Source organism: Sarcophilus harrisii, chromosome 2 (assembly GCF_902635505.1).
Source record: "Sarcophilus harrisii chromosome 2, mSarHar1.11, whole genome shotgun sequence".
Classification (NCBI taxonomy): domain Eukaryota; kingdom Metazoa; phylum Chordata; class Mammalia; order Dasyuromorphia; family Dasyuridae; genus Sarcophilus; species Sarcophilus harrisii.
This window is the reverse complement of record NC_045427.1, coordinates 488,829,740-488,973,918: the sequence shown is the minus strand read 5'-3', so window position 1 is coordinate 488,973,918 and position 144,179 is coordinate 488,829,740. Positions and strand designations below refer to the sequence as shown.

Sequence of the window (144,179 nt, the reverse complement as noted above, 5' to 3'; positions counted from 1 at the left end):
CTTTGGATGTGCTCTCTCAGACCAGAGCCCTGTCTCAAGGGAGACAGCTGGGTCATATGATAGAGTCAGTAGCTTTGCTGAGGTTACAAGAGTTGGGACAGAATATGGAGAGAGAATTAAGGAGAAGGTTAAGACAGAGAATAAGGGGAAGAGAGAAAGAAGAAAGGAAGATGAAAAAAGCAAAGGGAATTACAATGCTAGAGCTAGAAGGGAGCTTTGAGAGCTTTTCATTTAATCACTTCATCTTACAGATGGGGAAAGCTAAGCCCAGAGATAGTACTTTCTCATAAAAACCATCCTTTTTGACCCTTATGTTTCTGTCAAAGGCATCACCATTCACCTAATCTTCCAGGTTCATTATATTATACTCTTTGACCTTGACTATGCAATCAGCTGCCAAACCTTGCTTTTTCTGTCTCCATAACGCCTCTTATCTCCAATTATCTGATTCAATTCAACAATTACTTACAAACCCTTTCTTGAAAGAAAGAAACAGAAAAGAAAGAAAGAAAAAGAGAGAAAGAGAGAGAGAGAAAGAGAAAGAGAAAGTAAGAGAAAAAGAAAGAAAGAAAACTGTCACAATCTCTGCCCTCAGAAATGTACCACATTCTTTAAGAAGCCTTTTCCATTTTTCTTTAATCTTAATGCCTTTCTTCTGGAGACATCCTTAATTTATTCTATCCCTTTGTACATTTTGTTGTTGTTCGGTCATGTCTGACTTTTCAAGATCCCATTTGGGGTTTTCTTGGAAAAGATATGGCAGTGGTTTGCCATTTCTTTCTCCAGCTCATTTTACATATGAGAAAACTGAGGCAAATAGAGTTAATGGACTTGTCCAGGGTCACACAGCTAGTAAGTGTCTGAAGCCATATTTGAACTCAGAAAGATGAGCCTTCCTGACTCCAGGCAATGCTCTCTCACTGCACCACCACCCACTGGACTCCCTGAAGAGCCGGAGCTATGTTTTGCTTTTTATATCTGGCACATAATAGGAGCTTAACAAATGTTAACCGACTGACCCAAGGCATTTATCATCTTATCTAAAGGCTACATGATATACACATATATATGTCTAACTCAAGGTAGGGTATGATGGAACAAAAGAGAGAGTAAAAAACAACAGCAAAAATAAGGCACACATAAAAATCACTTTCACTAGAAAGAATGCTGACAAGGAAGTTCCTGAGCCAGATGCAATACTCCTCTCTCTTTGTAACTACTTAGTACCCCTTAAAGAACCAAGGTCTATCCATTCTATCTATCTGTGCAATCTTTCACGTCTTCTCATCTGCCACTTACTGATCCAGTAAGTGGTTTTCTCACTGACTTGCTGTGATGATTTAACCTAATTTATGCTGCCTACATATCTTGTCTGTTCACACTTGTTTCCATAGTGTCTCCTTCAGGTATGGAATCTCTTTTGATTTTCTTTATATCTCCAGTACTTAGTACAGTGTCTGACACATAGTTGGAGATTAATGTTAGTTGCTGGTTTACATGACTTAAGTCACTTAAAATTTTTAAGTCTCAGTTTCTTCATTTGTGATACGATAGACTAACCATATTACCATTGGTCCTACCAAAAGTGGTGGGAGGTTAAAAGGAGCATGTGGATAGAAAGGCTCTTTGGAAAATCTTTGCATATGGATCAGGAATGATGATTAATCCAATGCAAGATTCACCACTGGGACAATACAGTTCTATTAAGAAAGGACCTGCCTTTGTTAGTTTGGGAGAACTGAGGAAGGGCTCTGCAGCAGCGTTTTCACCCATCTGCAGGCCATTCTAGAACTAGCCTCACAAAAGTTGGGTTTTTTCTTTCCTGATGTTCTCCTATTGGAGCCTGGGCTACCTTTAATTGTGCTTGGGCCACGACATCTTCAGAATATCTATTAATTCTGCTCTTTTTGCTTTCAAATATAAAATGTAAAGCCCTTCTCCTTTTCCCCACACTACCCCACCTTTCCAAGTCTATAAAACAGAGTTTTCCAAACACAGTGAAGGAAGGCTGTGTGTGTGTGTGTGTGTGTGTGTGTGTGTGTATGTGTGTGTGAAAAAGAGAGACAGAGAGACAGAGACAAAGACAGACAGAGATAGCAAGAGAGAGAGACAGAGAGACAGAGAGAGACAGAGAGACAGAGAGAGAAGAGAGAGAGAGAGAGGAAGAAACAGAGAGACAGAGAGACAGCAAGAGAGACAGAGACAGAGAGAGACAGAAACAGAGACAGACAGAGAGAGACAGAGACAGAGACAGACAGAGAGAGACAGAGACAAGAGACAGACAGAGAGAGACAGAGACAGAGACAGAGAGAGAGTCAGAGAGACAGAGACAGAGAGAGAAGTATTAATGTCTGAAATTACTTAAAAAAAATTTTTTTTTCCAAGCCCAACTCCTTCCTAAATAAATCTACTTTTTTGGAATGAAAACAAAAATCAAAACTAATAAAGTGAGACCAAATGTAAAATTTTTTCCCCAGCTCTAACCAAAAAGGAGCACAGGGTCTAAGATGGGTTTTATTAACACCACTTTTTCTCAAATCATACAAACAGTTCATAAAACAAATCATGTCCCTTTGGAGGAAGATGGGAAGAAAAGAGGAGAGTGCCCGATAGTGGTGATCAGTAATGAGGCTCTCCATGGCACACACAGCAATGACATAGTCTCCGCCCCCTTACGTGCCAGCTGAGTAGAGAAGCACCTCCCAGCCCGCAAGAGGGAAAGCACAATTTGCCCAAGAGCCGTTCCCTTCCCCAGCAGCATCTGGTCAGTGTGGAGGGAAGGCTCAAACTTCCCTCGAGCTAATGGGACTCAAGCAGGATCTGCTCCAGGCTTTTGGACCACAGCTCAGAGCTGTGGAAAAGAACCCGGGAAGTGGCCAAATTGAGGGGCTTTATGGTGTCCAAAGCACATAGCCGACAGTGAATGTAGTAGAGTAATTTATTGAATGCAGGACTCATAAAAAGTTTGATAATTTGACTTGGTGAGTGCTGAATCTCAATTCAAGAAAAATTTGACATCATTTGGCATAGACTCATGTTACAGAAATATTGTGGCAATAGAGTGCTTAAATATGAAGTATGTAAAAGTAAACAATCTATATGGAAGTATAGTAACAGCTATTCTATTTCTTAATGTCATTCACTTTCATTTGCTACATAATAAATTGTTTCCAACCCCCCCAAAAAAAACAAACAACCCATAATTTTAAAATAGCCCTGAAATTCCAGAACAATTATAGATTTGCTATTTTTAAAAAATTATATTCAAGTTTTTTTTTTTAATTTAATAGCCTTTAATTTACAGGATATATACATGGGTAACTTTACAGCATTAACAATTGCCAAACCTCTTGTTCCAATTTTTCACCCTTACCCCACTCCACCCCCTCCCCTAAATGGCAGGATGACCAGTAGATGTTAAATATATTAAAATATAACTTAGATACACAATAAGTATACATGACCAAAACATTATTTTGCTGTACAAAAAGAATCAGACTCTGAATTATTGTACAATTAGCTTGTGAAGGAAATCAAAGATGCAGGTGTGCATAAATATAGGGACTGGGAATTCAATGTAATGGTTTTAGTCATCTCCAGAGTTCTTTTTCTGGGTATAATTAGTTCAGTTCATTACTGCTCATTAGAAATGATTTGGTTGATCTTGTTGCTGAGGATGGCCTGATCCATCAGGACTAGTCATCATCTAGTATTGTTGTTGAAGTATATAATGATCTCCTGGTCCTGCTCATTTCACTCAGCATCAGTTCCTGTAAGTCTCTCCAGGCCTTTCTGAAATCATCCTGTTGGTCATTTCTTACAGAACAGTAATATTCCATAATTTTCATATACCACAATTTATTCAGCCATTCTCCAACTGATGGACATCCATTCAGTTTCCAGTTTCTAGCCACTACAAAAAGGGCTGCCACAAATATATTCAAGTTTAAATGCCAATTTTATTATTTCTGATTTTTAAAAAGGCAAATAACATAATTTCAGTATATTTACATAAATAACTGATTTTAAGAGAAAATCCATTAGAATTTTTGAAATTGTAAAAAACAATGATTTAATTAAAAACCCCAAAGAAATGAAGTAGCAGAACTACGGAAAAGTACCAAGTAAAAAGTCACAATCCAGAAAACACAATCCACTTGATTTTTCATAGAATTTCATAAGATTTTATTTATGAAGAGGAAAAACCTATTTCTTTGCATAAATGCTTTAGCTGCAGCTAGCATAAAACCTATTTTTTTTTTTTATTTAATAGCCTTTTATTTACAGGATATATGCATGGGTAACTTTACAGCATTAACAATTGCCAAACCTCTTGTTCCAATTTTTCACCTCTTACTCCCCCACCCCTCCCCTAGATGGCAGGATGACCAGTAGATGTTAAATACATTAAAATATAAATTAGATACACAATAAGTATACATGACCAAAACGTTATTTTGCTGCACAAAAAGAATCAGACTCTGAAATATTGTACAATTAGCTTGTGAAGGAAATCAAAAATGCATGTGTGCATAAATATAGGGATTGGGAATTCAATGTAATGGTTTTTAGTCATCTCCAGAGTTTTTTTCTGGGCATAGCTGGTTCAGTTCATTACTGCTCCATTGGAAATGATTTGGTTGATCTCGTTGCTGAGGATGGCCAGGTCCATCAGAACTGGTCATCATATAGTATTGTTGTTGAAGTATATAATGATCTCCTGGTCCTGCTCATTTCACTCAGCATCAGTTCATGTAAGTCTCTCCAGGCCTTTCTGAAATCATCCTGTTGGTCATTTCTTACAGAACAGTAATATTCCATAATATTCATATACCACAATTTATTCAGCCATTCTCCAACTGATGGACATCCATTTAGTTTCCAGTTTTTAGCCACTACAAAAAGGGCTGCCACAAACATTCGTAGCATAAAACCTATTAAATTAAAATAACATTCTGAAGATTTATGTGCAGAATACATTGGCAAGATAGGTAAATTTGTCCAGAAAAACTAGTTGCTTTTTAAAAGTAGTTTTTTTTATTTTTCCAGATATATGCAAAGATAGTTTTCATCATTCACCTTTGCAAAAGGTTACAAATTTTTCTCCTTCCTTTCTTCCCTTCCCCCTTCCCAAGATAGCAAGCAATCTGATATAAGTTAAACATAAGCAATATTTCTAAATATATTTCCATATTCATCATATTGTGCAAGAAAAATCAGATCAAAAGGGACACAAACAAACAAACAAACAAACAAACAACAAGCAAATAAATAAAATAACAACAAGGTGAAAATACTGTGATCCACCTTCAGTTTCCATAGTTCTCTCTATGGATGTGGATGATTCTTTCCATTGGAATTGCCTTGAATCACTTCATTGTTGAAAAGAGCCAAGTCCATCACAGTTGATCATCACATAATCTTGTTGTTTTGTGTACAATGTTCTCTTGGCTCTACGCACTTTACTTAGCATCAGTTCATATAAGTCTTTGCAGGCTTTTCTGAAATCGGCCTGCTCATCAATTCTTATAGATCAATAATATTCCATTACATTCATAAACCATAACTTATTCAGTCATTCCCTAACTGATGGGCATCCACTCAATTTCCAGTTCCTTGCCACTATAAAAAGGGCTGTCACAGACATTTTTGCACATGTGGGTCAAAAGATGCTTTTAATTAGCAAAAAATCTACTTTCTCAAAAACCACATAGGTGACATGTGAGAAATACTAGCATGATAGAAGGCTATTTACAGAAAACTTCATTCAAAAAGAGAAACTGCTACTTGCAGCTGCTGATATGATCAAAGCAATGTTTCTCAAATTATATGCAAAACTGCTTTGAATGGTCTACTTGCAAATAATAGAGCGGAAATGAGAATTCTCTCTATATATTTGAAGGCCTTTGCAATTAGCTCATTGAAAAGCTAGATTTTTAAAAAATTTGTTACCACAAATAAATTAAAAAAACAGATTCAGTTAAAGATACTCATTTCATAACATATATTTGGTATTTCATTGCAGTAGCCATTGTGAATACCTGTTATTTTTCAAGGCAATACTACATCAAGAGAATTTTTAAAAATATAATTGTCCACATCCAGATAAAGAACTGATGAACTTTGAGTGTAAATTGAAGCATACTATTTTCACTTATTTTATTTTTTGTGTGTTTGCTTTTTCTTTTGGTCTATTTCTTTTTTCACAATTGTAACTAATGGAAATATGTTTTACATGATTGTACATATATAATCATTTTACCACTTTAGGAAGAGGGAAGGGGAAAGAGGGAGAAAAATCTAAAACTCAAAATTTTGTAAAACTGAATGCTAAAAAATTTATGTAAAAATGGACAAATTAAAATACGAAAAATGCATATTGTTTGAAAGAATATAATTAATCAAATTTCAAAATATGAAAACAATTATCATTTTTTTTTTTACTCTGGAGAACTGTACTGGACTTTGTACTGACAGGATTCAGTTGAAGTCAGGACAAAAGGAAGACCCACTAAAAATTGTTTAAAATGTGGCTCTTCATGCAGCATAATACACCACATGCTTCACTGAAAATCATTAAATCCAGAAACACAAGTAAGAAGTTACATAGTTTTTCAAATTGTTTCAAAAGTAATCAGCTTTATCCAAATCTATTAAAAGGCAAACTTTGTAAATTTTGTAGGAATTGGGGGCAGAATATAGAACACTTTTATAAGATTGTGAAATACACTCTTTTTGTGCCAAAATATTTTCAATGGTATTTGAATTAAAAACAAAATCTCTTACTTTAAGGCATAATAAATAAAATAAAGATAAATCAAATGCATTTTATGCCAAAAATTTTCTCCTGCAATCTGTGTACTTGCTGGATTTGAAAAAACCAAGTCTTCTATATAAATCAGTGCAAGGTGTTCAACTTTATACTCTGATTCAGAATTATAAAAATATCTCCCTTTTAAATGAAATAGAAGAAAGTAAAAAACCTGCTTGTTAATCATTTGATCTGTTTTCTGAGGATATTCTCATTTTATTTTAAAGACTTGTATATTTCTAAATATAAACTTCTAAGGAATTTATTGACCATGAGTAAATAGGAAACAATTGGTATTATTCTATATGAATAAGAATAGTTAATAGATTTGTGTAGATGAAACAAGTTTTTGAGCCTGAGTATATCAATTTCTTAAGTTATATATGCCAATTACCAAATAAAGCTTACATTTTGACTATGGGTGAATGTGGCAGATGAAAAATGACTCAGGAAACAAAGATTCAAATTTCTGATCATATCAATTTATTAAGCAAGGCAGATTATTAAGCAATTACCCAACAAATCAGAAATAGTAGCCTTCTTCAGCTTTAACACAGGAATAAATAATTTATTTAACAAAATGATGCGAATTTGTAATGCGCTCTTTGCACAAGACAGTTTTCTGTTCTAGCTATTATAAAAAATATTGATCTCAGTTAATGGTTGGAAAAGAATTACATAAGCAATATAATTGTTAAGACCACATTTTAGAGAAACTTTGTGGCAAGAAGGAAGCCTGATGCTAGTCAACTCTTTGAGGTTTTTTCTCTTAGATGAAGAGGAACTTTCAGAGAAATACCTCAGATGCCCCTCCCTTTCAGCTTTTATTCTCTTGCTACTCCATGCTTAGACAAACAGCTGAAAATGTAGCCACAGGTTATCTGGACGCAAACATCTGTGAGCTTGCTCCCCCTGGGGCCTTTGCAGCAACGGTTCCCCTCTCCTGCTTGTGTTTATCCAGTCAAAAGAGTGGGAGGCTGGACGGTCCCCGCTTTAACTTTCCATCCTGTTTTTGCCAGCTGTGTTGGAGGTGTTAGGGGAGGCAGCATTCCAGCTGTTATCAGGACCAGCCCGAGGAAGGTGGGGGTGGGAGGAAGGTGGCAGAGGGGCAGGGGATAGAAGAGGGAAGGCAAAGACAGCGCCCATTCTTAGGGGGAAGTTCAAAGCAGCTTGTAGACTTTTTCCTGCTATTGTTGATCTTCCCAGTTTATGGCCACCTTCACTACAGGATCCCATTCTGCAAACCATAAAGCTATTTCAAGATGCCGGACCTAGCACCCAGCTACTATTTATTCCTCAGGAAAGTGCTGGGGGTGGGAGTGGGAGGTGGGGAACAAGCATCCATTAAATACCTACCTTGGGCCAGACACCGTGCTAAGTATTTGACAAATATTTTCTCATTTGATCCTGATAAAAATCAGGGAAGGTGGGTGCTATTCTTATTCCCATTTTATTGTTGAGAAAACAGATTAAGTGACTTGCCTAGAGATAATTTCAGAAAGGCCTGGACTTAACATGCTGAGTGAAGTGAGTAGAACCAGATCGTTGTACACAGCAACAGTAAGATTATATGATGATTAGTTCTGGTGGATGTGGCTCTCTTCAACAGGGAGAGGATTCAGGCCAGTTCCAATAGATTTGTGATGGAGAGAGCCATCTGTACCCCGAGAGAGGACCATGGGGACTGAGGGTGGATCACAACATAGCATTTTCATCTTTTTGTTGTTGTTGTTTGTTTGCTTTTTATTTTCTTTCACTTTTTTTTCTTTTTTTGATCTGATTTTTCTTGTGTGGTATGATAACTGTGGAAATATGTATAGAGGAATTGCACATTTAACATATATTGGATTACTTGTTATCTCAGGGAGGAGGTAGGGAGAGAGAAAAAAAATTGGAACACAAGGTTTTGCAAAGGTGAATATTGAAAACCATGAGTGTGTTTTGAAAATAAAAAGCTTTATAAATTTTTTTTAGTGACTTGCCTTGAATCCCAGAGCTAATAATGTTTGAAGTCGACTTTTTCTGACTCCAATATTCTTCCCACTAACTATTATTTACCCAATACTCCTTCCCCGAAAGGATCAGTCCTTGAAGATTACTATCTCAAGAGGGAATCATCCCATTAAAAAATTTTCCCCTTGGGAGAGACACCAAGTATAATATGACAAGAACAGGGACAATATTAATAACACTAAAAACTGGTACTACTAGCTGACATTTACATTATGCTTTGAGATTAGCAAAGCACTTTATCTTACTTTTTAAAAATTTTACTTGATCCTCATAACCACCTTCTCAGGAAGATGCCATTATTCTCCATTTAAAAATAAGAAGTTAACTTTTCCAGATGGTAAGCATCTGAGATGGAATTCAAATTCAAATCTTCTTAAAATAAATGAACTTGGAATATTGAAATTGGAGTCATAGAATCTGAGTTTAAATCTTGATTCTTCTACTTCCTATCTGTAAAATGAAAGGTTGGACCAGATGATTATGCTACTATGCTTTTGTGACTATAAATCCATGTTGAGTTGCTTTGAAGTCTTCCCTGCATTCCTAAAATCTCTCCACAGAAGAGCTCGTGGGGAATGCTTCTACCCCTACCATGCTCCCTGATCTTACTAGTCCCTTTTTCAGAGCTGCTATCTCAGCTCTGGGTCAGCTTCTTCTGCCCAAGGGATTATAACGCTCAGCAACCTGGCAGAACTAAAGCATCAAATTGGGAGAGACCTTAGAGCATGGAATGTTAGAGTTGGAAGGGACCCTACAGCATGGAATGTGAGAAGTGGAAGGGACCTTAGAGCATAGAATGTCAGAGCTGGGAGGGACCTTACATCATGGAATGTCAGAATTGAAAAGAGCTTTAAGATTACAGGATTTCATATTTAAAACACCATGTTCAAATTTCTTACTTGAAAATTAGCACTTTGTCAGGTGGAAATGAGGAAATTATTTCAGAGGGAGGATACATTGAGAGCAAAGAGTTGGAGATAGAAAAATTAAGGGGGAGGCACAGGGGCATGTATGTGTGTGTGCCTCCCCCTTAATTTTTAATAGACAGTTCAGCTTGGTTGGAGTGTAGGGTGTGTGAAAGGGAATAGTGGGAAATAAGACTAGGGAGGTGCGGCCATGAGGTTAAAGAGAGCCCAGCATGGCAGATTGAGAATTTTATGCATTTGCCCAAGTTCCACGGTGCTGATTACTTTCATCTTCATTTCCTTCAGCCTCTTCATCCAGAGTTTACACTTTTGAGAATTACTTCATTTCCTTAAAGCTTGCACATACTCATTTTACTCTCACATAACAGTTTTTCCTCTTCAAAAGACAGGCTGCATCAATAAGTAACAGAAGCACATCAGGGGAGCATCTTGTGATTTATTCATAGAAAAAATGGTTTCTTTAGTTAGGGTAGCTCACCAAAAACTTTTTGCTTTCAGTCCTGTTTCCTTTCATAGAAAGCTGAAGGACCCTCTTGAGCCCTTGATCCCATGTGGATCGGCTTTCTTAAACATCAGTGAATCCAGTAAAGGGTCCTTGCTTCATGGGCCTCAAGGAGCACCCATTTGGGATGGCTGTGAAGTTGAAGGTTTGGTCATTTTGTGGAAAAGACACAAGCTCTTGCTTTTATCTTCAACTATCTCAAACTCTAAACTTTGAAAAGGGAGAAAAACCCTATGCAAAGCATAACTGCCTACTTTAGTGAATAGAAAATGATATGAATGATAAAAAGGTATGCTTTTATGTAGATTGGTCAATTTTGCTCTGTCTCCCAGGTCAGGCCATAGCTCAATCCTGAAAATCAACTGATTCCTAACCTTAAATATTGATTAACCTAACCCTGACCTACAACTAAGCCTTTAACCTCAGCCACAAAAAACTGGAAACTAAAGGAGTGCTTGTAAACAGGAGAATGGGTAAAAAAAAAATTATGGTAGATGAATGTAGTAGAGTATTCTGGAAATGATGAAAGAGATGGTTTCTGAGAAACCTGGGAAGACTCATCATATGGTTTTTGTTAATTTGGTTATTAATATGGCCAATTATACTGATAGTTTTCCTAATATTGAACCAGCCCTGAATTCCTGGTATAAATCCCACTTGATCATGGTGTATTATCCTGGGGATGATTTTCTGTAGTCTTTTTGCTAATATCTTATTTAAGATTTTAGCATCAATATTCATTAGGGAGATTGGTCTATAATTTTCTTTCTCTGTTTCCAACCTACCTGGTTTAGATATCAGTACCATGTGTGTGTCATAAAAGGAATTTGGTAGGACTCCTTCATTCCCTATTTTAGTTTATATAGCATTGGGGCTAATTGTTCTTTAAATGTTTGGTAGAATTCACATGTAAATCCATCAGGTCCTGGGGATTTTTTCTTAGGGAGTTGATTAATAGCTTGTTCTATTTCTTTTTCTGAAATGGGACTATTCAAGCAATTTACTTCCTCCTCTGTTAATCTGGGAAGCCAATATTTTTGGAGGTAGTCATCCATTTCACTCAGGTTATCAAATTTATTGGCACAAAGTTGAGCAAAGTAACTCTTTATTATTGCTCTAATTTCTCTTCATTGGTGGAGAGTTCTCCCTCTTCGGAAGACTCATATGAATTGATACAGAGTGAAGTGGATAGAATCAGGAAGACAATTTATACAATAACAACACATTATAAAGACAAACAAGTTTGAAAGATTTAAAAGCTCTTATAATACAAATGATAAATAGGGATTCTGAGAGCATCTGATGATGAGACACTTAACCTGACAGAATTGATGGCTTCAATTTGCAGTGACACAATTTTTTAACATCACCAATAAAGGAATGTGTTTTTCTTGACTATTTGACTTATTATAGGATTTGCTTGTTTTTTTCCCCTCCCAATAGTTGAAGGAGGCAGGAGGGAGAGAAAAAAATATATATCTTTGTTCATTGAAAATAAAATTTAATTGGGGCAGCTAGGTGGTGCAGTGGTAAGAGCTCCAGCCCTGAAATCAGGAGGATCTGAGTTCAAATCTGGTCTCAGACACTTAACACTTCCTAGCTGTGTGACCTTGGGCAAGTCACTTAACCCCAACTGCTTCAGCAAAAATAAATAAATAAAAATAAAATAAAATAAAATTTAATTAAAAAACCCTCAACTACAGTTTGAGTCATGAACCCATCTGTTCATCTTACAATGCTTATCACTAATCTTAAGAAATATTAGATAGGAATGTGGATTCAGTATAGACCCTTCCTATCCCATCCCTCTAATGCTGGAGAGACAATTTAACACTGCTTCCTTCATTTCTACCAATATCCCCAGCTAAGATTTATAGAGCGTTTTAATGTTTACAAAAGTTTTACAGATATCTCAATTGAGCTTCATGTTAACCCTGTGAAGTATTGCAAGTATTATTACTCCTGTTCTACAAGTGAAGAAATTGAGACTTGGAGAGTTGACTTGTCTGTGGCCACAAAGCCGGAAGAGATTTAGAAGGGGTTCAAACCGAGGCATTCCTGAGTCCAGACCTAGCATTTTCTTTATAGCCATGCAATCCTTCTCTTAGAAGCAGTCTCTAAGCATTGGACTGCTGCTCCAGACCTTATTGTGTTAAAGTGTTGGCAGGAAGGAGCCCCCTTGGAGATGAAGACCTTATTTAGAAACTTTCCTTTGTTTCTCAACAGGAAGAATTGGGCTCAGCTGAGATATTTCCCATACCTCAGAACAGCATCATGTCTAGATTATCTTGACAGAAAAAAGAATATTAAACCTCCCTTTCTCTCCCATTTCAATTCTTATGGCATTGGGCACGTGGGATACTTTTTTGTATGTTTTTCTGTGCCCTCAACTTTGTGCACGTAAGAAAAGGACTTCATTTACCTCATCCTTGTTATGACTGCTTTCAAGCTTGGAGTTTGATCTCTGGTTCCTTGTTATTGTTTGAAGGATCATGATGTCTTGAAAGTGATAGCATGACTTGCAAGTGAGTTGGATTTAAGTGAGACAGTGCTGTGCAAAATCACCAGCCTCAGAACTCTCTTGAGTCAAATGGAACCAGACACAAGACATAGGTCAGGATTTCTGGACATGGCTCTGGATTTAGTGGGACACCTTGGCCTTTTTAAATTAAGTCAGGCTTCAGTTAGGCTGAGATAACACTCGTTCAGAAATTAAAGAGAGGTAAGAAACGAGGCAAAGAAAGGCCTTTTACCCATTTAAAAAAAATCATTCTGGGAGAAGACTTTCAAGTTTTCTGGCTAAAAGAGCAACCCTTGCCTCCTTAGAATTGGACATGACTAATGTCTTCCTTTGTTTTAGAAGACCAATGACATCACAGAATAGTGTCTTGACTTGCTCACTAATTAAATTTATGAGGCAGAATTATACAAAGTTGTCAACCTCACTCTTCCAGAGTCATGGAATTCAACAGCGAGACAAAAATGAAGGTGATGGGCAATGGACTGGGATGTAGTAGGAAGGCATCTGATCAAGCTCCCCACAGCGCCTGCTTCATGGCAGTCGGATCAACTTGTTCTCATCTGTTTAATTCTCCAGGGGAAGTCTTCATATGCTTGGGTAGACATTCCCCTAACTCACCTATGGTTTTGAGGCCTGTGGATACTCCTAAGCTAGTTTAGCCTTTCTGGATGGGGGTCATTGTACATGCTGCAGCTTCTTGCAGCCACGGGCGAGAGCTGGATGAAAGATGGACCTCAAAGGTGGATGAGTAGGCCTGAAAAGGGCTGGGCAAGCCCTCATACCAGAGGTGCTGGTTTTCCCTGAACACCCCCAACAATAACAAAAGAAGGAAAGGCAGGGATACCCACAACAACTGAGAGCATAAGGCAGGGTGTAAGCCCTAGGAGAAATACAAATAAAGGGTTGTGGAAACCCAGAAGAGAGAGCAGCATGATATCAGGAAAAGTCCTAGGTATAGTTGGAGGACTTGACTTACTTCTGGTGTAATGTGTTATAAAGAGCTTTGCAAATCTTAAAGTGCTATGAAAGCTTTAGTCATCATCCTCACCCTCATTGTCATTGTTATCATCATCATCATCATTATTATCTTGTGACTGGACAATTCATATAACCTTTTGGGGCCCTGGTTTGCTCATCTGCAAACTGAGGAGGTTGGATTGGGATGATCTCAGGTAGCCTAGTGCACAAATGCAGAATCTAGATTCTGGAAAACCTGAGTTTAAATATCACTTCAGACATCAGCAGTTTTACCCTGTACAAATCATTTAATCTCTAATAGCACCTATACCACAGGGTTGTTACAAAGATCAAATGAGAAATAAAGTATATGGAGTGCTTTGTAAGCCATAGGAACTACAAAAATGTTGTTATTGTTACATTTTTCCAGCACTAAATGTTATGATCTCCAAATTACTTTCCATTAGGATATATTTCACAAAAGAAATTATGTTTGCTTCTTATATTTGGCAAGACCTAGAACCATCCTTGTCTTGATGCTTTGGACAAAGCATGTGATTTTTGGGTGGGAATTATTTGTCTTTTTCTTCTTGTTTATCCAAAGTTACTCATCCTTAGGAGCTTAGCTGAAGTCCTATCAGTTATGTGAAGCCTTCTCACACTCGAAATCATGGAATCACAAGACTTTAGATTTAAAACTAGAAGCCCCATATTATCTATAACTGATACCCAAAGAATACAGTGGCTTGCCTAAACTCGGAAAGATAGTAAGAAAAGAAGACAAAGTCCACTGCCTAGATGATTTTTTAGTTTTTTTCTAAAAGTAGTTTTTTTTAAATTTTTCAAAATACCTGCAAAGATAGTTTTCAACACCTTTGCAAAACCTTGTATTCCAAATTTTCCTCCCTTCCTTCCCCCCCTCCCCTCCTCTAAACAGCAAGTAATCTATGATTTTTCTGCCTCAAATAGTCTAGGGTTCAAGAAATCCTTATGGGATAAACCTCAGTTTTCTTATCTGCAAAATGGGGGAAGGAGAACTAGACCAACCAGACTAAATTGTGAGTATTTCCTCTCTCTAAAATGATTCATTGTGATCAACTCTCAGCCGTCTGGGAATGGACCATCATTCATTCACTCATTAAGGATTTGGACTAGAACACAAAGCACTGTGCTTATTTGCTTTGGGGAGATTAGAGGTAGAGGACACAGCCCCTGAATTTTACGCTCTGCTAAGGGAGAGAAGGTATGATTACGCGTACGGGGAGAGCGGGGTGGGTAAGAGAAACACAAACAAAAGGTGGTGGTCCTGCCGGGGAGGCGGGGTGGATGCGGTGCGGAACCAAGAGACCCGTTGGACGGCTTGACTTTGCGCTGCTACTTCTGGAGATAACCTGTGGTAAAGAGATTTGCAGACCAAAGTAGCCTCCTAGCTCTAGATCCCGGAGCCCATGATCCCGCAGCCCTGGGCCGGGCCTGGGGAAGGGGCCCCCCATCCTCAGTCTCCGGGCTCCCAGGCTCGGGACTCCGAGTCAGCGGCCAGTCCTGCCCCCAACAAGGGAGGATTCGGGGGCGAGCTCGGAGGGAACAAAGAAGCCCGGGGCGGGGGGCGGGGAGCCAAGGAGGGGAGCAGACCGCCCTGGTCCAACCGAAACGACATTCCTCTCACCCCAGAAGCCCCCCCGGCTCAGGAAAGGACCGAAGAGGAAAAAAAAGCCGGACAAAGGGCGGACGTGATGCTGAGCATGTGTGCACTTATCTCCGCTCTGCACTCGGCCGACAGAAGGACACCGCCTGCCTCTCTCTCTCTGGCAGAGCCGGAAACTCTCATCTCCGCTGAGGTCTTTCCTGTCTTGACTTAACCTTCAAGCTGTGGTTTGCTCTGCTGGAGGGAGTTAGGGGAGGGAGTGATGGAGGGGCACAGAACCAAGCCCCCTCCCTGGCCCTGCCCCCCCACCCCGAGTAATTACTGGCCGAGTCCGGCCCGAGGTAGCAGACGCCACGGGATTCGGTGCTCTCGAGAGACAGTGCAATGGACCTGACACATACACCTCATGGTCCCCAGGGTGACCCACCTGTTCCCCCTTTCCTAGATTTGGGAAAGCTTTATCAGGTGGCAAATCCCACCCGGGTTACTGGTGCCAAGAGAAAGGGCCGGCTTTTCCCCCCGCCATGAGTTTATTTTTCTTTCTTTCTTTTTTTTTTAATGGGGAAACTTACAGAGTAAACTATGACATTTGGGATGAATCTCTACACGGATGGGGATGAGGGAACATCAAGGGGGGAGGATTATTCTAGGAGCCCACATAGATCACAGGAATCTAGGATTCCTATGCCTTAGGAGCATCCAGTAAAGAGGAATAGGGATTGAACCTTAGGTGGGTAAGAGGAGGGGGGGGCAAAATTTCCACATTCTCCCAGTCCTTGAAAGATTCCCTTTACTTTTGATCTTGGGTTGCCGGTGGTTCTGTGCAGTCAGAGGATGATGAGATTGGGAGAGGGGGGATTTATGCTACTAGGTCCGTGCTCAGTGCTCCAAGGGTGATTCTCCCCTCCAGAAGCAACTCTAGGGAGCCATTTGAGGATGTTAGGGAGTAAGGATCATGAGGCTGAGCCCCAAATCAGCTGTCAGGGATCTGGATCTCAAAATCTTTGAAAGGCAGGCCATCCCACCTAGGAAATATGGGTGCTTCCATTTGCAAAGAGACTTGAGAAGAAATCCATCCCAGTGTCCACTATTAAAACACCAGTATGCAGGGATATATAAAAATATATATATACACACACACACATATATGTAAAACTTTCCTGGGCCTCAGTTTCCTCATCTGTAAAATGAGAGAGTTGGATGAGTAGCCCCTGAGGTTCCTTCTAGCTCTGACTCTATGATTCTCCTTTGCTTTGTAAAGTCCCTTAGGAAAGGTGCCATTTCTCAGGATCAGATCTCTGGCAGGGGCATTGAGTTTCCTTGCCATTCCCCTACAGGTCAGGGACCTTGCCAAATACCTCGAACTTCCCTTTATAACTTGTTAAGGATCTGAGACGGAGGGCATCTAAATCTATCTATAGTCCCCTTGAGGAGAGTTATTTCTCTGTGTTTACTGTTTTGATAAGTGATATAGTCCTATGACGAGTACAGTGTTGTCCAAGAGAAAGGAGTGCAGAAAGGACTGGGCTTTTTCTTCTCTCTCTCTCTCTCTCTCTCTCTCTCTCTCTCTCTCTCTCTCTCTCTCTCTCTCTCTCTCTCTCAATGGGAAAACTTAAAGAGTCTCCCCTGACTTTTGATATCTATGTTGAAGAGCTTTTTCTTTTTCTTTTTTTTTTTAATGGGAAAACTTAAAGAGTAAGCTATGACTTTTGATATGAATGTTGAAGAGCAAACCTTCCTCTGCTCAAACGATGGGTTTGCAAAAAAGCCCCTATAACCATAACTGTGAACGATTAAACTATTTTGAATAATATGAACTTTCAAGTCAACTATGAAGGAAAATGCTATCTACTTCCAAAGGAAGAACTGATATAGTATGTATTGTACGGTTCTAATATATTTCTCTATCAAATGTTGGCTTTCTCTAATGAGGGATTGGGAGGGAGAGAGACAATTTGGAACTCAAAATGTGACAAAAAATAAATATAAGATTTTTTAAAAAGCTTCTATAACTTAACCAGTTGGATGAGGAGAGGCAAGTTGAAATATGGCAAACCCACAAACTTTCAGAGAAGTGGCTGGGAAGTAGAGGATTTCAAACAACACTGAAATGCATCTGTTTCCTGAAGCAACTGTGAAAAAGAAAGGGAAGAGGAGGGGGGGGAGACAGAAAATTCGGCCTCAAAGTGGTCACTGGGATTCTTAACACTGATTTTTGGTTCAGTGTGTAGTCCTACTTGACCAAATGCCACAAAACCTCTTATTTTGGGGGCTACTACCCTTCTGCCCCCTTAGCTCTGCTTACAGCCACACCCTTGCTACAGCCCTGCTGGGAACCTTCCCACCCATTGATAATCTTCTCATCCAGGAAAGTTGATGGGGAGGGAGCTGGAAATGCTGAGTGAGTGGTTATGGGGAGGGCCAGCATTGAGGGCAGGAAGATGACTGGAGGCTGGACATCCTGTTTGGCTCTTTGGCCTGGAAACCTTGTTGAAAATCAAAACCTGCCCCATACTTTGTCCTTCCTCCTCCTGCCATGGACAACTGACTTCTTTGCATTGAGTTTTGTTATTGTTTGTCTAGGAGATTGGGGCATGAAGAAAAATGCTAACATTTCAGGCTAGAAATGATTTTCTTTTAAAGTCACTGAAAAAGAGGCAATTCCTTATAAGTGAACAGAGTCATTATTCCTATTGAGGAGTAGATCTGGTAGCAGAGGCCTGGGGAGTCTGACTACAAAATGATTCCCAGAGATGGGAAAACCCATAGTACATATTTTAATGGCTGTGCTTGGGAGAAGAAGTTAGGAAGGACCAGAAAGAGGCCTGGGATCTTTTGAGAAAAGTGGGTAATAGTTCCTACTTGTCACTAATACGAACCCTAACTGCCTCTCTTTCTTTACCCTCTCTGCTTTCTCTACTGCCCCCATTTCTGCTCCAGTTCCCTGAAAATGGGCCTGATGATTGTCAGTCTGTACTATAGTAAGACCAAGGCCAAGTCAGAACCATCTCCTCAGGCTGGTAGTCATTCATCCAACAAACATTCATTAAAGTTGTGTCTAGAGAAGAAAAACATTTAGATAAGATAGGATCCCAGTCTTCTTGTGGCTAGGACAGACACAGACACAACTTACAATTCTCTGTCCCTCTGAGGACATTTTCTAAGACACTTGGTCCACCCTAGAAAGTTTCTGGAGAAATACAGAAAAAAACCCTGAAAGGAGATGAATGGGTTAAGGGGTGGGGAGATGTTGAATGGAACACCTTACATTCTCAGAATCCCTGAGTTCTAAAGGGAGGGGTTCTCTCAGAAGAGAGAAGCCTCTCTTCTGAGCCCCTCCCTGCCCCTTGTCTTGGGGAGAAGGCATGGGGCAGTTTAAGGCATTATCTTGTGTTAAATCCTATCACAAAGCAACTCCTCTACAGAGCTAGTCAGAACTGAGGAGATATAAGATATTCCTGCCTAACCTTTAACTTTGACTTCCAAAGCTGGGACAGTCATGTAACATTATATCCCAATGGCCTTTGTTCTTGCAGTTTCTGAGAATGGAGATGTTTATCAGCACCATTGGCTCTAGTGGTGACTTTTAGAAAAGAATCAAAGCCCTCTACATTCCCTTTCTTTGGTGTCTCTAAGCTCTAGTGGGCTAATCAACAATGTCTGTCTTAAACTAATAGGATGAACCCTTCCTTCCAAGTGACATCTTAAAAAAATTAATTCTAAAAATTATTAATAAAAATTAATAATTAACAGTTGTTTATCCCCTCCTCCATTATTTTCTCCTACTCCCTCCCTCCTTTTTAGTTGACCACGGAAATGCCAGCCTTTATTTATGGATAGTAGTCCTTACAGCTAGGTAGTACATATGCCTTTTCTGCTTCCTAGCATACCCTTCTTTGTCTCCCTTCTACTTACTGAGGTCCTGTCTATCAGTTAGGGCCCAGCCAATCTTCACTGATCTACTTTTCTGAATGCTTTTAACATTTATTGCCTGGCTCACATTGAAAACATAAAAATACTCTATCTTTCTCCCTAGAGTTTAAGGCTAAAATACTGGAACTCAGTCTGTTATTTCCAGGATCATCCTTCTGAGAAGTAGACAAAGTTTGTTATACCTTCAGATTCCTTTTTCTGCCTCTTTTACTCCTATGTAGCAACTCTCTCCTTATTTCAGTCACATGAAGCTGCTCTTAATTGGAGGAAATGTAGGGAATAAAGGAAAAAAAAGAGTTGGTCCAATGAGGTGATTCAAGGTACCACAGGTATTATTACCTGTACCTATTGTCCTGTAATTGACCACAGACTGACCCCGCTCACCCCCCAGTCACGGCTAAACTCAAGTCCCTACCCCTGGCCACAGATGGATTGCCCAACCTAAGCTACAGACTGAGCCCTTGCCCCGCCAGCATTCTTACAATGTGGCTGACCTGGACTGCCAGAGACCGACACTAAAAGTAAGCCCCACACAAATGGGACAAATGGCACTGTGTGAAGTTCATTAAGTTAATTCATTCTCAAGACTTGTTAAATTTGGTCCAAGAATTCTTATTCTATTTATTTTAGGTGATCAAAGGAAGCAGCCGATGAGGCAGCAAATAAAACACTGGGTCTGGCATCAGGAAAACCTGAGTTTTCTTTCAGAGACCTGAATGCAACCTTGGACAATTGCTTAGCTGTGTGACCCTGGGCACATCCCTTAAGCTTTTTGTGCCTTAGTTTTCTCATCTGTAAAATGAGGATAATGACTGCATGTATCTTTCAGGGTTTTTGTGAGGATTAAATGAAATAATATTTGTAAAGCACTTAGCACAGTGCCTGGCACATATTAGGTGCTTTAATGTGTACTTATTCCTTTTCCTTCCCTCATGGACCTTTTTGACAATCTAGTGAAGTTAATGAATCCCTTCTCAGGATATTTTTAAATGCATAAAGTAAAATATATAAAGGTTATAAAGGAAACCAATTATATTAAAGCATAATTATCAACATAATAAAAAAATTGTATATCCTTTGTCGGGGAATGAATCTTTGCTTTAGATAAAGGGCACCCACATAGTGAAGTCCTAATGAAGATAGCATCATGCAATGGAAAATATAACAGGTGTGGTGTTAGGAACAGGTTTTGAATCTATATCATCTAACTTTTCTGGGTCTCAGTTTCTTCATCTGTAAAATGAGGCTGTTGGACTAGATGGTCTCTGGAATCTCAACCTGCTTTAAATCTACAATGTGGTGACCCAAAGAATGTTTAAACAATAGCCAAGAAACAAGAAAGACTGGTGTAGTGGAGGCAAGACTCCTTTGTGAGGTATGGGGAAACAGGGAATATGTTCCTGTGAGTGATAAGTGAACAATCTCAGATCCTTTCCTGAGATCCCACTTTTATGTTGAAGGAGAGGGAAAAGTCTGCTTGGTAACTGGAAGTGAAGAAAAGGGCACCATGCAAATGTAAGACAGGCAGAAAACTGAGGCTGGGTAGAGGGCACCATTCGCCAACTTCATCAATTTTAAAATGTTGCATCGGGAGGGTGACCCTGGACATAACATACTGGCCACTTAGTTGTCCAAGTCATAAGAGATTTGGAGAACTCTTAGACGTCTCGGCTGAAAATCCGGAGACTGCTTGAACCTGGGTCCTCACAAACTAAGTCAACCTACCCATACCCAGTACCCAAGGCTGATGATGAAAAACAATGGGAAATTCCACAGAGGTGAAGGAACATTCTTAAATAGAGCGTTCACAGTCTCCTGGAACAATAAGGGAATGTTTCCAGCAGCCAAGGAGTCCTGCGAAGCTTGGCTTTGCTCGTTGGGACCAAAATAGATTGCCATTTGGGTTGCAAATGCAGTGGATCTTTGCTGTTGCATGTTTCTGAGAGCCAGCTGCAGGAAGGTGGTCCTGAGGACTGCTCTGTGTCCACCTGACATCACTGTAGCTCCTGTTGTTGACAAAGGCCGATGATTTCCATGAGTGGCTGAGCCTGGTGGAATGGGCAACAGTGACAGCTGTGGGTGGGCAGTGCCCGGTGCCCATCTGGGAATTTCTTCTCTGAAGGAAATACAAAGGAGATGGAAACCCAACATAGTTAAAGTCTAGAGGCATTTCCTGATCCAATTCTGACAATCTGGCATGCAACAAAACTAGCTCTTATTTGCGGCTTTAAATCCTACCTATTGTTTAAGGTCTAGTCTATCTCCTTTGTGAAGCAAGTCCCATCAGCCTAGCTCCCAGTCATCTCTCCCTCCTCCTAAATACTGAAGCATCTACAATGCAATTACAAAATTTACAAGAAAAAATAAAAACCCAATGTGTTTCCTCCTTCTAGAATTAGAAGGGATCTTGGAATATAGAACAGAGCACCTCTGAGTGGAAAGGGAACCTTGGCACATGTGAATGTTGGCATGAAGGATGGAATGTTAGCATCTAGAAGAGATCCCAACTCAACTTTCTATATTTGTGGAGGGAGGGGATGAATGTCTCACATCCATTGATAAAAACTGCAGAGTTTGGGGGTGATGTCCACACTCAGAAAAATCACAAGTACGAAGCCTCCCTAGGAATGTCTTGAGCTTCCCCTTCGTGGCCAGCTCTGTGCCAAGCTGATTACCTGGCTAAAATGCTGGAACTCAGTCTGTTATTTCCAGGATCATCCTTCTTAGAAGTCAACAAATTTTGTTATACTTTCAGATTCCTTTTTCTGCCTCTTTTACTCCTATGTAGCAACTCTTTCCTTACTTCACATGAAGCTGCTCTTAATTGGAGGAAATGTAGGGAATAAATGAAAAGAAAGAGTTGGTCCAATGAGGTGATTCAAGGCAGTTCCAATAATTGTGATGGAAATTGCTAACCACATCCAGAGAGAGAACTATGGAGACTGTGGATCAAAATAGTTTTTTCATATTTTGTTGTTAGTTTGCTTGCTTTTTTTCTCCTTTCTTGTGTTTTTCTGGTTTTAATCTGATATTTTTCGCATAGCGTGTTGAATCTGGAAATATGTTTAACCTATCTATAATTACTTGTTGCCTTGGAAGGGGAAAAGGGAGGAGAGGGAGAAAAATTTGGATCACAAGGTCTTGCAAAGGTGAATGTTGAAAACTATCTTTACATGTACTTGGACAAATAAAATACTATTAAAAAAAAAAATAAAGAGAGTTGGTCCTTGTCCTTGGTGAGCAGATAACTTTGTGAGAATGATAGGACCCACAGGCATAATTCAGCACAGTCAGGGAAGGATCAGGGGCAGGGGGCAGATATTTTGTGAAAGAATTTGTTATTTCCATGTTGACCAAGCTTGGGCCCTTTTGGACTACAAAGGGAATATGAAAGTAGCTTTTAGTTTACACAAGTCACATACTATTGTGAGTACCTGTAGTAGTTTGCCATTTACCCAACTTCTCTTAGCCTCAGTTTCCCCATCTGTAGAATGAAAAGGGGAGATTAGATGATCTCTAAGATTTCTTCTAGCTTTAACAATCTACAATTCCATGTCTTTAACCTAGTTGTTGACCCTCTCTCCCTCTTCTCTGCCCCCACCCCCAATCTGAACAACACAGCTAATTGAGATTTTGAATTCTCATCAGGAAAAGTCTCTGAACTAAATTTATGTCTTCAACACCCAACGCTCAGACCTTTATTCTTTCAAGCTCTTAAATGAGAGGTCATTCTCCCTTGCTTTTCCCCCTCACCCCCTGAAAAATGTTTAATTCCTCTTGACGCAGTTCCCTTTCCCCTCTGGAGAGAAGTTTTTATTGTTCTTTAGAGCTGGCTCCCAATCTCCCCCTCACACTCACTTCCTGTTTCCTGGCTTAGAGGAAACACAGATTTCTCGACAGGCTAAGCAGATGCCTCTTTTTTTTCTTTTTCTTTTTAAGGATATGGAAAAAAAAAATTAGCTCAAAGCTTTGAGTCCTAAAGTCACAGAACATACAATGTAGGGCTGCAATATAGAACATGGAATGTTAGAGCTAGAAGAACTCTAACAGACTATCTACTCCGAACCCCCTTGTTTGACATTTGGGAAGAGTTAAGGCCCAAAGAGAAATAATTAATTCTTGGTCTGAAGATCATAGATTTAGGTACTGGAAGGAATTTTAGGGATTATCTAGTCTAAGTCCTTCATTTTACAGATGAGGAAACTGAGATGCAGAAAGATGAGACGACTTTTATCTCCAAATAATCCAAGCTATTTTCATATTCCAGCATTTGCTGGATTCAGATCCAGGCCCCCTGACTCCAGAAGCATCTCTCTATAGAAAAAGGAGTAGAACCTGGTCTTGATACCCACACAGTCCCCTGCATTTCACTAAGATTGGGGGGTAGGGAGGAAAAATGAAAAGTGGAGGAAAGGATCTACTTCCAATTCTTTCCAACCAATCTCAAGTTTGATAGAGTGTCCATAGGCACACATGGTGAAAGCTGCATCAAGCCAAATTGGAGCGTCTTTTCAAGCTGTTTAAAAACCAGCCATTCTTGGGAATTTCCTTTTTCTCTATCATTGTTTTCTTGGTCTCATCTTTTTTAACAGGGTTCAGATAAAAATAGCCCTGGGACAAGGCACTAGCTGGTTATTGTTCCATTATAGTCAATATTTCTCAGGTGGACAAAAGCATTGCTTTTTGTTGTGGAATGGAAGGATCAGGATCTAAACTTGTCTTCCATGGGCCCTCCCTTCTTGGGATAACTTTAGAAGTAGATAGGACAACAGGCATAGACCTTGCATTCTTTGCCCAAATGAATTTGTTATCCTCTAGGAGGTCTTTATGTTTTGAAAGTTCATCATTCTATTTAGCTTGGAGACAATGAATCATTGGTATGGTGCTATCTATTAAAAACATTATTCTTACATTTTTATGGACCAATGTGATGTCTGGGGGAGTGTGGGCAACAGTTTGGTCTGGGACGATGGTGCAGCTCGTTATTATCATCATGATCCTTGTTAGATTTTTCACAGCACATTAACAAGTGTTGTCATTTTGGAAAGTTTCCACTCATACCCCTTAACATGTCTATGATTCTTTGTCTACTCTCTTTCCTTTCGAAGCACAGGCTTTATTTTTAGCAATTTTTTTTTTGTGACAAATCTTCACTGGTGGGTTAAAAGTTCCTCACTGCTTACTCTAGTCCTAAGAAATAGTCTCTGATATCCTATGGCATCATCTTTATTTTCTCCTTGTCCTTACCTGGCTGCCAAGTTTCACAAAGGACAGAGTCAGCTGGGAGGGGAAAGGGCACAATTCTTAGAGCAAGCCAGTAATGGAAGAAGCCTTAGAACATAGGATGTCCAAGTTAGAAGGAACCTTAAAAGGGAAGCAGGGAAGAGAATAAGCATTATTTAACATACCTATTATGGCCAGCTTCTAAGCATGTCACAAATATTACTTCATTTGGACCTCATAATTCTGTGAGCATAAATGTAAATAGAACTGGCATCCTTCATTGCTTTTTATGTCACGTTTGGCAGTTTGGGGAAGCCTACATATAGGTTTCTATTCTCATGTTTTATGTTCTATGTTCCAAGATCCTGTCTAGTTCTGAAACTAGGAAACACATTGGAGTATTATTATGTGCTTTTTGAATAGAGCACAGCCTTTAATCAACAATGTTTAGAAATGCACAAAATAAAATACACAAGATTTCAAAAGAAACCAGCTCTATTGAAATCTAGTTATCAAAATATTTTTAAAAGCCAAGTTATTGAACCCCAGATTAAGAACCCTTTATCTAGAATATTAAAATTGGGAGAGACCATAAAATAGAACATGTCCAAACTAAAAGGAATCTTAAATCAAAACATGTTAGAACTAAGAGGAACCCTGGGACATAGATTAGAGCTGGAGGGGAATTTAGAATCTATAATGTGAGAAGCAGAAAGGGCTTTAGGACACACAGAATGGTAGATGTAAAATTATAAAAAGGGGAAGGATTGTATCCAGAGTTCTTTCTAGCTTTAAGTTAACAAGACTTGGAAATAAGATTCAAACCTAAACTTTCAGGTTCTAATTCCAACATTCTATTTAACATATCAAACTGCCAGAAGAAGGAATATTGTGTGGGAGAAAGGTGACTTTTAGGGAAGGGATAAGTGGAGAAGGAAGGAGAGCACTGCTCATTTGACTTCCATAATTCCATTCAATTAAATTCAGCGACTATTCATTGTATGTCTTTGGTGCCCAGAACTGTTTTTGACTATGCTAAGTAATTAAAAAAAAAAAAAAAAAAAAAAAGACACGTTCCTATCTTTAAAGATCTCATGGTTCCCGCTAACTATGAATCTGTATATGGGGAAGGGAACCTGGAGATCATATATTACAATCCCCTCAATTTACATAGGAAGAAACTAAGGTTCATAGAGAAGTGAATTAGAGACATAGGTTTGGAGCTACCTAAAATGGGTCCTAGAAGCTAGCAAGTCTAGCCTCTTTATTTTACAATGGGGAAGCTGAGGACCAGGAAGATGATTTGTCCAGGGCCACACGGGTACTAATTAATCATCAAGGGTGGATTCTAAACCCAGGTTTTGTGATTCCGAAGCCAACACCTTTTCCATGGTACTTTGTTGCCTTCCTGACCAAGGTCCCACAGACTGGCATTCAGGTCTTCTGACTTGAACATAGTCAAGATCTATGCTCCATAAATAACTACTGATTACTAGTTTTTTATTTTTTAATACCTAATCTCAACAATTCTTTTCAATATACCTAATTTTAATCTCTGGGTAAGGCTAATTCTTTTGTCCTCCATATAGAAAGAAATGATTTAGGGCCCATCTCTTCCAAAGGGAGAGATGGAGAAAGAAGGATTATGTGTGAGGAGCCCAAGAAAAGGTCCTCCATAGTCAATGCTGGGTGGAGTTCAGCTGATGAATCGGGGAATCCGGAACTTCAATGGCCTTGAACAGTGACGTCCCAAGACAGAGACTGGGATGTTCCAGTCCTTATCATCACATGAGGAAATAGCAGGAAATATCTGGGATTTTTTAAAAACAAATTTCTCTCTGATTGAGTTCTGGGGTTGCAGACTGATATTTGGACAATTTCTGGTAACTAAAACTAGATTTTAGCTTCTAATTGTTGGGCAGTAAAGCCAAGGAGTTATCTCTGCACTATGCCTGAGATGGTTTAAAGTTTAAGGTTGACAAGGTTGGATTTTCTTGGGACCAGAACAATGCTAGTGCCTTTGTTATCATCCCTAATTAAAGCAGCCCCCATAGGAATCCTACCCATCCTTAAAGGCCCAGATCAAGTTCAAGTTTTTCTGTAAACTCTTCCCTTAATTGGTTATTTCAAGCAACAGTGACCTTTCTTTCCTCCCCTTTAGGTCCTTCAGAACTTTTGTCTACCCCACACAATTTAGCTCCTCTTTGTGCTGTTGGAACATTCTCCATATTTTTTAAGGTTCTTTAAGTGCTTCCCCCCACCCCAGTAGGCCCTCACCTTACAATTCCAGGAGAATAATAGTGACTTGAGCTATACACCAATCTTTAGTATCAATGTTAATCAATGTCAAACCAGGTAAGTTCTAGTAAGTCTAGATCGGGAGTTCTTAATTTTATTTTTTGTCCTGAACCCATGTGACAATCTGGTGAAGGCTATGGGCCCCTTCTCAGGATAATGTCTTTATGATGTTCATGGTAGCACACACATGTAATTCCTGATATTAGGGATGCTGAGGCTTACAGATCACTTGGGTTTGGGAGTTCTGAGCTTCACTGTGGCTAAAGTTGATTGGTTTTGGTACTAAGTTCAGCACCAATATGGTGGGCTTCTGGGAGCAGGGGGCCATCAGGCTATCTAAGGAAGGAAGAATCAGACCAGGTCATAAATTAAGCAAGTTAAAGCTTTCTTGCCAAACAGCAGTGATTGGGAGCGGCTGCTACACTTCCAGGATGGATGAGAGGAGTTTCTCCACAGCCACAACAACAACAAGAAGTTGTAAATGTGTGAAATAAAATGTGAAGGACTAAAGAGGAAACCAGTTATATTAAAAATATAGTTACCAAAATATTTTTAAAAACAGATTCACAGACCCTAAATTAAGAATCCTTAATCTACACTCTCCAACTCTGGCCTCAGGGATGTGTGTGTGTATATATATACACACAAACACAAACACACACACACACACATATATATATATGTACTTTGCTTCCCCTAAACAATTCAACATAGGTATTAATGACTATTTATTGAGTTGAATGGATTAGAATATGGAAATTCCATTTATTTATTTTTTATGAGCCTCACCTCCCCTTACCCTATTAACAATTGTCATGCAAGAGAACATTGTACACAACAAGATTATGTGATGATCAATTGTGATGGCCTTGGCTGTTTTCTACAATGAGGTGATTCAGGCCAATCTCCAAAGAAAGGGAGAGAGCTATCTGCAGCCAGAAAGAAGATTATGAGGATTGAATGTAGACCATAACATAGTATTTTCACCTTTTTGTTGTTGTTTGCTTGTGGGGTTTTTTCTTTCTCATTTTTTTTTTCAATCTGATTTTTCTTGTTCAGCATGATAAATGTGGAAATATGTTTAGAAGAATTGCACATGTTTAATCTATATTGATTATTTGTTGTCTAGGGGAGGGGGAGGAGAAAGGAAGGAGAAAAATTTGAAATACAAGATTTAGCAAAGGTGAATATTGAAAACTATCTTTGCATTGCATGTATTTTGAAAATAAAAATCTATTATTTAAAAAATTTTTGTCAGAGGAAATGAGATCCAACTCTACTATAATTAAACAATTCACCCTTTGGAATATACTGGAATTTCCTTGAATGACCAAGGATTCATTAAACAAAGAGCTCAGGGCTTTGTTGGACTCACCTCCTCACAGGCCTGAACTGTAATCTATTTCCCTAGCAGCTCAGTCCATTCCCTCCAGGGACACTCAGAACCAAGAGCATGCAACTCTTTCCAGCAATAGTTTAGTAAAAGTAGGTCCAATTCAATGTAATCCAACAAGTATTTAGCACAAGGTGTTATGCTATATATTCTGAGGATATAAAGACAGAACAGAAAATGGAATTTCCTCCCAAGAGGCTTACATTATATTACATTATATTGGGGGACTATAATATGAAAATAGATGGATGAAAGAATTTAGAACTCAGCATAAATTTCATCTTCCCAGTTCCACTCTTTAACTCCCTTCCTTCTAAGGTTACCTTCCATCTATTCTGTAAATATCTTACATTTTTCTTGTCATTTATGTGTTATCTTTCCATTAGAATGTTAACTTCTTGAAGGCAGGGGCTGCTTTTATTCCTAGCATTAAGCACAAATTTTAGTACGCTAAATAAATATCTATTGACTGTCTGGAATAGTTATTAAACATTTACAATGTGCCAAGCACTAGGGATATAAATATAAAAGCAAAGATGGTTCCTGCCTTCAATTAGCTTATATTCTACTAGGGTCAAATCAGGTGGGCCAGGGAGGGTACGTTGGTCCCAAAAGTTACAGGAATTATGAGTGGGAAGTAGATTGAAACACCTCATTTAAAAACAATGGAACTGGAAGGGGGAGAGACTGTAGGTTGTATGTGCTTTATCATTTATCAAAGTGCTTGGCAAAGGTCATACAAAAGATACCTGGGGAACAGAAAGTAAAGAGAAGAATGGCTAGGATTTTCCTGAGATTGTGGGCCAAGAAAGGCAGTCATCAGTGATAAGATTAGGACCACCTATGTCCAATTGTTTGAGAAAGAAGAGAAAATTAAAAACCTGAGGGATCAGCGAAGGTTTCTTATGGGGAAGAGGTTCATAAATTGATCTTTGAAAGAAGTTGGGAATTCTGAGAAGTGAAAATGCAGTTATTGTCTTTACAACTTCATTCTAAAAGCAAAAGATAGAGTGAGGTAAAAGAATGAATGAAAAAGCCCTTACTACTTAATATACTGTGCTAAACTCTAGAGGTATAAATACAGAAACAATTCCTGTCCTCAAGGATTTTGCAAACTAATGTAGGAGACAATACTCAAAGGAGAATAGTGACCAAGGGGTAGGGCAATTTACTTCTGAAAGCTACAGGGATGCTAAGTGAAATTGTAGCAGAATGTAGCATCTAGGAAGCTTGACAGTTGATTTGATCATCATTCATGATTCTATACCTGGGAGAAAAGGAAAGGAGAGAAAATGGAAAGGTAAGACCAAAGTAAGGAGAAAATGTCTGGAGAATAGGGAATGAGGTGAAACATGGTAGCTAGAGCTTTCCTGAGAAAATGATTCTGAAAAGGCAGTCATCTATTAGGATACCGAGATTGTGAGTGAGAAGATTGCCAGAGACTAAGGAGTGAAAATGAAGATATAAGATTACTGACTACCAACAGTAGTCTTTACCTTAGAGTTTCCCAGCAATAAGCCTGGAAATACCCTATATTATCAACATTTTCACTCTCCTCTCTTGGAACCTCTAGCATTTGCAAAATCAGGGCCAAGGAGCCTATCTTTCTAATCACTAACAGAAATGGCTGTAGTGTAATTTGATAGTTCCCTGACTAAGGAAATTTGTACTGCCATATTAGCTTTGTCTCTTCCACTTCATTTACTCTGGTGAACTGCTCTGATTTCCAGCAATTTCAGGGTTTTCATTTCCCCAAGGCTTATAGGTTTTGTTTTAAAGACAAAAGAAAATTAAAATTCCCATATAATCATTGTATCACTTAGGGGTCTGAGAATGATAGACAGGATTACAGATTTAGAACTGGAAGTAAATCTCAAGTGGTTGATGGGGAATTTTAGTGATGGGGAAACTGGGGCCCAGAAAACATTAAGTGACTTACATAACTTCACACAGCAAATGGAAGTGTTGAGATTTGGATTCAAGTCGGCTAATCCCAAACCTAGCACTCTTTTCTTTATATTACAAAAAGCTACACTCATCATGGAAAGATTAAAACTGGTTCTTGTATAAAATTTAACTCGGATCCAAGAAGTAAGTCTTTCAGGAACTGATAGTCTTATTGGGAAGCAAGACTAATGTTTAAAAAAAAAAAAGTGGGATAATTATGGAGTTTGTGAGAAATGCCCAAGAAGTGGAAAAGGAAATTGAAGGAAAAGAGAGAGACATGTCAGCAGGTCAAAGAAAGCTCTAAAGAGGAGGTGGGACTCAATCTGGGCCTTGAAGGATGAGTAGAAGTAAAACAGAAGGAGACAGAGAGCTTTCCAAGTAGGGGAATGGGTCAAGGAAATATATAGGGAAAGGAAAGATCAATTTGGCTAGGGTAGAGGTTCACCTAGGAGAGCAGTGGGGCTGGACTTAGTTTGTAGCTTTCCCTATTTGGGGGATAATAGTTCCCAAGAGTGTTATAACACTGAAATCAATGTGACCCACTGACCAGGGCAAGCCATTTCTTAGGAGAAACTTGAGGGTCTTTTAAAGAGGGTCACATAGGAAATTCTTGAGGGACCTCAAAGACCAGGCCAGGCTGTGGTTTTTCCTGTTCCTATCCCTACATTCCCAATGAGGAGATAGTAACCAGTTCCCCACTGGGTCACAATTCACCTCCACCAACCTAGAAATACTCAACAGCTTTTCGGGCAGTCTAATCCCTGCCCCAGTTATTTAAAATACTATTCACTATCCTGCCCACTTTGGCCAGCTGCTGTCTCAACCTAACAGGTTCCAATGGTGTCATAAACAGGAAATGTTGTTTTTTCTCCCCTTTTCAACATGTTCACTCTCCTCTTCCCACCTCTTCTGGCTCAAATAGAGATGTCCCCAGTGCCCATATGTCACATGGTAGTTTGGGATGTGCAATACAGCCTTAGTCAAGGGTTCTGACCTTTCCTGCTGAGCTGGAGCCTGGGGAAACATGGCAGCAAGTGATCTCAGGCAAGGACAGGGACTCTGCATTTCTCAGTCAATTTGCCGTGCATCTGGCCTGCAGAACTAGAAAAAGGTAACTCACTTATTTTCTTGAGGGGAAGGGCTGGAACCAAGTCATTTTTAGGAGAAACTTAAAACCATAAAATCTTAGAGTTGGATAAGTGAGTTAACCTGGTCTAACTCCCACATTTTAAACCGAGGCCTGGGGAAGGAATGTCCTGGCCAAGGCTGCTCTAGGAGTTATTTGGAAAGCCAGGGCTGTAATCCAGATCTCTTGTCTCCCAAATCACATTGTCATATTACCTCTTTCCCTAAAACTCCAAGTTTATTTACCAGTCAATAGCACCAGCTATTTTCTCTAAGAAGAGGTCCTAGAAGGAATTCACATCTTCATCTGGGAAGCTAGACTGAATTCTGAAAAGTAAAAATATTTCATGTTTTACTAAGAATCTGAACATCTGGTTTGGGATTGGCAGGGGATATGGATGGCAAATGTTAAGGCTACTGTATTAAAGGTGATCTTGCAGGCTATTCTAGGCAGGATGTATACCCTGGCTTGGAAACTACTTTCTTAAAAAAGAGAGAGAGACACAAAGAGAGACAGAGAGACAGAGAGAGACAGAGACAGAGACAGAGACAGAGAGATAGAGAGACAGAGACAGAGACAGAGAGAGACAGAGAGAGGGGGGGAGAGAGAGAGAGAGAGACAGAGAGAGAGAGAAGAAATCTATGCTCTTCTGAGTTGCAGAAAATGTAAATTAAAGTTCTAATAAATAACAAGAGGGGACTAGCCATCCTCTGAGGTTCTTTCCAACTCTAAAGATTCAATGATCTAATGTTTGTTCATTCATTTAATAAACATCTTCCATGTGCCCAGCACAGTGCTTTGCCTCAAAGTAGCAAAAGAAATAAATTGGATATCATATTTACCTTCAAAAGGCTTACAGTCTATTGAGAAGGATAATATATATATATATATATATATACATATATATATATATGGACACAATAACTATAATCCATTACTGCAGTGATTTATAAGAACCAGTATTGCCAAGCAGATAGAGGTTTATCCTTGGAGTTAGAAAGTTTGGGTTTCATTCTTGCCTCTGGCAATACAGGCTGCTGGATTACAGGTAGTCCACTTAGCCGACAAGTTCTTACTAAAATGATAAATTTCAGAAGAGGTCTGTATTTTGGTGGATGGGATTTCTACCCCGAGAGTAAGTAACCTGCACCAGTGGTGTGAAGCTCAACTAGAAACTAAACCATATATAAGGATCCCAGCAGGCTGAATGTTGACTTAGAAAACTATATATTGAAATTATTTACATTCTGTTCGATTTTATTTGTTATTTTTTTAATTTTCCCAATTATATTTAATCTGGTTTGGACCACATTCAAAAATATTGCAGGTTCATGCTTGACAACTCTGTTTTACATCAATAAAACCACAAGCCAAGACATAAAAATCAAGTTCACAGAATGATCCACTAATGACTGAGAGAATTAGAAAAGGCTTAACCATTGAGGGGTGGGGACATACCAAATATCAATAAATGGAGATGGAGGACTAGGAGTTGTCCAGGCATGGAGCACCCAGAGCACAGGAAAAGACTTGGGTCAAGTCGATGAGTTAGAAGAGATGGGGAAAATTAGGCATGAAAGGAGAACAGGAGGAGTAAAACTGAGAGACAGAAGCAGGGTTCAGGCCCCCAGAAGAATCCTGGCAAAACCCAGAGATGGGGCCCCAGAGTTAAGTCTCTAGTCCTCCCACACGAACATAAGGTGATTCAACCCGTCAATCAATGAGTCCACAAGCATTTATGAAATACCTATTATATGTCAGGCACTGTGCAAGGTGCTAGGGACAGAAAGACAAAATGAAACTGTATTTGCTCTCAAGGAGCTTACATTCTATCTGTCACAGGAGATACCATGTATTCTTATCAAATATATATGAAATAAACACATATAAATATAAAGTAATATAGGGGGAGCTGAGAGGAGGCAAGACCTTAGTAACAGATTAGATCTGAATTTATGTCAGAAACCAGGGATCTGAATGGATAGAGTATGAACTGAGTTGGGGAGAGGGGGAAGTTGGAGTTGGGGGGGGGGGCTGCCATACCAGCCAGACCAGGCAGGCCTTATACCCGTAGGGCACCCCGGATGGAAGGGCCAGGATGTTGACATTCTGAGCTGAGTTTACAAGTTTGCAGGGACCGGTTCTAAATGTTAGCAGTATCTGGGAGTCATTAAAATCAGGTCAGAACATCCCACCACCTTCTCTGGGGTGGAGCAAGCCTAGAAAGAATTTGGGGGCAATAGGTTTGGGGCCGGGCAATCTCAAAACAGGGCAGGATTAGGGAAAGGGGCCCTGGTGGCAAGCCTGCCTGACTTTCCTAGAACAAAGCCCACAACATTTCCTGCCCCTCCTACTCTGGGCAACAACTGGCTTGGGCTCTTGTGCATAGCCAGGGCTTAATAATTCTGGAGCTGAATACCTTAGGGAGCCATGATTGACCATGTGAGGACTCCTCCCTCTACCCGCACATATCGAACATTCTCCCAACTGTCCTTGGGAGTTGCTGTGGGCAGAACATTTATCACCACGTGGTTCAGGAAGGTAATGGAGGAAACACCTCCAGCCTCCAGCCCAAGGACCTAACATCTGTTGAGAGGTCACACCTGAAGCCTTTTTTAAAGCTTGGTTGGACCTTCCAGTGTCTTAGAGATCTCAGGGCCACCTTTCCCTTGCCCAACAAGACAGGAAAGTGGAGGATTCTAGTGGAGGGTCTCAAATGTTACTTCTGTGAATGTGGGTGGTACAGTGGGAAGAGCTCTGGACTGGGAGACTGCAGGAGTGGAATGAGGGATGGATATGGGGCCAAAGGACCTGGTTCAAACCCTGGCTTTGCCATTTTATGCCTGTGTGGCCAACAGTCATGTTGAATCTTTTGGATTCAGTTTCGTCTGTAAAATGAGGGGGTTGAACTAGAATTGCATCTCTAAAGCTCTAACCCTAACAATGTGACCTTGGAGATGTCAGCTTCCTTCTCCAGGGAAGTACATCAGTGGAGTTTGCAGACTAGGTTTCTTGGCTGGGGCAAGAAAGCTAAGGAATTTGTACCAGGCTAGAGGCTGTGGTATCTCCTTGGCTCTTGGCTCAGAAACACCTATCCATTTCTCTTACTGTCTTCCCTGTGGAGCTTTTATAGCTTAGTGTCTCTTTCTCTGTCTGAGTCATTCCCATTTGGGAAGGGGATAAATCAAAATTGAGTTCCTCTCCCAGCAACAGCTTGTGCTCTGTTCCCAACCTGATGGATTTCGCCAGCCAAAATTAGAGAGATTCTGGAATTTCTCCCATCTCTCTGCCAACTGCATCTCCCCCATCCCTGTTCCCACCCCCTCAAGAATTTTGCTTAAGTTCTCAGACTCAGTCTCCTGGGAGGAGAGGGTGTTTGATACAAAGAACTGATGACCAAATCTCTCTCTAAGCCCTCTGTGTTGGGGGAGATTCCCAGGATCATATGATTAAGAACTGGAAGAGAAGGTCATTCAGTCCAACCTCTTCATTTTACAGATGAAGAAACAGGGGCCCAGAGAATCCTAGCTGACTTACTTAAGTCCCATAGGTTCCAAGTGCCAGAGCAGAAGTTTGAACCTAGTCCTCTAAATTAAATTGCTGTGTTTCCTCAATCACAGTGCCTCAATTCCCCAACAGGGACCGCCTCCATCCTGTGAACTGAGAAGGAAATTATACTTTTTCTTTTCTTTTTGAGGCAGTTGGGGTTTAAGTGACTTGCCCAGCATCACACAACTAGTAAGTGCTAAGTGTGTAACTCAGGTCCTCCTGACTCCAGGGCTGGTGCTCTATCCACTATACCTTCTAGCTGCCCCAGGAAATCATATTTCAGGAAAGACATTTTGGTGAAGCTGCAGGCCTTCACCTTTGAGTGGAGTGTGGTGAGGTCCTGTGGCCAACCTTTGGCAAAGCCCCACACCTTAGTATGAAGATGGAGATATTGTTACTCTTAAAAAGAAGCACTTATAGGATCCTGGGATCATAGATTTAGATGTAAAAGAGACCTTAGGAACCTCCTCATATTTACAACTGAGGAAACTGAGGCTTTGAGATGTTAAAATGATTTGCCCAGAAGTAGCAAATGCCAGAGTGAAGATTTGAATCCAATTCCTCTGACACAAATTTCAGCATTCTTTTCATGGTTCTGATGTTGTGTTAATTGAAAAATGTATGGGAGAAATTAAATTCAATATTTCCTAAGTATCTATTATGTAAAGGATGCTTTAATAGTAACAGCTCACCTATCTGACACTTTAAGGCTTACAAAGTACTTTCCTCATAATTACTCTTTGAAATTAGTAATATAGATATCATCCCTCCTATTTTATAGATACAGAAACTGATATAGAAATAGACACATTTTTATAAATATAGAAACTGAGACTTAGAGAAGGAAAATGATTTTTGGCTAGGATTTTACAACTAGGAATTGTCAGGTTCAGATCTGAGACCAAGTCCAGCGCTCCTTCCCCTACCCTCCTCAAAGAAAGTAGGGCAGATATTCCTGAAAACACAGCCCAGACATTCTCCGCTTTAAGTGACTAGCTAGAGGTCACAAACAGAATTAGTGACAAGGATGCAACCCAAATCACTTGCCTTCCAGAATCCAGGGTTATTTCCATCACACCCCACAGATTCTTAGGAACATTTGTAGGGACCCAGGTAGACTGGTACCCACTCTCCAGAAGCTTAGAAGGGGCCTGTGATATGGGTTACTGCTCCTTTTAGACCCTCCTCCCCACCTCCTTCCCTCCTGCCATCCCCCTGCCCCCATCCCCTTCAGCCTCCTGTTTGTTCTGCTGACAGAATTCTCTTTATCAGTGAGTAACACACACAGGAAGTCCGGCCTGGAATTGTCCATCCCAATCCTGATTTACAGGAGAAGGGAAGCATAAAAAGCCGCCCTTCCTTGCCTTGAGAGAGGGGCCTCCCATCTCTGCGTGAAGCTGACCACTGCTACCTTACCAGGACAGAGAAGAAGAGGGATGGGAGCAAGGAGGCAGCCTCAGTGCCTCCCTGGAGGAGGAGGAGGTAGCCTGGACAGTGTGATGAAGACCCTGATAGGGTCCAAACTGGGGAGGGAGATGGGTGCAGGGGGCTGAGATGGAGGTGAAGAAGCCATGGGGCTTGGAACAACGGCGGAATCAGGTATGGTTTGGGGAGGTACGGAGTCCAGCTAGGGGAGAGGGGTCCCCAAAAGGGAGGGAAATGGGAACTTGTTAACCCAATAGTTCAATGTTTGTTGAATGTCTTCTATGTAGGATCAGAGAACTATGTACAGATCTCTCTTGCCTCAAATATTTAAACTCCCTTAATGTAGAGAGGAGGATCTTGAGATTCAGAGATCAAAAGGGCTTACCCAAGGTCACACAGCTAGTTAGCTCACAGCCAGGACCAGAATTTGACTCCTTGTCCAACCCATCCTTGACACACTTTTCTGTATTAGTCTTTTTCTTGTAATTCTGAATCTTGTGTCCTAGAGGACAATTTGCAGTAAGTATATAACTGTGTCCTGGCATTTTTCTGTAAAGCAAGAGCTTTATACACAGTGGGTCTTAGATGCTTTTTAGTTGATGAAGGGATACAGGCAGATGCTCTAGGAAAGCATCCTGAGATTGAGATGGTACTATGATGAGGGAGCCTGTGCATAAATTATTACCTAGATCATGCAGCATAGAATGTTCAAGCTGGAAAGAAACTTAGAACCTAGAGCAAAAAATGTAGACCTGGACAATACCTTAGTAATTATTTAATTCCCATGAATTTTCTAGAGGGAATAATGAATTATAGATAGGGGAAGTGACTGGAGCCAGGACTCGGTGACCTTGTGATTATTAAGGTACACAAATAGGTTTTTCTTTTTTTAAAAAACACAACTAAAATGAGAAATGCTCAGGTCACATCCATAGGATTTGATGGCTGTTTCTGAACCAGATGCATATTTTGAGTCAAGAAGGGAGAAGTCATCTGAGAAAAGCCAGGCACCTTTGTCAAACCTAATCTTCAAGATTTTTGTTGTTATTGTTGCTCTCCTTGAATGGGCCCAGGGCCCAGGTGGGTCCTGTCCTCTGTTGTGTCCAGCTTCCTTGCAGCATTAACAATAATCCCTGACCATTTGAACAAGACTTCTAGTTTCCCTCCCAAAAAAATTCATTCACATCTATTTTTTTATTTAAACCTTCCAACCTCCATGTAAAGAAGGCAGGTCAGAAATTATTATTCCCATATTAGAGAGAGAGAAAGTGAGGGTCAAAGAAAAACCAAAACCAACTTGTTCAAAGTCACTCAATGAATCAGCAGCAGAGTCAGCTCTGGGATCCAGATCTCTTGTCTCCCTGCCTGGAAATCTTTCCACTTGGCCACAGCTGAAAGAGCCCGGGGAATTAGAGTTCAGAGAATGAATAATGGCAGGTCAAGGGTTAAATGCCATCAATCCACAGATAAGGGGCATGGAAGAATGGGAGGTTGGAAAGAGGTTTTGTTTCCCTGGGCCTTACTAAGCTAGTTAATGGTTTTGGGCTTTGGAAAAAATAATAAAATGGATTTGCCAATAGATAGTAGGAAAGGGAATCATCCTGTGATTCCTGGCTTTGGGGAACTATTGCTGGCTGGTACTTACTGTGCCTGCTAGGCAGTCCTGGGACCTTAAGTGCTTCTCTTTCGTGTTCTAGTATACTCTTCAAGGTGGCTTATACACTACCAAGCCCTGGGAATGGGTTCCTGGTGGCAGTATCTGAGGGAGGGATGAATCACAGACTCCTGGGATCAAGACTTCCAAGCCCAGCCACCTACCTCTTTAGACCTGAGGGAATCCAGCAGGACAGAACTAAGCAATATCAGAGCATCTCTGGCCGATAGAAATAAATAGCTGTCCTGGGAAGCAGGAATCTAGTTCTCGCTTATTTAGTTACATGATCTTGGGTCACTTAACTTCCCCGGGCATCAGTTTATTTGTCAAAGATGGATAATATAATAATGTCCAATCCTATCTATTTACAGGAGTGATTTTAATCAAACATGAAAATTGATGAGGGGAATTTTGAATAGTATAAAAATAGGTTGTAAATGAAGTGAGAGGAAAGGGGAGCAAAGGAAAAGTGGGAGTGAGGCAGAGGAAGAAAGAGGAAAAAATTGTTAAAACCAGAAGCCAACCATATCCTGACTAATGCCAAAGAGCTCCACAAGAGGTATTCAGGGAGCTTTGCCACAACAGGAAGTAGGTGAGCGAATCATATGTAAGAAGGCACTGGCTGGTAAAAGTCTGCAGACCTTTAAAGCAAAAACTTTCCTGACATTCTTTGTGAAGCGATGGGGGCAAAAGCAGTGATACAGGGAAAGCTAGAGGGTGGGGTTGAGAGAGCAGAGATTCCTGCCCCACTTTACCAAATATAGTTCAAGAATACAAAACTAGAACTTTAAATTCAGAGACAGAAGACCTATTTTTAAATTTATTTTTTATTTTTAATAACATTTTATTTTTCTACTCTGCCCTATTAGCATTTTCCTGACCTAGGATCAGGCATTCTACTTCTCTGGGTCTCAGTTTCCTTATGTATAAAACAGGATTTGAATTAGGTATAGCTAAGGTCTGTACCAGCTCTGAATCCTTTGTATAACCCAGGGTGGAGATTGGTTCCAAATCCCTCAGAGTTGGAATAGACATCAGGAGAAAGAGGAGATTCAGAGCTGTGAGTGATTTAGCCGCCACCAAGACCAGCTCCCTCTTTATATAAAGACAAAGAAACACATTTCCTGAAGTTAAGCGAGTTGTTCAAGCGCAGTCTCATGGCTAACATACCGCAGAGCTGTGATCTGAACCAGGTTCTCTGACTACAATTCAGTGGCCCCTACACCAGCTACATCACCCTGCCCAGATCCCCAACAAGTCAGGTAGGGTGTCCCACCAAATTTGACAATAGTCATGAGAATTATTTTTATTAAAGACCACAAAGTGATGGATGTGCCAGAGCCAACACACCTTCGGCTTGGGCTGGAGAAATACTGAAGGCAGATGTAGATAAACAGCCCATGCTAGCAGAAGGCAAGAACCAGGAGCAAACTCACAAACCAGGTTTTACTTCAAACTTCCAGGGTAAATAAAGGTTCATTATTCATTGACAGCAAGTCTTGGTAATTAGAGTAAATATTGACTAAGCCCAGATCCTTATCCCAAGCTTAAGACTTTCACACCTACTTGGGACAATACAAACATATTATCCGTAATTGCTGAGCATAAGGATCAACCAGGTAGTCTTGAATCTTCAGTCTAAATAAAGCATTAGGGTTGACTAGAGAAATCCAAACAGGAGCACAATTAAAGAATTTGCTAACTGGAGGCACTGAAGTCAGGCTGTGTTCTTAGAATGGGATAATATGAAGCACATCATGGGGAATTGCGCCGTTGACATTCATTTCTACCTTGTTCTAATCAATTTGGGTTTTATTTTAAAATTAAGCAACTTGGTCTTTGGCCAAGGCTATGAGCCACTATATCTTCCTGTTCTTGTTCCAGTAGCAAGCCAGAGGCAACGATTAGAAGGAATCCCAAGAATCCAGACAAATGACTGACCCCCGAAGATCAGGTGAGTAACCACAGAGAAAAGCACACACTATGTCTGACCATCCCACAATAGGTTTTCACAGTGACACACCCAGGACCATATCAGGGAGAGGGGTTTTCTCTTCATTTCCCATCCTCTTACTCCTTAGCTCAGCCATCTGACAGTCCTTTTGGATTCTAACCACTTTCTAGACAAAAGCATCATCCTTGCTATAGTCCCCCTCCTGGGTCATTACCCCTTCCTCCAGAAAAACCAGGAAGCTTCCCAAAGCACAGAATTCTGGCTCAGAGTTAAGCCATTAGACAATGACAGGCAACACAGAGAGGGAGTGGCACTGGGAGTCGGGTACCAAGAGTGCCAAATCTGTTGACAGGAAAACCTAAGTTCAAATCTGGCCTCAGACCTTACTAACTATATAACTCTGGGCAAGTCACTTAACCCTGTTTGTCTCAGTTGCTCATCTGTAAAATGAGCTGAAGATGGAAATAGCAAATCACTCCAATATATTTGCCAAGAAAACCCTAAGAAGGGTCATGAAGAGTTGGACATGACTGAAAAACAACTGAACAACAGCAGCCTTTCCCAGTTTGAGCTTTACAAAAGCTGAAGGATTTAGAGAGGCGAATCACCTAGGAGCTCAACTCTCCCTACCTTTAATTTTACAAATGAAAAATTAATTTAAAAAAAAACCTTGAAGTTCATACAGGTTAAGGGAGTTACCCTAAGGAACTGAATCAGGATTTGAATCTCAATCTTCTGATGCTAAATGTAGTGCTTTTTCCTCCCATTATATTTCTTCCTATTGCTTCCCAAGGGTATCTTTTAAGCATGGGTAGAAAACTTTAGTTTACCAAAAATATTATTTTATGGACCTTATCATTTTTAGCTTAGCTGGTTAGTTTATGTCACTACATCCCAGTTACCTGTAGGTATATATGGGAGGGAAGATGGGGAAGTACTTATTGGCCGCTAGCTGTATCCCTTCAGTCCTTCAATCTAGGTGCATGAATCCCTATTAGAGAAAATGGGAATGTACAGAAATGACTCCAAGAAAGAAATTTTAGTCCTAATGGAGTGTAGTAGTAGATCCAACTCTGAATTCTCAAAATGACTGGTTTTATTTTCTTATCTTTTCATTTTCACTCTCCAAATTAAACTTTTAGAGAGTAAATGTCTAATTCCTCCATAGGACACCTTCCTCAGAGTAGAATTTTGATCTCGTTGAGGAGATTTTGATAGTCCAATCTACTTAAAACTGAGGAAGAAAATATTATAGTACTTTATCAAATTTCAGGGTTGTTACGAAGATAAAGTGAGGCAATATTGTAAAGGTCTACATAAATATTAGTTATTGTTATCATCTGGATCCTTCCTCCCATGCCCATATCCCTAATGCTTTTTCTAATCTCCAAACGAGTATCCAATATTACCCTTCTGGCTTCCCTTGGGAGCTATGAAGCTCGAACTTCAGCCTAAGCCTTTCCAGGAGGGATTGTGGTCTTATTAGGGAAAGCCTGGAATTTCTTAAATTAAAGAACAAAAACCTTTTTTGGACAGTCTCCATTGTACTTCCCCTCTCCTAGCCATACGCCGCCATATACTCCAGGAAAAAGGGTCTCTGGAAGCTGGAAATCAATCTCCCAGCACTAGGGAGGTCCAGAGCTGACAGTGGGGGTGCCGCACCCTCTTCCAGTGACGCTCGGGAAGAGGGCTAGCTCTGGGCATATCGAAGTAGGACAGGCGGCTTAATTCCAGAGGCAGGAAGGTGGGCTGGGCCGGGGAGGGGCGGGGACCCCGCTGCTCACGATCTTGCCCTCCCCTCCAACTACCCTTAAAGCTGGGTGGCCGGGATCCCTATCCCGGGAGAAGCCCTCCCGCCTCCGGGGGAGGGGGCTGTAGGAACGAAGGGCGGAGCAGAGGCGGCCAGGGATAGCCACTCGGTGGGGCCTCCAGGAACCCCTAGTAGCCGGGCACCCCGACAACTTAGCGTGCGCTCCGCGCCGGGACCTCCTCGTGGTGAGTGAAGTCCGGCGCGGGACGCTGGGGGAGAAAGAGGCTGAGATCAGGCAGACCAGGGACCCTTCCCTAGAGAGTACTGTCCTCAGACAGCCGGGGCACCGGACCGAGCCGGGGACAAGAATCTAAGTTTTCTCCTCGTGAGTTGGACTGAATTTGGGGTTTGGGAGGGCCTCAGGCTCAGGCGGCAGACTGGAGGAGGTGGAGATTAAAGGGAGAGGGGAGCCCAAGAGGCCCCGAGAGAGCGAGAGGGAGAGGAGGCGAAGTGGACAGAGGAGGACACTGAGGAGGAACTAGCTGCGGGTGCGGGGGCAGGAGAGGCAGCGGGAGAGGGCAGAAGAGGAAGGAGGCGGAGAGAAAAAAGAGGGGGGACTGAGAGAGGAGGGACAGAGAAGAGAACGGGAGGGGGACAGTTAGCGGACAGGGAAAGGCAGAAGGAATTTAGCTGAAGGACTGAGGGAGCGGGAAGCGGAGGACATAGAGAGGAGGCAGAGTGGAACCGGGAGGAAAGGGAGAGAGGGATGGAGCAGGAAGGTGGAGGGGGAGGGAAGGGAGCAGAGAGGGGCAAAGTGGACAGACGGAGATGGGGGGTAGAGAGAGGAAGCATAAAGCAGGAGGGTTCAGAGAGAATAGAGAAAGAGTAAAAATGGACTAGAAAGGAGAGGGGGGAGGAGGGAGAGGAAGGGACAGGGAGACAGAGAGGGGAGCACGTGAAGCAGAGAGAGGTCAGAGTGAGAGAGGACTAAAAAAGAAAAAAGACAGAGAACTAAGTTCGGATAGAGGAAGATTTTGGGAAACAGAGGGAAGGGGCAGGACTTGGGTCAGAGAACGTGAGATGCTGCGTTTAGATGGAGGAAGATTAAGTTGGTAGAGCAGAAGAGACAGAATAAGGAGACACAAAGAGGAAGTAGTAGAGATGGAGGAAGATGATAGAGGAGAAAGGCAAGAAGGGGGGTGGAGAGAGAGAGAGAGAGAACAAAGGGCAGGGGCAGTAGCAAAGAAATGAATGCTGTGAATGTGCTCTGGGTTGAACAGAGAACTTCCAGACATGGTTTTAGTCTTGAGACACCACAGACGCCACCTTTCCCCACCTTCTCTTTGCTCTCCACGGTCTATTTGCAGGCCAAGTGGAGAGGAGCCAATTCAGAGGGGCAGGATGGGGATACCTGGGTTTGTCCGCCACCTAATCCAAGGCTCACTGGGATACCTGGGGTACTTGGTTGGGCTCAGAGGTGTAAAGGGGTGCTCTTCCCAGAGGTTGTTTGAGCCTTTGGAAAATACCCCATCTGGTGGCCACTGGTGAGAATCCTCAGCTTTAGGGCCCAAAGAAAGTCAAATAGAGATAAAAACCGTCCCATAGTATGGTTCCTGAGCTGGGATCCTATATGGCCTCACCTCCCTGGAAGGTTTAAGATTTCAGCCTAGACTGAGCTACTGCTCAAGGAATCCCTATAACCTGTGGGTCTTTTATAAGACAGCATTCACAGTGTGGAGGAAGGAAGCTGCATGGTACAAAGGGTGTACAGTGACAACAATTATAGAACTTGGGACAGAATCACACTTTGGATTCATATGATTTATTAGATGGTGATGTGGGAAAGTGAAAAGAGAACCTGTTCAAAGGTCAGAGGCTCCAGATTCAAATCTCCTGTCAGATATTACCCTCCTGACATTGGACAAATCACTTAATTTCTCTGCACCTTTGCTTCCTCATCTGTAAAGGCAAGAGGCTGTACTAGCTGGCCTCTGAGATACCTTCTTGCTCTAGATAAACAAGACATGACCAGCACCTGCAAATAAAAGTTTCTACTTAAACCCCCCTACTGGTATCCCAGGACCTTTGATGAGAAGCTCTCATAACCCTCTGAAACCCTGAGATACATTTCCATCCTATCCCTTCTCCCTCCTCTCATAGTCAAATCCTTTAAACCTACAAAAGGGTGGTTTTCTTTAAGATCTATCACCAAGTGCATAAAGGGAAGTAACCTCCCCTCCCTAGATGAACAAAGGGATTTATCCCCCTGATTTGAAGAGGGAGGAAAAGATTGTGAAGAGTTAGAGCTACTGAGATGGTTTCCCTGTCCCCATTCTTTCTGTTGCTGTGAGTGCCCAGACTATCTCAACAGCCCCTGTAGAAAGGAAATTGCTTTTGTATTTAAGGGGGTTGAAAAGTGATCCTATCTGACATTGTTATGTGGGGCCCCAAATTGCTAATTGTATTGCTAGATTTTAAGAATATTTGTGTGGACACTTTCTCCATCTCAGGTTTTATTTTTGGTTTTTTGTTTATTTATGTTTTTCCCCCTGTGGGGTAAAGCATCTTCTGGAATAGGAAAAAGATGAGGGTTTTAAAGGGAACATTTATTGCCTGCCTTTTTATTTTAATAGCCTACCTGATTTCCCTAGTTTTAGTCTCTTCTCTTCAATCCATGCAGCATGGCATGCCAAATTAATATTTTAAATGAATAATCACCTCACTTTCCTGCTCAAAAATCTTCTCTGGCTTCCTGTGCCTTCCAGATCTTTCATTCCAGCATTTGAGATGCTCTTCAATTTGTCCCCATTGCCTCTTTTGTAGACTTATTTCTCACTATTCCCTATTTAAGTACCTTATACTCTATCTGGGGCCAGTCTCCTCACATTCCCAAATTGCACTGATCTTTCTTGCCTTGCTGCTTTGTTTCAATTATTCTTTTTGCCTGAAATATACTTCTTCAAAGGCCCACTTCTTTCAGGAAGACTTCCCTGACTAATATATAACATTTGACTATATTATTTTATATTCTAGTATTTTATATTGATCTGGTCTAATTTTTTATTATTTTAATATTTTATATTGATATGGTCTAATATGGTCTATTTGGTGTGTTCTGGGTGTGAAAGGGAATAGAAGCCAACTCTACTTTCAAGAACCAGCTAGCAGACTGTGTCCCAAAGAATAGAATTTGTAAATCAATAATACAAAAAAATATGGACTCGTAGATGGAATCTCAGAGCATAAAGTGTTGCTGCTAAAAGGGATGTAGAGATCATTTGGTGTATGTTACAGAAGATTGAACTAAGTTCTAAGAAATAAGAAGTGACATACATTCAGTTCTAGTTGTCCTGGAACTTAATACGGGACCCACCAGGTTTTTTCTTTTGTGTCTTTGTGCCCAGCCCTACACTAGGTGCTGTGGGGGAGACAGAAGTTGTTTTGGTACCTAATCTTAAGAACGTCACAGTTTAGTTGTAGTAATGGGGTTGACATCAAAGAAAACAATTCTGTGTTGAACAATGTCCCACTTCCAGTAATTGAGTGGTGTTTAGGAAAGGAAGACGTGACTATAGGCTGGAGGAATTAGGAAGGCTTCATGGAGGAAATGGACTTTGAATAGGTAGAAAGTAGTTAAGGTCATTTTAGTTTTGGTGTGGAGAGTGAGCAGAGGGACAGAGGTGAGTGGATAGGCTCTATGTTAGCTAACAAGGGAGAGAGAAGCTCATCAGAAAAAGAGAATGGGTGTTGGCGAGCCAGAGGAGATGATGGGTGGATATAAGGAGGTCAATTCATGCAGGGCTTTGAAGATCAAAAGAGAATAGTTTAGTAAAATCAGTGCTGAAGTGGGAAGAGGGATTTAGGGGTTTACCGCCTTAAGGTTTCTGAGTTGAAAATCTTTTTTTTGAAATCAAATGGTAGAACTAGAACCTCCTGCCCTAATTCTGCTATCTCCTAGTGAAAAAGTTGGGGATCTCGCCCATGCTCAGCTTATAAGGAATTTCTTTACTACTTAAATATGCAACCGTAAGGAGATTCCTTTGTGGAATACATCCTAGCTTCCTATGCATCTGGTGGGCAGGTTCTCTGAGCCAACTCCCTAGGGGAAACGCTGGACCTAGAAAAACATTTCTGGGGGAATATTTAATCTAACAAGGCAAACAAAACTCATTTCCAACATTTTACAAGCACACTCCACTATGAAACTAGCATGCTTACTATAATCCATCTCGTCTTTATTCTTGAAAGTAGGTCTTTGAGTCAGCCTAGACTTAGGCAGCTGCGTGCGGGAAGGCTTGTCTGTATTCAGGCTTTGTTTGAACTTTCTGGTTTCAACTTTCTGTGTCTCAGTGGATTCTCCTGCCTTTAGTCAGTGCTCTCTGAGCTAATCATTATTCTAAATGCTTCCAGGCCTGACCAAGATGGCTTTGTTCTTGATGCTAACTCTTCTCTGCCTTTTTAATTTAACATCTGGTTAACGAGAAATTTCGGGGCACTTTAGATCCCGAAACGTGTTTGGTTCGACAGAGATGTGACTCTTGGAGTGGCCCAAGCATTAGCAATCTACAGTATTCTTTTCTCTAATTTGTTCAGTTCTCCAGAACATGTGCTGAAAGTAGACCATATAATTTGCCATAAAAACAAAACAAGGATGAGCAACTGTTTGCCTATTTGCATGCATCATGGTGCATATACAGTGTCTCGGAGCTTAAAGTGATGATTTGTACAGAGGGAAAAGAGAAATGTCAATTTCTGGAGACCTCTGGCTGGTGGTAAAGACCCGGGGGGCACCATATTCACTACTGAGTGCCAGGTGTTTGTATGGCCTTACATTGAGGAGAATGAACATTTAAAAAAGAGACATGGTCCCTACCCTCGGGGAGCTTCCTATGCCCATGCTATTTGGGCAAACAATAAGAACAATAATGCTAACACATAGTTATGCGAAGCTTTAAGGTTGTTTTATTTCTATTACTTCATCTGAACCCAGTGAGGTAGGTACAATTGCTATTACTCCCCACTTTTACAGCTGAGAAAAACAAGCTGCAGAGAGTTTAAGTGACCTGCCCAGAGTCACACTATTTAGTCAGAAATGGAATTTGAACTCCTGTCTTCCTCTGCTCCAGCCCTATATCCACTTAAGACATTTCTTCTCCATCCGTTCCCCTCTTATAACCCACTGCCCAATGCCAAGGAGTGTGCCCCTTGAGAATAATAACCAGCATTATACAGGGTGTTCCAAAAGCTGTTTATGCATGTTATTGTATTTGACCCTTACAGCAATCCTGTGAGGCAGGTGCTGTTTTTATCACTCCCATTTTATAAATGAGGAAACAGGCTGAGAGGTTACAGGACTTGCCTAGGGTCACACAACTTTAAGTGTTGGAAGCAGGATTAAAATTCAGGTCTTCCTGGCTTTAAAACCATTTATTTACTGTGTCACTTAGCTGCCTTAAGCAAAAGGGAGAATATTTGAGCTTAAAGGTTCAGTTAAAAAGGCAAGAAGACTTTAGTGACTGGGAATCTGGAGGGTAGTTAGTGAGGAGCTCTGGCTTCCTTACCAAAGTGCCAAGTCCCAGTCAAGGGAGAGGGTCAGGTTGCTTACTTTCTGGATCATATTTTCCAGTTTCAGGCCATCCCGGTAACTATGCAAATGTGGTAGGAGCTAGAATACAAACAGCACTATCTGGAGGATACAGGAAATGTGGAGTCCTGGGGCCTTCCTCCTGACCTGGATTTTCATCTTGGGAGTGAACAGCACAGAGCATTTCTACCGGCCAGGGTAAGTCATTCCCAAAGAACAGGAATGGGAGGAAGGAATGGGGACAGAGCATTTCAAATTCATTCTGAGGGCCTGGATGTAATTTTAAAGTTGAAAATACCTACCCTAGCAGGGATTCTTAATCTGTGATCTATGAACTTCATCTGCAATACATGAATTTATTTTATTTACTGTTTTAATAATGTGAGTTTTCTTTGAAATCTTGTCTTTGATACATTTAAATATATAATTTTGAGAAGCTCCTTAGGCTTTACCAGACTACTAAAGGGGTCCAGGACAAGAACCCTGGCCTACAAAGCTTTTGACCCAATTTGAGAGATTTGGAAGTTTAAAAATCACAAGAGAAGCTCAGCCCCTTTAATAACCCAAAATTACATGTTTCAATTGAATTCTTCATGAATTCAAATTTATTCCTTCTGAGTCCTGGTTTAGGTCACAACCCATTTCATTGAGCGGGGAGGGAGCATAGTGGTCCCATCTGTTATTCCTGCTGCACCTTTAACTTTTTCTGCTCAGCCGTAGGATATGCTCCACAGCAGCTACCAAGGAAACTGTCCCTGTCACGGAGTCCTACATCCAGAGGGTCTATCAGCCCTACATCACCCTCTGTGAGGGCCAGAGAGCTTGCAGCACCTACCGGTGAGTTGAACAACCCCAGAAGAGACAGCTAAGGGTCAGACCCAAGAGATCACTAAACAGGTACAGATCTGCAAGATATCAGAGTATCTCCATACCCCCACCGTCCATTCAGACTAGAGTTGCCACAATGGGCACACTCCTCAAACCACCAACAATGAATAATTGACTGTAATCTTCCTGTGTGCCCAGCCCTGGGTCAGGCTGAGCTGAGAGCAGAGCCAGAAGACACTGTCCCTGGCCTTGGGGAATTAACCTTCTGGCTAAGGAGATGAGGCTTAACACAAAAAATAATCAGGGCCCCAGGGTCAGGAAAGACGTGGTAGAGATCTGAGTTCTAATTTTGGCTTTGTTGCTAATTAGCAATATGACTCTGAACAAAGTATTTTACTCTTTTTGGTTTCCGTTCTAGTTCAGATCCATTTTTTTTTTTTTTATCTTTCCTGCCCAATCCAAGCCCAATCTCTTTTTAGGGAGACCTTGCTCAGTCAGGGGAGTAACAGTAACAACAATAACTACTAAATTCACTATAGTATCTCTATAGTGCTTTTAGAAAGGTTTCCAAAACGCTGTTACATACATTATCTCATATGATCTTCACAACAACCCTGGAAAGTAAGTGCTCATTTTATGGATAAGGAAATTGTGATTGACTTAGCTAGTAGTTATATAGTTATAGTTATATAGTTAGTATATAAAGGAAGTTTTGAATTTAGGTCCTTCTGATTCCAAGTACAATATGTATCCAAAGTACCACTTAGTTAACTAGCCCAGATAGACAATGCACTTAACAAGTTTGGGCTCAGTAGTGTGGACAGGATCCAAAAATGGAGAAATTTAAGCGAAAAGAACTTTAAAGATAATCTAATTCACTCTAACCTAATTCAAAGATAGGGAAATTAAGACTCAGAAAGAGAGAAATGATTTACCCAAGATCCTACAGTCAAGTAGACTTTCCAGCACATATGTTTGGGAACAAGCTGGATCTCCTTTTTCAATAAGTCTTGTCATTTGTCCTGGGCATTCTCTTCTCCAAATCCCATATTCTACAGAAGAGCCGCAATTTTGCTAGAATACGGAATTAGGACTTGTTTGGCGTAAAATGACCATTGAGGCTATCGTGTTGGGGGGCATTTAGAAACCAACAATCATCTGGGATTCCCTGGACCACATTTAAGCCCTCCCCTGGCACCTTCCCATAGGACCGTCTATAAGACTGCTTACCGACACACTCCTCGGACAATCTCCCCACCACAATATGCTTGCTGCCCGGGCTGGAGAAGAAGTAATGGGCTCCCTGGTTGTGGCACAGGTAAGGGCTTGGCTCTTTGGGGGTTGAACAAGCCATATGAAAAGCCATGTGGGAATTATGATAGATGGGGCAGAAGAATAACTTTGTTTCTAGAATGTGGGATACTGTAGAATGTTATTTAGAAGTAACTTTGAAATCATCTAGCCTAACCTAATTTAACAGATGGAGAAATTGAGACTGAGATAAGAAGGAATCTGCACAAGGTCCTACAAATAGTAGAATCAAACCCAGGTTTTTCTGATTACCAGTCTAAGCCTTTTTTTGGACTATACTTGAGCCAAAGCTAGGGAGTATCTCATACTGAGGTATTAATAAATGATTAATACCTTTAGAGTTGGCTCACCTATTAATTAGTTGTTCACTACTCTAGTCTTTCTCTCAAATAAAATGATACTTTAGAGTAATTGTCAGTTACGGAACACTATGATCTGGATAAATGAAAGTCACAAACAACAGAAAATTACCAGATTATATGCTTTTACCCATGATGCTTTGCATCTGAGAAAAAGTTTCATCCACCCATCCATCATCCATCCATCTATCCATCCATCCATCTATCCATCCATCCATCCAAGTATCTATCCATCCATCCATCCAAGTATCTATCCATCCATCCATCCAAATATCTATCTATCTATCCATCCATCCATCCATCCAAGTATCTATCTATCCTTCCATCCATCCATCCAAGTATCTATCTATCTATCCATCCATCCATCTATCCATCTATCCATTCATCCATTCATTAATCTATCTATCCATCCATCCTTCTCTCTGCCTGTCTGTCTGTCTGTCCATTCATCCATCCATCCATCCATCCATCCTTCTATCTGTCTATTTCTTTTATCTCTTTTCTATTCTTTTACCAGATGAGGAAGTGTCCATGTAGCAAGAATGAAATATAACAAATCCCAGTGCTAGACTGGTGTTCATGTGACAGTAAGAGAATCAGATGGCCTTGAGTAAGTTGGGTGTAGTATCTATTGAGGAGTCACCCAAGACTATGGTACGTAAGAGGAGAAGGCATCAAAGGCCTGCAATCTACATCAGCGGAGAATGTCAACACTACGAACATCTAGGGAGGCCCCAAAGTGTCCCAGATGATGCAGTACAGAGTATTAGGAACAGTCTGGAATTTAGTAAACTTCTAGTGCCCATGATGTAGCCATATGAAACGGTGACTAGTTTGGTGAAGGGACTCTCTCTTCTCTCATTACTTGGGAAAGGTCCATTCTTCTTGTCTTTCCCCAACTCTGCCGGCTGCACCGCCCCTGCTTGATTTCTCCCCTTCACATAGCAATATGCCAGCCATCTTGTCAGAATGGAGGAAGCTGCGCCAGGCCTGGAAGATGCAGATGCTCTGCAGGGTGGCAGGGAGACATCTGCCAAACAGGTAAGAACGTCCTTTCTAAGATGTGCCGGGTGTGATGTCTGTATTAGAGATCCCTTTACAAACATCTAGCACTTTGTGATTTGCAATAAACTTGACTTCTATCTTTGTGAAGCTTCATTACCTCCATAATGAAGTCAGGTAAGTGTATTATCCCAGGACACAGAGTAGTAGAGTTGGAATTCCCAGGTCTCCTAATGATGTGCCCCAAATCTTTGTGCCAGACCCTACCACCTTCTGGATCCTGAGAATGTCGACTTTTTTTTGCTAGATATTCTTAGGAAATTACCTATTAAAGAGGTACCTTCTCAGAACCAGCTGGGCCCATCTCCCGGGGACTAGGCCACGGACCAGAGGCTCCCCCCAGGCAAATAAACCTAGGCAGTCCCCTCTGTATTCAGGTCCCATGACCTGGAGAAGTCTCCCACAGCTCCACCTCCTTACCCCCCACTCAGTCCCTATTGTGGCTTAAGTTGTAGGCAAGCTTCTTGTGAGCCAGGAAAATGGTACCCACAGCACTGGCACTTCTGCCTTCCAGGGAAGAATTCCAGGATGGTCCCAGGCCTTCAAAACTCACTATTATTGGGGGTAGGCTGGGCCGAGGAGGGAAGGGAAAACTCGTCCTGAGCCTCTTCCCCCCAGTATGTTTCAGATGTGGATGAGTGTAGTCAATCTGGTCATGGCTGCTCCCAGGCCTTCAAAACTCACTATTATTGGGGGTAGGCTGGGCCGAGGAGGGAAGGAGAAACTTGTCCTGAGTCTCTTCCCCCCAATATGTTTCAGATGTGGATGAGTGTAGTCAACCTGGTCATGGCTGCCCCCAGGATTGCATCAACGTTCCTGGGAGTTACCACTGCCAGTGCCAGGAGGGATATGAGCTATCTTCGGATGGGAAACTGTGCCAGCCTCGGAGTGGTTCCCCACAAGTGACCTCAGCTCTCTGTCCCACTGGGCAGCCTCAGCCAGGTAACATGCTGTCTGCCCCTTCACTGAAGCCGCCAAGGCTTCAATGGATCTGGCAAAGACTGATCAAACCCCTGGGGCTTAAATGGTCTGAAATGTTAAATGGTCATTTCCTACTCCCCGATTAGGAAATTCCTAAGTGTTAGTTAGTGCAGGGGATTCAAAGGGTAAAAAATCTGCTCCCTGTACTCAGGAAGCTTGTAGGAAAGGTGAAAAATGGGACAGCTCAAGATTGGGTTACAACAGAGCTTGGACCAGAGAGGAACGAGAATTTCAAATAAGCTTAGAGATGGACCGTAGGGCTAATGGGAGAAGATGGCGTTTCCCTGCCTTCTTTCCCTCTGGGTATGAATTTGTCTAGTCTTAGGGGATCCTATCCTAGATTCCTGCTCCATCACCACTCCGGAGTCCTCCAAGCTTGTCTCCTCTCCACCACAGAAGGAAATTCTGGGCCGCTGACGATGGGTCATTATTACTTTTGGTACGCGCTGTGACACATCAAACTCGTACCGTGAGTAATAATGCGCCATTGGCAGCCTGGGCAGCAAGAAAGACGGCATGGATCTCGGCAATGGATTGCACACTCCCTGTCTTCCAGGTTTGAGCAGAGAATAGGATAAAGACTGGGGAAGTAGCTATGACCAAAGGAACTAAGAACATCAGGGAAAATAAACCATAGAACCTTAGAGCTAGAAGGGACCTTAGAGACCATTGGGATCAGCCTCCTCATTTTACAAATGGAGAAACTGAGGCTCTGAGCAGCCTAGCTTGCCTGAAGTTACATACTGAGTCAGCGGCAAAAACAGAACTTTGTCCAAATTTCTCCTTTGCCTCTATCAAATTCTATTATGAATTGTACTTATTTGTATTTATTTAAGCTATACTCTTTCTAGTAGATTGTAAGCTTCTTGAGAGCAGAGACTATGTCCTTTCATTTCTGTACCTCTAGCCCTTAAATGAATTGTTGAATGAGTCCACCAAAGCCTGCTCACACCAAATTCCTTGTTCTTTCCACTGCTCCATAATCTCTGTAGAGCCTTAGAGTTTGCAAAGATTGTCATCTATCCTTGATCTTTGCCAGAGAGGAAGGGCATAGAATGAGAGAGATGAAGTATGACAGATTTAGGGTTGATGCAACACTCATTTTGGAGAGCTTGGTGGACTGGCAATCTGTAGATTTATAGGACTCTGGAGTTCACTTTCTATCCTTTATTGGAGGTGGGGACGGGGAGGGGAACAATATTTGGGGTGTGTTGAGTCTGTCTTTTTAACTTTCTGTGACTCAATCTCCCTCCCATTCTCTGCTAGAGGCTTCTGATGAAATGAAAGAAGAAATACAAAAGCTAAGGAATCGAGTGGATGTGTTGGAGGAGGTGAGCTTCTGGCAGCTTTCTCAGAATAGATTTGAGATTTAGATAAAAGCATCTGTAGAATTCCCCTGTTCAAAAAAAAAATCTACAGAAGGCACTTCCCTACAATTCTATAATCATTATATTCTCCCAATCCGTCCCTTCCTAGATTCTCCCATGTGTTTTTCATTTGAAAGCAACCCCAATCCTCTAAAGGCTATTCACATAATGCTGCCCTGACCAGTGTGGTTTCCTCAAGAGCATCATTAATTTATCATCTCCAAAGCCCACTATGATATCTCCTAGCAGACTATCCAACCCACAAATTGGGTGGTCTAACTGCAGAACCTCTTGGGACTCAGAGAGCTAATTGACTTTCTAGGGGTCACACGGCTTAGCTACAATGTCAAAGGCAAGATTGGGAACCCAGGGATTCCTGACTCTGGCTGGCATTCTATCCACAGTACCATTTGAAGTTATAACCAGGGGTCCTCAGGCCAGATGCAGCAGCTGAGGACGATTATCCCCCTCACCCAGGGCTATGAAGTTTCTTTATTTAAAGGCCCACAAAACAAAGTTTTTGTTTTTACTATAGTTTGGCCCTCCAATAGTCTGAGGGACAGTGAACTGGCCCCCTATTTAAAAAGTTTGAGGACCCCTGTAATATAACTTGACCATAAGCCACTTGGCAAAAGGCAAAACCCAACTAACTCTTTTCCCCACTCCTCCACTTCCACCCTCTTTCAGAGTCACTTGCCTGGGGAGAACAATTTTTAAAAGTTGTTCATAGCATAACATAAGTTACAGCACTATCTAGGCAAGTCAAATACTACCCATTTGGCAACCCTACTAAGAACAAACTGTAGAAGGGATGGGTGGAGAGGGTCACTAAGCAGAGAGGTCCGGGATAAGTGTTACGGTTAAATTCCACAGAGAGGGAAGAGAGGGAAATGTCTTCAAACCTGGCAGAGTATAGACTCTGGTCCTTTTGGTAGCTAACAAAATTCTGGTCTCACTCCCTACTCAGCTCCCAGTTTGAGCTCAATGAACATGGAAACAAGCCTCAGGAAATTTTCATATTCAAACATAGTGATCAGAAGCTGCTGGCTAGACATCTGATTTTTAGTTCTAGGGTCTACATGTATACAAAGGCCTTTGACCTTCGAATAACTACAAAGAAATCAAATTGCTGGAAGCCCAGAACCTTTCCCCAAGATGCACCCATTTCAAATGACCTTAGAAGAACATTTGTTTCAAGTATTTCTTAACTCAGTATATACTCTATCGCTGAAAGGGGAAAGAGGGACCACCCTGGATGTCTACAAACACAGCCTCAATATATTGACCAAACCCAAATAACCAAAGACTAATACTGTGGATAAAAGAAAACCAATACTGTGGATAAACACTGACAGAATATGTCATATGCTTTATAAAGTAGCCCTTGTTTTTCAAATCCTACCTTATGGTTGCAAGCCTTTAGGATCCTCCAATTCCTATATGATAAATTTTCCCTGGAAAACATCCAATTTCCCTCTTGGCAAAGTGGTCTCCAGTTTTCTAGCCTTTCTAGGAAATCTCTCCTTTTCAGAGGTAATGCTGGCTTCTTATGGGTATTGAAGATTTTCCTGCTAAAAATGACTGTCTCAAGCCGAAATTCTAGCAGCCATAGGTGTACATGGTGGTGAATTCTTCAAGGGAATTTAGAACAGACTTCACTTGATAATATTTTTTACAGGTGTGTGCCTATTATATAAATCAAGGTTCTGTGTAGACTTTAACAAGGGCTTGACTAGCCTAGTCATCTGTACTGTCTTGGACCCATCAATCCTAAAACCTCAGAGCTGACAACTGAAAGAAAAGCTATTCCCTCTCTAGTTTAGAGATTTTTTTTTCTTCCTCTTTTTGTATGTATCCTGAGTTTCTTAGTAGTCTGGCAAAGCTCACCAACTCCCCAGAATAATGTTCTAAAATAAAATAAAATAAAATACATAGGACCACAAAGGAAATAAATTATGTTGAAATTTATCTATACTAGATATGTATACAGATAGATATAGATAGATGTATGTATATAAATATATGTATGCATATATATATATGAATTTTAAAAGTTCACAAATCCCTATCTCAAGACATTTTTTGAATTTCATCTGCTTTCCTCAATTTATAAATAAGGAAACTAGGGGTATGTAGGGGGCACAGTGGATGTACTGGGCACCAGTTCCAGAGTCAGGAGGATGAGAGTTTGAGTGTGATTTCAGACACTTCCTAGTTGTGTGATCCTGGCAAATCACTTTACCCTGATTGCCTCCCCCACTTTCCCCTCACTCCTCCATGAATGAAGGAAACTAAGTAGGAGAGCTTGGAATAAAGCTCAAAAGCCCAAATCCAGTGCTCTTGTCTGCCCATCCTCCTCTACCAAGTTTTCCCATCCCCAATTAATGATATATGGATTATTATAATGACTGGAATTACTGAACTTTTTCTTTGGGAAAAAGCTAACTGGCTTTCCATGTGCTCAAGCAAGTTTTTGAGCCTGGATTCATTAACATTTTTTTTTAATTTTAAAAATATTTTTATTGAAGCTTTTTATTTTCATATCATATGCAAGGATATTTTTCACCATTGACCCTAGCAAAACCTTGTGTTCCAATTTCCTCTCTCCCCCTCCTAGATGGCAAGTAATCCAATATATGTTAAACAGATTTATTAACATCTTAAACAATGGGCAAGATGGCCCTTACTCAAACACATTTGGTACTCAGCTGTGTCCCAATTACACCAAGCACTGATTAAATATTGGAGAATGATGGAGATACCAAGCAGGATAAGGACACTGACACTTCTCTCTCCCTTGCCACTTCCAGGGACTATGGGTCCTCCCTTCTCCCTGCCACCTGTAGGCTCCAGCACGGCTTATGAATGACTTTGAAACTCTAGATAATTGGTAGGTTCAAAATGTCAAGGGTGTGCCTGACTGATGGAAGAAGCATCTTCCTTTTCATTCTTCCTGTAAAACTCCCATACCTGACCACTCTTACCGGAAAAGTGATGGATGCTACTTACCCCTTATCCCCACCTTCCGGGCAGCCTAAGCTGGAACAAGTGTCAGCTTGCTAAAAGTTCATGCTAGCATTTGGATGAAGAAAGGACGATGGCTTCTTCAAACTGTGAGTCACTTTAGACAGCCAAGCCCAAAGATTTGGAGAACAATAGAACACAGTGGGAAGAACCCTGATTATTTAGCTAGTAAGAAAAGCAACTTAGAAACGTGGCACTTAATCCAAAAGCCTACAGCTAATAAATAGCCTTTGGCCCTCCCAGAACAAGACTAAAAACAGATTGTAAAAGAACCAGCCTGTTCCACCAACACACACCCCTGCAACTTTCACCTCAAGGGACCTAAAAGCAACACTCTAAATTACTACTTAACCCATTGCAAACTGTGCTATTGATCAGTGAGAAAACCACAGCATTTATTAAGTGTCTCCTGTGTACTAGAGGAGTACTATGGCATAGTATTGAGAGAAGGCCATCTTTGTAGTCTGAAAGAACTGAGTTCTAGTCTTTCCTGTATACTGTTTGGGTGAATGCCATCTGTGCTCCAGGAAAGCCAGAAAGACTTGTCACAAATAAGTCCTTGATCTATAAGAGTAGAAAATTTCCATACTGGAGTTTCCCTAATTTATGAAATCACAGAAAGGTCTAATTGAAGTGACGCCTACAGATATACCCACACCTCCCCAAAACTCTAGTAGACCTAGGTCTACTCCAATTAGCTGTGAAACGCTGGACAAGGCCCTGGGCCTCTGTTTCGTTTTGAGTGAAAAAAAAAAAAAATTCCTAATTTACTTCCTTAACAGCGTTGTCAGATTTTAGACCTTGAAGAGGCCTTAAAGATCACAGAAGCTAATGAGATCTTGTACTTAATATAGAAATATTATTAGAAAAATAAGAGTGGGTTAGTGTTAACAGTTGGACACTTGGGAATAGGAGAGGAGAGAGCAAAATCTCTGGGAATTTAAACCCCCCAGAATTGGATCCAGAGCTTTGAAAGTCTATGACTATTTGCTGAAGTCAGAGGAGGTTGGAGAGATTGAACAATGATTAACTAATTAAAACTTGTTCTCCAAAAGGCTCTTTTATAAGTGGTGGAGACAGGAGGACCTACCCTGAGCTGGCCTATCCCTTGCCCAGAAGGCCACTGAGCAATTTCCTCCTTAAGCTCTGGGCCCAGGAGATGCCCAGTTACAGGTCCCACAGCAACGTCGGCCAGGATCAGCCTGGAGGCTTTGTTAGAATCCCCATCTGATCTTTCCCAGAAACCTTGAAATGGCTTTCTGACATCTTTTTTCCCATCCTCCACAATAATTTGAAATCATTCCTTGGTGCTTTCCCTCTAAAACTACTTTATATTTAACTACCTTTTGTTTATACATGTACAAAGATGCATGAATTTTTAAACTTTACATTTTTACATGTACTTGTCTCCCCCTTTGGAATATAAGCTCCCTGTGACAGAAATTGTTTTATCTTTATACTTGTATCCCCAGCATTTGCCCGGGGCTTAGTATGCAGTAGGTGCTTAAGAAATGCTGGTGGGTTTGCTGACTGGATTTCTTGCCCTTCCTCCAGAAGCTGCAGCTGATGCTGGCTCCCTTCCACAGCCTGGCACCCCAGGCCCCAGAGGACGGGCTGTCTGCTGACCACATCAGCCTTCTGGCCCACTCTTTCCAGCAGCTGGATCGGATTGATTCCCTGAGTGAGCAGATTCTGTTCCTGGAGGAACGGCTAGAGACCTGTAAGTGGATGGCTTCTTTTCCTCTCCCTATCCCAAGTAATGGGCCTCTGATTAAGGGAAACCTTTCCAAGCTGAGAAGATCTTGCCCTGCTAAGAGGAGGGGAAGAAGCAAACTGGCGTCTCACTTTGAGCCTTCCTTTGTATTGCTGGTTCAGTATCTTCTTACGTAAGGAGTCTTTCTCCTCCGCCATGCTGAGAGCTCTGTAAAAGCAGGGATCAGTTGGGCTCTTTATTTCCCTAACAGCTCTAAGTCTGTACTAGGGAATTCTGGAGAAAGAAACCCCTGTGGGTATCTGGGATTGATCCAGGAAGGCTCCCAGAGGAGCTGGGACTTTAGCTAGGATCCCTAAAGCATAAGTAGAATGTGAGAGAAGAGGAGAAGGGTGGGGAGAGGGAAAGGGGAGATATTCTCAGTCAAAAAAGCAGCATTGAGGCATGTTGGCTTGGAAATAGATTTGGGGCTTTTGCGGTTCTCAGGAAGGCTTCAGTCCTGTCCTGCCCCTGGCCCAAGCCACACGCACAGAGCTGAAATCTATGAAATCTAGCACAATCTGGGGACTGCCTAAATGTCAATGAGAACAATGGATGCTTGGTAGATCAATAGTCAAATCAAGAGCAAGTACTGTGTGCTCAGGGCAAAGCTAGCTGCTCAGGGAGAAAGAAAAAGAGAAAGGATTTTTTCACCTAAGGGGCTTATGATAAATCCTGCCTTGGAGACCACTGCATTGCTTTACCACCCCTGACTTCCTAAAATAAATACAGTACCCAACATGCCTCAGGTCTGGTTCTTCGGTGCTGGGTAATGGAGAGCAGAGGTAGGGAAGATCATGGGGCTGGAGCCCCAGATGGAGAAGGAAGCCCCTTCCTTCCTATTCTAGAGAGGAAGCCAGAGTACCGAGGACCCCATTTCCCTGTGGTTAATGGGGGGGTCATGTGGGTTCTGGTTCCTTTGCCCCCTACTGACACCAGTTTCTCCTCCACTTCTTTCTGGCATCTAGGTTCCTGCAAGAATAAGCAATGAGAGATGCCCATCTAAGTCCAGAAGCTTCACCCTGCAGGGGACTGAGAGCCAAGGCCCTGGAATGGGACCACAGGGAATCTGCCACATCTTTTCTTTTTAAAGATGTTTGTATTGAGCATAAATTTCAAGCCACATACCACTAATCCTCCCGTCCACAAGCAGACCAAGCAGCAGGCTGCAAGGATAGCTTGTGATATTGGGATGAACTGAAACCCAGTCACTCATACCCATCCATGACCCAACCTCACCAACTTTGTCCTCCCCCATCCTATTTTGGGGAGAAGACAAAAAGCTCCCCCTTAGTGAGTTTCCCATATTGCTCCTAACTTGGGAAAGGTAGGCACTGGCCCCCAGGAGTAGGAGGGCAGGAGTCTGCCAACCTAGCAGGGAGAGTTTGGGGGAAGCAACAATTAGAAGCTGGGAAAGGCAGAAAACCCCACAAGAAGGAATCTGGAGCAAGGTGCCTGGATTTACATCCTCCTTTAGCTACTTACTGTTTAGTTTTGGCCAAGACACTCCACCAGTGTCCACACTTATAAAAAAGAGATCTGGGTTAAGTGAGCTTCTGTGTTTGTTCTTGCACCATAGCCTTGGCCCTTCAGCTCTACAATAAAAAAAGAATTCAGAATTCTGAGGCCCTGTAAGAGAGTAAGGAAGGCTGGCTTCAGGAGATTGTGGGCTCAGATCCTGCCTCTAACACATACTAGTTGGGACAATTAATCTCTTAAAATCCTGTTTTTTCCTCATGTAAATTGGGGGTGGAACCTTTAGTGCCCCTTCACTGAATTGTCGTGATGATAAAAGCAAATTATGGATACAAGCCCTTTGGAAACCTTCAAGTGCTATCCAAACGACAGCTGCTGGAGTCTTCTTTGAGTGCATGCGGGGATCGTGACCCACAGCCCCTGGGGTTGGGATGTTCCTCCGGGATTGCTCCTCCATAAATAACACCTCGAGATGGAGCACATCCTGAGCAGGGGCAGGGGCAATTTGTCTCTTCCACAGTGATGAACCGGCTCAAGCCGCGCTAGTGCATCCTATTCCCCCATTACCCACAGCCCACCAGTGTGTGACATCCCACAGTCTGTGTCTCAGGAACTGGCGATTTTGTCCTCCCGTGGGAAGCTGATCCAGGAATTCGGCTCACAACCTTGTCCCCATTTGTACTGTGACCTGAGCCAAGGGCAGGGAGCCCCATTTGAGCCTTGATTGGCCCCCGCTCCGGCGACATCCTTCCCTCCCTCTTCCTCTCAAGCTGCTCCCTACTTGGCTCACAGCCCCCGCCTCTGGTCCAGCAATGCCAAAGTCTATTCTAAGCTTGTGTGCGAGGGCAGCCCGCCCACCACCAAGCGGGTGATTCATGCCCTTGTCATCCAGGACCTTGCCAAGAGCAGGCTCTCCAGGGCGCCCTGGCCAAGGTCCGGGCCTTCTTCCCCCTAACCTTGGCTATATCCTGGCCTCTGGCTCCAGTTTCAGGGCAAGCAGGAGGGGGTTCCTTGGGAGATGTGGGGGGCGGCAGGGCCCGGTGGGAAAAGTGGTGCATCTGGGCCTCCCGAGACCCACCCACCTGGGGAACAAATGGTAGTTGTTCAGTGCCCGTCTCACCTAACCTTGTCAAAATAAAACCAGTCTCATCAGCCCTCTGTAATCGAGTGCAAATGTAACTGGGCTCCTGCACACCTGGCCTTCAAATGTGTGGTCGTCAAGCCACTGGGCTAACCCACGCCGTGCTTTCCCGTGAAACTTGGAGCTGACTGCAGGAGGCTGCCCGGCAGGGAGCGGCGGCTGCGGTGAGACAGCCTTCTCCATCCGTGGCCACCTTGGGGCCAGCCTCCTTCTGTGGCCGGGGAGGAGGAGTCCGAGCCCAAGGAGCACGACCACGGGCCAGACTGGGGGAAGACGAACAATGCGCACTATGCCCTGGCTCCTCAGGTGTTTGCCCGTGGTAATGTGGGCACGACAGTGACACGGAGAACCAGGGTAGCTTCCTCAGGGGCGTGAGGCAAGGTGGAGATTCACTAACAAGAACTGAGAGGGGTCCCATGCACGTGCCAAGTGTCCACAGGGCACATACTCCCGTAGTTTCAGTTCAGAGCAAGACTGGAATCCAGTAGTCAGAAACTTTGGGTCATCAACTGTTTGCACAACTCTAAATCTCCCAGGCTTCTGTCTGTCCTAAAATGTTATACTTCCCCCAAAAGGTCAATGAAAGGAGATAATAAGGCTCAAGTCTCTTTCTCCTTCATAAATTTTTATTGATGCCTTTTATTAAAAAACATAAGTGAAATTTCTCCTTGTATGTCCGACTCCAAGCCCAGGAAGTTATCCCATATAACAATATATTTTTAAAAGAAAAAAAAAAAAAGCCAAACTGATCAATACATCCCAAAAAACCTCTCCAGAGGAAGGGTAGAGGGCTTTTATTTCTTCTTTGAAATCCCGTGGCTTCTGTGCAATTTCCCAACATTCACTTTCGCTTGCTTTGTGGTGGTTCTTTCCATTTCGTAGTCGTGAATAACTTCTTAGCAGTATCACATTGTGTAAATCCATGCTTTATGGTCATCTCTTACATCATAGTAGTAAAATTCCATTAACATTCATATATATTTTATTTTAGGCATCTTGTTTTGAAGAATTCTGAATTGCTTTCCAAAATTGAACCAATTCATAGCTCCAATAATAATAGGTGGAATTTATATAATTTAATATAGGAGTAGACACTGTATTAAGTGCTTTACAATTGTTATCTTATCCTTTAATTACCCTGGGAGGTAGATGCTATTATTCCCATTTTACAAAAGAAACTGAGGCACATAGAAATTGCTTTGTCCAGCGTCATTAGCACATGTCTAAAGTAGGATTTGAATTCAAATCCTATTATTTCTTCTGACCCACATAGACACAATATATTGTTCGTCTATCTTCCTACAAACCCACAACATTGAATATTCCCATCTTTTCATCTCAGTCAATTTGCAGGATGTGAGGTAAAACCTTAGAATTACTTCGACTATAAATCTTTCATACCTTTAATAGTTTGCAATTCTGGAGAACCATTAAATTTTATCTTGGGCAATAATTGCTTTTGGTTATGTATCTATATATACAAATATATAACATGTGTTTATACACATACACACCAGCCAGGTAGTGCAGTAAAGTGCCAGGGGTCTGGAGTCAGCAAGCCCTAAATTCAAATTTGGCTTCAGACATTTAGTAGTTGTGTGATCCTGGGCAAGTCACTTAATCTGGTCTGCCTCAGTTTCCTCATCTGTAAAATGATCTAGAGAAGAAAATGGCACACCGCTGCAGGATCTTTGACAAAAAACCCTCAAGTGGTCACAGACTCACGCATGACTCATTAACAAAAATATACATATTGCTGAATACACACAAATTATTGGATATCAAAAACCTTAATATGGAAAACTTGAAACAAAAACTAATTTCCTCTCCTTTTTATCCTTTATAAATCACTTTTGTCACAACCCTACAAGAAATGTGGTTCAAGTTTTGTCATTCCACTTCAGAGATTAAGAAAAATAATATAGTCACAAGGCAATTTGTCAGAATGAGGATTTTCAGTCAAGTCTTCTCCAAGTCATTAGTATTTTCCACTACACCAAGTTGTCACTTAGGCCTAAAGTTAAATTGATTTTTAAAATGTAATAAATCAGTGCCTCATGGAGTCCTGGGTTCAATTTCCCCTCTATGGGCAATCCCTTAAAACTTTGTGGGTCTCAGGAGGCAACACAGGACTGTGGTAAGCAAAGCACATTGGCTTTTGTGTGGATCTGCTTGAATTCTGGCTCTGCCACTTGCTACTTAGGTGACATAGGGCAGAAGCCAGGCTTTATAGTGTCGTAGTGCTGGGTTTGAATCCTGCCAATTAACCTTTCTGTTAAATGAAGGGGTTGGTCTCAAATTCGTTTCCAATCCTCAAACCTACCATTCTGCCAGTCTCTGAAGGGTGCAGCTCCTGGGGATTGGCCTAGATCAGATTTTAACTTGGGCTTCAGGATCTGTGAATTTCAGCAAGGGATCCACCAATTAGAAAAAAACTTTATACCTTTTAATTTGTTTCCTTGTAATTTTATATACTTGATTTTATGCATTTAAAGTATTCTAAGAAGGTATCCATAGGCTTTGCAGACTGCCAGGAAATTGTAATAAATGACCTCAAATCTTTTCGCCCTACAATGACAACTTATTCCTGGCTGGGTCTCCTAACAGAATGTGGGGGGTCATGAAATTATGATTTGTTATCAGTAAATGTTTGGTTTGTATACCTATTTTATATACCTATATATCTGGAGTCACATAAAATTTTTTTGGGCAAAAAGAGGTTGCAAGTGAAAAAGTTTAAGTCCTGTTGGTCTAATTCATAGAATTATGATCAGAATTAGCAGAGGGAATCTCCACAATGAAAATACCTATGCTAACCACATTTTAGATCCTTCATAAATTGCTGTATAAATTCAATTATCACACACTGGCTCAAGCTGAACCAATGCAAACTCCCCCTTCTTGTCCGTTAAGACTTGTGTCCACAGGAAGCCAGGACATCCCAAGCTTTCTAATCTCTTCTTTGCCGTTAGGCACAAATAAAGTGCTTTGTCAGTTGCTACTTACAATATTACCTACTATACAGATCCAAGTACTTATGGAAAAAGTTCATTAGGTCCAAGACTTTCTGTGGGAGGTGGCACTCACCTCTCTCCAAAGGGATCTTAGGATGAGAGGGCTGAGCTTCTTGAGTAATGGGGTTCTCTTAAAGCTACCTAAGAAACTGACAGATTTTGCAGAGAGAAGGAAGCTGTATAAGTTAGTAAAAGTCCTTCCCATATCAATTCTATGGTCCCATCTGTGATCTATGAACTTTTGGACTACCTGCCCTCAGGCTGTTTGATTTTTCATATAACTGCCAAAGTACTTTTTCTTAAGCTAAGATCTGATTGCCACACCCTTATTCAATAAATTCTAATGGCTCCCTAGGATCAGATACAAACTCCACCTTAGGTAGTTTAAAACAAACAAGAAAACACTCTTTCCAGTCTCACAATACATCATTCCTTTTCCTATACTCTACAAACCAGCCAAACTGGTCCACTCACACTCGTGTACACATCTCCCATCTAGGCTTTTACACCGACTTCTCAAGCCTAGAATGTATGTACATCTCATCTCTGGCTTAAAGAATCCCTCTTTCCCTTTAAGACAAAACTCAAACAGTACCTTCTATCTAAATCAGGAGTGGGGAACATTATTATTTTTTTTTTTTTGCACCAAGAGCCACTTGGTATATTATTGTTATAGTATAATTTTGCATACTATCCAATTTATAGAACTCAAGCAATGGGCAGGTGTAGTTTATCACCTGTGGATGCCTTAGCAAATTTTGCTGTCCTTGTATGGCCAAACGTTCTCCACCTCTGATCTAAACGAAACTTGTCCTTATATCCCGGCCCCCCCACCTCCAGCTACCAGTGCCATCCTTTTATAAGTTATATTGAATTTACATTTGTTTTTCTTTACATTCATACGTATGTAATTAAGCCCCACCAAAGCAGGAATTGTTTCATTCCTTGTATTTCCAGTTACAAACCCCCAGGCACAAGGAAACTCCCAACAAATGGCTGCAGATCAAGCTAAGTCTTCAGGATAGAGAAGCTCCAAGCTCCTTTCCAAGACTGACCCTTCTGACTCTGAATTAGCTTGGCTATCTCCTGGTAGGATCTTCTTTGTCTAAGCATCAAAGGTTAAGCTTATTACAAGGCTTTCAGTCCTCTCCTTTCTAAGAAAAGCCTCTTGGTGCTTCCTCCTCTGTGAAGGCTCACCTTCCAGTTTAGTGTCCTCTCTGAAATTTTCAAATACTTTACCTTTACTCTTTGTCCCTATTGCTCCCTACCAGGTTTTAGACTTTTATTTGCATGCATAGAATATACATTCTCAAGACAACAGGGAAAATGTCATTTTAAATTTTTGTATCCTACAATAAAGTAAGAGCTAAGTGCTTGTTTGTGGAGGGAATAAAAACATTAAGGAAGAAATGAGACCTGGCATTTCCTGGTCCAGCCTTTCCTGAGATTGCAACCATGAAGTAAAAATACATTGTTAAAGGAAACTAGTTGAGACTTATAACCTCCCCAACCCACCATTTCAAAGATTTTCCTGTTGAATAATAAGCTACTCTAAGATCTGGGGAACACAAGCTCTCCTCATGCTTGGTTCACTTGACAGATGGTTGTTGCCCTTCTCATGGAATTGTTAGAACATCAAAGCTGTTGGGAATCTAGCAAGGTGATCAATTATACTCACTGTTAATTATCCCTCCCAAAGAGTGGAAGCTCAATATACCGGAAAAGAATTTGAGACTTAGAATTAAGAGGGACAGATCCTTCCTCCAACAATTAGTTGTGTGTTTGAACTCTATCTAGGCTAAGAGTAGGTAACAGTAGTTATTCCTTACCTTGCAGTGTTTTATGAGGATCACCTAAGATAACATATATAAGTAGTTTTTAATCCCAAAGCATTGTGCAGATGGAGGAAGAGGAATAAACATTTAAGTGCCTACTATGTGCCAGGAGTCTTACCAATATTATCTCAATGACAAGCATTATCTCATGTATTCAATGGGCTAAAAATCCCTGAAGAAGTCATCCAATTGAAAGATTTAACATCAACAGATGAAATTTGCTTCTTGGCAGATAGGGCACAGCAAGGTCTACCTAATTTTTACCCTTATATTCTCAGTTCCTAGCCCAGCACCTGGTATTTAGTAAGTGCTCAATAAATACTTATTGGCTAATGGGTCACACAAAGGCTTATTAGTCTTAATACAGAGGGGTTCTTCTCATCTTTTGAAAACCAGCCCTTTGGGAGGGATCCATGTTAAATCTCATGCACCTGGGTACACTTCCCAGGCTCTCGTCCCGCACCAACAAGAGTAGGGCACAAAGGACAGAAGGAACCGCCAGTCTCCCAAGCCTGTCCCATCTGCCAACAGAGAAGTGATGTTGGTGAGCTCCCTGCACCATCTCCCTGGATTCCAGATGCTGCTGCTGAAGAGGCTCTGCCATGTCAGTGATGACTGAACTTTAAGTCTCAGTTCTCCCAAATGTAGAATTTAAGGAATGACAAAGCGTTCAAGTCTGCAAGGGGACGTGCAGAACAAGAGCTTTTTGCCACAGAGGGCCAGCGTATGGAACAGGGTTGGGACTTGGGATTTTGTGGGCAGAGGGAGCTTCCTGGTGGGAAAACTTCTCCCAACTAAAGTCAACACTTCTCTGCAACTTAAAACTTATCAAGCCCACTGAGATGAAGTGACTCAGTCCCAAAGCCAGCCTGTGTCAGAGGCGACACTTTACGGAGGCTCAGTGAACAGTCAGGAAGATCCGGACAAATCTCTGAAACATGCAGACATGGGAAGCTGGCCAAGCTCCTGAGCCTCTCCATGCCCTAGGAAACTGTAAGATGCCAGGCTGTTGAGGAGGTGATAGAGGAATCGGTGAGCTCCTCTCACTCCCCAATGAAGTCAGGGGCCAGAGTTTTTCAGTTTGGCATCATCTAAGTCACTCACCCCAGGAGGGGCCCCTTTTTGGGATTGGCCCCTGGTCATAAAAACTCAACCAGGAACCTTCTCAAAGCCACCCTTGAGCCTTGGACCCAGAGAAATGTTAAGAGCTATAGAGAGCAAATCCAAACCCAAGCCTTCTGGACTTGCTGAAACAATCCCCCATCAAGTGAAACTCAAAGAGCTTTTCAAATAATTGCTTTATGAAAAACAAAAATTGTGCAATTTAGATCAAGCATACATTTTTTCCCCACAAAATTAGACCTGACTAGCAAAAGCACTTTTCCAACAGAAACCCCCCAGGCAGCTGCGGACCCCATTTGTTGTTCTCCCAGAGCTGCAAGAGAGCCCGGGATTCCCCCTTATGTTCCCTCACCTCAATTTTTCTGGCTTTGCCTTCCCCCCCTGAGTAAAAGTGCTATTAGATTTAAACTTGAGATTACTTAGAGCAAGATACTCAAACTTTCTCTCCCCCGTGATAATCAGGTCACTCCTATTCTTCTCTGTAAACACTGATTACAAGAGGAAAGATGTTGAACTCTGGAGGGCTTCTGTGAAACACAAGCAGCAGAGAAGCCCCAGAGTGCCAGCCCCTTCCCTCAGCCTGAAAGACTGCCCACAGAGGCTGCCAGCAATCCGAGATCCCTGGGAACCTGTGACGCCAGTGCATCCCCCTGCACGTGTTCCTCAGGACCCAAATGGCAGGCTGACAGGGAAGCTGCTACTGTGGCCCTGGCAAAGGGGCAAAGGTCTGGACTTTGTTCCCTCCAGGGTTCAAGCTAGCAGTCTCTGCTATCAGAGATACCCATCAGTTTCTCTCCTTTGGCCCAGTGACTAAAGTTAGCTTGAGAAGAGTCCCAAGCTCTCCGCTCAACTCCAACCCTCCAACAGCTCATCACCGTACTAGGTGTGGTTACTCCCACCGGTCCTAGTGCTCAGAGGGAGCTTCCGTATCAGGGCTGCTACCCCCCAAAGCTCCCCTGGGTCACAGAGGGAACGAGCTCACTGCTCAGGCCGTTCTCTCACTTTTCTCAGGGTCTCCTTATACACAAGGAGAACCTTCTGAACTCTGCTTTCCTGGCTTAGGTTGTAAGAATATGAACATAAACCACCATCCACCAAAGCTTCTATGTCCATATGCCAGGAATAGTGGGCAAGGGATTTAGGGGCTCGGCTACACCACCTCTCTCGTTTTAGGTTTCTGGGAATTAAGCAGTACCAAAGAGGGTCTCAAGTCTCTGTCAGCAGCAAAGGCTGCCTGTCATCCAAGGAACTTTTGGTAGCTCCCCAGAGTAGTACCAGGACTTGAGCATTAAGAGATAGAAAGGCTCAGAGAACAAGGAAGGAGAAGGTTGGGCATTTTCATACCTGCTGTGCCAACGGAAGTCTGGAAACTTTGTTCCTAATACCCGAGCTAGACAACAGTGGGCAGGGTATGAAGTTAACTTGAGTTAACAAGACAGACCGTATAGCCTCCCCAAATACAGGTGCTTCCCCCCATTCTCCCCAAAAGTCATTCATTCAAACTCCAGAGAGATGGCAATCTGGTTCTCCTAGTAAGGGTCACTCACAGCCCAGGACTTCAGTGCTCAGCATGTGGGATAAGAGAGAGAATGGCTCAGAGACCAAGTGCAGGGAGGATTCATGGGGAAAAAGGTGTAAAATAGAAACCACATTCATGGCTGACAAAATAAGGACCGGAGCCTCTGGAAAGGGTGACCCAGAATGAAAGCCAAAGGGAAGCACCAGGGAGGTGGAAACCATGACATTTGGCAACAGAAAGGGGAGGTCCCTGTGTTCATCCTCTCACCCTGGGCAGACGGGCAGGGGATGGTGTCTAGGGCTACTGCACAGGCTGCGAGGTTGAGCCATTGGTCCCTTTTTCATTCAGCTTGTCAGATATTCTGAAAAATGTCTCTCTCATGAGAGAATGGCAGGTCTCTAGCAACTTGGGGATGTCATCCACTGTCATGCCTTCTGTCTTGATTGGATCCAGCACTTCTACTTTGATCTTTCCTGGAAACAAGAAGGTCAGAGAGAAATGTGTCCTGATGTTACTGTGAACACTGCTGTCGACAGGCATTCTGGTGCCTCCGGTCAGGTCAGGTCCTTTCCCAAAACACCCCAGGGATCACCCTGTACCCAACCCAAGCAGGTCACAGGGGGAGGTTCTTGTACTTGAAGCACGACCCCCATCCTTCTAAGATGGGCACACCAGGGCCTCCTATCTAGTTTTTGCTGGCACAACTGGAACAGAAAGTATCAGAGAAGCTTATGGCTAGGTACTAGAGTGATTCATAAAGCACAGGCTGTTAGAGGGAGAAGTCATTTAAGGTAAGGTAACAACTCTCTTACTCCTGGTATAACATATCACATGAGCACAGATGCCCATAATGGAAGGGATATTTCAGAGTGCATCTAGCTGGGAGCTGTGGCAAGGCAATCCCCCCAAAGGCTATTTTTGGAACTCCCCCCAGAAGCAGGCTCTTACAACTAGCTGGACTCAAGATTCAGGTCTGGTATCCTCCCGTTTACCCTCCCAGCCACAGAAACAAGGAAAGTGGATATTCTGCTTTTCTATGGCAGCAAAGCCCCTTCTAGCATGATGACTCACCTTGCCTCCTGCCAGTGGCGTGGGTCCATAATCTTTGGATTTCTCCTTCCAACCCCCCCCCACCCCCCCAAGTATCTCCAGAAAAGACAGCAGCTGTTCTGGATATTGTACAGTTATCCCTGTCTGCCTGACCCAGCAGGGTCAAAGCCTCCTTAGAAAATTCGTTAGTCAAGCGGAATCTTCTCCACCTAGAACCTTTAGGACATAGTCACACACGATCTCCCTATGTGGCTCTGGAGCCAGACCCCCTTCCCCCCAAGTGTTCTCCTGCCAGTCGTGCCCTGGAACCTCACAAAAGTTCCTGGAAGGAAAGGAGGCTGGGCACATCTTGCTGCCCTCCTTTGACAGAGAAGGAAATTGGGCTTCAGAAATAACACTCCCATGATAAATATTCAATGCCCAGGCTCTAGAGCTGGAGGAGCTTTTAAGTTAAACTGAAGCATAATAGGTTTAGAGTTGGAAGACCCTCAGAGGGCACCGAAGTAAATTGAGGCCCAGGGAGAGGAAGAGCTGATCCGAGCCCATGTGCTCTGCTTCCAAAGCCAGCCATGCCTTAACCCACCATTTTACATTCTTGGGAAGGTCACATACAGCTAGATATCAGTCAAACCCAGCCCTGAGCTACCCTGGCCCAAGCTCATAACTACACAGAAGAGAGACTCTGAGCCAAGCGAAGAGCAGCTTACAATCTGATCAGACAGGAAAAAAGGATCGATGCCCATTTCCCCTGGACTAGACTTTGACCTGATCTCCCAGGCAGCCGTTCTATTTAAAGGTGTTAAGCCATACTGAAAGGAGTGGATATTTGAGGCCATCCAATGCAAACATCTTCTCCCCAAGGGTCCAAAATCACCAAGGGCTTTTTGCTTCTAGGGATCTCTGGACCACGGGTTTCCTTGATTTTCCTCCATACCCCCAAACCCAAGAAAAATAAACATCACCAGTCGTTCCAAATGTCACTGGTTTGAATTCTGGACAAAGAAGGCTTTATGTTACACTTGACTAATACAAGTTCTTTACACTGGGAAAGATCAAATCTTTACTTTGGCTTCCTTATCTGCCAATGGCCCTACTACCACCTTCCCAAGGTGATGATTTCAGATGAGTACGAAAAATGCTTTGGCTGAATGAGGCCTAAAGCACCCCAAATTCTGTTCCCCTCAATTAATTATTGCTTTTCCTTTTAAAATACAAAGGACTCAACTTGACTTTTTTTTTTTTTTAAATCTCTGTTGAATCCAGCTTATGGTTCACCTATTTGTAAGCTTCTAGGCAGAATTAAGCAGCTAGCATAGGCTATGCAAAAGTCAGCACAAGAATGCTCACAGGAAGTTGGTTCAGAGGCACTAGTATCCTAGATATTGCCAATAACAGATCAGTACTGTGCTTTCTGTGTATTAGAGCTCTAAGGGAAGGCAGGTCTGACAGTTTAATCCTTCTAGTTGTAGAGTAAACCTCTGAGCCAAGTTTCAAGAGCCTAGGAGGATCAACTAAGAAATACAATCCATAAAGAACACTAGCCTGGGAGTTTGAGAGGTCTAATCTCACCCCTACAATAAACCAGCATGGGACCTTGGACAAGCTGCTCAAGCCCTTTCTTTCTTGGGCCTTCATTTCCTCATCTATAAAATGAGGGGGGAAAAGGGAATTAGGTAACTTATTCTTCTTTCCCAAACCCCATGCCTTTAGGGAGGGGTAAAGAATTTGGGTTTCACTCTTCTCAAAGTGAAAGATTCAGGCTGGCCTGGGTCTGTGGGCCTGACAAGGGAAGTGTAAGGGCAAAAATCTTTCTATAATCACTGGGATAGGGGGATGCAATAAAAACAACACCAATCTTATTGATTAGGCTGATGAATCAGGAAAGAGAAATACAAGAAACACATTCACATTATACAGTGACATGAAATACCTGATGTGAAGATTTTTTTCTCTGGCTGGTAAAAGGAAGAGAATGACGAATACACCACAGGAATGATTGGCACCTAGGGGTGAGGCAAACAAATCACAGTGAGAATACGCTGGAGGCTAAACCATGGGGCTCTCCCATACGTGGCAGACCTCCCTCTGGCCCCAGGGCCACTCCCTTGGCACCAGGCCCAGCTCAATTATAAGTCTCTCCCCCTCCTCCAGGGATAAGCTTGAGAACGCCTAAGCCAGCCACCCAGTCTGCCAAATAAAACCCAAGCGCTACCCAGCCTACCCACTTCTCATCTGAGTTTTTCCTCCATCATCAGGGGAGGATGTGGAGGTGGTGGTTGAGATGATGTGATATCTATGCCATTTCTAGACCTCATTTAAGGACTGTCTGCCTGAATATTCCTAGTCCCTTCAGAAACAACCCCCTGCTTTCTACAGAAAAGATTTTCCCACCTGCAGAAGCCCCAAGGCCAATAGCCATCAGCCAAAGGGGCTTTAAAAAACAAAGCTAAAAAAATGGAGTCTATTATCTTAAGATTCTTTTTGGAACAGCTGGGAGCTAGGGCAAGGTGAAGAATTCCATGGAGTCCAACACCACTTAGGGAGCCTTCTGGACATCAGGAACTTGCAACAGTGGAACCTGGTTCAACTTTTATCTTTACCCTTTGCAGGGAAGAGGGATAGTGAAAAAGACCCTCCCATTTAATCGTATCTGCCTGCTGCTTTATATTAAACGTGCTTCCAGTCTGATGTCCAATCTCCTTTGGGACGTGGAATGGCACCCTCCACTCATTGACCATTCTTACATCTAGTCACATCCCTTCACAATTCCAATGATTCTGAACCCATAGGTCGTCACCCATTTACTTTCCCCTTTCTATTCCCCCTCAACCAATTCCTTATTCACCTCCTCTATTCTTTCACCCCAAATTTTCAATCAAATGCCACCCAACCATTCCCCTCTGGAATGCCTGCTCCAGAAGCAACAAATTTCCCTTTATCCTAAATCTTTTCTTCTTTTACATCTTCTATCTACTACCTCACTCCCCACTAATGACATAGCTTTTATCTGGCTATCTTCAAGTGCCAGTTTACCTGCTTTGAAGTTTATGCTATTCACAACTACCAACCAACCAAAATCCTGGTAGCTCTTGTCTAAAACTCATTTCCTTTCTCAAAGAGGTCAGTACATTTTTATTTTTTCCTCTAACTCCTATGCTCAATTATGAGACTTCAACATATATATAAATGTCTCTCAAATATTTTAACTATTCTGTTCCTCAACCATGCGCTAAGCCTCCAGCTCACCTTAGCCAAAGAATCATATCCCCGATCTTTGCCACCCACAAAATGTACTTATATTCTCAATATTCAAAAACTCCAAAATGTCCTCATTTTACCATGATCTATTGGCTTTTCATCTCTCCCTTTGTTTTCTCTTATAAAACCTTACTATTCTTCCATACTATAACCTCCAGTGCCTTCTTCAACTTACAATTCTTTGTCAGGTTATCTCTCCTATGCTAATCCCTCTCTTGATCCCTTAGTGAACAAATTCAACTCTTTAATATCTTCTTCTTTTGAATCCTTAACCCCTTTTCCCCCTACCAATTAAACCTTGCTAAATCTCAGCCTTGGATTATTCCCCCTATTAAACTGGCTGTTCACCTACACAGGTATTATTGAATGAAAGTAAAGAAGAAAAAATAAAATCACACAACCCATCTAACTGGATTCATTATCATTTTAACTTCAACTGGGTCCCTCCTCTCTTTCCATACCTGTGTTATTATACAGAAAAAATTGAGATCATGTGCCATGAATTCCCTCTTCTCCCTTTGTCATCTCATATTCTTCAAATGTTTTCTGCCACTAGCTCCTTCTTCACCCCTCTGTCACATGAGGTAACCTTATTCCTTCCTTATCAAGACTAACTAATCTCTCTACTACTCAAGTCATTTGATTCTTTCCAGTTCCATCTTCTATCGTTTATTTTGAATCTCTCTCCTAGGCCAGCCCCTATAAAAATGCTGTTTTCCCATCTTCAAAAAAACTATATTCCATTCCTGTCAATTACTGTCTGTATCTCTTCCTTCCTCCCTCTGTGGCTAAATTCCTTCAAAAGACTGTCTACAATAGGTACTTCTGCTTTCTTCAAATTCTCTTAACCCCTCACAATCCTGGTTTTTAACCCTATCATTCCACCACAATCACTCTCTAACTCCCTTTGTCATTTCCTATCATTAAGATGCTTTCTGCCACTATGTCCTCTTTCACCCCTATCTCACATGAGGTAGTCTTACTCCTAGAGGAAGTATTGAGTGACTACTCTGACAAAACTAAGAATAAAGTTCTAGATCTGAAGGTTGTGGGTAGAGGAAGAAAAGTCAATTCCCTTTTATCCATTGATCAAATATTTATTAAGTACTATGTTTCAGGAACTGAGCTAGAGACTGAAGATGCAAAGACAGAAACAATACTGACTAGATTGCCCTGCCGGTCTCAGTCCTCCCTTCACCCCCTCCCAGAAGATGGCTCTTGAAGGAAGCCTTTCCCCAACTTGTCCCCAAAGGTATCACCTGGGCCTGGACAGCCAGATAAAAGGCACCCTTCTTGAATGGCAAAAGGTCATAACTTCCATTCCGTGTTCCCTCAGGATAAATCCACACTTTCAGCTGTCAGAGAGGAGGGAAAGAAAAAAAAAAAGAGGGGGAAAATTATCTCTGATGTCATCCCTCTGTAAGGATCACAGAACTCTGGAACTTAGCCCTGGAATATCCTCAACACTCCTGCACAGAAATCCCCTCCATAGCATCTCTGATAAAGTCATTCCGACTCGCCTTGAGCACACGTCGGAGAAAATGAGCTTCTTTCTGTAATTTTTCTAAGACCGCACAGACAGTTAACATTAGAGTCAGAACTAGATCCCAATGGCCGGAACTTCTAGAAAGACATTTCCAGGTTCCTACTGTGCCCAACCTCCCCTTTGGAGGGGACCCCTACCGCACCTTTGACACTAAGCCAGACTCACATTCTTCTGAACCAAGATGTTTCCCACTTCCTCCATCGCCGACATGGCTGTGCTTGTCCGCTTTCTGTTGATGAAGATGACACCCCCAAGATACATGATTAGGCCCACAGGGCCTGTGTAAAGTAGCTCCCGCTTGGCAATCTGGATGCAGTTTCTTGGAAGGATCTCCATCAGACCTAAGACCAGCACAAGAGTCACAGGGAGATAAAAGGAAAAGACCAACCCACCCTAGATGGTCCTCGGGGCAGCAAACCTACCCGCAAGAACCACCTCCAAATTAGCAGAGGGAGCAGAATGAATGAACAATGCTATGGAGATGACAGGAAAATACAGGAGATCTTGGGAAATACTGAGTAATTCAGACTCGTCAGGTGCAGATTATATGGAGTAGTAGGACATAAGAGAAGCCTAAAGGCTCACATAGGGTGTATCTAGACCCTGAGGAGGCCTTTTTTTAAAAAGAATAATTTTTTTTAAATGAGTAATTTATTTACCCCCAAGGCAATTGGGATTAATTGACTTGCCCAGGGTCACACAGCTAGAAAGCATTAAGTGTCTGAGGCCAGATTTGAACTTGGGTCCTCCTGACTTCAGGGCTGGTGCTCTGTCCACTGTGGTGCCACTTAGTTGCCCCCAAAATGAGTAACTTAGTAACGATCTCAACAAATCTGATCAAATAAAATGAGAAGAAATCCCAAATAAAATCATCAGTGATGAAATGAAATATACAACTTAAAAATGGTTTCACGTCCCTTTCCTTCTCATCCCTTTCCATGATCTAAGAGCATCTTTGACCTGGAAGGCCAGAGTACCCATTACAAACCGTGTACACAAAGACTCAAGAAAACCAATCCAATTTATCGTGGCTCCTTTCCAGTGGGCCAACTTTCACCCCATCCAGCTAGCAGCACACCTCTCGACCCAGGGGAGTCAGAAGGGGACTTGCTACACAAGCGGCTCCTAAGGCGGTCCTAAGCCTTCCCACCCCTAATCCAGAATCCAGCAGGGACCCCACTTACCCATCATATCCAGAATGCTCTGATGATTGGAGATGATGACGCATGGTTTGTCCTCATGCAGTTTCTCTGCACCTTTCATTTCCAACTGAAGGCCGTAAAAGTACTTAAAAATTCGGACAAATCTCTTGATGATACTATAAGGGAGAAGACAGTGACTATGAGCTGGTTAGCTCCCCAAAGGCAGCTCAGATGATAGAATACTGGGCCTGGATTCCGGAGGACCCAAGTTCAAATCCAGCCTCAGACACCAACTAGTTGTGTGAATCTGGTCAAGTCAATTAACCAGTTTGCCCATTTATAAAAGGGAGATAATAATAACAGAACCTACTTTGAAGGCTTGTTGTAAAGATTAAATGAGATAATAATTGTAAAGCCCTTACCACAGTGCCTGACACATAGGAAATGCCATATAAATGTTAGCTATCATTATTAAATCCAGTCTCAGATACTTATTAGCAGGGCCACCCTTAGCAAGTCATTTTTACCTCTCTGCTGTTTCTTCAATTATTGTCAGGGACAAGAGAAAATATTTTAGGGTTCTTATGAAGATCAAATATTTGCAAAGTGTCTAGTATGTATTAGGGGCTTAAATAAATGCTTATTTTCTTCTTTCTTTCTTTCCCTACTTGAGCATTAGCCAGAATAAGAGAACAGTTTTGGTAAATGGTTAGACAAAAAAAGAAAAAATAAATACAAGTTAATAGGACAAAAAGAAGGGGAGAGATACAAACATACATATGTACTGTACTGAGATTCAGTGTCCTGGAAAGGGACCTGAACTAGAAATCAGCAAGGCTAGATTGTGTCTCAGTCTCAAGTGGCTCCAGAGTTGATTCTCATTTCCTGAAAGTTTTTTCATCTGTAAATGGGCCCAATAATGCTGGTCCTACTTATCCTTAGGAGCTCCCATCCCTGAAGGGAATGGAAGAAGAGATTTTATTTTCTTTACTCTTGACTCCTCCATGGGCGATAACTGGATCAAAGGACGCAAGGTATTTTAAAGCCTGTGACCATGCTTTTATATTCATTTTAGGAGGCAACATGAATCCCTGAATGATCCCAATATCTAGTAACCTTGGGTTCAAATTCTGGTCCTGCCACTCCTACCTTTGTGATCTTCATCAACTCAATTCACTTCTTTTAGACTATTTCCCTATTTGCAAAATGAGGGAGTTGGACTCAAATAGTCTTCAAGGTTTCTTGGGTAGCAGGCAGCTTGTCCCCCAGCTGGGGTCATGAAGAGTCAGTCAGACATAACCAAAGTCAGTATGAACACATATGAGACTACAGGGGAAAAAAGGAAGATTTTTTTTTTGTTCCTGGGAATGAAGGAGCTTAAAGTGGTGGAAAGTGGGCAGTTATATGGATAAGCCTAACATCAGCATCTCTCTTCAGGAAGACCAGAGTTCAAATGCTGCCTCGGGTATTCACTAGCTAGGTGACCCTAGCTAGGCAAGTAATCTAACCTCTCTACTTCAAAAAGGTAGCAAACTTGAGAGTTTCTCTCAGAAAGCAAATTTTCTAATTAGAGTTGTCCAAAAGTGAAAAACTATCCCACCTCTTCCCCCCTTACTAGATTGGATGGCCCTTGCTGGGGATGTTGGATGCAGCTAAGGCCTTGGGCTCTCAAACACCCAAGGACATGAAGACCTCGTCCAAATCCAACCACAGATACTATCCGTGATCCTGGACAAGTCCTTTAAGCCTCTTCCAGTTTCCTTGTTCATAAAAGGAGCTGGAGAAGCAACCAGCAAACTGGTTCGGTATCTTGGCCAAAGTCATGAAGGGCTGATGTTACTGAAAGGAATGACATCTCCATGATAATGTGTGCTGAGTCTTTAGATTAAAACCTGAACTTTGTGAAAAATGGATTTATTTGGTTTCCATAGTATAAAAATTAAGTTGGAGAAATGAAACAAATTAGAAAACTGAAACCCAGTAGTGGATGGAGGTGAAGGGTTATCACAGGCCCAAATGTAAGACTCCTTAAGGGCAGGTCTTGGGTGTTGTAATAGGGTGGTAACCAGAGATTTGAAAATCTTTTGTTCTTTGCCCCAGTCTTCCCCTTTTAGAATGGAAGTTCCTAAGGGACAGGGACAGGATTGAGTGGAAAACATTATTTGATTAGGTAACACTCAGGCTTTTTTTTTTTTTTTTTAAAGAAACTGCTTTAGAAACCCAAGCCAATGGGGGAAAGAAGCCAGGGGATTGGGGAGGAGAGCTCCTATTGGGGAATAAAATGGCAATGACCCTTGCCTGTATGTGTCTGTCTCTCTTTCAAACCATGCTTTATTTGTCAGAGACTGTGTGCCCTTTCTCATCAGAAACTTTTTTCCTACACTCATACTCGGACTTCTGATCGTTTTAGTGGTCGCTACTGTCCCATACACCTTGACTCTAAGGACAGAGATGCAGCAATGAGAAAAGCATGGCCCTTCCAGGAGGGAAGTTCCTCAGAGTTTATTGCATGGCTTACAGTCTAGCTCTGCGTCAGGCCCAGCCCTCATATTAGGTGATGGACTTTAACATATATATTAATATCTGAACTTCCCTATTCAATCTACTCCATTCCCCATGACCTATCTATTTCTCTACTCCACCTTCCACTGTCTCAGAGACAGCCATACCCTTGGATTTGACCATCACCCTCAAAGATGCCATTTCAATATTCATGAAGGCAAAATTCTTTTATCTGGTCATAATCTTTTATTACTCCATTTTTTTTTTTTTTTTTGTCTTATGACCCTAAATCATCCTGTCATCCTCACCATAACCTCCAATCCCTCAGAGTTCCTTCCCAAGGAACTTTTTTTTTTTAACTGTCAAGTTTGTAATATTCTCAACACTCCACTGACATCACAGGTCATGCCTTATGAAACCCCAGTTCTTTAAATACCCATAATCTGCTACTTTTGTTGGATTAACCTGCAGCTGAAATCTTACTACCTGGATTAACCACAAATTTACATACTCCCAACTGGGTTTAATTACAGCAAGGCAAACCTTTCAACATCTTCCCAGTCATAGTATGGACAAGTTCAAAACCTGGTTATTCCTCAAGTGCTCCAATGTTTTGATTCAATGTCTGATGCTCTCTTTTACTGTACCATTATACTCATATAGTATGGACAAGTTCAAAACCTGGTTATTCCTCAAGTGCTCCAATGTTTTGATTCAATGTCTGATGCTCTCTTTTACTGTACCATTATAGATCTTGGGTATAATCTTACTATTACACCCACTCAGCTTAAGACTTTGCTTCATGAAAATAATAGAGGCCATCTGACAGGAGCCCTTTCTAATCACCTCTTCTTCAATTCACAGGCAATGGAATTCTTCCCTTTCTTACAAAAGTGATCCTTTTTACTAAGGTAAAACCATCTCCTTGAGAACTCCTTGAGAAGCTAGTCCACCATGTTTGGTACCTTCTTTGATTCTCTTTTCAATCTTCTGCAGTCTGGCACCTAATCTCATCATTCCACTGAAACTTCTTTCTTCAAAGTTCCCAATGATTCATTGTGAAATCCCACAACCCTTTCTCAATCCTTATCTTTTTTCACCTCTCTGAAAGCTTTGACACCATTGATTATCCTCTTCTGCTGGGTATTTTCTCCAGTCTAGGTTTTTAAGGCATTGTTATCTCTTGATTCTCCTCTTATTTTTCTGGCCACTCCCTCCAAAATTTTGGGTGTCCCCCGAATCTCATCACTAGGCTCTCTTTTCCCTCTCAGTAATCTCCTAAATTCCCATTATGTCTATGATGAGATTTAATTCTCATTAGCCCTAACTCCTTTCCTGACTGACTTCCAATCTCACATCACTAATGTATAGGTGTGTATATATAATTGTGTGTATATATAGTGTACATCTTGCATAAGCATCTCCAACTCAGCATGTCCAAAATAGAACTCATTCTTTTCCCCCAAACCTTCCTCACCTCCACTGTCTATGCTGCAAGGAACATCCTCTCAGTTACCCTTCTCACTTACCTACCTGTTGATATGTATGTCTTGTCACTTTTACCTTTTCCAATACCCTTTCTGTATATTCTATTGTCTTCATTCCCATAACTACTACCTCAGTACAGGCCCTTATCACCTTCACACATTGACTATTTCAATACTCTTCTGGTGAGTTTCCCTGCTTCAAATCTCTTCCCACTCCATCACTCCATCAGCACAGGTCCACTCACATCACTCCCTGACCTGATAAACTGCAGTGGCTGTGACCTCCAGAATCAAAGAGAAGACACTCTGACATTTAAAGCCCTTTACCAACCTTTTCTGCCTTTCAGTCACCTTAAACTTTACACTCCCATTCATATATTCTGCCATTCTCCACACCTTTTCCCTAGATGTCCCTTAGGCCAAAAATAGTTCTTTCCTCACCAGTTCTTTCTTAGGCCATCTTCCTTTACAGTATATATACCTATATCTCCCTTGTTGGAATGTGAGCTCCGTAAGGACAGGACTTACTATTTTTCTGTCTCTAGTACTTAGTGCAATGCCTACAACAACTTAATTCTCATTGACTACCTGAGTCCCCAAAGGACATATACCTACTAAGGTGAAATCTTATGGATTCAAACACAGTTCTCCTGTCTACAATCCAAGGTTCTTACCATAGTGCCACATTGGATCCAAATTAGCTTCCTTCTCCTGGAGCTAGCTTGGAAGAGGTTTAAGGTCAACCTTAACTTTGGACCATAGGCACTGCCTAGAAATCAGAGGAGCTCCAGCAAAGTGGGAATCCGGAAAGAAAACTCTTCTTTCTACAGGCCCCTTATCTAAAAACTACAAATAAACAAACGAAAAATCTTTCCATTTGGCTCACTTTCTAGATGGGCCATGGATATCATCTTCCAGGGATACAACACTGCACTATCACTTTGTACCATGATCCCCTCTGTTCAATAGGGGAAAGGTAATCTATTTCATCAGAGGTTTGTAAGCAATCCTCCAGTTTTAACTTCTGTAACTCCCTTTTGCTGGATGAAGGCAACCAATGGTTTTGGCATTACATAACATCATAGCTCTGGGGGTAGAAGAACTGATGGCCATCTAATCCAACCCTTTTTTATTGGTAAGAAAATTGAGGCCCAAAGAGGCTGCCCCACACAGTACATATAATAAATATCAGAATCTGGTTTTGAATCCGAGTGTGAAGACAATTCAGCTCTCTCTGAGGCTGTGTTTGTAGAAATAGAAAAGACCCAAGCCAAATCAAGGAAAAGTAGGGGAAAAGGCCTCCTCTTTGGAAGATGTATTTTTTATTTGGACATCAGCCTAGAAAATGACTTCTAACCAGTGAATGCTCTAGGTTTCCAGCTTGGATAGAGCTTAAACAAGGACAGAGATCAAGTCTTGCAGAAGTGTACTTATTGATCAAGAGAGAAAGGGCTAATGGAACTAGAGGAGAGGAGAGAACCTGGATTGCTTCTGTGTTGAATTATCCCTGTTCAGTACCAAGAACAAGTTCAGGAATCAGGTTGCAACAGAGCCTCATTAAGTCATATTCTCCTTAATTGGAAGGAAAGGATCAACGTTTCCTCTGTGACTTCAGATTCTTAGCAAGGATTGTGTAAAAGCAGTTACTCAAGAAATTTATCAGTTGACTTGGGTCAGTTACACTCTGGCAAAATAGGAGGTCCAGCCAGTATAGATTAATCCTAAAAGTATGCTTTTGCTCACTCTAATTTGGGTTAGACTAACACCTCTCTAAGAAGGCTGAATTTTGGAGGGAGTTGAGTTCTTCCTTTTAATGACAGACCAGACCAAGAGAAAGGAATGTAAAAGATATTCTCTTTTGGGACAACTGGGCATTCCTCATTAAAGAATCCTTCCCTTCCAAATTTATCCCTAAATTTGACAAGGATAAGGTTGAAAAGCTTCTCTGGGCCACATCTGGAGTAGTAGAAAAGAATTCTGCATTTGGATAATAAGCCTGAGTTCTCAAATCCCATATCTGACAACTATGGAGATAAATTACAATCACTTTGAGGCTGCTTCCTCATTTTAAGATAAGGAGCATACCAGTATCCATTAGTCCCCCACACAGGACAGAGATTAACAGCAAATGCAAATCGAAACAGTCAAATGTGGTACAAATAAAGAGAAGCAAAAGAGGGGGAGAGGAAAATGACTTAGAAAGGGTTAAATTTCCCAATGTAGTTGGCCTAGGGCATTCAGTCAAGCCCCATGAAGGAATCTTTCAGTTCAAGTGCTTCTCTTTGGGCTTCAGTCCCTACAATCGAACAACTCCTATTTCCCTCAATACCCTCAAGGCCATAAAGCTCAGAGACCAGGGCCTCAATAGACCACATCCCCTCCCTTCTATTACCCAAACATAAAATAAAACTGATTTGGAAGGGGGCATGTAGACTAAAGGGAAAGATATAAAAATAAGGGATTTTAGAAGAGAAATCTTCCCTTAACCAAGATGCTCAGATCTGGCTCTGTTAAGATAATTCAGCTCTCTCTGAGGCGGTTTGTAGAAATAGAAAAGACCCAAGCCAAATCAAGAAAAAGTAGGGAAAAAGGCCTCCTCTTTGGAAGATGTATTTTTTTACATCAAAAAATCCCCAGTCTTTCAAGGCAGTAAAAGACAAAGCAAGGATCAATGACTTTAAGACAGTTTGAGCTAAAGTAGGCCCTTAACTGAAACTAGTTGATTAGTATAACCCAGGATGGTTTCACTTTAAAGGAAGTAGGTAGCAAATGATCTTTCCCAGGTGCCAACCAGCTAGAAGACCTGAAAATCCCATTATTAAGTATACTCCTTAACCCTCAACCTCCATTAGTCTAGTCTATCTACCAGGAGAAATAGCCTAATACAGAGCTTGACTTGCACATTTTGTTTTGTTTTAGGTGGGGAGGGAAAGAGAAAGAAATGTGAAAATGCAGGGAGAAAATCTGGGACTAAAGTAGTGCCTGAATAGGATACTGCGTAATTGGGGGAGGGGGAGCTGTCAGTAAGACTAGGTAAGTACACATGGGATCCAGAAACCTGTAAAAGAGGGATGCCTTCATTTGTCAGTGAAGACAAATTTCAGTCTTGTCTAAGACCCATAGTGAGGGGGAAGGGAGAGTGGAGGAATGAGGAGGGATGCCGCAAGGGAAGTTACATAAACTGCCCAGCCATTCTCCCAGTCCCTTTAGTCCAAGCCAGAGGAGGCAGGAAACCTTGGGGGGTTGTTTGAAGGGTACAATAAACTTCTTTCAAGTGCTCTATGTTATCACCCCAGAAAGGGTAGGAAGAAAAATAAAGAAATTCTCAAGTGAAGGCCAAGCCCATTAACAAGATTTGGAAATGGCAAATATTGATTTACCCGGTTTCTCCATAAGACATTCTGGCTCCCAGAATCCCCAATATTCAATATTCGGCTCAAGAATCATCCCCCAAGAATAGTCCCTTTTTGAATTACCCCTCTCTCCCACAAGTACTCTCCACACAACCCCGGAAATTATCTTCGAGACATTTTGCATTAGCTTATTTGTATTCATGCTGCCCCCCCTCAAAAGATCCCCGAGAGCAGGAACAGTTAAATTGCTTTGATAATGTAGGTGCTTGGTAAAAAGCTAGACAGATAATAGGTATTTGAATTTTAAATATGGAATTGAATAGAATTACCCCAAATGCTAAAGTGTGGCCATATCCTGAACTACCCTTGGCCTCCCACCAAAGCCATAACTTTCCCCACCTCTTTCCCCACAATACAGACCACAGGTCAACGCTTAAGAAAACAGTTCCAAATTCCAGTGTGCCCTTCTCCCTCCCCCCAAATCCAACAGAATAAGGGAGAGCTTAAACCATTTGGTTAAGAGATTACTTAAATTCAACCTACTTTTGGTATCATCCACTTTGAGCAACAGTCATCCTTGCAATGGACTTGACCAGTACCAGCTAGGCCAGGCTTATCAGACTATAAGGAGGGATACTCGTTCAATTTCATCAGTTATTTAAAAAGAGAAAAGCATTTGGTTCTGCTTGTTAAATGGCATTAACAGGGATTTACACACAGTCTAGTTATCATTTATTAAGCGCTTACTATGAAGCTAAGTGGTATAATGGATAGAGCCCTGGGCCCAGAGTCAAAAAATGTTCAAGTTCAAATGTAGCCCCATTTTATATCTAATGTCTGCCTCAATTTCCTTAGTTATAAAATGGGGATAATAGCACCTCTCTCAAAAGATCGTTGTGAGATCAAACGAGTATTTGTAAAGCACTTACTTAGCAACAGTGCCTAGCACTATTATGTGACTAATTAAACACATATTCTTCCAAACCCCCAACCATAGGCTTGACACTGTGTTAAATACTGGGGATTTTTTAAAAAAGGGCAAAAGATAGTACTAACTCAAAGTTAGTACTTGCCAAATGTTTGCTGAGCTATTTGCCCTCTGAACAGCCAATAACATTGGTGCAACAGTCTGTCAGAGCCAAAAGGGCCTGGGTCCAATACAGGGTTGGCCCTATCTGTCCTATGAAATGGGAAACCTTTTCACTCAATTACTCCTGGGTGTCTTTCAGAACAGAAACTCTACAGAGGATGCCTAAGGATGCTAAGGCAGAATTTTGCTGCAGGCACTCTGGAGGGGGTCACAAGATCTATTCCCATAGGGCTGCGGAGGGGAGGTGTGAATGCTTACACTCACTGAAACCTTCAGGACTCAGGACAAAAAAGATCCTACCTAAACTTAAAACAGTTGAGTATAGTTGGGGGGAAAAAAAATCAATAGATTAAGAATTAGGAGGAGGGCCAGCTCGTCCACTCACTGCATATCACCATGTAGTCCCTTTTTCTCTCTAGGGCCCTGTGTGGTTTCCCCATCTTATGTGGCAATATAAAGAATTTTCATATCTGACTGCAAGTCAGACCAGCTGAAAACAACATAAGTTGTTTTTTATTGGAACTCTGACTAAAGCTATAATCCATAAGGTAAGGTGAGGTGACAGAGGGTTAGATTTTGGGTTCTAGTAGCTTTTACTTTGTAAAAAGATCCAGATCAATGATCTATGTGACTAAAGTCAAATTACTTCACTCCCTTGAGCTGAGGTATACTGAGAAATGTTTTACAACTGGTTCCCTGGAGAGAGAAAAAAAATGAGCTCAAGAAACACTTATTTTGCATTAGATTTTTTCCCATCACTTTCTTAAGTCTGGATCAGAAGGTATTTAACTGCTGTCCTCAAAACATCAAAAACAAAAGCATATCTGAAGCAGATTAAAATGAAACTGGGAAATGTTTAACAAAGTAATTAAAAGTATAATAAAACAAAGATAATGTTAGTTTGTGGTTTTCTGTTTCTATTTGAGTTCCACATCATTTGTCTACGAAATAAAATATATCAAGTCCACATTTGTAGCATTTGCCAATTTCTGAGGTGTAAAGGCCTACCGTGGAAATGTTTAACAATTGGATCCACCAGACTAATTTCAGTTGTAAAATGGGAAATTGGACTACATGGTTTCCAAAATCCTGTCCTGAAGCAAGTTACTTAGGAACGTTCCTCTGGGATCAGTTTCCTCCTCTGTCAAATTAGGAGGTTGGATTAATTAGCTTCCAGGGTCTCCAATAGGTTAAAAAACTTCACGATCCTATGGGGTACTATTAGGCCAGCCCACACCCTGCCCCTCAGGAGACTAGTCAAATGATACCCACCCACCCCCACCTCCCCTGGAGCCGACTTAGAACCAAAGTTAAGGATGATTTTTAAAAGATTTAACCACTGGCCCGTGTATATCACTTTAAGGGTTTGCAAAAAGAGCCCGAAACCATCCCAGTGGGGTAAAGAAGGAAACGTTGCAATAGAAACACTAAGACTTTTTTTTTTAAAGCCAATGAGACAACAAGAAAGAATTTCCATTAAAAAAAAATAAAAGGGCACAACCCTCTCTCGTCCATTCCAGAGGCCTCGGCCCCACCTAGCTTTCAGGAAGAGAGCGGGTCGTCCATTGGCTCTGACAAGATTGAGCGCTCTCAGGTGATGCCCGATTCGGGACGGGTGGGGCTCCAGGGCCACAGAGTAGTGCCGAGCCCCCGTAAGCCAGCCCCGACCTCTGTTCTGGAGAGCCCGGCGGGAGGTTAACTGCAGTCCCACTACCTGGAAGCTGCCGAATTTCCCCGAACTCCCCGCTTATGTGTTCTGTAAAACGCTCCTGGAACCTCGGATATAGACACTGACACGCCTTCCCACAGGTGTGTGTGTGGGGGGAGGGGGGGGTTAGTGAATGACACCCATTGCTTCATCCCAGCCCAATTCCCAGGAAAAGGGGAGGGGAGACAAGACCACAATTGGGGGCTTTCTCCTAAGCTGCGTCCTCGAACTAGCTTTGTGCTTGCTTTTCTTTCTCGACACTTAAGGTCCGCATTCAGGAGCCTCAGTGACCCCCGCTCAGCCGCTGAACGGGCTCATTTCAAGTGTAATTTCCATCAAGGGACCCCCGTTTCTTCCTCGGGGAAAAGAAGGGCGTTTTGTTGGTCGATTTCGAGACTCGCCTCCAATTTGGGCCTTTCTAGCGCCTGCCCCCGGACCAGGAAGTTGCCCCCGGACTCCCGTTCCAAGGACCCAGGCCAGGGACATTTCTAATTCCAAGGGGCACCGTTTCTCCGCAGCACTTTCTCTCCACTTTCTCTTTGCTTGGGCCAAGGCTTTCCCTCCCGACTCTGCCCCGCTTCCAACCCTAAAGTGCAAGGGCGAGGGGAAAGGGCCGTCCGAAGGTCCTCGCAGGTAGACGGGCCGGAGGGAGCGGATCGGGCAGGGCGCGGGGCATTGTGACGCCGGTCTCCCCCCGACCCCTCCCGCGCTGGGAACCACTGAGTGGGGGAGAAAGTTTGCAGTCGGCGGGAGAAGGAAGCGGGCGAGGGATTCGGCGTGCTTCCCTCCCAAGTTGTCCAGGCGAGGAGCTGCCAGGAAGCCGGGGCAGGCGGAGCAGGAAGAAGGGAAAGGGGAAAATAGAAAGTTAGAAGGCGGAAGGAGCCGCCGGGGAAGCTGCTGCCCGGGGCGGCTCCGGACCCCGACCCGCGCAGCCCGGCGCCCACTTGCCTCATGTTGCGCACTGTGCGGCCCCCATGGCGCAGGAAGCAGACCACGCAGGCCACCACGGAGAACACCACGCAGAGCACGCAGTAGAAGCAGATCTTGAAATAGAAGTTGGTAGTTCGGTTCAGCAGGAGCACTGGCAACAGCAGCAGCAGCAGCAAAACCCACGGGTCCAGGCAGGTCATGCTGGCTTTGGCTTCGGCTCCGGGCCGGCCCGACGGGCTGAAGCGCTCCAGAAAACGCGCGCGCGGCGGGAGCGCCGGGGAGCCAGGTGTGCCGGCCTGGGGGCGTCGGCGGGGGCCCCCCCTTCTCCCCGCTCTCCGGGGGGAGCGCCCCGCGCGCTACAGCCCGGGCCCGGGACGTTTCGGATCTTCTGCCCCCCACCCCCGACGGCCGGCCCGGCTCTGCTCTTCTTAGGTGCTGCCGCGCGGCTACCCCTCTCCCCGCCCCCCTCCGCTCCCCTTATTGCATGGGAGGAGGGGCAGGGAGGGGCGGGCGCGGGCGGCCCCTGGGGTGGAGAGAGGGAGCGGGCGAAAGAATAGGCAAGGTGCAGCCTAGCGCCCCGCCCAGCCCTCCCCACCCCCGGCACCACCCCGCTCCGCCTCTTGGGTCCTCCGCTGTCTTCGGTCTTCCCTTCTTTCATTGGTGTGGTGCCGGTCACTCCGAATTCCCTTTCCCTAAGTCTCGGTCTCTCCCACCTTCTCCCCCCGCTGCCCTTCCGAGCCCTCCCCCCACTCTGCCAGCAGCCGGCGCCCTCCCTCTGTCACCCCTGCCTTCTCGGCCAGCGTTCCGACGTGCGTTTTCTGAGCCCTCTCTTCTTCTCCATCTACTCTTGCACCCCTGCTGAACCCCCCCTCCCCCGCCCCTCCGAGATGGAAATACACACCTGGGCCCCGCCATTCTTCTGCGGCGGGGCCTGGGGCGGGGGTGGCGGGGTTTGGAAAAGGAAAGGTGGTAAACTGACCAGTTACAAAAACCACAACAAACCAACCAAAAGCCCGAAGAGGAAGCTAAAGAAACTCAGAGATGGAACTCTTCTGGCTTTCTCCCCATTTAAAAGAATAGTCCAATCGAGGGTGAAAAGGTGGGACGTGGGGCGTAAGGTTATTTATAGGAAATTTCAATTTCAGCGGCTTGTCTAGTGCTACTGTTGCTGCTTCTCTTCCTCCCGAGGAATCTTTTCTGTGCTGCTTGTGCGGCTCTGCTGGAGAAGTTGCTTTAAAGTTAGTAACTGACCTGACCCTTGGATGCGTTAACCTCCTTAACCCTGTTCTAGCCTGTGCTTCGGGTGAGGAGTGGAAAATGTTCCTGGGGGATGGTTTGCCACTAAAACCACTTTTTTTAATAAATGGTATCATAGTTACCCCGCCCCCCCCCAACTGTTAGTAACTCTCAAACTTCCTTGTCATTCATTTACTATTTTGCAATAATTTGTATTCACTTTATATAGATTTGGTCTCTGAGTTTTTATATGCATCTGGCTTTCCCTAACAGACTAAACTTGAGGCTAGGGGTTATTTCATTCTTCTCTAGGGCACAGTGAAATGACTGAAGTTTCATGGAGGCTTGCTGATTGATTGGAAAAGTCTTTACCTAATCATAGATTTAGTGCTGGAAAGATCCTCAAAGTAAAAATGGTCCTTCTTGTACAACTGAAGAAATTGGAGACAGACGTCATAGAGTAAGTAAATATGGGGGCAAAGATTTAAATCAGTGTAGCTCACTTCAAGGTAGCTAGATGGGCAAGTGGATACAGCTCTAAGGGCTTGGAGTCAAAAGATCCAGTTAAAATCTGCCCTCAGACACTTAAAAGTGTGTTACCTTAACTCTGTTTGCCTCAGCTTTGTCAGCTGTAAATTGAACTCGAGTAGAAAAGACAAACCACTTTAGTGTCTTTGCAAAAAAACTCACAAAAGCTCACTCTAAATTCAGTTATTTCCACTCTACCAAAATGTCTTTTACCTATTATTGGGATGGGTAGGAGTGGCTCTTCTCATAAAAGGCTCTGGGTTCATAAGAAGTCTGGACTCATTTTGGGGTGACCTAACCACAGGGTACTTCCTTCCTTCTATTCTTCTTTCCCACTTTTTCTTTCTATATTTAGATTATATATTAAAAAATAATAAAATAAACATCCTTTCTTCCATTTTTCCTTCTTTCCCACTTTTTCTTTCTACATTCAATCCTATATATATAAAAAAAATAATAAAATATATTAAACACTTATCAAAATGTTCCTAGTATTACTAGTATAATCTAGTATTACTATTCAGTGAATCATAGGTATTCATTGAACACCTTCATGGGGAAGGGAAATAATATATAATGCTCTTTTCCCTAAAGAGATTACATGCTAAACATGAGACAACAAGGAACAGTACAAGATACTATGTAAATGACCTCTGTTGTCCCTTCCAACTCTAAATCTATAATATCCGGATTGGGAAACCAATAAAATATCAGTCCAGTTTATCCTTGGGACAAAGAGATAAGATACCAATGGCATAGCTTCCTTGTTAAGTACCTGAATAGGTTTTATATACAAAATCTTCACTACTCTGAGCAAGGTTAGGTTTCTTCACCAAAACTTCAAATAAGAAGCAGTCACTAAGTCTTGCATCCTATATTAGCCCTCTTCCTTAAGTCTGAGCCAGGTTCAAGTGGAAACAACACCTAGAGTCAATGTCATGGATCCTTCAGATAGTCTGGTGAAACCTAGGGACACCTTTCTAGAATGATGATTTGTTGCCTCCATTCAAAAATGAAAGAAGTGTTAAATTTCAGTTATTTTTTTCCACTTAACTTCACAGACCTCCTGAAATCTGTTCACAAATCCCAGGTTAAGAATCCCAGAACCTAGGCTATATTATAAGTGAAGGTCATACTGATGGGGTTCTAGTGGCAGTCAGAGTTGTGAAAATCCCCTTTTGGTCTGCTCAGGTCCTTGTTGAAAGAATTCACGAACCCAAAGAGTTTTAGGTGGCAAAAGTGGCCAAAAATAATAAATTAAAGTTTATTGTTGGATGAGAAGTCAGCTTTGTAAGAGACTGACTTCATAGTGGCAAAGTCCTATTAGGGAAATGGAGGCTAGCACTGAGAAGAGAATGTCTTCTCAGCAGGCAGGGTCCTGGCAGCTATACCAAGAGACAAGACATAGTCCTGCTTTGGACATTGTGCAAAGAAGTGAGTTTAAAATTGCCCTTTAATAAGGAATCTTGAGGCTCTGCTTTCAGGTTGAAAAGAAAGCCAAAATCCCCAGGCCTAAATCTCCAGTTGAATGGGAAATCACTTTTGAAGGCTTCTGGGATTTGGAATTTCCTGAAAATCAGTGGGGTGATTTGCCTTAGAAAAGGCCAGCCAGGAGGATATGCTCTCATAGACATCTGGGATGCCAGGAATCAAAGGGGACAGAATTTCAGAGTGATAATTTTACAGATTAAAGGGAACACACCCCCATCAATACCTATGTCCCTTCTCTCTCCTACATGCTTAGACCATTAAACCAAGGCAACCTGACTTTCTCAACCTGACTCAATAAGCCAACTCTCCCTTTCACACTGACTCAACCCAAGGAGTGAGTATTCTGTCTCAAAGGTCAATGGCTTGTGGTGCTGTCAGAAGGCAGAGCTCCTCACCTAATGTGACCCAATTATTAAGGATAATCTGTACCCACAAACTTCTAAGAGTTAGGAGCTTTTTTTTTTTTTTTTTTTAAACCAAGGGAAGGTGTAGAACACATGATTTCTTGCTATAGAAGGTAATTAATGCTGAGTTGGCATATAAACCCGAAGAAATCCAGTGAATAGGCTGGTTAGGGAAAAGATACAGTTGGGGCAAGAATGAATGGGGAAGCAATCTTCAAAGCAAAATCAGATCCTTACTGGATACATGCAACGATACTGATAAGCCCCCAAACCCATGCCCTAAAAGACTGAATGTGTAGCAAATAAGTGTTCATGAAAATTAATGCTTGCGATACATCAGAGATAAGACTGAGCCTGCCTTGTGAAAAATGTGGGCACTACTATAAATGTTAGCAGATAATTAAGAAATAGCATGATGTGGTCATTGTGAAGTGAGACCTAGGTTTAAATCCTGGCTCTGATGTGACCAGAGGCAAATCAGTTAACTTCCCTTGAGTTTCATTTTCCTTAACTGTAAAATGGACACGATTATACTTATAGTACTTAGGAGTTTAGATTTAGATCTAAAATACTAATAGCATTTATACAGTGGCTGTGTGCCAGCACTGTGCTAAACACTTTACAATTATCTCATTTGATCCTTGAAACAACTGGGAGATAGGTGCTATTATTATTCACATTTTACAATTGAGGAAACTGAGGCAAGTAGCTTCACTGTGCTACCTAACTAGGGAAGGGCCCTTAGAAGCTGTTGAGCCCATCCTAGTTTACAGATAAACATGTCTAGTGAAATTAATTGAATTATTTAGAATCACTTAGGTATTTGAATCTAATTCATCCAATTTCAAATTTTAACATGCTTTTCACTGCCCCATCCTGCCTCTTACCATATGGGCTTGTCACAAGTTTGAAATCTAATTACACTCTAAATATCAGCTATTGTTATGATTATTGTTATAAAATTGAAAATATGAGGAAAGAAAAAGAAGTCATAAGAAGATATCTAGTTTTTCCCCCTGCTTGCATAAGCTGGGTGGCCTTGGAAGCAAGAGCTTACCCTGGAGGATGGTACAAGCAGACTCAGCTTTTTTGAATGAAATAATATGGATGGTGACTGTATCTAGGAGCTCAGATAGGGCTAATTTGAGTCATAAATTTGGTAATGCTACCAGTTTTTTGGTAGATGCTACTGATGAGACCTGGGTAAGTCACTTGATCTCTCTAAATTTGTTTCTTCATTTGTAAAATAAAATGTTTGGACAAGATATCTTTTACACTTTTTCTAGCTTTAAAACTATGAGTTTTTCAAGCTGAGGAAAAAAATTCAGGTAGTAAGGATAGCATCAAAATTTGGGAATACATAGAAGTTTTCTTTTTCTTCACAGAATAGGATAAGAAAGGAGGTGATGGTCTTTATTAGAACTCCACTGGTGATAATTCTTTAGCATTCATTCAGAAATTAACCAGAAAGTATATAAAACATAGCCTAAATTCAAGTAGAATTCTTATATTTAGGGCAAATTTGATTGTGGGAGAGGGGAGACAGTGATGGAGGGAATAGACCTCTCTCTTACCATGGCCATGCTGGGCATGCACCTGGGATTACTGGAAAGACCACTGGGATAGCAGCGGTACAGATCCCACATAAACCCTGGTGAATCGATCAGTAAGCATTATTAAGTATCCACTAAGTGCCAGACTGTGTGAAGAGGTCCTGTTGTATTCCCTTATTTGACTAGTCTTACAAAACAATATCTGTGCTAGATGCCAAAGGAGTGGTAGGAATTGAAAGGAATTTTTTGTTTTTATATCCTTAGCACCCAGCAGGGTGCTTGTTACACAGTAAGTCTGAGGCTTGTTTTGGTAAATCCAATCCATAACACCCTGAAAGTTGCTCTCCTCCCATAGAGGTTTTGTGAGGGAAGGTGCATTGGACCCTTTCAGAAGGGTCTAGGATGCAGTGCTTGTGGACAGTGCTAGCCTATTTTGAGTATAAAGTAAGCTAATTGAGGACCTTAGTACTTTGAGCAGAGTAGGCCCTAGGCAAGATGCTTAAGTTAAAAAGTCCATAAACTCTATCCCTATATTGATCAGAAAGCCCATGAATTTAGATGTAAAAAAAATTACGTCTTTATTTTCACTGACCTCTAGCTGAAATTTAGTATTTCTTTCAATTATTTAAAAACACTTTTTTTTTCTCTGAAAATGTGTCTGTAGGTTTTACCAGATTGCCAAAAGGGTCCAGGACATAAAATGTTTAGCAATTTTGAAAAAGCTTCTATAGCAAAACTGGCCTCTCCATCTGTTTTCCCCCAGAACCTCTTTTCCTCAATTTGTGCTCATATCTCTGAAGGAAGTACATAAATTTATCTGTTTTCATATGGGAAAGTGTAAAGGGCTGAAACTCTTGAGTTGATGCACTGAGGTTGGACAACTGAGCACTTGAGGCTAACTACCGATTGGACAATACTCTATTAGCATATGCTTGAAAAATGGCCCTTCCCACTATTCTGTGCTGGTTCAATCTTTTGGTGTATACAGAGAATTGTGGGAAGGATTAGGGGGTGGAGTAAGACAAACCAGGGTCACTTTGGTGGTAAAGGAAGAAAAGGAAGTTACTGTGTCCATCCTGTTGACTTTTACCCATAAAGACCAAGGACTTTTGTTTATCCTGACTCCGGCTAATTCTAAGGTATCCAGGGTGCCAACTCGGTCTTCACAGGAATGGATGCTAATGGGATCAGTTCCTATACTCCTACTTTATAAGTACTTTATATTAACTGGACTCTTCTGGAGGTGATACTTTTATCCAAAGGAATGATTGTAATGATGGGAATTTAGGGCATGTTATCTGGTAGAAGAGGGTTCTTCTTAGACCCAAAGGGCAAAACTAAGAACAAAGTTTGGAAGTTGGAAAGACAACTTGGATTCAATGTAAGGAGAAACTTCCCAACAAGTAGAGTTCTTTGAAAGTCCAATGGGCTGCCTCTGGAGATATTGGGGGCTTCTCTCATGGTCTTCAAGTGAAGGCTGAAATCTCATTTGACTGTTCTAAGTTGCTTCTGATGTTTTTTCTTAGTTGGGATTCTGTGGAAAAGAATATTTGTGTGGAACTGCAGTCCATAAAGAGGTCAGGGAACATGATATCACTGATTTATATTTATAAATGGTGCAGAAAACTTTTTTTGGGGGGGTCTGATATCATAAAATTTGATTCATTATTTTTTAAAATCTTGGTTTAATACTTTGTGGCTCCGTTTGGTCATTTTTTTTTTTTTTTCTTATTTTGATAAGATATGTACTAGATCTGTGATTTTACTAATGGTATAGGCTGGAAACTTCCAGACAAGGAAACTCTCCAAAAGTACATATTGGCCCCTTCTCTGCAGCTTTTACTTTGGGAGAATTGCTTAGAGCACTGAGAAGCAAAGTGATTTATTCAGGATCACACAGCCAGTATATGACAAAGTTAGAACATAAAACCAGATCTTTCTGACTTCCACATTTCCTCTTAACTTGCTTTCATATCGGATTTGATGTCTCATAGCTAAAAAAATATACCTTACAAAAACACTTAAATCTAAGTTGAAGAACATTGTGGGCTATGTTTATTAAATTATGGTGCTAATTATTTTTGCCTCATCCACCAATTTTGTACAATGGGAGTGGCCAATGAAATCCCTTCTGGGTGTGTTCTACTTGGTGAAATCCCCCCATGGATTCTGGAGCAAGTACAAGTATTCTCTTGACTGTTTCCTTGTCCCTGCTGACTTCCTTGAAATGAGGAATCAGTAAGTGCTATAAAGTTCTGACTCGAGTGAACACCAATGAGTGGTCCACTTCCTCTACCTGAGTTGACACAAAGCTAGAGGGATGTGGCTAATGGTTACTACTTTTCCTGTTGTAGCTATTTTTTTTCTATGCTTTTTATGTGTCCAATAAAAGTGTATTGGACACAAACTCTAATACATCACAATAGGCCAAAAACTCAAAAATTTCCCCCCCAGGATACATCACATACCATAAAAAAAAATTGACTATAATTGCTTAACATAAGAATTAAGTGAGGATGCCAGTGACAATCCATGTAGAAGACATTAGTAAAACTTAATTTTATTCTTATTTTTAGATAAAACATTTAAAATAGAACTTCTAATATTTTCTTCCCCAGTGATCATATGCATCCCACTTGGAGATCACTTTGGAGTAACTTTTTTGCTATGAGAATCAAGCATAAGAACCCTTTTTTAATATCAAAAAATGTCAAATAATAGCAGTTATGCTATTGGCATGTTGTTTAAGAAAATAAATATATAAATAAAATATATATAAATATATAAATAAAATGAATAAATAAATATTTAAAAATTCTGTGAATTTATGAAATTTTTAGGTGGCTTTTATTTTATTAATCATAGCTCCTATCTACATTAGAAATTAGAAAATAATGTGACATATATGTTTGAGTCTTTAGTGTGCAGAAGGTATGTTTATTTATCACAATGGTTTACAATTTGGTGGGCCACTTGCTTTTAATTCCAAAGATCCCCAAGAGTCCAGGACTGAGAACCAAGGGGGTATATAAGTCATACTCAATTGTGCTTCATTGTGCTTGGAAAAAAATACCATTGGAGAAAATGTGGCCTAAAGACCACACAACAAAAATAGGGATGACACATCAAGGGTTTGTGATTTCTGTCAATGTGGACATTTCCTCTAATATCTTAGGGACAAGTGGCTATTAACAAAGAAGTTAAGACTAGTATAGTTCCCTGAGGCCCAATTACTTTGCCAGGATTAGCATCTAATCAGAGATAAGATTTGAACTCAGATTTTTATGAGTCCAATTCTAGCACTTTATCCATTCTTCTAGGTTGCCTCTCAACAGTGAGGAAATTAGCCATATAATATGCCTTTATGATTCTAAACTAATAATGTAATACAATTAAAGAAAACAAAACAAACTTGTCCCATTCAAGATACTGTGTTAGGGATTCATCAAAAAAAAGTAGATTTTGATTGGTAAAGTAGGTTTAAAAATTGTATTAATTTTAATTTCTCCAACTTTCTGATTTTGTGTTCCTCACCCATGACCAGAATTTCCCAAAGATATAAATGAGTAGTTTCATATTGAAGTTTTGTCTTATCTTGGGTTAGGGTTGGATCAGACTCCAATCCCAATACTTGAATGGAGTCTATAAGTGGTTCAAGACCCGATGTTCTCCAAGCTAAGTTTTCCAGACTTACTCTTCTCCTCAGCCCCATTAGTGGTGTGAATAAGAAAGCACCACCTTGTTACCTCTGTCTAGTATTAGGAATTCCAAGGTGCATCCAAATACCCTCTTACTCCAGTAAGTACATTGATACCAGGAGAATTCCTTGTATTTCAGAGTTATATCGATCAGTTCTTCCTCCTTTTCATGTCATATTCCCCAATTATGTATCTCTGAATCAAAAAACCGATGAACTTCAAATCTGACTGACCCTCCAGTATGGCTCTGCTGTTCTTCTAAAAAAACCCATCCCCTTCTCAGGTAATAATTACTAGCTATCTGTAGGTATATACAATGCCAGGGAGACACAAAGGAGATACAGTATCTGCCCTTACTCACCAGAGTAGGGAATAGAGATGGGAAAACAGGTTTATTTTTGTCTTTTAAACAATACTACTCTCACTTCTGATATGAATGAAGGGTTAGAGTAGAGTCAAAGGTAAGTAGAAATCACTTTGTCCATTGACTTGGGGTATCTAGAGTATAGTATAGCCAATCTGGATAATAATTACTAGCATTTTATGGCCTTTTAAGATTTGAGAAGAACTGGGAGGTTGATGCTATTATCATCCCAATTTATAAATGAGGAAAATTAAGCTTCAGAATTCAACTCCCTATCCCTTCCTCCATATCTGCTTCAGGGCCTCCATTTGAAGGGACACATGTAAAATACAAAATACAAAATGTGTATTTTTTTATATGCTGTGTCTCATAAGAGAAATATTAGAAAAATAGTATCATTGTGTCCTTAAGGGCTCTCTTCCCAATCTTTCAGTACAAATCAAATACAAGGACTATCAAAACAGGGAGATTTCTTAGGCAAACTGATAAAATCAAGGATGGGCCTGAAAATCAGTAAGTAAATCCACTTTGGACAAATTCTATAGGCCAAGAAAAAAGAATATATATATATATATATATATATATATATATATTTTAAGTCCCTTGCTTCACCCCAACTGTTTACCTGGAAGAGGGATGGAAGAATTTGATTCTGGAATTTGTTTCTGAGCCAAAGTTATCCCTGATCAAGCATGAAACAATTGTACTAAGAATCTCCTTTGAACAACTAAGAGACAGGAAATGAGCTGGCTGGGTTCCAGGCAGGAGAGAAAAAAAAGTGGGTGTGGACAGTGAGCTGGACTTTGGTCAGGTCAATGGAGACACATCTCTCTAATAACCCTGGTTATCTTCATACCTCTTAATGGGATAGATTGGAATAAAAAAAAACAACAACACAGGTTCCAGCCTATAAATGAAGTATCAGATAAATATTTTATGGGCATTTAAAAGCCAATAGGTTTTGAACTGTCCAGCAATGTTCTTGCATATCTTGTATAAAATTATAATTCACTTGTATAAACTCATTTTTGTGGCTAAAGTGAGAGCCTAAAAAGTAGCTTCAGGGCTTAAGCAAAAAACCATTGGTGTCTCTACCAAAGAGACTCATGGGAACATATTTGTCACTTAATTCCATGCTTTACAGGGAACCTATCAGGGTTATTCATCTTCTGGGCAGCTTGATTTATTGTCCTCTGGTTTCAGTCTCATGTGAGACTCTGGAACTATAAGTAGCTGATGCTATACATTTCTTCCCCAAAGGAATAGATTTCTGCTTCAGAATGCTGAGCCAGGTCAAAAAAAGTGGGGCAGAGACAGGAAGCCCAAGGCAAGAAGGTGGGAGGGGTAGAGAGGTAAGGACTTAAAAGATAGGACTACGAAAATAAAAGGAGACTTTGGTGCTACCCCAGAGCTGTAAGTTCATAGAATCCCTGTCTATCTAGAGCTCAGCTATCTAAAGCTGTGGCCTATTCAGAACATTTCCAGAAGATGTAGGTCTTCATAGAACTGATCAGCTTTGGTCTCTTTCGCATCAGTGACTGGAGCATAGGCTTGTATTACTGTGACATTGAATGGTTTGTCTTAGATTGTCATTTTTTGAATTATACCTTATTCTGCTTTTCTCATCCTTTTACTATGAGAGCTACTTCATTTCTTTAAAGGGGTTCTTGCCCACAGTAGTATATGTAATGATGTAAGGATTAAATTCCTCCATAGCCATTTAAGTTTATTGACACCCAAGATGATGTTGAAAATTATACAAGAAAGATCTTACCATCACTGATGATCACCATAGGATGGTTACGGAGCCAGACACCCTGAAGAATGAAGTCAAGTGGACCTTAGGAAGCACTGCTAACAATAAGGGTAATGAAGGTGATGGAATCCAAGAAGTTTAAATTTGGCTCCTCAATTTGCTATGCAAGTTAATATTTATATGGGGTTTAAGGTTTGCAAAATATTCTATATAATCTCTTGTTTCTTATAACAACCTTGGGAAGTAGGTGCTTTTATTACTATCATCCCCATTTTACAAATGAGGAATATGAGGATGAGACACATTAAATGATTTATTTGCCTATGGTCACAGAACTAGTAAGTCTTGGAGGTAGAATTTCCATTTAGGCCTTCCTGATTTCTAACCACTATGCTATCTTGTTGTCAGGGGCATAGCAAATATTAGAAATATCAAATTAATATTAGCAAATATCAGAGGCAGCAAGTTTGGCCCAGGACTTCCCTTTTTGAGGGTACTCACCACAGCCACCATGGTGGGTAGATTATTTAGGGTCCTGGAATCTTCTGACATATTCCTGATTCCCTGGGAATAAGCAGTTTTCTTAGAGAAATGGGCCGCCAGAAAAATGATAACAAAATGCCAGAAGAAGAATTATAAAATCAGTTCAAACTCATCTTCTATTCCCTTGGCAAGGTTCTCTGGAAATGGAGGGAGAGGTAGGTATAGTTGGCAAGCTGTTGGAGGAAGATGCAACCTCTCTAGCCACATCACTGGCACAACCAGCCACAGACCTTTGGCTTAATCACTAGCAGAATTCTAGGAAACGGGCAAAAAGGAGCAGATTGAAAATGAGCAAACAGTTCCAAGCGTGGTCAGGGGAAGGGCAGAGGAAAAAGGAAGGGCAGCTAAATGCAAGACCTGCCACTTTTTGATAATCTGGTAGGTGGTATAACTTGTCCTACTGTGATCTGGTCAGGATTTGGGTCAGAATCACAGAATATCAGAACTGGAAGGATCCAAAAGAACATCCAGCTTACCTGTTCTCAAAGTGTGCTTCTTTGTTAGAAGTTGTATGAGGAAGAGACACAATGGGGTATTGTGTCCAGAAAGCAGGCCTGAGTCATTAAGAATGGGTGAGAGCTCTACTTTTGACAACAGCTGTATGACCCTGGGTAAGTCATATCACTTCTGAATGCCCCAGAAAACTCCCTAAGATTGTAAATTGTATAAAGTAAAAGAGTTGCATAGCAAAGAACAAAAGAACAATTTACAAGGAAGTAAAGAAAAGATGAATACTCACAAATATAATTTCTAATATATATATATATATATATATATATATATATATATATATGCTTGAACTGGTATTTATTATACATGTTGAATCTTCCCTGATGTTCTGGGCACATGACAATGTTCTCTTTGTTTTGTTTCATTTTGTTTTATATTCCTTTTGTTCCTATATTCCTATGTTGTTTTTCTTATCATTTCTTTAAGTAATTTTTTTTTAAGAAAAAAAGACTCTAAATTGTAAAAGTGGGCACAGATCTTCATTAATGGAAGAAATTTCCTTATCTGGAAAATTCTCTATACCAATAAAAGCAGTTGTGGTCCTCAAAAAAAGAAGACACAAAGAAATATAGAGCTTTATAAAATAAATGTGGGCATAGGGAACAAAATCAAAGAATGTAGTACATACTAATTACAACCATATTCTCAAACACTCAAATTAATTTGTCATCTCTTTTTGGGAATTCCTTCCCAAATCAATTAAACATGCTTTGTGGAAGGTAATGCTTGTAGGAGGGTAGGGAGAAGAAAGGGAGACAAAAAAAGGCACTAGCCCTTGAGCAAACCAAGATAGGCCTGCTGGAAGAGGTGCATTTGAACCAAATCTTAAAGAATCAGAAGTTGGGAAAGAATAAAGCACTTTGGTTTTAGGGAAAGGCAGTAGAATGGTTTGGAGACTGGAGATGGTGGGTCACGGGCCAGAACTAATTAGGAGGGGAAATTAGAAATAAGTCCAGTTTAGGCATGTCAAGTTGAAGATGTCTTTTCATTTATAATCTAATCTAATAAGCAATTGGAGGTGGGAGAAGTGTAGTAAGCAAAGAGATTAAACTAGAGAAGAAATGAGTTGATTTCATAGAAATGGTCATTGAAACCATAAGTGGGGATGAGATGGCTTAGAGAAATGGCTTAAAATGTGAAGACCCAGGACAATCTTACAGAATAGTCAGTGAGCATGATCAAGATCCAGCAAAGGAGATAGAGAAGGAAATGTAGGTGTGAGGGAGCAAAACTGGGAGACATTGTCACCAGGAGAGTGTCAAAGAGGATGATCAGTGTCAAAGGCAGAAGAGAGATGAAGAGGGATGAGGCCTGAAAAAAGGCCATTAGACTGGGCAATAAGACATCATTGCTAACTTTGGAGAGAGCAGTTTCAGTTGAATGAAGTTGGAAACCATTCTGCAGAATTAAGAATAAGAAAGGAAGTGAAGGCATCTGTTGTAGATGGCCTTCTCCAGTTTAGTTACAAATAAGAGACTAAAGCCTGAAAGTTAAAACAAATGACAATTGTTGAAGGATGAGGGGAAACTGGGTAAATTTGTAGACAGGAAGTAGCCAGTAGAGGGCATGATAGAAGATTATTGAGGGATTAAGGATGATAGAGGGAAAAATTGACTGGGAAAGAATAGAATGGAATATTTGTGTCCTTGGCAAAGGGAAAGCCCACCTCTGCATGTGAAATAGGTAAATAGAGTTTCACAATTAAGTGCTGTAAAATGATGAATGGGGAAAGGAGTAAACTCTTTAAGAATAAACTCAAGTTTTTCAGTGAAATATGTAGCAAGATTCTCAGCTGAGATGATTGGGGGTGGGGAGGATGGAAAGCTATAGAAGTTTTGAGGAATGATGAAAAGGTTAAAAAGTCCTGCAGTGAGTAAGAGAGTAAATTAATTAGAGATTACATATCCCTAATTCCACTGAAGTTTTCTGTGGTGCAGTGAGAGCCCAGTTGAGATTAATATAAAAATGTAGTGGATTCAGCAATTTCATGATTTTCTCTAGCTTCTTTCAGTAGAATATTGTGTAGGAGTAAAGGCTGCAGATGGTAGGGGGTAATCCAAGATTAAAGTTTGGCAGGACAAAAAGAAAAAAGCTTTGATGGAATAAAGGAAAGAAGGACTCTAGGACAATGTAAAATTTAACTGGTTTACCATTGAGTCAGAAAGTGTATCCAGAAAGTGTATCCAGGGCGTAGGTATCATATCATTTATACTCATCACAGGGAGATGACCCAGGAAAGAACTAAGGGGTAGATGGAAGAACAGGTTTGGAACTGTAAGACAAGGAGGTAAAGTGACAACAAATTTTGTTCAAATAAAGGAATTTCAGAGTTCACAAACAGATGTGGAGCATTCCTAGGTGATGACAAGAGCAAAGGTGTGCCAGTCTCTGTGTAGCTGTGATAGGTTGGAGAAGTGGGTCATGGAAAGTGAGTTAGGGAAATGGGAGGTTATGATGTTTGAGGGAGTATCAATACGTATGTTGAAGTTCCCTAGTATGAGGCAGAGACAAAGAATGAGAACCAGGCTTACTGAAGGACTGAACTCACTAAGGAAGGAAGGATATTGCCTTAGAGGTCTACAGACAATAGCTTTCAGAATTCTGACTGGAGGATAAATATTGATTGAATGCACCTCAGAGGAAGAAAAGTTCCTGAAGGGCAGCAGTAGAGAGAGAGCTTGGAAGTGGCAAAAGGAACATGTCCTAACCCAGTGGTCCTAGCAAGACCAGTGAGTGGAAGGCATGTAAATGAATGTTTGTCAGGCTGGAAAGGGTAGCCAGGAAAATTGTATCAGGAGGCAGACACATTGAATGCAAGAAAATGGTAGAAGCACAATAGGAAAAGAGTTGAGATGAAATCTCGGTTATTAACCTGTGGAATAGGTATTTCAGAGGACAGAGTGGAAGGAAAGGAGTAACTTTAGAGTGGGAAGTTGGAGTGGGGTGGGTTAGGTTGAGGAAGAAGGGAACAATCAATGAGGGATGGAGAACAGTTTAAACAATGGTAACTGGAGGTTCAGAAGTCCTGGGCTGGAGGGTGAATGATGAGGTGGAAATATATTAATCATTAAAGAATGAGTTCAGGTAGGTTATCCACAGGAGTTCTGCCTCAAGAGGAGTTGTCACAGGTATTGCATTTATGAATGGTTAAAGAAGGGGAGGGTGGGAGAGAGTGTGGAAGGTACTCAAGTTGGGATGAGGTAAGCCCTGTGGAACTAAAAAGGGTACCTGGAGTGTGATGGAATGGCCCAGGCAAGGCAGACCTAAAAGTTCTTTTCTTTCTTTCTTTTTAAAAAGTATTTTAATATTTTTTTTCCTCTTTTTTTAATTATAGCTTTTTATTTACAAGATATATGCTTGAAATAATGTTTTGGTCATGTATACTTATTATGTATCTAAGTTATATTTTAATATATTTAACATCTACTGGTCATCCTGCCATTTAGGGGAGGGGGTGGGGGGGTAAGAGGTGAAGGATTGGAACAAGAGGTTTGGCAATTGTTGATGCTGTAAAGTTACCCATGTATATATCCTGTAAATAAAAGGCTATTAAATTAAAAAAAAAAATAAATAAAGTTTACTAAGATGAAAAAAAAAAAAAAAAAAAAAAACAAGATATATGCTTGAGTAATTTTTCAGCATTGACAATTGCAAAACCTTTTGTTCCCATTTTTCCTCTCCTTACCCCCATCCCTTCCCCCAAATGGCAAGTTGACCAATACATGTTAAATATGTTAAAGTATAAGTTAAATACAATATATGTGTACATGTCCAAACAGTTATTTTGCTGCGCAAGAAGAATCGGACTTTGAAATAATGTACAATTAACCTATGAAGGAAATAAAAAATGCAGGCAGAAAAAAATAGAGGGATTAGAAATTCTATGTAGTGGTTCTTAGTCATCTCCCAGAGCTCTTTCACTGGGTGTAGCTGGTTCAGTTCATTACTGCTCCTTTGGAACTGATTTGGTTCATCTCATTGCTGAAGATGGCCAGGTCCATCAGAATTGATGGTCATATAGTATTGTTGTTGAAGTACATAATGATCTCCTGGTCCTGCTCATTTCACTCAGCATCAGTTCATGTAAGTCTCTCCAGGCCTTCCTGAAATTATCCTGCTTGTTATTTCTTACAGAATAATAATATTCCATAACATTCATATACCACAATTTATTCAGCATTTCTCCAGTTTATGGGCAGTCACTCAATTTCCAGTTTCTTGCCACTACAAAAAGAGCTGCCACAAATATTTTTGCACATGTGGGTCCCTTTCCCTTCTTCAGTATCTCTTTGGGGTATAAGCCCAGTAAAGGTATGCACAGTTTGACAACTTTTTGAGCGTAATTCCAAATCGCTCTCCAGAATGGTTAGATGTATTCACAGTTGCACCAACAATGTATCAGTGTCCCTGTTTTCCCACATCCCCTCCAACATTCCACATTATCTTTCTCAGCCATTCTAGCCAGTCTGACAGGTGTATAATGGTATCTCAGAGTTGTCTTAATTTGCATTTCTCTGATTAATAATGACTTGGAGCATCTTTTCATATGGCTAGAAATAGTTTCAATTTCTTCTTCTAAAAATTTACTGTTCATCTCCTTTGACCATTTATCAATTGGAGAATGGCTTGATTTCTTTTAAATTAGAGTCAATTCTCCCTATATTTTGGAAATGAGGCCTTTATCAGAACCTTTGACTGTAAAAATGTTTTCCCAGTTTATTGTTTCCCTTCTAATCTTGTCTGCATTAGTTTTGTTTGTACAAAAGCTTTTCAATTTGATGTAATCAAAATTTTCTATTTTGTGATCAATAATGATCTCTAGTTTTTCTTTGGTCACAAATTCCTTCTTGCTCCACAGGTCTGAGAGGTAAACTATCCTATGTTTCTCTAATTTATTTATAATCTCGTTCTTTATGCCTTGATCATGAATCCATTTTGACCTTATTTTGGTATATGGTGTTAAATTTGGGTCAATGCCTAGTTTCTGCCATAAGAATTTCCAATTTTCCCAGCAGTTTTTGTCAAACAGTGAATTCTTATCCCAAAAGCTGGAGACCTTACAGTTCTTGATAACATTCTTTATTCTTGTTCAAATTCAGTACTTTACCATTGCCTTCTGTGTGATATTCATCTTTAGCTCCTCAGGAGTTAAATGGTGTTCCAGGTCTGCCCATAACAACACTAGTCTCATGATTGTATTGAAAAGATTGGCCTTTCTTTTCTTTTTAAAAATCAATTTATTTAAAACATATGCAAAATAGAAAAAGAAAAAAAGTTGTTCTGTGCATAGTAGAACATAAGAGAGGATTCAAATGATAAAATAATAAATTTCTATTTCAAGAAAGTCTATATAATAAATGCTACACATTGTGATCAGAGCTGTCCATCTTTTCTTTGCTTCCTTATGGGTTTTCTTTTGTTCTCTGCTATGTATTTTTTACTTTATTCTTCCCCCTTTCTCCCACCCTCTCCCCCAAGAAAGCTACAGTTAAGCACATATATGTATATTTTTACATATATATATATATATATATATATATACATGCACCCATATATACATACACATATATACAAACTTATATATAGATATCTATTGTCATGCATATATATATATATATATATATATATATATATATACACACACACACATATACTTTCACATGCATTTATGTAAGACTGTACTATGCCTATTTGTCCTGCTTCTCTGAAGCTGGATAATATTTTTCTTCATAAGTTCAGGCCTTTCCATATTTTTCTAAATCTACCAACTCACATTTCCTTTACCATACAATATTTGTACTAATATTGTCTAGTTATTTTAAATAGTCTAAAAACAATATTAATGTGGTTGACATATAGTATAGTTTCTCTATTTTTCTCTTTTGATTAAATCTATTTTAGCTTTAATTTTGTCTGAGATCATGATTACTACTACTGCTTTTTTAACTTAAAGTCTACTTTTTTATTATTCTGTTTGTGTGTTTTTCTTGTTTCCTATCCTTTCTGACTCTTCTGCTTTACTTCTACCTGCTACCTTGTCTCCTTCTATTACTTAACCCACTCTTCCCTCCCCAAGAATCCCTCCCTTTTTATCTCCTCTGACCCTTTTCCCTTGCCTTTTTGTTTCTGGCTGAATTTAGAGACTTTTATAGCCTTCTAAATACACACACACAGAGACACAGACACACACACACACACACACACACACGTGTGTGTATGTGTATATATGTATTGTTCCCTCTTAATACCATCCCTGTTAATATACATACCCTTCTATATTACCCCCCCTTATCCTATTCTCTTACCTTTTTATTTTATAAATTTAGAAGATTTTTTTATTCCTTTCTAAATATAAATGTTGTTCTCTATTTAATCTAGATCTGGTGTGAATAGGTTACCCTCTAAAAATCCCTCCCTTATCTTCTCTCCCCTCCCTATCCCTTGGCTTCTTATTCATATCTAAATTTAGAAGACTTTTAATATCCTTCTAGATATATATTGTTCCTTCTTTAACCCACCCATTCCCAATGAGACTTAAGAGTTCCAGAACTACTAACCCTCTCTCCTACCTAATTCTTCTATGTCAATTCTTCTTGCACTTTTGTATAAAATACTTTTTTTTTTTTTTTTTTTTTTTTTACCTTTTTCTACATGGTTTTGCTTCTTAGAATCACATCATACTCAGCTCTAATCTTTCTTTGGAACTACCCAATTACTGATGACAATCTTAGACATATGGTTTACATTTCCAATTATAATTGAATTACTTGCAATTAGTCTTTGATCTTTACCTTCTATTTCCCTTAGATCTTATATGCCAAATTTTCTATTAAGTTTAAATCTTTTTGCGACAAAATTCTGAACGTCTGTCAATATGTTGAAAATTTTCCTTTTTTTCTGTTAAAGATCATGCTTAACTTTGCTGGGTATGATATTTTTAGATGCAACTCCATTTCTTTTGCTCTTTGATATATGGTGTTCCAAGACCTGTGGTCTTTTAATGTAGTCACTGCTAAGTCTTGTGATTCTAATTGTGGCTTCACCATATTTGAATTCCAGTTGGTTGACTTTTCAGTTTTTTTGTTTTCTTGGATTATACTTTTTTTAAAATTTCCTCAATGATTGTCATTTGATTTTTTTCTTTAACGTGCACTTTTATTTGAACTATCAGTTGTGCAGGTAAAGCTCCTCCTCTCCCCCAAGCACTGGCACCAATCTCAAAACTTGAGGGGAGAGCGTAAAGTCTTCATTGACATCTATTTTGGGGAGGGAATTTAGGGGGCTGCTCATTATGGCTCTGACAGCTAAAAAAAGGAACAAGTATCAAGATGAAGATAAAAGGGTTTTGTATGTTTGCTTTTTTGTTTATAAGGAACTTAAAACAATCCCGGCCCCTTCTCTCCTGCCCTCTCCCCTTCTGGATTTCTGCTAAGTGGCTCCTCTGCTCCACCGGCACAGCGGGAGAGCCTTCAGAGAGGTAAGTAACTCTGCAGCAAGGCCTTATACAGTATTTGCAATGATTTATTTTTTAAAAAAATGTACAGTCAGAGCCCTGAAGACGGTAACTTATAATGAAGTACTTTGGGGGGATCTGCCTCATACTTAGACTGCTTATCACCTTCATCGTCCCAATTTTAAGTCTTGAGTCAAGTGTTAAAGAAACACAAACAAGCAAAACCCAATGAAAATAAAAACAAAGTAAGTAAGGCCAATCTCATCTCTTTTGGGGGGCAGCTATCGTGACCAACCCCAAACACCCCCCACAGTCCATTCGGAGGCACTTGCCAAGCCCGGCGGAGGGCCAGATGCTCCTTGGCTGCCCCCAGCTGCGCAGGGCCCCGGGAGGAGCCTCTAGGCCTGAGGAGTATTGCCTTGGGGAGGGCCGCTGGGGGCCAGGGTTGCGGGCGCCCTCCCCTCCCGTCAGCAAGGCCCGGGGACCCGGGCCCCCCCAGACAGTGGGGCACTGAGAGAGAGGCCCCCGGTGTCGGTCTCATGCCTGGGGATGGGGTGGGGGGAGCTCAGGACTCGGCTGAGCCCTTAGCCTGGGAGCGCGGCCCGAGGAGACGCTCTCGTTGCCAGTGGGGAGAACCGGACCGTCGGGGAGAAGAGCGCGATGCAGCGGGGGCCTGAAGCCCAGGGCGACGGGGCTCGGCTTCTGTTGTCTCTTCGCGCGGCGGGAAGCTGTGCCCTCCCTCCGGCAGACGGGGCAGCCAAGCCCGGAGGGAGGGCGGCGTGGGCCCGGGCCCGTGGGCAGAGTCCGTCCCGCGGCCCGCCCGCCCAGGGGCGGCCTGGGGGCCCGTCTGGGCGGGGAGGCCTCTAGCACAATCTGAGCCATCTTTCCTCTGTGGGCTCTGGCGTTAGGGGAGCCGCTCTTCGGGGCCCGTGGAGCTCATCACCCGAAAGCTCATCGGCTCCGATTTCCCCCACGTCCGCCCAGCCGGTGACGGCTCCACGCTCGATGGGAGGCTTCGGGGTCAGAACGCCTCTGGTTCTGCTGGCCCGCTCGCCATCACGCCCCGATGTCTGAGGCACCCGGCTACCGGAGGGGAGACGCCCTGGGGGACACGGTCTCCTGCTGACCCAGCTTTGGACGTCCCAGAGCCGTTGCCAGTGAAGAGAGAACAATATCATCCGGGCTCTGGAGTGGCGGGTTTAAACCTTTGAGAGAAATGGTACCGCACCGGAGGGAGTGGGAGGCAAATGGCGGCTGGCTGGAAGGCTCACAGCTCCGCTCGGCTGAGTTTCAAAGTCTTTTTTAAGAGTTGTGTGAATTCTTTTTGGTCGTGTGACTATTTGATGTTATTCTTTGGGATAGAAGAGGCTCCTCTGAAGATGACCCCTGATCTTCTTTCTTCCCATAGTGATTTGCTATACTTGGGTTCTTTCTTCTTTGCCTATTCGTTTGTTTTTGATAGCAGCCCATTATTGGAGTCCCTTCTAGTCCTGGGGTGTGGGGGAATGGTGCCTCTGGCTTCAGGTCCTCCTGCAGTTCTCCCTTCTGCCCTGGAACAAAACCCAAGAGCTCAGCCCTCCTCTGAGGTCCCATAGCCAGTAGCATCCTGCTCCAGGGCTTCTGCTGTAACTGGGTTGGTTCCTTCTTGTCCAGTGCTGTTTTTTTGGCTGCACAGCTAGACCTGCTTTGTGTCTCTTTGTCTCTCTCTCTCTCTCTCTCTCTCTCTCTCTCTCTCTCTCTCTTCTTTCTCTTCCTCCCTTTCTATCTCTCTCTCCTCTTTTCCCCTACCGTTTTCTCTCTCTCTGTCTCTCTTATCTTTGTCTCTGTCTCTCCCCTCTGTCTGTTTGTCTCTTTCCCCCTCTCTCTCTTTCTCTATCCTTTCTCTCTATGTTTCTGTCTTTGTCGCTGTCTCTCTCCCCACTTCTGTCTCTGTCTCTCTATCTCTTTCTTTCCCTCTTTCCTTCCTTCCTTTCTCCCTCTCTCTTCTCTCCTTTTTTCCCTCTCTCTTCTCTTCTCTTCTCTTCTCTTCTCTTCTCTTCTCTTCTCTTCTCTTCTCTTCTCTTCTCTTCTCTTCTCTTCTCTTCTCTTCTCTCTCTCCTCTATCTTTCTGTCTCTCCCTGTCTCTCCCCTCTCTGTCTCTCTTTCTCTGCCTCCTTCCCTCCCGTTTTTCTTTCTCTCTCTCTCCCTCCCTTTCTCTCCCCCCCCCCCCCCTCTCTCTCTGTCCCTTCTCTCTTTCTCCATATTCATATCCATATCCATACACACAGTTAGACAATCTCTGTAAAATGTTCTGGGATAATCACTTAATTTGAATGTGCCCAGTTAAAGTATAGGGAGGACAGCTAGCAGTGGATGGAGTACCAGACAGGGAAGCAGGAATACCTGAGTTCAGATCTGGCCTCAGACACTTATTAGCTATGTGATCCTCGACAAGCCACATGTAACCCTGTTTGTCTCAGTTCCTCATTTATAAAATAAGTTGGAGAAGGAAATGACAAGTGACTCTAGTATCTCTACCAAGAAAACCCCAAAAGGGATCATGAGAGTAGGATACAACTGAAACGATTGAACAACGAATAGTATACAGAACTGTTCTATAATTATGAACACAAATGTAATTCATTTGATTATAGACAGAAGAAGAGAATTCTGTACTAATCAGAAGATGAGGTGGGCTAGGTCTTAGAAAGGAACAAGAATATTAACCCAGAAAGATAAAGTGATTATGAAATAAGATACAATGAGAGGTTAAAGGACAAATTTACAACTGCATTAATTCTGAGCCTTAGGGAGGGTACAACATTGTGAATGGAAGCCTCACATACAGGTTGCACAGGACCATTTCCCCTCAGTTATACTGACATTTCTTTGATATTTGACATTTCTTTCATATTCTCTTCCAGAATATTTTACAATCTCTGAGCTTTGTTGAATTAATACATCATCATCCACAGACAAAATTGTCTGTAGGATCTCACCATCCACAGGGAATTTTTTAACAACCTAGACTCTGTGCTGCATCTACTTCATCAAAGTGGGAGATAGTTTTAACAGTTTTTATTTTATTTTCAATTCACAAAACAAAACAAGCATTTTCATAATTTAGTACATAATCTAGTAAAAAAGATGATTGCACATGAAACTGCAAATCTACCTTGGCAACTTGCTATTCCCTCCAAATATACAACAAAGTTATCATGTAAATTTCTTTCTTCCTTTTTTCTTTCCTCCCCCCACCCCGTCTTGGAAATGGCTACCATTAGACACAAAGAAGTCTGTGTCTGTATATATAATTGAATATGATTCATATATAATATATAAAATTATTCTATACATCTATTTCTTTGAATACAGATAGCATCTTTCTTCATATGTCCTGTTATTGTATATAATGCTCACTTTACTGTTCATTATTTCACGCAAGTTTTTTCATACATTTTTAAGATCATTGTGCTTATGTATAAGACATATAGTATAGTAGCATTCCATCATAACCACACATATGCAGACATATACATACAGACACACACACACACAACTTGATCAGCCATTCCCCAATTGATGCAGATCCCTGCAATTTCCAGTTCTTTGCCACCATAAAAAGAGCTAATATAAATATTCCATTCATATTCAAAGTTATAATGACTATTTGTGAATTTCCTTTTTATTTTTACTCACTATTCTTTCTCAACTTTTTACACCATCCCTATTATCTTATATTTTCCCCCAACCCTCCCACTAGTTCATGCACTCCTCTTTTTCCCTATCCTGGCTCCCCTAATCTCAAATCCACACATTCCTCTAAAAGTCCTTCATCTACCATGTCCCCTAGTTTTCTCACTTTTCTACATGTTCAAAAGACTTCTATACTCTTCCAGATGTATATACTATTTCCTTTTCAACCCTGATGAGAGTAAGATTATAACATTACCAGCCCTTTATTTCCACCTGCTTCCTCTATATTAATTCTTCCCTTCATGCTTTATTTTTATTATTGTTCCCGTTTACCTTTTCCTACCCAATTTTGTTTTTGAATTACACACAACTCAATTCCAGTCTTTCTTTCAAACTACCTTAGTAATGACAATTTTAATACTGATAACATTTTTATAGTGGAGAATACTTTTGACCAGGATATATCTTCCTCTTTTATTTACTGACTGCTTCAAACTGATGTTTTCTGTCAGAGAGTCATTAGGAAATACTGGATGATCTTGACATAATCCATAAACAATGAGCATGATGGGATCTTATACTTTCAGCATTTTTCAGTCATTTGTGAGATGGTAAAGATGTGATCTCTTATTGAATATAACTTTAGAGAGCCTTTGTGTTCTCTACTAATACCTTCTTCCAGGATGTCCTTAATTTGTACAAAGATTGGTCTTCATTTATTAGATTGAAAAGCATATAAATCAAGTTATGGATATTATCTTCATTACTTTTGGGTGGTATTAATATTTTATGTTGTCCATTTTTATTTTCATTAACTTGTTGACATAATTCTGGATTAAAGCTTTTTCTATCTTTTTTTCATTGCTCTTTTAAAAATTATTATGGATTCTGATCTGATCTGACTGAGGGCACTTCAAGGAAATTGCCACATCAGGAGTTAATCTTTTTGTTTGTTAAAATACAGTTTCATTCTTTGTGATGTAATAACAGTATCCAGAGTTCACAGTATCACAGTTCACAGTATCCAGAACCTACTATACACACACACACACACACACACACACACACACACACACACATATACACACAAATGTATTTTTTTTGGAAGAACATGGACTCCTCATGGTGGATGATTCAAAAGAAATTTCTCAACAAAAATGTTCCAAATGTTGAAAATTTCCATGCTATTTCAGTATGAACTAGGAATGGAGTGTCTATAATCAAAGTGGCTCCTGCTTATGTTCCAGAGCATAATTTGGTTGCTCATTTCCTGTTTGCACTTGCAACAACTAGGTACACAAACTTGTTCTCCCTCCTCACCCTTCTACACTCCCTGTACCCCCAATATCATCTGCTACAAACAGATGATCTAATTCAATTGGTCACCCCTGATGCTAAGCTTCATAGCTGGCAGTAGTGGTAATACAGAACTGATTGTCAAACTGAGAAAGCAACATGTCCCATTGTTTAGAGAGTTGAGGAAGGTTATGGAAGTTTCTTAATCTTATAATGTTCCATACCTTGCACTGTATTGTTATTATCCCAGATTGCATCAGTACAACAATCTTGACTTCATCAAGTAAAATAAGAAACAGAAAAAATTCAAAAAGAAAAAAAATTTTTTTCTTAATTTATTCTGAAGATTAATATTGCATGTTTTATGATTTCTAAATTGATGGACTGTTGTACTGGGTTTTAATCTTGATTCTTATATATGATTTCTAGGAGACCATTAAAACAGTTCAAGGTATCATAGCTCCCATGGAGTATAGTTCTGGTACTAATTAGGGATGAGATTCTTATTTAGAGAATAAAAATCAAAATGGAATTCATTGTTCTGAGTCATTGAAAGCTCTCTTGTTCTATAGCTACCAGGTAGGCTGACCCTCTGTGTATGCTATTGCTTGCTTTATTGTGAATAATTGATAACTTATTTTATGGACCATGTTGCATGACTACACATGAATGGAAAGGGAGATGATCTATAAGAACAACAACAATGACATATTAATATGATGATGATGATGACTGGCATTTGAGCATTTTCAGGCTCACTCACTTTATCTTCACCACAGCTCTGGGAGGTAGATGCTATTGATAGCCTCATTTTGCAGTTCAGAAAGTTAGGGCAGACAGAAGTTAAATTACTTGTGAGGGACTTTCCTTCTGAGAATTGCCACGTGGGCTATGTCAGCTGGACCCAGGAGGTAGAAGGGGGCTTGGCTCTGAGGCAGGAGGTTGTGTCTCACAGGCGGTAGGCCACTAACTCCAGGTGCCTCCCTTCTGCAGACCCACCTATGCAGTGCTGAATGGGCTAGGCACGGGGGAATCCCAGAGGAGAGTAAGTATGGATAACCAGCTCTGGGTCCCTGGGCGAGAAGGATGCACAGAGATGCAGAGAGACGCAGGGATGCAGAGACATACATACACCTGCTCTTGCTTCCTGCTAACCCCTGCTGAGAACACCAATAAAGAAAGGCTATTTGACACCTTAACATCGTCTGGTCTCCATGTCTGTCTGGGGAAGATTGGTACGCATGGCCCTGGCAATCAGTAGCTTTGGTGGGAGGTTACAGTAAATAACTGAGATCACATTTGAAGTCAGATCTTCCTGACTTCCTGATCTGGCACTCTGTCTCTAAGAGCAACAAGGAAAGTACTCACAGCTCTTGTTGATATCGTGGCAAGATAATTATTTTTAAAGAGTATCACTAATCTATGCTTCTCTTTGAAGTGTTGGTCTATTTTTTTTTACATGTAATATAGAAATATGTTTTGCAGGATGGAACATGTATAAGCTGTATAAAAATTCATTATCATCTCAGGGAAAGGTAGAGAGAGAATTTGGAACTCCAAAATTTTAAAAACAAATATTAAAAATTATTTTTACATGGGACTGGGAAAAATATAAAAAAAATTAGTTGCTGAGGAAGTTTAACTGGATGTCTTACTTTTCAATGTTTTTTGTAATAGGGATAGATTTTATTGCATAAGGTATAGTCTATAGCCAAATAAGAAAACTCTCTTTTATCTCTGTAATTTGCAGAATCAGAGAATTGACCAGACCATGGAGAGGTTAAGGGACTTGCCCAGAGTTTGCATACTTAGTCAAAATGAGGAGCTGAATCCCAGTTTTCCTAGTTCTGAGGTCGGCTCACTGTCCATTATACCATGCTGCCTCTGTTGGTTACAGAACATTTATTATTATTATTATTTAAAAGGTAGTAGTAGGTGAAGGGTCTTCTCACCAGATCTAGGGATCCTGAGTCAGACAGCAGATGTGAACCTCCAGGCCACATCACCCTCCACACCCAGTGGTAGTGATTATTTTTCCCTTATCCACCCTTCAAGGGTAGGAGGTGACGCCATCACCCTGTTAGCTGTACTGCTACTGTGTGAAGGGTCACAAGCAAAGTCCAGAGTGTTCAGCTGGCACTCCAGCCCTCTACAGACCTAGCCCTCTCACCAAGGATAATAAATGCATGAGTATTGAGTCATAGTTCAGGAACAGAACTACTAGGGCATGAGAACATTTCAGGGTGTTGTGAGGATTGTGAGAATCTCACAATATCCTGGATTTCTTCACTCTCTCTTGCAGGGTCCAGGGTAGAAGTGGTGAGATTAAAGAAAAAAGAGCAGGGAGATTGAGTATGGGTGTTTGTATAGGTGGGGAGGGTGAGGTGAGAGAACAGGATGTTAAGATAAGATTGTGGATGAACAGTATATAGGGACAGTGGATAGGAAAGGAATGGGGATCGAATGGTCATGGGGTCTCCAGGCAATTCAGTTATATTTCAGGAATGTTATTTTTCCAGGTACAGGTGGAACTATTACCACACATACACACATATGAATGGTTTTTTTGGGGGGGAGAACATGGACTTTGCATGGTGGATGATTCAAAGAAATTTCTCAACAAAAATTTTCCGAATGTTGAAGATTAACTCTGAAAGTTAGCAAGGTAGCTCGACGGAAGGGGCAATAACTGCAAGTTTAGTATTTCTATATCCAAATCTGCCCCAATTTTGATCCTAAATAATGTGGGGGACCAGTTTTCAGAATGATTAAGTTTCCCCAGATATCTGTGTAAGGCTTCAATTTATTCTGCACAGGCAGCTTGGCTCTCCAGAGGGTGGCTGTCACGGCTCTCAGAGTTTTATAGCTATCTTGCTAAGATACTAGCTCTTGAGCCCCCACTTTTGCTTTTCTTTATTTAGCCAATAGACTCATTTAGTTTTGTAGCCAAGGTATTCACTCACATGGCACAGCAAGGACAGTATTTATGAAACGTTTCCCTCCTCCCCCCATCAAAAATAAAAATCAGGGCACACAAATGTATCCCGAGTGCAGGAGTGGAGAAAAATGGTAGCATATTTAAAATGTAGTGGGAGTGAGGGACACATGTAGGGGACACAAAGCAACTCAAAACCCTGAAACTGTCAGTCTTCAATGTCTTTTCTCCAGAAAGTTCTCAGAAAGTTCAGAACGAATCTCTCAGCTGTTCAGTGAGCTGGCTCTTTGCAGGGAACAGTTTCCACACTGTTCTGGCAGCTGAGCTGAGATACCACACCCTAGGAATAAGTCAAATAGGTCATTCTGCATGTGTGGGGCCCTTTGCCAACTGTGGGCACCAGGACCTGCGCCACCCGTCAGTAGTGATTAGATGAGCCTGGGCAGGTTACTTTGCTGGTGGGCCTGGATTAAGCTATTGGGCAGTGACTGCCAGAGGGGACTGAGCAGGCTGGCTTGTCCCTGGGCAGTTGATGACGGGCTGGGGCCAGTAAGTTGTTTAGGCTTTCTCGGGGTACCGTGTCTATCCTATGGATTTCCTCTCTAGCGGGCAGCTGCAGTCTCTTGTCTACTTCCAGCCTCTGACCGGGCTGGGACAGGCTGGTGCCCTGCTCAGGGCTAACTTTCTCTTTCAGCTAGGAAAACAACCTTTAGTTTGTAGCACTTCCTTCTCTTTGGTTCTCTGAAGCTTGTTACTTTCAGGCTGGAGAGGGAAGAAGATGGAGTCTCTTAGACAAAACTCATTCTGCCTCCAGAACTCCTTTCCTACTTAAGCCACCCTGAAATTTTAAGGTGATTAGTTTCAGTTTATCATCTTCACTTCTTACCCCTTTTGGGGAAATCTTACATAGATTAGTGGGGACTTCTTCATGTGCACATAACGGGTTCATACCTCTCCTTTTTAGGATGAAGAAATGACTTGTTTTTAAGCTAATCAAGGTTTTCTTTACCTTTCCATATTTTTTTTTTGTTTTATCTTCTGTGCTGATTTTTGAGCTTTTGTCACTGGGAAACAAACCCCTTACACATAGTATAGTGGAGAATTTCAAGTCAGAAAGTGTTCAGTCTCAGGTCTAATATATCCCAACTAGTGGTTTAGTGTTTCTGAACTTCCGTGTTCTTATCTCTAAAATAAGAGTGGCAGTATGTAAACTGATTTATCTTCTAGTCAGAGTGGTAACCTTTGTATATGTTATAAGAATGTAGGGTGTAAATAAAGTAAAAAACAAAGTAATTCTGAGTTTACCTCATACTGATCAGATTGGTAAAGTAGACAAAAAAAAAGGGGGGGGGGAGGGGAATGACAAATATAAAGCTGTGAATTGGCCTGGTAATTCTGGAAAGTTATTTAAAGCTATTCTCCCAGAGTCACTAAACTTGACCTGCCTTATCCCCACCAACCTTATATCCCAAAGAAATAGAAGAGTAAAAGGATCCAGAAGCACAAAAGTATTCATAGCAGCTCTTCTTAGAGTAGCAATAAGAGCAGCTAGGTGGCACTTGGGACAGAGCCTTGGGCTCAGAGTAAGGAGTTCAATTTAAGCCTCAGATAGTTACTGGCAGTGTAAACTTGGGCAAGTCACTCAAGTTCTGTTTATGCAATTTTCTTCAACTGTAAAATGGGATTAATAATAATGCCTACCTCTGAGGGTTTTTGTGAGGATCAAACGTGATTATATGTGTAAAGCTCTTAGCACAGTGCCTGTCATATGGTAATAAACATTTCTGCCCATTAATTGAATGAACAAATTATAGTATGTGAATATAATGGAATACTATTATGCTATAAGAAGTGATGAAGGGGATGGTTTGATAAAAATCTAGGAAGACATACATGAACTGATGCAAAATAAAGTGATGCAAAATTTATACAATAAAAATAATATTATAAAGACATAATTTTGGAAGACCTAAGAACTCCCAACAACACAATGACCATCCATGATTCCATAGGACCTGGAGGTATTATTCACCTCTTGACAGAATTTATGTTCTCAAAGTGCAAATGAGACATTTGGGAATTTTTTTTTTTTAGTTTGGGAATTTTAATTTGGGAATTTTTTTTTTTTTTACTGCATATTTGTTACAAAGATTTTCTTTGTCTTTTTTTTTCTAATGGAGGAGAAAGGAGGAGAGAGGAAGGAGGAAAAAACATTTTTATTCACTAAAATATTAAATTTATTAAAAGACTGTAGGCCACTATTATTCTGAAAGCACATAAGAGGAATGAGTCTGTAACCGGAAACTATATGTAGGATGAAGTCACAAAAATAATTTAAGATTTCTTGCTTGGAAGGCTAGCGGATAGTAGGGAAGAAGAAGGCATGTACATAATTATGCCTCAGACCAGTTTAGAATGATAGATCACTATTAGAAATAGAAGACAAGTATGATACAGAGGAAAGACTGCTAGATTTAGAGTCAGAAGGCCTGGGTTTAAATCCCAATTCTGTATTTTAACTCTATGTATATCTCTTCTTCTTAAATATGTTTCTTATAAAGACCATATTGTTGGATCCTAATTTTTAATCCATTCTGCTGTTTCAGTTTTATGGTTGAGTTTATCCCATTCACACTCAAAGTTATAATTACTATTTGTGAATTTCACTCCATCTTATTTTTCCTCATTATTTTTCTCATCCCTCTTTGTACCCTATCCCTTTTAGTTTATCTTCTCCCCTTACCCACTTTAGTCCTTATTCTACCCACCCCTTTAAGAGTCCCTGCTTTATCCTCTTCCCCCATCCTCCTGAATCTTAATCTTAATCTACATACTCTTCTAAAAATTCTTCTACTCTATTCCTTAGTACTCTTACCTCTCTATAAGTTCAGAAAACTTGAAAACTTCCCCATGTTGTTTCCTCTTTAACCCAGATTCCAAGACAATAAGGTTTCTACGTTATCAGCCCTTCAGGCCCACCTACTTTGTCTGAATCTTCCTTTCATACTTCATTTTTATGGGATAATTGTTCTTTTTTCCTTTTCTTACCCAATTCTGTTTTTTTTAGATTCACCCCTTCATTATATACAGATCACCCATAACCTTTCTTTCAAACTACCCTAGTAATGATGATAGTTTTAAGAATACTGATAGCATTTTCATATATATAAGAAGTAAACAATTTGACATTATTTGAGTTACTTTATAATTTGTCTTTAATGTTTTTCTTATATTTCTTTTGGATCTTTCATATTGTATTTTCTATTGAGTCCTGACCTTTCACAAATATCTGGAAAATTTTTAGTTCATCAAAATGTCCATCTTTTTTTTTCCATTCAAGGTTATACTCAACTTTTCTGGGTAAATTATTCTTGGTTGTAACCCCATCTCCCTTGCTCTTCAAAATATAACGTTCCAAAACTTAGACTTTCAGTGTAGAAGGTTGTAGGTCTTATCCTGATTTTATCTCTATTTAAATTTTCTTTTCCTCTTGTTGCTTGTAATATTTTTTTCTTAATCTGGGAGTTTTGAAACTTGCCTGTGAAACTACTAAAGTTTTCCTTCTGTGATCTTTTTCAAGTGATGTATGGGAGAGCTTTTTCTATTTCTACTTTACCCTCTTGTTCTAGAACTTTAGGGCAATTTTCTTTAATGATTTCTTGTAATATTGCATCAAGATTCTTTTTTTGCTCATAACTTTCAGGTAGTCCAACAGTTCTTATATCACCCACCCTTGATCTGCTCTCCAGATCAATTGTTCCAAGGAGTGGTTTCAAATTATCTTTTTTCTAGATTTATTATTTCTTGTTATTTTCTTAAGATTTTGGACCTCTTTTTCCAATTTGTTAATTTTCTTTTCATAATTTTCTTGGATCATTTTAACTTTTTTGGATTTTATTTAAATTTCTAATTTAATTTTTCCAATGAAAATTTAATTAAATTTAATAATTAAGAATTAAGAAGGGGCAGCTAGGTGGCGCAGTGGGTAGAGCACTAACCCTGAAGTCAGGAAGACCTGAGTTCAAATTTGAACTCAAATACTTAACAGTTTCTAGCTATGTGACCCTGGGCATGTCATTTAACCCTAATTGCCTCAACAAATAATAATAATAATCAATTATTTATTAATTTCTTATTTAATTTTAATTAATAAAATTCCTTTTTAAGTTCTTCCAAGAACTCTTTTTGGGTCATTTGATGTTAAGTAAAAGTGACATTTTAAAAAAACCTCCCTATCTTCCCTCTTAGTATGAACTCAGACCTTCTTTTACGTCAAAGTCGCTATCTATGGTTAAATTTTTTCCTCCTTTGCTTGCTTATTTTTATTTTGTTTTGTTTTATTTTTAGCAGCTTATTTTTGCAATCAGGCTTTATAGGTAATAGTACCCCATTTCTTAGGTTCTCCTTACTGTTATTTTCTGAATTCTGTCTGGGTGTGTGTGGGGGGTCACTCTCAATACTCTTCTCCACCCATAGATGCTATCCCCCAAATGCTCTTGTACCCTACTGTACCACACCCACCTGGCATGTGTTTATTTCTCCCTGCTCACAGCCATATCCCAATTTTAGGATAAGAATTCATTATTTGGCAAAAATTGTTGGGAAAACTGGACAGTAGCATGGCAAAAATTAGGTATAGATCCATCTGTGGACTGATGTGATCCATTCCTAGAGAAAGAACTGATGGAGTCTGAATATAGATCAAAGCATACTTTTAAAAACTTTATTGTCCTTAGGTTGTTATTTTGGTCTGTTTTCTTTTTACAACATGATATTTTCTTTTGCAATATGGAAATATGTTTTGCATCACCACACCTGCATAAACATATCATATTGCTTGCCTTCTTAATGAGAGTTGTAGGAAGGAAGGGAGAGAATTTGCAACTCAATTTAAAAAATGAATGTTGAAAATAGTTTTTACATGTAATTGTGGAAAAATAAAATACTAAAAATAAAATAAATTAATATCTTATGCCGTTTAACAAGAGAAAGTGGAAATGGATATATGACCTAGATATAAATAGATATTACAAGAAAATTTGAAGAACATGGGAGCATATTATTTATCAGCTTTATGGATAGGCAAAAATTTATGAATAAGCAAGGTACAAAAAGTAAAGTATGAAGTAGATAATTTAGATTATATTAAATTAAAAATACATCACATTAACAAATGTAGCCAAGATCAGAAGGAAAGCAGCAAATTGAGGGGAAATTTTTATACACAGTTTTTCACTTAAAGATTTTATCTCAAATATGTAAAGAATATTGTAAAATCTATAAGTAGTCATTTTCCAATTGATAAATGGTCAAAGGATATGAACAGTTTTCCAATAAAGAAATCAAAACAATTAATAGTCATATAAAAATGTTCTAAATTATTGATTAGAGGAATATAAATTAAAACAACTTTGAAATATTTTACACCTATCAGATTGGCTAAAATGACTGAAGAGAAAAGCAAATGTTGGAGGTATGGAAAAAATGAGGCACTAATTCATTGTTGGTGGAACTGTGAGCTGATTCAATCATTTTATAGAGCAATCTGATCAAAGAATTATTAAGCTGTCTTTGATCCAGCAGTTTATACCAGTTCTCTTTGTAGTGTCAAAGAATTGGTAATTGCAGGGAATGGCTAAATGGCTAAATACATTGTGTTACATGATAGTAATGAAATACTATTTTGCTATAAGAAATGATGAACTCATCTTAGAAATATATAGAAAGACTTGCATTGAATAATGAAGAGTGAAATGAGTAGAACCTAGATAAAATGGTATGCAGTAACAGCAATGTTGTTTTAAGAACAACTTTGAGTCTATGATATTTTGACTTTTATTAGTACTACAAAGAATGTATGAAGAAAGAGGCTATCTGCATCCAGAAAAAGAAGAGATAAATCAAAATATGTAAAGAATGATTTTATACACACACACACACACACACACACACACATATGTCTAATGGTAGCCATCTCTAGAGCAGGGGGAGGAAGGAAAGAAAGAAAAAAAAATTACATGATATTATATATTTAAAAAGAATACCAAGTAATACATAATAAATTTGCAGTTTTTTGAGCAATCATCTTTTTAAAAAAAATTTGTACTGTTATGGAAATCTTTTATTGCATAAATATAAAATAAATTTAAAAATTTTTAAAAAGAAAATCTCAATCCTGTCCTTTATTGCTTGTGTTATCTTGGACAAATCACTTAATTTCTAGCGGGCTTCAGTTTCTTCACCCATAAAGAGAAAAGGTAGGACCACATGACTTCTAAGGTTCTTTCCAAATCTAAATCTGTGATCTAGTCAAAGACTATAATTTTAAGTTATTTTAAAAATTATGGATTTAACATAAAAATGAATATTTTCATATACAAAGAATAGAAAAATTCTTAGTTTTAATTTTTTATTTTTATTAAAAAAAAAAAAACTAGATCTTCCCCATTTGTTGCTATAAATGCAATAACTATGGCTATTCAGGCCTAAGTCTACTGCTATTCCTCAAGAAATCTTGTGAAGTACAGGACAGCCTAAGGAAAGGGTCAGCTCACTAGGGGGAAAGGGACTCAGCAGCCATCTCTTCCTCCTCCCAGTGTCCTCAACAGCGCCTTGACAGCAATAGAGCTGGGGAGGTTTTTCCCCTCCTTGCCTCAAAGGAGACACTGAGGGGCCTGGGAAAAACTTGCCCTTGTCGGTGAAAAACCAATGACACTTGCTGTCAAGGATGACTATACATAATTCTGGTCCTGGATTTGCTTTACCTTCCTCTATAGCCAGTTATCAGCTGCTTAAGAAATAACCATTCTTCTGTACACCAATCAGACTTTAAGAACCACTAGCACCTATAAAAGCAGTTTTGAAGAATGGAATGAGCAAACTCTACGATAGTACACACACAGGTGTATAGTGTACAGTGGGACAGACAGATATCTATATATATCTTTATAGACACAGTGTATATACATATATAGATAAACCTCTTTCTTTTTGTCTGTCTCTGTCTTTGTCTGTCTGTATCTATATATGTCTTTGGAAATAAACCTATTAAATGAAAAAAAAAAAAGAAATACAAGTCGATGGGGAGGAAGTTTAATTTTTTCTTGACGTGGCACTCTCAGTTTCATCAGGGGGTCCCTGGGGATACTCAGGTTTGAATATTTCAGAGATGGCTGAAGTGAAAAGGATACCCCCAAAGATGTCACCTACTTCCTTGCGCACACCCTAAAATTGATTGCTTTTATGCTTCTACAGTTGGTCTGTTTCTCTTTGCTCGGGGGCCACAATAGATCTTGTCAGTAAGTCATAGAAGGTTACAGTGCAGAGTGACCTTTAATCAAACAAACAAATGGCCTCTGTGGGGGGCTGGTATCCTATTACCAAATATATAGGTTGTTACTCCCCTAGGATCTTTAAAATGCCTTTCTTTGCTGCCTTATCTTATTGTGAAGGTGACCCCAGGTTCTTGAAAACTGTCCCAGAGGAGACAGGTTCTGGAAGGCTTTATTATGCTGGAAAGATTTTTAATATGCACCCTGCAACATACTCTTTTTCCCAAGGACCAACCTGGCTAAATTTTGGAGAGGTTCATTAGCAGCTGACGTGACGAGATGATAAATCTCTGGTCATGGAAACCCATGAAACAACATAAAAACCAAATGGCTATCAGTACTTTGCAACTGCTCTAGAATAGTTGGAAAGGGGAAAGAGGATACTAAAAATTACCCAATTTTTAGATCTCCCATCAACCTTAACTTAGCTGTGGGTACTATTAAGAAATCCTCTCTAAATGATCAACAAGAAGACCCAATTCTAGAGAAAATGAGCTGAATCGGATCTTGACAATATTCATATAAATGAAACCATAAACAAACAAAAAACAAAGGAAGCTTCAGCTAAATAGAAAGATGACTTACAGATTCTCCTAGGAGTGGGTTTTGTTATGCATTCAGAAGCAACAAAAAGCATACTACTACTTTCTCTCCTCACCTCCTTGACTTGTCTTCGGCCCTAGCCATAATAGAACCCACCAGCCACCACGAGGAAGGCTTATTTACCAAACATTTTGTTATGAGAGAATAGTGAGAGGGCTAAGAGTCAAAACCTGATCAATACTCATTTTTTATGTAGGACTTCCAAATCTATATATTAATTGCTAATCTATCCTGAGCTCCAGTTTCACATCACCAACTGCTTATTGACCAATCATACTATTTGTTCCAAAGCAGTGTATCAACTGCTTTGTGTGATAACTAATCTCTAAAAAGAATCCACATTTCTGTCAGTCAAGCTACAAAAATAGGAAATATAGAATTGTCTCATAGTGAAAAAGTAAGCATTTCTTAGCTTTCAATCTTAAATTTTGAAAAAAATCTGCATTTTTTTCAATTACATGTATAGACTTTCATTTTTAAAAATTTGATTTCTGCCTCATTTCCAAAATATATAGAGAACTGACTCTAATTTATAAGAAATCAAGCCATTCTTCAATTGATAAATGGTCAAAGGATATGAACAGGCAATTTTCAGATGATGAAATTGTAACTATTTTTACTGATATGAAAAGTTGCTCCAAATCACTATTGATCAGAGAAATGCAAATTAAGACAACACTGAGATATCACTACACACCTGTCAGATTGGCTAAGATGACAGGAAAAAATAATGATGATTGTTGGAGGGGATGTGGGAAAACTGGGACACTGATACATTGTTGGTGGAATTGTGAACAGATCCAACCATTCTGGAGAACAATTTGGAACTATGCCCAAAAAGTTATCAAACTGTGCATATGCTTTGATCCAGAAGTGCTACTACTGGGCTTATACCCCAAAGAGATCTTAAAGGAGGGAAAGGGACCCACATGTGCAAGAATGTTTGTGGCAGCCCTCTTTGTAGTGGCCAGAAACTGGAAAAGGAATGGATGCCCATCAATTGGAGAATGACTGAATAAATTGTGATATATGAATGTTATGGACTATTATTGTTCTGTAAGAAATGACCTGACCAGCAGGATGATTTCAGAAAGGCCTGGAGAGACTTACACGAACTGATGCTGAGTGAAATGAGCAGAACCAGGAGATCATTATACACTTCAACAACGACACTGTATGGGGATATATTCTGATGGAAGTGGATTTCTTCAACAAAGAGAAGATCTAACTCAGTTCCATTTGATCAATGATGGACAGAAGCAATTACACCCAAAGAAAGAACACTGGGAAATGAATGTAAACTGTTTGCATTTTTGTTTTTTTTCCCGGGTTATTTTTACCTTCTGAATCCACTTCTTCTTGTGCAACAAAAGAACACATATCTCCCCAAAAGAGTGGGGAAAATGCATTTGCCTCCCTTATTTGCAGCGGTGGAGGATTATGGATATGAATTATTCCATACTTCAGTGAAATCAGTAATATAATAGTTTTGCTGAATAATCTTCTCCCCCACCTCCATTTTCTTTTAAATATTTTATTATAAGACACTTGCTGGGTAGGCAAGAGAATTTGAAAATAAAGGTAACATAAAATTAAGAAAAAAAATCAATCTATGTTTAAAAAAGAAATTACTTTATAACTTTTCATATTTACTTATCTGTGTAAATGTTGGAGCCCCCAAGTAGGAGGTAAGTTTCTTGAGGGCAAAGACTTTCTTTCTTATCAATTAAGAACATTTTATTTTTTAATTTTATTTTTTATTAAAGCTTTTTCTTTTCAAAACATATTCATGGATAATTTTTCAACATTAATCCTTGCAAAACCTTGTGTTTCAATTTCCCCTTCCCTTTCTCCACTCCCTCCCCTAGATGGCAAGTAGTCCAATGTATGTTAAACGTGGTAGAAATATATGTTAAATCTAATATATGCATACATATTTATACAATTATCTTGCTGCACAGAAAAATCAAATCAAACAAGGAAAAAAATGAGAAAGAAAATAAAATGCAAGCAAACAACGACAAAAAGAGTGAAAATGCTAGAACATTTCATTTTTCAGGTGGGAGAACTGGGGCCCAGAGAAGTGGTGGGATCTGCCAAAGCTGGTAGACTATGTGGCAAAGCTGGCATCAGATCTCCTAATTCTCATTCTAGTGTTGCTTCCCACCTATTTTGCCATTGAATTTGTTAATCACTTCAAACATTTGTTATCAGATCAAATCACCTTGTCTTTTGCTTCCTTCCTAAGAGTTTCTCTGCTAAAATCCTAAGCTCCAGAGCTGAATCACAAACCCAGGATAAAATGCAAGGGTTTTCTACCAGGAAGGAGTTTACACACCCACTGAACAGCAGACCCTCTGGGTTCTTGTTAAACCCTTACCGCCCTCTAGCTAGAGTCCTGAAAGTGCAAGGTTAGCAACCCCGCTCACAGCTGATTAAGTAGTATCAGAAAAAAAGACTTGAATATGGTCCTTTGGGAGTTAAGGAGGTTGAAACTGCTTTTACAAGAGAAAAGCAGGAAAGTAAGAGGAGGATAGTGGGAAATAGATAGGACAAAAATTTTCTTTTTGATTCCTTCTCAGATTCCTTTTAAATTTTTTTTCTTCCATTCTCCAATACTGCTAGGGAACCAACCAAAGAACATTGCCTGAGGCTAACAACACAACATTTATGTTTAAATTCATTGGGGGAAATGGCTTCTGAAAAATTTATCTTTCTTTTCCTGACTTTCTCCTCGCTCTCTTCACTCCCTTTTTAAAAAAATCAACTGTGCGGGTTTTTTTTTTTTTTTTTTTATGACTATATACAAAAATAGAAAGAAAAAAAAAGGCAAAAACAACAACAACAACAACAACAAAAACCCTTATAAATAACAGCCTTCTCTGGAAGATCAGCGGAGTGACATTAACAAGCCATACAAAGGGAGATTTCTGTATTTAGGCACCTTGTAATGCCTTCTGGGAGAACAGAAACACAACTTAATCACTATTTCATCCTTTCTTTTCTGTCCTCTTCACTTTAGCAGGTAACAAAGAATGGTCTAAAGCCCTTCACTGAGGAGATTATAGCAATTTTTTTGTTGACCAGTTAGTTATGTAAACACCATATGGAGCAGGCCCCCTGTTGGACCATAGAAGAAGCAAGTCCTCTCTGTATGTTTGTGCAGATTGCCACTGGGAACTGACCTCAAAGGTAGCCAAGTGTATTATAATTTTGACACCCTACCCAGTTTAATCAGTATTTCGTCAGTTCATTATGATTTGATGAATATCAGTGATTGAATTAGTGAATTAAGTGGAATAGATTTAAGAAGAAGATTAATTACATTAGTTAATATTATCAGGATGAGAATTACCATGATTATGTTATGATGATTATATTAATCATATTTGATTTGTCAGCCAGATTCACTGTTAGATCATAAGAAGGGAAGTGCTGCATTATCTCTCTCCCTCCAAGTATAGTGCTTATAATAAGGTTCAATTACATTTGTTTCAAAACAACAATTTTTCTTGGACACTAGGATACAGTTGGTGAAATCCTAGGGTCTTATGACCTGTGGAAGGCCCTGAGATGTTGATAAGAAAGTGACCACTGAGATAGCCTATAATTGGTGACCTGTAGTTGAAGACTAATGACCTATAAATTGCCTGTTGACAAAGTGGTTATGATTGCCAGACATTTCCTTTAGTCAACCATGAAATTTCCCTGCTTTTGGAATTGATCAATCATGGAATTATACCTCATTCTGGTTTTGGTGTGTAAAAAACTATTTTACAGAGAACTCAGAAAAGTCAGGTGCTTATATGGTGGTGAGAAAAAGTGATACAAGGACATTCTCAAAGTCTCTTTGAAGAACTTAGGGATTGATTGTGAGATATGGGAGACCCTGGCAAAGGATTACCTAGCATGGAGTCAATCAAAGAAGACATTGTGCTCTATGAGTGAATAGTTTGAAAGAAATGTGAGATGCACACATTTATAGGCATCTCCACTCCAAATGTGCATTTGTGTCTGACCTGTGATGGAGCTTTCTGAGCTCATATTGGTCTGATTGGCCATAGGTGGACACCTTATATCTTGACTCCAACATAGTAATGTCATTTTGGAACTCTTTAAGAAGGAAGAACAGTAATCAACTCCAACCATGAGTATAAAAGCATTTTTTCCTCAAATATTCCTGATCATAAGGACCCCCTTAGATCCAGTTGATTGGGGACCACCAATATCTACAATAAATTAATTGAGCATGCTTGAAGTCTAAGTGACCTTTGTGACAAATTAGAATTCCATGGCCCACACATGAGAAATTTCAAGTCTCTAATAGTCAGACTTGCTTCAAAAGCTGCCCAGAGGTTACTCTCCTGTTCAGCTCAATAAATTCACTAAATATGTATCAGGTACCTACTGCTATCTACAAAGCAGGCTGATAGGTGCTGGGAATACAAAGACAAAAATGAAATGTCTTAAAAAATTTTTTATTAAAGCTTTTTATTTTCAAAAAAATATGAATGGATAATTTTTCAACATTGATCCTTACAAAACCTCGTGTTTCAAAATTTCCCCTCCTTCCCCCCAGTCCCTTTCCTAGATGGCAAATAATCCAATATATGTTAAACATGTTAAAATAGATGTTAAATCTAATATATGTAAACATATTTATACAATTATCTTGCTGCACAAGAAAAGTCAGATCAAAAAGGGGAAAAAAATGATAAAGAAAACAAAATGCAAGCAAACAACAACAAAGAGTGTAAATGCTATGTTGTGAATCATACTCAGTTCCCACAGCCCTCTCTCTGGGTATAAATGGCTCTCTTCATCACAAATCTATTGGAATTGGCCTGAATTACTTTGCTGTTGAAGAGGGCCACATCCATCAGAATTGATCATCATATAGTCTTGTTGTTGAAGTATATAATCATCTCCTGGCCCTGCTCGTTTCACTCAGCATCAGTTCGTGTAAGTCTCTCCAGGCCTTTCTGAATCATCCTGCTGGTCATTTCTTATAGAACAATAATGTTGTATAACATTCATATACCACAATTTATTCAGCCATTCTCCAACTGATGGGCATCCACTCAGTTTCCAGTTTCCTGCCATTACAAAGAGGGCTGCCACAAACAAAAAACGAAATGTCTTTAAGGAGTTTATATTCTACTGGAATATACAAGTCCACAGGTAAGTAATTAAAATTAATATAACAGTGGCTACCCTAATATATACTGCTTGGGAGGTCAGATGTTACATTTCACCCCTCTCCCAGGGTTTCCCAGTGCATTTATGGCGGGGTGGGTTTAAGGTGTCTAATCTCTCTGTTCTTGGCTTAAGCTTCTACCAGTAACGTTCCCCCAGTTTTTGGGGGTCTCCCACAATCCAGCTCTAATTTAATAGGTTTGGAGACATGGATCCCAGGGCTGGGCAAATGACTGGCATTTTTTTCACAGAATAAAGTTCTTTTTCTTTTCTTTCTTTTATTTATTTATTTTTTTATTTAATAGCCTTTTATTTACAGGTTATATGCATGGGTAACTTTACAGCATTGACAATTGCCAAACCTCTTGTTCCAATTTTCACCTCTTATCCCCCACCCCCTCCCCTAGATGGCAGGATGACCAGTAGATGTTAAATATATTAAAATATAAATTAGATACACAATAAGTATACATGACCAAACCGTTATTTTGCTGTACAAAAAGAATCAGACTCTGAAATATTGTACAATTAGCTTGTGAAGGAAATCAAAAATGCAGGTGGGCAAAAATATAGGGATTGGGAATTCAATGTAATGGTTCTTAGTCATCTCCTAGAGTTCTTTCGTTGGGTGTAGCTGGTTCAGTTCATTACTGCTCCATTGGAAATGATTTGGTTGATCTCATTGCTGAAGATGGCCAGGTCCATCAGAACTGGTCATTATATAGTATTGTTGTTGAAGTATGTAATGATCTCCTGATCCTGCTCATTTCACTCAGCATCAGTTCGTGTAAGTCTCTCCAGGCCTTTCTGAAATCATCCTGTTGGTCATTTCTTACAGAACAATAATACAGAATAAATTTCTTAAGAATGGCATAGACTCCTGGCCACTTCTGTTTTTTTTTTTAATTAAACCTTTTTATTTTCAAACTATATACATGGATCATTTTCAACATCCCCCCTGTAAAACTCTGCATTCTCTTTTTCCCCTTCCCTCCCCCTACCTTCTTCCTAGGCCCTTCTTTTAATGATGCAACATTCTGGGACTGGTCGCAGCTTGCACTGAGGAGATGGTCTGACCCTACAGAAAACACACAGAAATAGGGCTAACATTTAAGGTCAGATAAAATAGAGAGGCCACTAAAATGCTCCGTGTCACGAGAATCCTGAAGAATTGCTACAAGGTGGCACTGTATTAGGTGAATAATACAATGTAATAGAGGAGAGGTTTAGGGAGTTTAGTGGAGGGATGACAAATGCATTGCCCCTTTTGCTGCACTGCAGCCGGCAATACTCCAAGTGAAGCCCAAACCAGGCTAAAATGTACTAGAGAACTATTTAACCAAATAAATAAAAATACAGTATCACATAGATAATGTTAAGATGTGGTTTTCTAAGTCAATATATGGCTTCAGCATTCCTTAAACATTACTGTTCTAATGTTTGACATCCTTTATCAATTCTAAATAACCCCTTTTTCTCTATGGAATTTTGCTCTGCTTCTCCCCTACCTATTCCAACAGCCTCCAAATACGTGGCTGATGAGTAACTGAAAAAGAAAAGGGATAACTTCATCATTAGTCTTCCACTGATAGAAAAATGCTTCCCTCGCTAATACCTACTCACCTTAGGTGTACAATGAACTTTAATGTTAGTTGCAACATGCATAACAGTATAGCATTTTAGGAATAATTTACCACCCTGTTCTCAGCAGGACATTCCCCGCAGAGTTTCCAGAGTTACAGAAACCATTGCCTCTTATGTGATGGATTCTGAACTATAGGAGAACATGGTGTGAAAGAATGAGCTTTGGATTTAAAATAATGGAATCTAGGTTCAAATCTCAGTACTACTAATTGGTACCTATGTGGGGGAGAGTATTTAAGGAAGATGATGAAATAGCTCAGAAAACTTCAAGCTCTCCAGATTTCCTTCCCCCAAAAGACAGAATATCACCTCAAAGTGCACATAGAGCAGCAGAAACAGAATTTGGAGCAAAGCAGTTGTCCTAAGACAATGGGAGGGGATTTCAGGAAAGACTTGACCTCCAGGAGTAGAGGCTTAAACACCTTCGGGAGGACTCTGTTGAATCAATAAAGAAGCCCTTGGGGAGCTGGGCTGGGAAACAGCCTTGGTCTCACACAGTGTAAGTTTGGCAGACTGAGTAGGAGCTTCTGCTGTTGGATGCCAGACTCAGCTGTGCTGACCAGATATGTTCTAGGCTGCAGCTGCAGGAAAGAAGTGAGCATATGCCTGGTGATGAGGTAGCACAGGCGCTGGGACTTTGCTAGCTGCACTTGCAAAAGAGCAGAGTTCCTGGTTTTAGGTCCAGGGCAGAGAGGACAGCTGAAATTTGCAGCCACCAGAGAGAGACAAAAGCATTTGTGGCACCGTGCGAGTAGGGGTCCCAACCCTCGCTTAGGAGTGGAGAGGAGCGTTTAAGGTTGGGTGAACTGGGGAGAGTTCAAAAAATGACAGTAAAAAGAACCTGAGGCCTGGGGCATCATTCCTTGGAACTAGAACCTGATTATAATAATAAGCTGTCAAAAACAGAATAAAACAAAACAACAGAAAAATGAATATGCAAAGGAAAAAGAACTTAATCATAGATAGTTAATATGGGAATACAGAAAATCCGGGTTCATAGTCAAAGTGGAGCTTAAAAAAACCACTCCTTTTTTAAAAAAAATAGTATTTTATTTTTCCAAATACAAGTAAAGATAATATTCAACATTCATTTTTGTAAAACTTTGCGTTCCAAATTTTTCTCCCTTCCTTCTTTATCTCCCTATGTGGAAAGGTGAAGAACTTACAGATTAAGCACATATTGATCAGAGACTGTTAACTAAAGTAGATCAGGCCTATAGGCCCCAGTCATGTGATTTTAGATGAGACCTGGACTGCATTCCATTGTCCAAAGAAGGAATTAAGTGGCCGAAGCTGTATATCACCTTTGTCACTGCATTCCACTGACCAAATAGGGAGATAAAGGTTTATGTAACCAATCACAATCTATAGAGGGTGGGATTTGGGGGGTCCTTTGTCTGAAATGTATAAATGTTGTAAGCATCTTCAAGTGAATGACTCTCCTCCTGTGGGTATCTTTGCTGTCCTTTTGGGCCCTCAGGCCAGGACGGTCCGCTTCTCGAGATTCTAATAAATTCTTTCTGTACATCATTTGGAGCGACTCCTGAGTAGTCAGTTTGGGTAGGTGCAATTGCCCCAAACATCCCCTCTCCCCAAGACAGCAAGCAATTTGATATATGTTAAATATGTGCAATTCTTTTAAACATATTTCCACATTTGTTATGTTGTATAAGAAAAATCAGATCAAAAGGGGAAAAGGCACTAGAAAGAAAAAAAGCAAACAAAAAACAACAAAAAGGTGGAAACACTATGCATTGATCCACATACAGTCTCCATAGTGCTCTTTCTAGATGCAGATGGCATTTTCCATCCCAGATCTATTGGAATTGCCTTGAAACAATGCATTGTTGTAAAGAGCCAAGTTCATCTTAGTCTTGTTATTATTATGTACGATGTTCTCTTGGTTCTCCTTACTTCACTCAGAATCAGTTCATGTAAGTGTCTCCAGCCTTTTCTGAAATCAGCCTGCTTACCATCTCCCTCTCTTTTTTAAAATAATAGTTTTATTTTCAAAATACACGAAAAGATAGTTTTCACCCTTGTGCTTCAAATTTTTCTTCCTTCCCCCTACCCTCTTCCCTTAGACAGCAAGTAATCCAATATATGTTAAACATGTACAATTCTTCTATACATATGTCTCATTTATCATATTGTACAAGAAAAATCTAATCAAAAAGGAAAAAAAATAAGAAAGAAAAAAAAGGAAACAACAAGAAAAGTGAAAATACTACCTTGTGAACCACATTCAGTCCCCACAGTCCTCTTGCTGGATGCAGGTGGTTCTCTTCATTTCAAGTCTCTTGGAAATGGTTTGAATCATCGCATTGTTGAAAAGAGCCAACTTTATCAGAGTTAATCATCACATAATCTTGTTGCTGTGTACAATGTTCTCTTGTTTCTATTAGTTCATGTTAAGTCTCTCCAGGTTTTTCTGAAATCATTCTGCTGATTGTTTCTAGTAGAACAATAATATTCCATAACTTTTATATACTATAATTTATTTAGCAGACAGGCATCCACTCAGTTTCCAGTTCCTTGCCACTGTTATAAACATTTTTGTACATGTGGGTCTTTTTCCCTTTTTTATGATCACTTTGGGATACTGGTCCAGTAAAGATACTGCTGGATTAAAGGATATGCACAGTTTGATAGCCCTTTGAGCATAGTTCTAAACTGTTCTCTAGAATGGTTAGATCATTTCACAATTGTACCAACAATGTATTAGTGTCCCAGTTTCCTCACATTCCTCCAACATTCATCATTATTTTTTCCTATCATCTTAGCCAATCTGATAGATATAAAGGAGGTATCTCAAAAAATGATTTAATTTGCATTTCTCTAATCATTAGTGATTTAGAACATTTTTTCATATGACCAGAAATTTTTTCAGATAACTAGAAAGCCACTTTTTTTCTTAAAAAAAAGTATATATATATATATATATATATATATATATATATATATATATATATATATATATATATATATATATATATAATTGAAGGTTTTTATTTACAAAGCATATGCATGGGTAATTTTTCCAACATTGACTCTTGCATAACCTTTTGTTGCAAATTTTTCCCTCCTTCCCCACTCCCTCCCTAGCTGATAGGTAGTCCAATACATGTTAAATATGTTAAAATACATGCTAGATCCAATATATATATATATATATATATATATATATATATATATATATATACACACATATTTATATAATTATTTTGTTGTGCAAGAAAAATCAGATCAAGAAGGAAGAAAAAAAAACTAAAAAAGAAAACACAATGCAAGCAAATAATAGAGAGAATGAGAATGCTATGTTGTGTTTTATACTCTATTCCCATGGTTTTCTCTCTGGGTTTAGATGGCTCTCTTCATCACTGCACAATTGGAAGTGGAATCATCTCATTGTTGAAGAGACTCATCTCTGTCAGAAATGATCGTTGTATATAGTCTTGTTGTTGCCGTGTATAATGATCTCCTGGTTTTGCTCATTTCACTTAGTAGTAGTTCATATAAGTCTCTCCAGGCCTCTCTGGTTGTTTCTTACAGAACAATAATATTCCATAACATTCATATACCACAATTTATTCAGCCATTCTCCAACTGATGGGTATCCTCTCAGTTTCCAGTTTCTAGTCACTACAAAGAGGGCTGCCACAAACAATTTTGCACATGTGGATCCCTTTCCCTACTTTAAGATCTCTTTGAGGTATAAGCCCTGTAGTAACACTGCTGGGTCAAAGGGAATGCACAGTTTGATAACTTTTTGAGCATAGTTCCAAATTGCTCTTCAGAATGGTTGGATCTGTTCACAATTCCACCAACAGTGTATCAGTGTCCCAGTTTTCCCACATCCCTTCCAACTTTTGTCATTACCTTTTCCTGTTATCCTAGCCAATCTGAGAGATGTGTAGTGATATCTCAGAGTTGTCTTTTAATTTGCATTTCTCTGATCAATAGTGATTTGGAGCACCTTTTCATGAAGTCATTGCTTTTTCAAAAAGAGTTCTTGGAAGAACTTAAAAAGGGCTTCAAAAATCAAAGAAGAGAGATTGAGGAAATTTAAAAAATAGAGAAATCCAAGAAAAGAAAGTCAATAATTGCAGAAAAGAGAGTCAAAAACTTAAGACCAGGAAGAGAAGCTGGGAGAGATTGGGCCTGGGCCCATTCTCCTGGCTGCTGGTCGTGTGGCTGCGGGTCTAGCTAGCTTCTTGACTCAGCTGCACACATTGCTATCGCCGATTCTCTTCCACCTCCGATCCTTCTTCACTGAGAATAAAGACTGACGATTTTCCCCTAACCTGAACTCCGGACTCCTGCTGATTTTAAAATAAGCGATCTTCACAACTTTGAAAATTAGAATTAGCTGAGAGAAATTAACAATGTAATAAGACACCAAGAAATAATTTTAAAAATCAAAAGAATAAAATAATAGAAGAGAATTTGAATCTTATCAGAAAAACAACTGATCTGGAGAATAGATCAAGGAGAGCCAATATAAGAATTGTTAGACCACCTGAAAGTTATGATTTTAAAAAAAAGAATCCAGATGCAGTATTATAAGAAGTTATTAAGGAAAAGTTCTAATACAAGAAGGTATGTAATGCCAAAGGTCACTTTTAATGGGGTGACCAGTTCCTCCATTTGTCCTATTTCGTACTCTGCCTTAAGGTTATGACCATCCCCTCTTAAAGGTTGAGATAAAGGTGTTATAGACATTCCTTAATGTCATTAGAATATCAGTAACCTCCATCTATGAGGCTACCCCCACCTAGGTCTCTGCATTATGTCATTGTTCTTGTTATACCATAAAAGCCTTGCTGTCCAGATACTCAGGGATAGACTCTTTGAGATGATAGTCTCCTCTAGCCCTGGGATCCATTGGTCCCAGTATTTCTCTCCATTTAATAAACTATTGAATTGTCTCTAATCTCTGTCTTGCTCAGTTTCTTTTGGCATTACAGGTAAAGCAGAAATAGAAAAAAAAAAAAGTTCACCAATCACCATTTGAAAGAGATCCCAGGAGGAAAACTTACAGAAATATCATAGACAAGTTTCAAAGCTCCAGGTTGAGAAAAAAAATATTATAAGCATCAAAGAAAAAACAAAACAAAACAATTTAAATACTGCACACTGATCATCGGGATCACATAAGACCAAGCAGCTTCTATACTGAAAGGCTGTAGGTCTTGGAACACTATATTTTGAAGAGCAAAGGATCTGGAGTTGTGAGAGCCAGAATATGTGTGTATATATAATCCTGAATGGGAAAAAAAAAAAAAGAATGTTTAACAGATTTTAGGTATTTGTGACAAAACGAGCAGAACTTAATAGAAAAGTCAACATATAAGATCCAAGAGTAATGTAAACATTAAAAACACATTATAAAGGATTCAATAAGATCAAACTGTTTATTTTTATGAGAAAATGTTATCGATTTTTGATGAAGACATCAAAACTATATATAATCATGTAAAAATGTTCTAAATCATTATGGATTACAGAAATGCAAATTGAAACAGCTTTGAGATATATATGTTTTATATATGTTAGTATGTTTATACATATGTATACATATGTACACACACGTGTGTGTGTGTGTGTGTGTGCGTGTATATTTATGTTTAATTGTAGCCTTCTCTAATGTGAGGTGGGGAGAGGGAAAAACTCAGAGCACAGCAGAGAACAAAAGAAAATTTAGAAGGAAGCACAAAAAAGCTGGGTATTTTTGAAAACAATGCGTAGTATATATTATTTAGCATTCAAAAAAATTTTGTTTGAAATGGAAATTTGTTTCATATTTAATCCTTTCTTAGGTTCTGCTGTATACATGGAAATTTTTTTCTTTTGTTTTTAAAATTTAAAGTAAATTAAAAACTTCAAAAATTGCTATCTATGTAACTTTAGTCAAGTTATTTGCCATTTCTAAGCCTTACTTTCCTTATCTGTAAAATGAGGAGGTTGGACTTTATGACCTCAAAGTTCCTTTCCATTGTTGCATCTAAGAAATTGCAAATTCCTAATGTCTTAGACCTGTTTTATCTCATCCCTTTAGTCTTTCCAATGCATCTTTGACTCAAAGCTGATCTGAACCAGCTCCACTCTCTTAGTCCTCCCCAGTGCTAAATTTCTTTTGATCCTAGATAAGCTAAGGCTAGTCAATTTGCTTATCAATTTGCTTACAAAGAAAAACAGATAAACTCGATAGGAAAGTTTGGAATAGTCTTTCCAGGCTTAATATTGCCAGCTTCCTAACTAAAAACCCTGGCTTGGGGTTTGCACAGCAATATTTACTTCATGTGGATTTTTCCCAGTATAAATTTCCACTTTTCAGAATCCAAACTGATAACCTGCTCTGGGTTTTCCTGGAATTTTGAAGAATAAAAGGGAAAGGCATTTAGAAGGGGTAAGTAAGAGGGAAAATATTATAGAAAGTAAATTGGTACTCACCCAGAGTTGGGAAAGGTTGGGAAAACAGAGATGTAAATAGACTAGACTAGAGGTTAAAAGAACACAAAGTGAAGGAAATAACTAGAGCAGGATGATTGAGACATTGTCCCAGACTGCAGAAACTTAAAATGAAATGAATAATGAAATCTAATTGCCTGATAATTGTTTTCACTGCCTGAGGTCCTTCCCCAATACAATCCATTCTTCATACAGCTGCCAAACAAGTTGATTGCTCTGATAAATATGGAAATATGTTTAGAAGAATTGCACATGTTTAATCTATATTGGATTAGTTGCTGTCTAGTAGAAGAATGAAAGGGAAAAGGAGGGGAAAAAATTTGGAACACAAGCATTGTGAAAAATAAAAGGTTATTATTATAAATATATTGCTCCTCTGTTCAATAAATTCCAATGGTTCCCTATTGCCTCTAGGGTTAAATATAGACTCTTCTGTTTGACAATGCAAACTCTTCTCAATTTGACCCCAACTTTTCAGCTCCATTATACATTATTTCCTTTCCTCTGCAATCCAGCCCAACTAGTCCCTCTGTTTCTTACATGATTCTATCTCTATTTCTGTGCTTTTACACTGACATCCCAGTGATGCTAGGTTCTCCTTTCCCAGCTAAGCCTCACACAATCCCTTTTTCCCTTCAAGACACAGTTCTTGAATATTATGCTATAAGAAATGATAAGCTTGATGATCTGAGAAAAAAACATAGATTTGCATGAAATATTGAAGAAAAACTTTGAGCAAATAAGCCATTTTGACTATTATAAATATCCAAATTAACCACAAAAGACATTGAAGGAAGACACTATCTGCATCCAGAGAAAGAACTGATAAATTATGTATAGAGTGATTGTGTGTGTATGTGTGTATGTGTATGTGTTTATAGGGGTAACCATCTCTAAAGTTGGGAGAGAAGGAAAAAAGGGAAAAAAAAGGAAATTTAAATGATAACTTTATTATATATTTAAAGGAATACAAGTTGTATATAATAAGCTTGCTGTTTCATGTACAATGATATTTTAAAAAATTATACTGTTATGGAAAGGCTTTTATTTTTTTAACAATTTTAACTTATAAATTTCATAAATTTATTTTATGATTTTATTTTATAAATTTTATATTTTATAAATTCAAAATTAAATTTAAAAAATATAAACAAAGACACAGTTCAAGTGCCACCTTCTACATGAAGTCTTTCCTGATGCTTCCCCAACCCTTACTCTTTCCTTCTTCTCTGACTACTTTGCATTTAATTACCTTGTGTTTATTTCTATTTATTCTCTTTCTATTCATTCAGTATATAATTAGATATGTACTTATTGTCTCCTCTTTAAAAGTTCCTTGACAGCAAGGATTACTTCATTCTTTGTTTTTGCATCCTCCATCTCTAGGACACTGCCTGGCACATCACATCATATGTGCTCATTAACTGTTTATTCACTAGCTGACTTGCAATCTTTGGGTAGCATGGAAACAATTGCGTATGGCACCTGATAGAAGATTAATCAGTTAAAAAGGAAAGTGCTGGATGTTCCAGCTTCTTCCTTCTTCCCCTTTCCCCAATGTCAAGCCAAAGGTTTGCTACTGATCAGCAGTAAGATTGAGCCATTGTACTTCCGTTCAGTCTGGATGAGATAAGACTAAAAATAAGCAAAGCAAGAAAGAATTTATTTTGAGGAGTTTGTGTCACTTGCTTGGGTGTGTTTTGCTTTGTTTTAATCACAAAACTGCCTAGATAGAGTATAAAAGCAGAGAAACACAAGTGGGGTGTCCAGGACAATGTTTCAGGGCTGAGGATACAACCTCCTACTTAGTTGTAGGCTCTTCACCGCACCTTGAAAGGTAAGACTTGTGAAAAATAGTTTGAAGTCAGAGGATGTATGCTTAGGTAACCTCCTCACAGGTTCTTTCCTTTTCTGCCATAGAGGAAGAAATTAATACTGCCCAGTTCTGGCAGGTGGTACTCTGAGGTTGTCTCTGGGGCAGTGACCAGGAAATAAGGATCTTGCTCCAACCTAATCTTTTCATTTTGGTTGTGACAGTGGGTCGCACAGGAAAGAGGCATGACCAGTTATGATCAGAATTGGAGATTCCACATTTCTGTGAGGCTCCTGTCATTTTTTCCAGTTCCCCAGGTATACAACCTGTCATCTTGACTCTTTACTCCACATAACCAAACAACTGACCAATCTTCTTGTTTTTCCCCAACATCCATCACCATCTGTCCCTTTCTTTCTGCTTGCACAACCATCACCCTAGTTCAAATCCTCATCACCTCTCACCTGTCCATCATCTCCAAATTCCTAAAGTGGGTGATCTTCCTTAAAGTCTAAACATGTCACTTCCTTCACCAAATCAATAGCCTCCAATGACTCTACTGACTTTAAACATGACATCCTCTATTGAGCATTTTAAATATTTCACGGGCTGGCACCAACTTCCTTTTCTGGCCTTGTTATTTATACATGACTCCCTTTCATGTACACATTATTGCACTTCTTATACTCATAAAAAAAATATAACTCAACTATTCAAACAGAACTAGGAAATTAAGGTATGATACCATCCATTAACCAGAACTGTGAAGAAAAGGAGAAATGGATTCATATGGAAAACTGCTGAGCAGAAATTAAAAAAAAAATAGACTTTTGTTTTTATATTATGGAAGGCAAGTATCCATACACAGAGAAACACGTCTTATTGAAAAGCTGTTAGATTTATTGACTGCTATGACCTATTATTTAGTGATTCTATTGTGTTATCTTTCAATAAAACCATTTTTAAAAAGGAAAATCTATTTGCTTGGTTAGTATGGCATAGTAGATAGAGTACCATGAATGTCATCAAGAAGACTCAGATTTAAATCCAACTTCAGACACTTACTAGCTATACGGCCCTACTTCAGTAACTTAACCATTGTCTGCCTCAGTTTCTTCATCTGTAAAATGAGGATAACAACAGCATCTAGTCCCCAGGGTTATTATAGGGATCAGATGAGATAATGGATGGAGAAGAAGTGCTTTGCAAACCTTAAAGCACTATATAAATGCTCGCCATTATTATCCACTATCCAATATCCATACTCACACTACCAGATCAGAAAGTAGTAATAGTTTCATACATGTATGTATGCATATGTATGTGTGTATACACTTTATTGTTTGGTCATTTCAGTCATATTCAACTCTTCATAACTTCATTTATAGATGATGAACTGAGAAGCAAACAAGGATGAGTGACTTGCCCAGGATTACATAGTTAATGAGTTTCTGAAATCAGATTTGAGTTTTCCTGTGATCTATCCACTGTACCACCTAGATGCCTATATATATATATATTTATATATATATACATGTATATATACATATATGTATATATTAATATATGCCTGTAAAGAGGCAGATAGCTAAATAGATAGATGTGTGCATGTGTCTATATACAAATACATATATATTATATATATATGCTTATATTATATATTATAATATTATATTATATTAATGTGATTATATTAATATATAGGATGTCCCAAAAGTGTTAACAGCTTAAAACTGCACAATTTTCTGATCTGTTTTGATAGCTATGTGTTCTCATTCTTTGTTTCATTTTTTTTTCTTTTCTTCTCCTGAGAACTTTTGTTCTTTCAAATAAATTTTGAGTAATTGCTTAATTTTTTTTAACTTATAAGAGTATATGACCCAAAAAATTTAGAGCCTACTGCTCAGGATAATTGAATTTCAAGTCAATTTAAGACAATTGACTCTTTACTGGCATCTCTGAAACTCTTACATCAATTTTATTCCTCTTGCTTCAGCCCTTTTGGAACTAGCTGTATTGTCCACTCTTCAGTTTTTTTTATTCCTGTACTCCAGCAGTCCCCAACCCAAACCCCTATCCTGCAATTATCAACAAAGAATAAAAAATGTGTTTTATAAATAGTCAACCCAGTGGCCTCAATATGGCCCTGGAATTTGTACAATTTGTATTATGAATATGACTCACTCTTTAATGAGCTCCTTAATTTATTATGTCCAAGGGAATCATGCTGGGATAAACTATTGTCACTAAATCAGAAAGAAACAAGAGGTTGCCTGCTGAAATACAAAAGAGTCATATAAAACATGTACTCTCTCAGTGGCAGGCCTGATGGATGCCGGCAAGCTGCTGTGAGTAGCAATTTATCTCTGCCACCCATGGGCAGCCATTGATTTCTCAGCTAATTCAATATTTGATGAAAATAATAATTTCTATGGCTTGATAACTGATACAGACTTGGAAAGATGTCCTTTTTCCCGTCATTAGAGGACCAATAGCCATACCCAGAGCTATGGACTCATCCTTTAGAATAAACTCTTATGCCATCTTTGCTATTTAAAAAGACTTGGCATCTTGCTAAAATGTTCTAACTTTTAATGTGGTAAATATCTCTAGATATAAACAAAATAAAAAAGTTCTTTTTATATATTCATTTTATTTCCCCCCAATTACGTGTAAAAATAGTTTTTAACATTCATTTAAAAAATTTTTGAGTTCCAAATTCTCTTCCTTCCATCCTTCCTCCCTGAGATCCTACGCAATTGGATAAAGGTTGTACATTTTCAGTTATGCAAAACATATTTCCATATTAGTCATGGTTAAGCAAAAATTATTAATAATTGGGAAAGTATAAAGGTGTCCCAAGATCAGAAAAATTTGAGAATGCCTCTCAGAGATGTCTATAATGCCTAATAACAGCCAACTCCATCAGAGAGGTACAAAGCAAAACACCACATAAAACGAGTGGTTTCCTTGCCTCAGCAGTTTGGGAATGTTGCCATCTGGCTGCTGCACCATTTTATTTGTCCAGGAAAGGAAACTGCATTGACGGACAAAACGTTTCTCTTCAGAATATCTGGAGAAATTTGGCTCCAGGAACTCTGCCTTCACCAACTCTCATAATTGGTTTTTTTCCCCCCCAGTAATTTTCAATTCATGCTTGCTTCCTCGCTGAGCCTGGAATCCCCACCTCAATTATCCCTCTGGAGTCTACTCCCAATTCAGGTTTGGTAATACCTGATCAAGACCTGATGTCCCTGACCTCTGCCGGCTGCTGCTCCCTTCCAGGGATGGGGGAAGGGAGTAGCCATTCTAATACTATACCTTTAGTTAAATGGGCCCAGGAGCTTAGCAGACCTCAGTGATGTTAGCTCTGTAACAGAGATTTGCATTCCTTTGGCTACTCCTGCCTTGAAAGATTCCTAGATCTAGATCTAATATCACTGAGGGGCTACAGAGGAAAAGAGCTAATAGAAGCCTTCTTCTGGGGCGTAGTGGATTTGGAAAGTCAAAATGGTCAGAGAAATAGTCATGGCAAGTTCAGGGGTTCAAGTCTTCAAGGGGGAACTTGGTTGGTACAAAGACCTCCCTAAAAGAACCCCAAATTCCATGGGCTCCGGTTATAACTGCTTTTGACATCCAAATAATGATAACAGAGTAGGAAACAATGCATGAAGCCAGTGCAAAGTCACCTTTTAGAAATGAGTCTCTCCTAACTAGAATTTTACATTATGCCTTTTCATTGCTAATCATCCCACTCTGAAAATTATTTGCCTCCTATTTATATGTAACAGGTTAGAAACTGGATCCCTTGAAATGTTGTCTCTCCTAAGACAGTGAGCCGCTTCTCGGAGAATTACAGTTACATGTGAAAGGAAGTGCCTGGGAAAGACAGACTGGGGAATGTGTAGACATTCTGTAAATAGTTCCAATCATCTTTTTCCCCTGAGGCGATTGGGTTTAAGTGACTTGCCTAAGGTCACACAGCTAGGAAGTGTTAAGTGTCTAAGGTCACATTTGAACTCAGGTCCTCCTGACTTCAGAGCTGGCTCTGTATCCACTGTGCCACCCAGCTGCCCTCCAATCAACTTAAAGATGCCTTGAAGGGGAACCTTTTTGCTCAACAGCAGAGCAATCCAAAAAGTCCTGCCTACTTTGGTTGTTTGTCACTCCCTCTTTCATTTCTGTGGAATCTGGGTCACTCTTCTCATGGCATCTGGGGAAGTGAGTGTTAGTCTCCAAATCCTGGGAATTTCAGAAGTTTAGGAGCTGCCAGGAATATCACTCAGGGCTCCTGGCACAGAGACTTATCCATCAGTCCTGCCACTCTAGACATGGATACAGCCAGTTGGGCCCACTCCTTTAGAGATATGATGGTGTGGGAGAAACATGCCGGGGGCAGGAAGTTCTTGTTGTTCTTCTTGTATGTTCTTGCTGTATCTTTGTAGGAAATATTCCTAAGTAAAAACTGTGTCCTTAAATGGTTAAATGGAATTCAAAGTGCTGGCTCCTGGCTCCTTGCAGAAGGGGAAGGGGACACTTTGCCAGGGGCTGGATTTGATGCCAGAGAAAACCTACAGCCCCCCCCCCCAGTGCTTCAGAACCCCGAGGGGGGAACGATTCTTCCCCCGGAGAGAGAAGCCAGCATCCATTATGGAACATGACAGTCCACTGCTACAGTGAGTAAGTACATAGAGAGTTGGACTTGGAATTAGTGAATTGTTGCTGTTCAGACATTTGCCGTTTCCTTCTCCAGCTCATTTTACAGATGAGGAAACTGGGGCAAACAAGGGTAAGTGCCTTGTCCAAGCTCCCACTGCTAATAAGTGTCTGGGGTCAAATTTAAACTCTTTTTCCTGACTTCAGGCACGGCCTTCTGGCTGCCCCTGGAATGAGAAAAACCAGGATTTAAATCCTGCTTCAGACAGTTACTAGTTGCACAACTAGTGCAAATCAACTTCTGGCTTCCTCAGTTTCCTTTTTAGTAATGAAGAAAAGACTCAGAAACTCTAAAACTCCTTGAAGGAGAAAATCTTCAACTCTGCCTCAGTGAGGGACCCCACCTGAGGGAAACAAACAGCTTCATTCTGTTTTCTAGGTGGGGTGGGTTCAGTCCAGAGCTAAAAGAAATCCGACCCTCTTCAATTAAAGGGACTCATTCAGTTCTATTCAAATTCCAGCCCAAGCTGAAACCCAGCAAGTAGTTGAGCCCCCTTCAGCTTGTAGCCAAAGCTCCTATTATAAAAGAGCCAAACTAAAATCCTCTCTTTGCAGAGGTTCTAACCATGCCATGTTACCCCATGCCATGCCAAGGAGGCCTCTGCTCACTGGAATAATGTTCTCTTCCAGTGCTACCCTCTCTTCACCCTCACCTATTTCCCTAAGGAGACTTTATGCTTCTCTGTCAGGATTTCTAACCTTACTTCCAATCCCCATAATAAACCTCTTTTATCAATCTAGGTTTTCAGGTTTGTAAATTCCTTTACAGAGAATCCCTGCGCCTCCAGAAGGGGGTTCCCCAAAACTCCCTACCCTTGTATCGAATCCCAAGGGGTTGCAGGGAAGCCAAACCTCTCCATTTGGTTCCTTGAACCCGAACCTGCCACTAGACCTCATCATTTAACTCCCTGACCACCAGAAACCCTAATCTCATTTTGGTTCCCTGAATCTAGACTTTATCATTTGGTTTCCTACAAAAGGGAACCCCAAAACCTAAACCTCATCATATTTTTGGTTCCCTGAAAGGAAACCCCAAAACTAGATTTCACCTTATCGGTAACAAAGGGATAAATAGCACCTACTGCACAGAATATTTGTGAGAATCACATGAGAGAGATTCCTAAAGTGCTTTGTAAGCCTTCAAGTATTTTATAAATTATTATTATCAATTTATGCTTCTTGGTTGAAAATTACCATTTGATTAGAAAGGTTAATGTTGAGGCAAGATGAGGAAAAAAAAAAAACAAAACAAGAGGAAAAATGAATGTGAGAGAAGGCTTGCCACTTCTTATTTGCATAAAATAGTCAAGTAAACAAATAGTAAACATATACCAGTCAGCAACTTAAAAAAAAACAAAAAACCCAAGGCATTGGAGTGGGGGAAGATTTTGGGAAGATGGCAAAGTAAGTTGGTAAATTTCAAGCTCTCCCAAATTCCCCACAAATAGAACAAATTTGCAACTCAGGGTGAACATCAACTGGTGAAAAATCAAGAAGACTTGGGGCACAACAGGTGGGCTCCTGGTACAAACCTAAAAGATCTGAAGACTGGGGTAGGGGATTTAATCTGTCTGAAATGCAAACATCTCCGGACTAGCTCCAGAGGTATCTGGTGAGTCTCAGCAGGAACCATGGAGACTTTCTGTTCCTGCTCCCTGACTTCTTATCTCCTCCAGGTCTAAATCTAATAGGACTGAGCAAACCTCAGCTGATTGTGATCTGCACAGGTTGGGCTATGCTGATGAGACAGGGGGGCATCAGTACCTGGTGAGTAAAGGAATAGTGGGACAAGGACAGTGTTGGCTGTGGGCACTTGCTGGAGGACAGAGCTCTTGGTTTGGGCTCCCAGTCAGAGTGGAGAGCTGAAGGGAAGCTTGAGGCACCACATCCCTACCCCACAATAAGAGGTGCTTACACTAATACCTCTTATTTAAAAAATAATAATAATAATCAGCAAAGAAGAAGAACCTCATTGTTGAAACATTATGGGGAACAGGTTCATTTTTAGAGGACACTAGTAAAAAAAAAAAAGCTTCTATCCCAAAGAGCAATGTGAAGTGGGGCTCCCTGCTCAGAGAGAATTTATAGAAGAAGTCAAAAAAGAATTTTAAAGAGAGACATTGAGGAAAAACTTTAAAAAAAATTCCAAGAAAAACAAGAAGTTTATGAAAAGAAAATTAACCAACTTTTTACCAACAGGAGATACAGAATCTCAAAGATGAAAATAATTCTTTGAAAATTAGAATTGGGTAAGGGGAAGTCAATGAAGAGGTGAGAGATCAAGAACTAACAAAATAGATTGTAAAGAATGAGAAAATAGAACAGAATATGAAACATCTTATTAAAAAAAAATGACAGATCTAGAGAACAGATCAAAAAGGGAAAATATAAGAATAATTGTATTGCCAGAAAGTTGTGACCAAAAAGAGAAACTTGACACAATAATGCAGAAAATAATGCAATAGAAAAAATCCACCAATCACCACCTCAAGGAGATCCTTTGTGGAAACACACAGGAATGTTATTGCCAAATTTTGAAACCCTCAGATCAAAGAGAAAATTTTATAAAAAACAAGAAAAAATCAATTCAAATATGCTGGAGCTACAATTAGAATTGTATAAGACTTATCAGAAGCTACAATAAAAGACCAAAGGTCCTGGAATCATATCTACCCACAACCAAAAGAACTAGGCCTGCAGCCAAAAATATCATATGCAGCAAAATTATCTATAATTCTGAATGAGAAAAAAAAAAAAAACATTCAACGAACTTGCAGATTTTCAGGATGTCCTATCAACCAAACCCAAACTTAACAGAAAATTTAACATATAAGAATCAATATGAAATCTCATATTTAAGGAACTTAACATGGACAAAAATTCAAAAGAAAGATTGT

The 144,179-nt window shown here is 40.3% G+C and overlaps 2 protein-coding genes and 1 non-coding gene across 8 annotated transcripts; 2 read left to right on the top strand and 1 right to left on the bottom strand.

Moving 5' to 3' along the window:
- Positions 1 to 31,153: 31,153 nt before the first annotated feature.
- Positions 31,154 to 61,249, top strand: EGFL7 (EGF like domain multiple 7). 6 transcript variants are annotated; one of them, XM_031954937.1, is made up of 10 exons: positions 31,154 to 31,280; positions 39,811 to 39,877; positions 47,254 to 47,409; positions 47,926 to 48,048; positions 49,248 to 49,357; positions 50,655 to 50,750; positions 51,531 to 51,713; positions 53,019 to 53,083; positions 57,698 to 57,863; positions 58,862 to 61,249. In XM_031954937.1, exons 3-10 carry the CDS (start codon positions 47,330 to 47,332, stop codon positions 58,882 to 58,884), a joined length of 846 nt encoding a protein of 281 aa, XP_031810797.1. In that variant the 5' UTR covers positions 31,154 to 31,280; positions 39,811 to 39,877; positions 47,254 to 47,329; the 3' UTR covers positions 58,885 to 61,249. The 6 variants fall into 6 exon arrangements, with proteins under 6 accessions (XP_031810797.1, XP_031810796.1, XP_031810795.1 ...); XM_031954936.1 differs by having other exon boundaries at positions 39,808 to 39,877; XM_031954935.1 differs by lacking the exon at positions 31,154 to 31,280 and adding an exon at positions 36,207 to 36,443.
- Positions 52,115 to 52,264, top strand: MIR126 (microRNA mir-126). Its single transcript, NR_105686.1, has one exon. It is a non-coding gene; the product is annotated as a microRNA mir-126 (primary transcript).
- A 1,426-nt stretch (positions 61,250 to 62,675) lies between the features above and the next one.
- On the bottom strand, positions 62,676 to 86,589 carry AGPAT2 (1-acylglycerol-3-phosphate O-acyltransferase 2). The gene is made up of 6 exons (XM_031954940.1): positions 86,085 to 86,589; positions 75,039 to 75,172; positions 74,020 to 74,195; positions 73,568 to 73,663; positions 70,981 to 71,053; positions 62,676 to 68,473 (listed from the first exon to the last, which is right to left on the bottom strand). The coding sequence occupies exons 1-6, from the start codon at positions 86,264 to 86,266 to the stop codon at positions 68,301 to 68,303; spliced, it is 834 nt and encodes a 277-aa protein (XP_031810800.1). The 5' UTR covers positions 86,267 to 86,589; the 3' UTR covers positions 62,676 to 68,300.
- Positions 86,590 to 144,179: the final 57,590 nt, after the last annotated feature.

Coding starts and splice junctions, on each gene's coding strand:
- EGFL7 (XM_031954937.1), top strand. CDS start 47,330: ATGTGGAGTCCTGGGGCCTTCCTCCTGACCTGGATTTTCATCTTGGGA. Junction 47,410..47,925: donor GAGCATTTCTACCGGCCAGG/GTAAGTCATTCC, acceptor TTTTCTGCTCAG/CCGTAGGATATGCTCCACAG. Junction 53,084..57,697: donor GAGTGGATGTGTTGGAGGAG/GTGAGCTTCTGG, acceptor CCCTTCCTCCAG/AAGCTGCAGCTGATGCTGGC.
- AGPAT2 (XM_031954940.1), bottom strand. CDS start 86,266: ATGACCTGCCTGGACCCGTGGGTTTTGCTGCTGCTGCTGCTGTTGCCA. Junction 73,664..74,019: donor ACATCTTGGTTCAGAAGAAT/GTGAGTCTGGCT, acceptor CCTCTCTGACAG/CTGAAAGTGTGGATTTATCC. Junction 68,474..70,980: donor GAAAAAAATCTTCACATCAG/GTATTTCATGTC, acceptor TCTTGTTTCCAG/GAAAGATCAAAGTAGAAGTG.